Source organism: Rattus norvegicus, chromosome 1 (assembly GCF_021556685.1).
Source record: "Rattus norvegicus strain SHRSP/BbbUtx chromosome 1, alternate assembly SHRSP_T2T, whole genome shotgun sequence".
In the NCBI taxonomy this organism is placed as follows: domain Eukaryota; kingdom Metazoa; phylum Chordata; class Mammalia; order Rodentia; family Muridae; genus Rattus; species Rattus norvegicus.
In genome coordinates, this window is record NC_141534.1 from 268992501 (window position 1) to 269135000 (window position 142500).

The 142500-nt window shown below is 45.2% G+C and overlaps 2 protein-coding genes, 2 long non-coding RNA genes and 2 pseudogenes across 21 annotated transcripts; 2 read left to right on the top strand and 4 right to left on the bottom strand.

The window, feature by feature from the left end:
* Positions 1–8472: 8472 nt before the first annotated feature.
* On the top strand, positions 8473–11396 carry LOC103691381 (uncharacterized). Its single transcript, XR_015653747.1, has 2 exons — positions 8473–9096; positions 11107–11396. It is a non-coding gene; the product is annotated as an uncharacterized LOC103691381 (long non-coding RNA).
* A 6302-nt stretch (positions 11397–17698) lies between these two features.
* LOC148007938 (large ribosomal subunit protein eL19 pseudogene) lies at positions 17699–18265 on the bottom strand (annotated as a pseudogene).
* Positions 18266–20365: 2100 nt separating this feature from the next.
* LOC120100457 (small nucleolar RNA SNORA17) lies at positions 20366–20458 on the bottom strand (annotated as a pseudogene).
* Positions 20459–21331: 873 nt separating this feature from the next.
* On the bottom strand, positions 21332–41150 carry Dclre1a (DNA cross-link repair 1A). Of its 9 annotated transcripts, none has more exons than XR_015682053.1 (10): positions 41096–41150; positions 39548–40622; positions 36990–38606; positions 35513–35646; positions 34624–34742; positions 32834–32943; positions 31009–31154; positions 29844–29998; positions 23356–23497; positions 21335–21822 (listed from the first exon to the last, which is right to left on the bottom strand). XR_015682053.1 is itself a non-coding variant. In XM_087648891.1 (10 exons), the coding sequence occupies exons 2-10, from the start codon at positions 40011–40013 to the stop codon at positions 21662–21664; spliced, it is 3081 nt and encodes a 1026-aa protein (XP_087505017.1). In that variant the 5' UTR covers positions 40014–40622; positions 41096–41150; the 3' UTR covers positions 21335–21661.
* On the bottom strand, positions 24704–28902 carry LOC148007939 (uncharacterized). Its single transcript, XR_015648299.1, has 3 exons — positions 28733–28902; positions 25693–25775; positions 24704–24851 (listed from the first exon to the last, which is right to left on the bottom strand). It is a non-coding gene; the product is annotated as an uncharacterized LOC148007939 (long non-coding RNA).
* A 10-nt stretch (positions 41151–41160) lies between the features above and the next one.
* On the top strand, positions 41161–99120 carry Nhlrc2 (NHL repeat containing 2). 10 transcript variants are annotated; one of them, XR_015621657.1, is made up of 13 exons: positions 41362–41758; positions 45224–45376; positions 60589–61044; positions 64676–64797; positions 68914–69043; positions 83716–83815; positions 88279–88510; positions 88912–89034; positions 89384–89590; positions 90505–90724; positions 92953–94787; positions 94962–95080; positions 98931–99120. XR_015621657.1 is itself a non-coding variant. In NM_001107444.2 (11 exon segments), coding segments are annotated over 11 exon segments (2178 nt in total). In that variant the 5' UTR covers positions 41161–41580; the 3' UTR covers positions 93210–95080.
* The last annotated feature ends 43380 nt before the right edge of the window (positions 99121–142500 follow it).

Genomic DNA, 142500 nt, shown 5'->3' on the forward strand with positions numbered 1-142500 from the left:
AAGAGCTAAGGCTGCCATGGCAGAGGTCCTCAGGGACCTCACAGGGGGTTTGATGAGATATTCTGTGGAGAATGTGACCAGGAAGGGGAAGTGTGGCAATCTGGGGTACTGTTCTGCCTGGGGTACACACTACAGGGATTTCTCGTTTGTCATTCACTGTCACCTCAAGAAATGGAGACTATCAATCCGCTAAGGAACCAAGGCATGAGGAGGCTAAATGCATCACCGCTGAGAGGCAAGCACCCCACAAAGGCTGTTGGAGGCCCAAGGTTCTGACTTGGCTATGCTGATTTTCTTTTGGGTTTCACAATGTTGTGCTGTGGTTTCTCCTGGGGACTCCTTGCAGCTGTTGTAATCAGAGGTCCATCTTGGACTTTTGCCTGGCAGTACCTCCCCTCTTGCATTCTCTTCTCTGGCCCCATCCCTTAGGAGTACAGAAGTCCTGAGGTCATTCTCTGCTTTACTTACAATGCCTCCCAGAAGGAAAGAAGAAGCCACACGCTTGGATAGAGACGGAGAGTAGGAGGTGGCCATTCAAAAACAGCAGAGTTCAAAAGAATGAAATTCAAGAAAAACCTGTTCCTGGGTGTCTTATAAAACCCGAGGTCCTTCGTCCCACCAGGAGCTACACAGACTGAAACCACAGGTGCATCCAGGAACACCGTCTTCAGTGACCCATCTAAATGGACAGGGGAGCAAGGCCACCACCATGTCAGAGGGACAGCTCTGATCGCCTGGAAGTGACACAGCCTGCGAGTTGCATCCCTCAGTGTTAACACTCGAGGCCACCCTCATACTGGATGATCACAGGCTAACCTAATTGGGAAAACTTTGTCCTTTTTATAGGTTCCCAAGTGCAAAACATTCAGCTATTCTAGGAGTTCATTTACTGTTCTTTCCGTCCATTGTCGGCACATTCTTCTCCTTGCTTGGCCCTGTGCTAACATGCAGCAGGCGCTGTCTTACGCGGCCCTCTGCTAGTGCAGCAGGCACTCTTGGCCCTTCCCATCAGCAGCATCTCTAAGCGTCTGTGATGATGGAGTCCTATACAAGAAGCTGCCTACATTTTCAGTTATCCTCAAAGTGTGGTCATTGCTTCAGGTATCTATCTCTCAAAACAATATATCATCTACTCAACTAATGAGCATCCCGAGAGGTCAAATAAAAAATCAAAATAACAGTAAAGTATGGACGGCTGTTTTCTTTCTCTGTCTTCTGAGTGATTTTGCCAGGCGCACACAGTTTGTGTTTGGAATTCTGGGGACCCTTCAGAGGGTATAAAATGCCAGAGCCCTGAGAGAGGGGCAGCTGCTGCCGGTTGCTGCTTGCTGGAGATAACCTGACTGTGAAGATCAAACTCTCCCCAAGAAACTCAACTCCCTTAATCATCAGGAAGTAGTCTAATGAGATCGACACCTCCTTTCCCTCTAACCTTTCTCTCCTACCTGGTGTTGGGGTGTTGGGAAGGTGGAGAAGAGTGGTAGGAAAAGAACCCAGTAAAGTTCTGGCTAGAAGTGTGGTTACAAGGAAGAGTGTCTGGTCAGTACACAAACAGTATGTATCAGAACTTAGGCGTTCAGGGGTTGGGGATTTAGCTCAGTGGTAGAGCGCTTGCCTAGCAAGTGCAAGGCCCTGGGTTCAGTCCCTGGCTCCAAAAAAAAAAAAAAAAAAAAAAAAAAGAACCAAAAAAAAAACAAAACAAAAAAAAAAAAAACTTAGGCGTTCGTAAATGGGAAACTCCCTAATTTATCAACATAAACTTTACTAAGAACAGAGTTTGTTTTTAATAGTTTATTTCCATTAAATACTCAAGATGTGTTGCTGACCACTTAGAATTTTTCACTCTGGATATGAAGTAAGCCGTCATCCATTGTTGCACAGACGTGGTGTGCCAGCGACTAGCTGGACTCTAGGGCTGGAAGGCTTCATAGATTATGGAAGCATTAAAAGTCCGTTTTGCTTTATGGCGTTTGCACTGAAGGTCCTGAGCTGTGTGGCCTTAAGCAGGACAAGAAATGTGCTTTTGAGTGCGGACAGACGTTCACTGGGCTGCAGAGTCCTGGGACACCCTGACCATCGCTTCACCGCCTTAATCGTGGGTGTGTCATTTGTTCGTAAACTTTCCAGAGTCCTTACTGGGTGCAAGCCCCTGGGGACTGAGAAGCCTACAGTTCAGTGGCTCACCTGCTATGTCCAGGCTGCAGACGCTCCCTTCTGTCTGGGTGTGTGTGCACCCACGGCCTGCGTTTTATTCCAGTTGCTTAGAGCTAGGCAACGCGCCCACATTTCTTTCCTGGTGATTCCAGCACTACAAAATGGCTGCCTTTTACCTTTTTTTTTTTTTCGGAGCTGGGGACCGAACCCAGGGCCTTGTGCTTGCTAGGCAAGCGCTTTACCACTGAGCTAAATCCCCAACCCCCCCTTTTTTTTTCCAGGAGAAAAAGCTGTGAGCTCTGTGGACTGTCTCCCCCGCCCCCCACTAGAATCATCTGTCACCCTTCCATTTTAAAAACAAAAAGAAAAATGCCAGAAGACTGCAAATTGCAAATTTCTTTCTCGGCAAACACTGACTTGTTTGCTGCCTTCTACCTCCTCTGCTCTCCCCCTCCCCCTCCCCCTCCCCCTCCCCCTCCCCCTCCCCCTCCCCCTCCCCCTCCCCCTCCCCCTCCTCCTCCTCCCTCCCCCTCCTCCTCCTCTCCTCCTCCTCCTCCTCCCTCCTCCTCCTCCCTCCTCCTCCTGCTCCTCCCTCCTCTTCCTGCTCCTCCTCTCTTTTTCCTTTCCCCTCTTTAGATGAGGTTACCCTGGTAACCCTGAGATGGATTCTGAAAGGGGTTCGGGATGTCCTCTGGTACCTTAGGACTAGAGAAAGGCAACGCTTTAAGGCTTTACTTCGTCACGTGACGTGACGTGACGTGACTGCCCTTGCTCTCTTCCCTGCCTCTTCCTGTCTTTCCTCTTCTTTCTCTTCTCTCTAGTTCCTCCTTCCTTCCCCTCCTCTCTTTTCTCCTCTCACTTTGGTTCATTCATGTGTGTTTTCTCTTTCCCTGTCACGCCACCCAACTCTTTTTCAGGGGTTGTTGCGCAATCCCTCAGGGGCTATTTTTAAGATGAAGCAGCCACGTAGCGAATGCTGGCAGAATTTCAGAAAAGCCAATGGACCACCGTCTTCAGCCGCAGCACAGTTTGGGAATACATTATCCTTCTTATTTTTAAAGATGAGTGTGGTATGCATGATGTAAAACAGTGGAAAAATTCAATACCACACCACAGCTCAGATCTTGGCAAGGAAGTGCTCGCCCCAACCCACTCCACCCCCGTGGCAGGAAGAGGCATGCGGACTGCAGGCTACATTCCTCCCAGCTTCAAAGTCCCCAGCACAAGGAGAAAGCTGCCACAAGATTGAGGGAGCCAGAACGGAAAGCTCCAGAAATTGATTACCAATATCAGTAACTCAGCAAGCGGGATAACTCACAGCCTAGGAAGGAAACCAGGCCTTTGAAGCCATGTTTGGGGAATGCCAGGGCAGGACGACTATTTTGGATTTGTGAACACAGCTAAACTATTTACAAGCAAAGTCTTTCATTCTTTCATCAGGGACGCAAACCAGCTGCCCTATTAGTCTTGACACTGGGATCTGATGTGTGGTGGCAATGGGTTAGCAACAGCCCCCCTCCCCCATCCTTCCCTTTCCCCCTCCCCCTCCCCCTCCCCCTTCCAAGATATGATGAAGTCTCCAGGGACCCTTTTAGAAACAAACAGAAGAAAACGCCTACTGTCCTTAGGCATTGGGATGGAAAAAGTGGAGTGGGCCAGCCAAGGTAGAGTTTGAACTGTGGCAGTGTGTGTCGCACGTCCTTGGCTGTGGACAGTGCGATCCCAACAGAATCCTGGGGGAGAAGATGAACTTTAAAAAAACTGCTCATGCCAAGCAGTGGTGGCAACGGCCTCTAATTCCTGCACTTGGGAGGCAGAGGCAGGCAGGTCGCTGTGAGTACAAGACCATCCTGGGATGCAGGGTAAGTTCCAGTATAGCCAAGGCTACACAGAGAAACTCTATCTTGAAACCCCCTCCCCCAAAAAATCTAACCAACCAACCATCTAACAAACAACAACAACAACAACAAAAACCTACTTTTATCCGGAAGAACAGGCGGCTCTGGGTGTTGGACCTGCATACTGCCTGCTAAGGAGGGGGCTCTCCATTGCTAAGGAGGGGGCTCTCCATTGCTAAAGAGGGGGCTCTCCGTTACTAAGGAGCGGGGCTCTCTGTTGTCATCTGGAAAAGCAGCTGTCTTAGGACTGAGAGTCATCGCACATGGAGAGAAAGGTACATAAGAGGTGTCTCCTATGACTAGGAAGGAGGAGTTCTTACTTAGAGTAACACAACATCTACAACTTTTAACTATCACCCCCGCCCCCCAGACCTTTAAATAACCACTTGAAGCTTGGTTGCTGATTTAGTGCCTTTTCAGGAAGGGACAGACGCTTCAGAAACCACCAACCAGTTTGGTAGATCTGTCAAAGTCAGTTCATGGAGAGCACTACCAAACTGGAATTCTGAACCATAAGCTAGTGTTTGGCTACTGATGCGATATATAGGGTTTACCATTTATTTGTGTCATTGAATTGATTATGAAACATGAATAATCTCTCTGAATGCATTTTTTTTTTTCTGAGACGGTCCCAACATGTCCCCCTGACTCACCCTTAACATATGGAAATCTTCCTGCCTCTGTCTCCCGAGTGCTGGGATCAAAGGAGCGCACAATATTGCCTGGTTTGCATATATGGGTTTGTCCTGCTCTTGTGTGCCCATGGTATGGTGGAAATGCTGAAGAACTCTGGCTCGGTCTTTTATCCATTTTCCCAAGGGTGCTCCATCGCAGACAACTCTGCGTCCTGCTGTGTCTGGTATGACCAAAGTGAAATTAACTCCACTGTGAGTGAGAAGAGTCCTCGGTCACTTCTCCTAGACCTTGAACCTAAGTAGGAGAAAGTTCTACTCTTCATCGTACAAGGACAAGAAGGCTTGTTGCTCTTCTAAACCATCCAAGTTTGTTACCAGAGACCGTATCAGACAACTCACAACTGCCTGTAACTTCAGCTCCAGAGGAACCTGGATTTAAATCCCAGCGCCCCTGAAAAAGCCAGGCACAGGTGCGTGTCTGTCAGCCCAGCACTGGGGACAGGGACAGAGAGGTGCTGGTGTTCACTGGACAGCCGGACTAGTTGAGTGCTGCGCTCCAAGTTCAGTTAGAGACTCTGTCTCGGGGAAAAAAAAATAAGAGAGAAAGTGATAAAGAAAGGCTGGGGATTTAGCTCAGTGGTAGAGTGCTTACCTAGGAAGCGCAAGGCCCTGGGTTTGGTCCCCAGCTCCGAAAAAAAGAACCAAAAAAAAAAAAAAAAAAAAAAAGGCAACTGACATTACTCCACACGTGAACATGCACATACATGCTCACACATGCACATACATGTTCACACATACAGGACACATCCTTATACACACACACACATACACACACAAAGTGATTTTAAAATATAATGAATTAAAAGAAGAAAGAGAACACACACAAAAAAAATCTGTTCCCAGGAAATAACTCTGTGCTGAGAATATCCTTGGCAAGGAAAATTTGGAAAAATCCGTGATCAATGACTAGTGAAGAGCGTGATGAGACATACTCTTCAATTTCGGTGTTATGAAACCTCTTACCCTTTCCTAAACTGAGAAAAAAAAAATGTGTGTGTTTATCCCGGGCAAACAAAACTGAACACACAGGACCTGGGGCGTGACCTGAAGGCGGGAAAGCCAAGCCTGTGGTGGCCTGGCTTCACGGTGGCAGTACAAAGAGTCTCTGTCAGCTGACAGTGACCAAGCGGAAAAACCTCCCCACTGCCAAAATAGCCACTGAACGTTTGATAAGAAGGCGACGATTTAGTGGTGGGTACAAGTCAGAGACCTGTCGAAGTAAGAAGGGATTTAAAAAAGAAAACCAAAACTTAAAGAAAATGTAGTATATAGCCAAAACAAACAAGAAACCAGTCTCCAGTGTCCCTGTGTATCTAGCCCTGGCCCATCAACAACAGCTACTTCTAAATTCATGGTAGTTTCGGAACTAATCCTCCAGCTGTCCTGACACTATTCCTTACTGTCCTCTTTGCTTCTGTGACATCGACCACCCCTACCTCCCCATCGACGGCTTGGGAGGTGTCTGTGCTGTCTTCTTCCTCATCTTTCCAGTACAGTGCTGTTCACCGACTAAGGACCTTTTGTGTGTCTATGGTCCACGCATCTGTCTGTAACCAGAATCTTCACTTTGGAACAGCACCGGCATCATAACCGGTCACATCCGGACCAAGCTTGATGGCCCCCTCCACCTTAGCCCTCCCGTTGCACAGAGAAGACCCACAGAGTTTGCACAGGCAAATTAGCTGGCCTTGAAAGCGTCAGCCTTCATTCATTTCCTCTTTTGGGAATCAAACAGTTACTGAATGTCGATCGGCTGTGCCAGGTAGACCGTGGGACGAAACAGGAAACAGGGTCAAACTGTCCTTGCCCACTAGTAGCTGGGGTCCTGGACACCGACTGACTCTGGCCAATCCTGCAAAGTCTTTGAGTTGTGTTTTGGGCCAGCCTCCTTCTTACCAACTCTACTGTTGCTTTCTACTGCAGACTTCCGTGGTCTGGTGCCTTGTTACCTCAACAGCGTCTGCATCAACTTGTTCACAAGTCTGCTTGAAATTTTATCACACCCTCACTGCTTAACATACTCCAGTAGCTCCTCACTTCCTCATTAAATGGCTCGAAGGAAGGGCTGGCCCAAGGCCTATTGAAAACCTGGGGAGACAGGCTGGGGAGATGGGCTGGGGAGATGGGCTGGAGAGATGGCTCAGTGGTTAAGAGCACGGACTGCTCTTCCAGAGGTCCTGAGTTCAAATCCCAACAACCACATGGTGGCTCACAATCATCTGTGATGGGATTTGATGCCCTTTTCTGGTGTGTCTGACATGTCTGACAACAGCTACAGTGTATACATAAAGTAAAAAATAGATCTTAAAAAAGAAAGAAAGAAAGAGAGAAAGAAAGAAACCAACCCTGGGGAGGAAGCTGCTAACATGGTCTTCAAATATCCATTCATCATAATGAATCAATGAACATTCATTCTGCTTTCAAGACTGGAATATTTATTTAGATCACACACGTGAAAACATCCTGTGTATTTTATACATTTTTTTAAAAAAAAAGTTTTATACATTTTAAAAAGATTTATTTTATTCATATGAGGACACTGTAGCTGTCTTCAGACACACCAGAAGAGGGTATCAAGATCTCGTTACAGATGGTTGTGAGCCACTGTGTGGTTGCTGAGATTTGAACTCAGGACCTCTGGACGAGCAGTCAGTGCTCTAACCACTGAGCAATCTCTCCAGCCCCATGTGTCTTTTTATACACAGAGTCCACACTTCCTGAAATGATATTTTTGCTCTGCCTAACAACATGTCACGTAGCCTCTTGATTTTCATACTGAGGATATGCTTTCTGTCTCATTAAGTAATCTAACACATTTGAATGACACCATATTTACCTTGAAGCACGATATTTTTCAAAGTCACATGTACACAGGCTAAAAATCAAATATTATCAAGGGGCCATATGATAAAAACCAGTATGATCCTGCCTATCCCCACTCCATACCCTGCTCCCAGAAGTAGCTGTTTAAGAACCGTCTCTTCTACTTATCTCTGTGTTCCCAGACGGCACGTGCATGCTCGTTCTTAAGACTAATTTATACTCTGTCTGTTAACTTCACAGTATGATACACTTAATCATTCAACAAATAAACACTGCTCCCCCGCCATGTGCCAGACGCTGTTCCGGGAATTACAAATCTAGCAGTGAACAAGACAGGCAAGGTCATTCGGCTCGGGAAACTTGAACTCCGGAAGACAAGCAATTGGAAAGTAAACCCCTGAATAATATGGGGCGGGGGGGGGGGGGAGACAGTGATTAAAAAACAAACCAACTGACTTTCAACAGAGTAGCAATGAAATGTTCTTCTGAGGATCTGGGGTGACATGAGCTGAGCCCCACGTGCTGACAAGGGTCTGCACTCCCTTGGGTGGAAGGGCGCGCTGTGCACTGGGGTTAGGTCTGGATCTGGGTAACAAAGACCTTACAAGACCGGATTAGCAAATGAACTTTGGGCTTTGCTTCTTACAGTAGCCTTGGGACAACCCATCCAACCCCAAGCTCCTACCTTGTTACACCTAAGCCACAGGTCTGGAATTGCCCAGGGAAGCTTAGCATGGAGTTCCAAACCGTAAGGAGAATGGCAGGGGGGCAGGACACACTTTTTCTGTATGGACGCCAACTCAGAAATGTCTCAACTGTTCTGCTCGTGTCTTTTTGGCCAGACCTTAGTCACACTGACGCACTAAGCTGTAAGAGAAAATTGAAATGCAGTTTCTATTCTGGGCACTGAGCTAAAACGCATGTGAAGAGAGGATAGATGTCAGGGGCCAACTCTTTTTCTATTGAAATAACATTTAAGTAGAAGAAAGAGTAGCGATAAAGTCCTCGATGAAGTTTTAGACAAAACCATTTAAATGAGGGAAATCATTTGGGCTTACTGGTAGTTGCAGCACTTGGGGGAGACTGGAACGCAAGGTCAACGTCAACAAGTGAGCTCAAGGTCAGCCTGGGTTCCTTGAGGCCTTACACACACAGGGGTGCCGGAGAGATGGGAGCAGGCGCAAGGCTCTCACCAAAGGGAAGGTCAAGGAGGCCGCAGGGATATGAGCAGGACATATTTTTATTTGTGTTTGTGCCCACGTTCCTGTACCTGTGCAGAGGCACACTGGTGCCACAGAACGCATGAAGGGATCGGAAGGAAGTCTCATGTGTCCGTTCCCTCCTTCCATTTTTAGACAGGCCGGGTCTCCTCCCCAATGTAGACATCAAGCTAGCTGGCCCCTGAACTTGTGGGGATTCTCCTGCCTTCATCGCCCAATAGGAGTGCTGGGATTGCAGATGTGTGTTATAGCTTCCGGGTTCACGTGAGCTCCACAGAACTGAACTCCGGTCCTCACATTTACGTGGTAAGTGCTCTACCCACTAAGCCATCTCCCCAGCGCAGGGGGCCTTACGTTTATTTCAGTTGCGACTGGAAGCCATGAAAGAACTTTCAACAGGAAACTAATGGGCCCTCTTTCCTATATCTACCTCGTTCTCTGTTCCTTAGCATTAGTAACCCATTCTTATTTTACATCGTTAAACTCCTCGCTGCTTAAGGCATCTGCGCCCGCAGACATTGTTCCTTACAGGACCAAATGCTGGATGACGATTGCCTCACGGGAGTGTCTGTTGGTTTTCACTTGTGTAATTATACAGACAAACACACAGCTACCGTTCATTCCAGCTTTCCCATCATGCCCTTCCACCAAATCAAACACTCCAACCAGTTTGCTTTTTTTTTTTTTGCCTTTCAAAATTTGGTTGGAGTTCTTCCCCACTGGTTATGACTATCAGCCATCCTTTTGAACCTGTTCATTTCTTTTATAACTTTACTATCGCACTAATGAATAAAGAATCTTAGGACAGAATGGAGAAAGCTTAGCACAATCTCTCCAGCATTGTAGCAAATCCCATTAGCACCTTTGCTGAAGAAATCTTTGAAAGTAACTTTGACCTTTGCAGTATGTATTGAAAATGCACCTCCTGTTTGACATTTTTGAATAAGCAACAGAAACGATGAAAATTACTTTTAATACATCTTTGTCAAGCTTCATTTTCAAAGACCTGTGATTCCCCAGCAGAAGGAGACCAGGAGGTGACTGATTTAATAAGACTCTGCTCTCTCGACCACTCTTAGTTCTGACAGTACATCCCCCTCCCCCCCCAGTAGTCTTCTCTCCTGAGGTGCAGTAGGGTTTCCCCTTACTTCGTTGTTTATCCTACTGGCCCTTTAGAAGCTGCCATATGTCTTCCCGTATCTCATATTGCTTGAGTTACCTTAACGGACATTTAACTATTTCCAGGATATATAGGTACTGACTACCTTTTCCTTGAAGGGATTTATTCAAATCCACCTCTGGTTTTGCTTTTCAGAGATAATTGTCGCTCTTCACTGTCTTCTCTCCTGCGAGTGTCCTAAGGGTACTCACTGTTACAAACCATCTCAAAAGCTGCCTTGTTCCCTAGGCTCTCCCTAAAGAATCTGACTTCTGTCAGCAGTGTCTTTACATAACCAGCACGCAGCAAACGTTTCCTAAATGAACTCAGTGATGATGCCAGTTAACTGCCCTTACTCTAGATATTAAATTTTTTCAACTTCTGCTATTATATACTGAGAGTTGAAAAGGCAGTGAGTGCTGTTCAGGGCGTTCCCAGCCTAGGAGCTTCACTGTAGTTGAGGGTATTTAATGTTGTTTACTGGCCCAGGAAGGACAATGTATCCAAATCCACTTGTTTCCTCCACCGGGGATGGGGGTGGGGATAGGAGTGGGGAGGGTGGGGTGGGGAGGGTGGGGGGGTGTTTCAAACAGTGACTACAGAACTGCATTGAACTGCTGATGACTCCGGCTTTTCTTACCTGCTCTTTGTCAAAAACCTGTCAGAAACTTTAATACGTATGAATAAATTTCACGGTCTGGACTGAGAATAGAGTTCCTATGTAAACAGTTTCAAAGCGGTCTCTTAGAACAATGAGCGGTTTCTTTGCTGATCATTCTCAGGACGGGAGAATCTCTGGGTTGTTTAAAACACTGGGACTTTTATTATCTATGTTTGAAAAATGCGACCTTAGCCAGAGATGATGCTATTTAGGGCTAAAGGGGAACTAAACGTGCCATCTGTTTAATTATAAAACTATTGAATTATATGGCTTCCAGATACTATCTTTTATAGCATGTTGCCGTTTGAAGGGATTAAAAACTGGATATTTACTTTTCGTATGTTTATGTCAATATCATAGGCCTTTTCTTTAAAGTGACTTTTCTCATTCCAGTTTGGTCGGTCTTACTACTGTGAATTTTCAAACCGCATTCCAAGTAGTAACTGCACCTCGATTGCAACCTGAGGCAGCAACCATCTTACCTGTACTTCCTTAGGTCACTTCACACCCCCGGAACACCACTGTGTGTCACACTGTCCTGTCAGGACCCACGAGAAGGCTCAGCGGTTAAGGAAAGTTGCCGCTTCTTCAGAGGACCCAGGTTCCATCCATCCTCAGCACCCACGTGGCAGCTCACAATTGTCCATCACTGGAGTTCCAGAAGTTCTTGTGACCTCTACGGACAGCAAGCTACTACAATATGTACATATATGTACCACGAACACTCATATACACAGAAGCAAAATGTCATTAAAATAAATAAAATGTATCCGTTTATTAATTTAAGTTATTCGCATTGGACCAAAATCGTGGGTTTTTCATTGTAAGACATAATTTTCCTAACAAATCAGGACTAAAGTCTAAAACTAACTACTCTGACCATACACCTCATCCATTTATCTGGGCTTTCAATGTACTGATTTCTTCCAGGACAGAGGTACATAAAAGAACGCTCAATTTTAATCATCAGAGGTCTGCAGACAATAACTGCACTTAGACACTACTTCACGCCCACCGATCACACACAGTGAGTACGGCTGAGATGTGAACAAAATGGGGACCCTCATAAGCTGTTGGAGAAAACGCGAAGTGTTGCTGTGTTTTGGAAAAGCTCTCGGCTGTTTCTCAATGTTTAGACAGAGCTACCATATTCTCTATGGCTATGCGAGCATGTACCCATCCAAGAGAAATGAACACACATGTTCAGGCAAAAACTTACGCACAGACGTTCCTAACACCCGTTTCAGGATAGCGGAGGAACGGAAACCACTCAGGAAAGTTGGGATGAACAGCATGTGCAATTTTCAAATAATGAGATTTGATTTGCTCAAATAAAGAGTGAAATTCAGTATGGTTTTAAAAAATCTTGAAAGTGTTCTGCTAAAGAAAGCAGAAAACAAAAGACAACACGTTAGATGTTTATGATAAATGTTCACGATGGATGCCTCTGGCAAAGGGAGGGCAGGAGAGACAACGGGGGTGGGGGGTGGGGGGGAGGGTCGCTAAATGCCTTCTTTCCCTGAAGAAAACTCATGGTGGTTGGTTGCCAAGTATTAAGCACCACTGATGTGTATACTTCAGATAGGTGACTGGTAAGGTATGTGATATTTCATTTGGATAAAACTGTTGAAACAAAACAGAAATATAGGGCATGCCACTCCTCCCATGGATGAAAGATAACATTTTCATCACCATCATCATCAGTCTGGCTGACCTTGCACCACAGGGACCTTGACCTTTGACCCCCATGCAAACAGACACTGTTGCTTTTAGTTCATTTACACTTGTATCTGCTTGTCCCAGATGACATATAGTCAGAGCTCAAGACCCTCTACAGGAAGTCTGCAGGGCCTCTTTTCTAAGAACTTTGAAACAGTGTTATCTAACGGTGAGTCTGCACCCTGCTTTGATGCCTGTCCGTGACCTTAAGCCTTTGCATTCCGCTTTGAAATCTCAGAAGGGCTTAGACTGACAGAAGCAACTTGACTTTTACTAAAAGTTTTCCTTGAAAAATGTCAATCACATTTGGGACAAGGCACGTAGTGTTCTCAGATGCCTTACATCCTTATGTAAACTACTGTGTGTCTATGAGGACCTAAGCCACAAAACTCATTCCTAAACGTAAGAGCAGTGCTCACATAAAACCAAGTTTGATTTAAGTCAAGCAAGCTGCTTAAAGGCTGGCCTGGTCACCCTCACCCAGGGACTATCTGCATAATATTTCCAAGTTAGTTTGACGCCTATTTTCTTCCACCAACTGCATCATCGTCAGCCTCGGTGACCCGTCTCAGCTCCCTTAAGACAGAAAATTCATGACTTACCATCCCCTCTCTCGTGTACCAACCACTGAGCAGTGAATAGCCTCAAACTTGAGTTTTGGTTTTTGAGACAGACTGAATTTACAATCCCCCTGCCTCTGCCTTGTGAGGAGCTGAGAGTTCAAGTCTATGTACCCAGACTGAGCTGAGGTATCTCCTTTAAAATGTTTGTTTTCTAAATTTTTCTTATGCTGAGTTTGATCTGAAGAACACACACTTGGGTGTGCTGAAACAATTCACTGTATATTTAGTTTCAACGTATTTTTATTTCCAGCGGTTATTCTGGAACAAAGCTATTTTCACAGAAGGGATACACATAAAAAAGAATTTTGAAAATCAGCTCTTAGGATATAGATGGATTTTTTTTTGTCACTGTTTATTCAAGGGCCATTCAAGCATTTAAAATTTATGAGAGCTGTCTCTGGGCCAGGCACCGAAAGGAACTGTATCATAAGATGAATAAAATATAAACCCTGGCTGAAAGGTATTTGCAGTGCAGCGTGGGATGGATCTTAAAGGAGCCTGGGTTTTGGTGCTGCAGGAAAACTTGCTACTAATTAGCAGGAATAACACTCATCATTCTGCAAGTTCTGTAAAATTCTCTCTCTTAACTTCAGACTGCAGCACTGATGTCCTCGTAAATACTAAGAACAGAGCTGTAGGGAAGAGTACCTCACAGATCCATCTTTAGTTCTCAAGAGACAAAGCAGCATAATTAGACGAGGTGGATCAGGAACTGTGCTGAGGCAAGAGGGTCTTCTTAGTGCTCCAAGGGTAGCCATGCTCAGAGGGCAGCCATGCAGTCGGCCTGAAGAATGGGTAGCCTTTGAACCCTGGGCTCAGGTCCCTTCTCTGCTGGACTGGTCCAGCTGTGGAGGTTTAAGAGGAGGAAACAAATCACTGCTCTACCATCCTGGCTTGCTATCCACTATCAACTCCATGACAGATGTTTTGTGAATTATTTTTGGTTCGTAAAAAAATGTAGCTGTGAAACCCTGAGGGGAGCACCTCGCTATACAGAGGGAATGATATGTCCTTTGGGAGGAAAGGGCAGACACTAAAGGAAGTGGGGAGAAGGAGCATGGTTACCACGCCCCAGTGGCTGCCAGGTAGATGTGTTCAATTATTCAGACTGGAATTTACTTTCAGCACAAAACCTTAACTGGTGCTTTTGCTGCCATCCAAACCATTTTTATTAGCATCTTTCTAAAATGATTGTCCAATGAACTAGATGGCCAGGAGTACACCCAATAAATAAGCTGCCATTGCAACTCAATTCTTGTATGACAAATCATTTGGGGGATCAGTACTCAGAGCGATCCTCTCCTTATGGTTTATTTTTAGTTTTTGTTTTTGTTTCTGTTTTTTTTGTTTATTTGTTTGTTTTTTTTTTGTTTTTTTTTTTTTGTGAGCTATTGATTTGCACTCGGTCAGGGCGAGGTATGGAAGGTCAGGGTATACTTGGTCCACAGGGATATAGCTCAAAAACAAAAGTGAGTCCAATTTAGATCAGATGTGTTAAAGGGCCATTTCCTACCTAGGCATACAACTGAGTGGAGAGAGTAAGGGTAACTTAGATTACAAATGCACCCAAGGAAGAGAGGGTCTATATTATATCTAAGTCTTCAGAGCTAGAAATCACCCTTTCAGGGATCATGGGATGTCCAAGGCCAGCAAACACTGAAGGAGATGTCAGAGGATTCCCGAGCACGTACGAAGCAGAGCACTTCCCTCCAGGTCCGCTTCAACCTGCCTCTCCTCAGTTCTTCTGAGTGGCGCTAGATTTCTACAGGTCACATTACCAAACTTTTGGAGACCAGCTAAGACCCTGAGAGTCACATACGGTGGCTCACGCTGCAACCCCATTAGCGGGGGCGGGAAGGAGGTGCAGGCTTAAGGCCTGGACTGTATAGTGAATTCAAGGTCAGTCCAGGCAGCGCACAGCATCCTTTCTCAGAAAGGGTTATGACTGCTGCTGCATAGCAGATCACTTGTCTAGCATACTCCAAGCCTTAAGGTTGAATCCACAGTGCCACAGAGCAAAGCAAACCCACCAACAGTCAGAACTCCTGAGTTTATATTTTGTAACAATTGCAGCAAACAAACCATGACGAGCTGCCACAAAGTAGCATCTGCCGAGGTTCGCAGAATGGGACTGCTCATAAAATGGTATGACTGATTTTATAAGTAAAATATTCAAAATAATGAAAAATACTGTTAAAAATGAAAGGCCCTGTGTTAAATCTGTAGCTCTGAAAACAAACAAACAGTCACAAAACAAACAAAAACAGTCACATAACAAACCAGTGGGAGGAAGAGGAGAGACAACTCTTTTTTTTTTTTTTTTGGTTCTTTTTTTCGGAGCTGGGGAGAGAGACAACTCTTAACCTCATCCTGATGTTAAGAATCTCATAGACGTGAAGTTTTTCTAATTATAATCCTTAATAACTTCAAGAAGTTTAAAACTTCAAAACAATTAAGACAAAAAATTAAAACAAACAATTAAATAAAACAATTATTTTAAACTCAGAGCCAACTGAGAATTAAATCATCCCGTTGCAAACTGTTTCCACCCTACCCGGCCTGGAGTTTTTACCTCCACAACAAAGTACAGTCCAAGCTTAGACAAATGAGGTTCATGACAAGTTTCTTTCTCGTGATTAAATCCATTACTGACATTTTTCTGTGTATGTTTTAATGTAAGTATTTATTAAGAAATTCCTCAATCACATTCACTGATAGCGTTCATGCAAGAACCCACACCTGTACATTTATGATAGCGGTGGGAAAGTGTAAGGCTTCCTGTAGATTTCAGGAGGAAGACGAGGATGTCTTTACTTCTTTACTTCCTATTTTGTTTCACCAGGTTCTGGGAGCCCAGCTCTCAAAGGAAGTAAAATGCACTCAGACTAGGATGAAGAAGTAAAATTACCTTTGTTCACAGGAGTTACAGTCTATAATGTCCACCATTAGGCTGTGGGGGATGGCTCTTTTACGTAGGGTTATTATTGCTATGATGAAATGTCATAACCAAAAGCAACTTGGGGAGGAAATATTTTATTTGGCTTACTCTCGTGGAAGGAAATCAGGATAGAAACTCAAGCAGGACAGGAACCTGGAGGCAGGGGCTGATGCAGAAGCCATGGAAGGGTGCTGGTCACTGGTTCCATCAGGCTGCTTTCTTAGAGAACCCAGGACCAGCCTAGGGGTGGCACTGCCGACAGTGGGCTGGTTCGCCCACATGAATTGCAAATTAAGGAAATGCCCTACAGGTCTACCCACAGCCAGATCTTATGGAGGCATTTACTCCATGATGCCCTCCTGTTTGATGACCCTAGCTTGTGTCAGATTGACATGAAACTAATCAGCACAATAGACTAACTGGTAAAGTGTTTGCCTGGGAAGCACAAAGACCTGAGGTTAGACCGCTACAATACCATACTCAGGTGTGGTATATCCTGCAATCCCAGAGAAGGCTATAAGGGAGGTGGATCCTGACAGATCTCTGGAAGATTGTGAACCAGCTCTCCTGGGCCATACTGCGAAGTTTCTAGACAATATGACTCTGTCTCAAACAAAAAATGGAAGGTACCTGAGGGAAGGACACTGGAGGTTGACCTCTGACCTCCACATGTGCACATCAGCATCTGTATACACACACACACACACACACACACACACACACACACACACACACACACACATAAAGAACTCCATTGCTCTTTTACATACCAGGAGCGAATAAGGGATTGAAACTTAAAACACAGAGCCTTACCTTGGCATAAATCTAATAAAATCTATACAAGTTTTATATGAACACAATCACAGAACCCCAATGTATATATAGACACTCTGTTCAGAGGCAGGGAGGTCCTGACCCAAACCCTAACAAGTGATTTTGAGGACACCGATGAAGTGACTGTAAATCTATGAAAAGACACAAGTCTAAGGGACGTGAGCCAGCCCTCAGGAGAACCAGGTTGGAGGACTGACCCTGCCCAGCCTCAAGACTGATTATGAAGTTATTGTCATCAAGACACTAAATTGAAGGAAAAAAAGACAAATCAACGTGACAGAATAGAAAGCCCAGAAATGATCTTTAACTGTGGAGCAAAACCAAGAGGGCGGAGAGACTAGCTTTCAAAAATCCATGTTAAAAAAAAATCAATTTAGACGCAGGTCTTATAGATACCAACTCCAAATGGATCACAGATGTAATATGAAATGCAAAATTATAGAACTCCTGGAAAATATGGCCTTGGGCACAGGGATGAGCTTTTAAGTGTGACAGCAAAAGCATGGTCCATGAAAGGAATGATGACAAGCTGTCCTTCCATTAAAATGGCGTGAGACACAAATGACGCTTGTGAAACATAACTTTATCCAAACACACAACATATACAAATCAACACTGAAGCGATGAGTGACCTAATTTAAAAATCAAGCCAAAGACCTAACGATACCCCAACAAGGAATTTGGGCAGCAAGCAAGAGAATGAAAACCTGTTCCCCACTGCACGTCCTTGCGGAAAAATGCAAGCCATGAGTTAGCACTACTCCATACCCATTAGAACCACCTAAATCCAGAACACCACATCAGTGTGGGCACCACAGGAACTCTTACTGACACTGGCATGGAAGATGTTGGGGGACAGTTTGGCCATTTCTTTGTCTTTAATTTTTTTAAAAAACTTTTGTTTAAGGCTTGTTTTATTTTGATGACCATGTGAGGCCACAGCCAGGCCACTATGTACAGACAGGAGGGAAGCTTTATGTCTTGGTCTCTTCCTCCTTGGATAGTCTTGATGATTTCTTCCTTCTTGGCCTGGAGGCGCTCCTCCCGGTGCTTTCGTGCTTCCTTGGTCTGAGACCTGCGAGCCTCAGCCTGGTCAGCCTGGAGCTCCTTGTGGGCCTTGTCTGCCTTCAGTTTGTGGATCTGCTCTGTGAGAATCCGCTTGTTTTTGAATACATTCCCTTTGACCTTCAGGTACAGGCTGTGATACAATCTTCTTAGATTCCCGGAATCTCCTGAGAAGCCAGCTCAGGATCCTCATCCTTCTCATCCAGGTCAACTTCTCGGGCATCCGAGCGTTGGCAATACCCTTCCTCTTCCCTATGCCCATGTGCCTGCCCTTCTATCGGGCCAAGGTGTTTTTCCGGCAGCAGGCCCAGGAATGGACAGTCACAGGCTTCTGGATGATCAGTCCTTCTTTGGTCAGCTGACGGGAGTTGGCATTGTCGATTTTGTTGGTCTCATTGGGGTCTAACCAGACCTTCTTTTTTACCACAGTGGAGGACACTAGAGGCAAGCCTCTTCTGCAGCCTGAGCATGCTCATGGCTGCAGACACAGCAGCAACAGGGAAGAGCTATTTTAAAAACTTTTTATCAGTTCTTTGTGTGTAGAAGAATTTTAATCCAGCAATATGGCTGCTCTGGCAAGGGATCCCATCCAAAGATATGATCCAACTGGAATGCAGACGCCTCCTGGATTACAGTACGATCTGGCTAGAACACACATAGGCACTCCCTTAGTGCACACCTTTAATCCTTAACGATGAAGGTATGGTTAGTTTGTAGAAGGAGGCAATCATGTTGAAATTTACATCTAATTGAGGGGCAGACAAAGTCACAAATCAGAGAACACTGGGGTTCAGATCCTGAGTTTTGGTGTCTATAGAACTGGTGTCTTCATGCACTCCAGCAGTTCATCAATGGAGTAGATGTTGGGATGGACCAATTCAAAGCCCTGGCCGTGAGCCTGAGAGATTCCTGAACTGGTTAGCCCTCTGGCTCTCCAGTTCCCCTTACCTCAGGGCCAGCTCCAACAAGTCCCCATCATAAGGGCCAGCTCTACTGTGCTGCCCAGGTGAGGAGAAGGGACAGCTTCCTGCTCTCTTAACCTTGCTGGGGACAACTCTCCAGACCCCTGCTGGCGGTGAAGGCAAAAGAGGGGAGGTGATTTCTTTCTCATACAGCCATGACATAGCAGACAAGAGGCAGGGCCAGCTCTCCCACATTCACACCCTCAGGGCAGCTCATTTGGAACCCCCTATATCCAAGGTCAACTCTACTGTGCTGCCCAGGGGAGGGGCAGGGTCTGCTCTCATGCTCTCGTGACCCCAATCTCCTGCCTGTAAGGATCTCCCTTAATCACACTACAGCACAGGAGGAGATTGGTAGAGGAGTCATATTCTCAGGGCAGGCTCACCAGCAACTCCCACAGAGCACTGCAACTGACTAGGGGTGGAGTTAGGTTTCTTTTTGTTCTTTTGTCTTTTTTTTTTTTTTTTCCAGAGCTGAGGACTGAACCCAGGGCCTTGTTCTGGCCTTGCTCTGGCCTTGCTCTCTACCACTGAGCTAAATCCCCAACCCCGGGGTTAGGTTTCTTGCTATCATGATGAGATGCCAAATCTTTTAAGTTCAGACTTCATTTTAGAGAACCTGACCTAGGTTTGAACTCAGGGAAATGAAGAGGCTGGTACTTAGCATTAGTTTCCAAGTTGTCCCCTCTCCCCTCAACAAAACCCAAGCCTAGCTCCAGTCTCTAGGCTAATCCCCAACAAGACCAGTGTCTCCAGGTTATTCCTCCAACAAACCTGTACCCCCAGGTTACAAGCCCACCCCGTGCCTAATGCCCACCAATGCAGAGAGGAGCAGAAATCGAGTTTATGATGTGACTCCCAAGACCTTGCTGTGAGATGCATCAGGTTGGTTTCTGTCTGTTTTCTTGGGGATCACTAACATTTCCCTGTACAACAATACCCCTAGGGCCAGCTCTCCCACGATGCCCAGGTGAGGGCTGAGGCTAATTCGCACAGTCCTCAGACATCAACATTCGGGCCCCAGACTGCAGGTCAGACCACTGCAAGGCCACAGACCCAGACGTCCCCCTCCACCTCCCCGGTAGCAGCCCAGACCAGGAGCCCACCATGGTCCCAGTGGTATCACTGGCTACTCATAAACAGACTGTTCCTCACTCCCTTCGAGTTCTGCCTCTCTTCGTTGTACCTGCATCCTTCTGTTTCTCTTTCTCTTCCATTTCTCCACCATTTACTTGCTCCTTATGGCGCCAAGGCTCTAGTGGTCTCCGAGTGTCTGAGATCATCTCAGGAGTGCTATGCCTCTCTCAGGCATTATGGTGCTGGGTGGGGGTTATCTCAGGCACGGTCTGTCCCTCCAGGCCTGCACTGCTCCAGGCCAGAGGTCAGCTCGGGCTAGCTTCCTGTCTGAGCTCCCACGGCTCAGGTCTGGTGGTCATCTTGGCCTCACTTCTCTCCCAGCCACCTAAGTGACCCCAAGGGAGGGTCGACTGTTTCGAACTCACTCCCAGGAGGAATTCTTCTAGTCTCTGTCTTGTTCCCTACCCTGGAACCTGTCTCCATGGCACTGGACCAGTGGTCATCTCTGGCTTGATATTTTTCAGGGAACATTAGGTTATTAGTCATTCGGATGTTCATAGGTTGACTCTCTGTCACCTACCAATGCACATGTGACACAGCAGCCACGCCTGCAGTGCCTCTAGGGACAGGATGTCTTTCATTCTTAATTAGCATACAAAGAAGTTTCATCTTGGCCATTTTCAATAGTTTGGGAGTTTCTTATAAAATTAAACACACTAGGAAAGAAGGGCTGTGAATGCCTTTCTTCCCAGCACTTGGAGGCAGATGCCGGCAGATCCCTGTGAGTTCCAGGCCAGTCAGGGATACATAGTCAGACCTTACCTTAAAGAAAATAAAATACAATTTGAAAATTTAACTCTTTACTACACAACCCAACAATTTTAACCTTTGATGTTTACCCAAAGGAGCTTAGAGCATTTTCATCTAGAAGCCTACATTGAATGCTTACAATAGCTTTACAATGTTCATTTCAGACACAACGGTGACCATTTCGTTGCTACTGGGATGTTGTTCAGCATGTGAGTGGAGAGAATGCTATGTCCCAACACTGGAGCAGAATTTAGGAGTTCACAGAATGAACTATCAAGCCACCCAGGAAAGGCCAATACCAAGAGCAGGGACTGCCAGGTGCCAGAAGTCATTCATGGGGAGAAAGGCATGAACTTGGGGCACATAAAGGATATTTAGGGGAGTGAAACTTTTGTGCGGCCCCTGATGATTGATGTGTTATATATGTGTCAAAGCCAATAGAATACACAACACCACCGAAACCTAGTGCAAACTATAGACTATGGCTTTTCAGAGTCGGCATACACTCAGTGATGTTAATGCGTGTACCGTTCTGGTAGAGGATGCTATAGTGGGAGCAGGCTTTAATCAGTATGGGCTTGAGGCATATGGAACTCTACTTTTTTATTCAGTTTTGCGGTGAAAATAAAGCTGCTCTAAAAAAGTTTACTAAAAAGAAAATAAGCCAACAACGAAACCCATCCAGAGATGCTATGGTAAGTTCTATATTAAATTTTATTTAGGAATACATATTATATAAAAGTTTTATTTCACAATTACATAGATAATGCTCTGTGTCTGGTGTCCATGTTTGCTGCAGATGACTGTTGCTTCTATGGGGGAAGAGATTAAGAATGAAAGGGACTGGGACTAGCTACTCCCAGCTGTCCCTGGGGGCTCTGAGAGGTGCCCAGCACCTCGGGTACGTCACTGTTCAAAGCAAATGAGGAACTTGACCCTGCGACTGTTCTCAGGGACCGTGCTGCACATGGATTTCATTATTGATGCCTGCTGTATGGAGCCCAGCTGACGTCTGTGACGGCATCAGTATCCGGCTTCCAATCTCCACTCCTTAAAATATTTCTCCATCGTGTTCCTGGACTGAAAGGTGCCGACGTTTACGGTGGGTATGATTTTCTGTGGCTTCAGCCACTGGACAAAACGCTTCATTTCTAAGTAGCTGCTGTGCTCACTATAGGGGATTCCTGTAACATCAGAGGGAAGAGATTATTTTCTAAAAACCAAACTAATAAAAAAATATATATGAATATATATATTATATGAAAAAGCAATCTAGAATATTATTCTAAAAAAAAAACCCCCTCTGGTATTTTAGTTATGATAAAAGTAACTTGATGCTATGCTGTGTGGTGGTGACACACTTCCTTAACAACGCACTTGGAAGGCAGAGGCAGGCAGATTCTGAGTTTGAGGCTAGCCTGGTCTACAGAGCAAGTTTCAGGATAGCCAGGGCTACACAAACAGTCTTGAAGAAAAAAGAAATAACACCCCTGCACACACATAAAACCTTTATTAGTCTTTATGACTAAGAATGATGAAAATATTAACTTATCATAAAACTCAGGGCACACAGAAAACAAAACCACTATGTTATAATGCATATACCTAGACACATGCATTTTTGGAGAACTACATTCATTTGGGATTTTCTTCTTCCTCTAAACCAGTGGTCTCGACCCCTTTGGGAGTCAAATAAGTCAGAGGGTGGCTTAGACCACTGATAACCACAGACATTAACATTATGGTTCCTAACAGTAACAGCATCACAGTCCTGAAGGAGCTGTGAAGATAACTTAGGCTGGGGTCAGCACGGTGTGAACATTAAAGGTCGCGGCATTGGGAAGCTTGAGAACCACTGCACTACACTCTCCCCTCAGCCGTGAGCTTCAGGAAATCTGGAGGAAATCGGAAAATGGGAAGAAAGACACACAAGGGCCTCTGGTTCCTAGAGTAAGCAATCCTCAATACAGCTTTACATACAGAAAAAGCAAGACGCGAAACAAGGGCTCCTAAAGCCCCTTTATTGTCTTTTCTTAAAGAGCAATGGAGGGCTCTGAGAGTGAACCGGTCCGTTAGTGGTGACACGCAGCTCATCCCTACCCGACATTCTGAGGGCGAGGGTAAACCTCCCAAAGGGAGCCTGCACCAGCTGCCACCCTGCCGTCACCACATCTAACTCACCTCTTCCTGCCACAACCTTGCTGCTTCCTGACAGCGCGGTATAAAACCACAGCATTGCCTGTTTCAAGTAACTATCGTTTCCTCTAAAATCACCGACTGTCACATGCAGTGGCCTGCGCTGGGCGGCACTGGACACTCACCAGCTCCGCTCCCTCATGCTGGCTTACAGTGCACTGGGCAGGAGCTCAGAGTTAGAGGGACCTGAAACTCTTGGGTTGCTAAATTCTCTGCTACCCGTTTCTCTTGGTTGTTAATTTTACAGTGCTTTAAGCATTAATTAAGTTAAGACAGGCATTCCAAGTGCATCTCAAGGGAGAAGCTCTGGACCAGAGAGGTGGTTCAGTGGTCAGGATACTTGCTACCACACCTGATAACCAAGTGTCACCCCTGGGACCCAAACAGCAGGAGGAGAGGACTGACTCCAGCACGTCCGTCGTCCTCTCATCTCCACATCCACACCTGGTATACACGCACAAATGAAGAGATGTCATAAAAAGGAGAAATGTCTGGAAAACGGGAAGCTTGAATGACTTTACCATATATTGCTATGTTTCCTTTTGTCTGGGGAGTAATATCTGCTATGCTCGTTATGTTGTTAGAGTGTGTCCATCCTGTAGGTCGGAAAGCCAAAATCTGATCAAATTTCCCACCACACTTCTTCAAGTGGTTCTGCAAACCCTGTTAAATGAAAACAGTGCATTGACCGTTGGTCAGCGTCAACAGAGATGGAGTCTGTGGAATCAAACGGCGAGATCAGAGGCCTGGCACAGGCAGTCACAGATAGCTTCTGTTGCAAGACTGCCGTGCAATGAGCCAGTGCCATGCTTCGAAAGAGACAGTCATGGGAGACACATACAAGCTCCTCTTTCCTTCTTTCTGGAACTGGCCAAGGCAGCATCTGGAAAGAAGCCCTACAGGTCATTTGGGACCTAAGTAGCTGAGTGAAGTGAAATCTGATCTGAGTTAGCTCCAAAGCCACACAGAGACATTAATACGATAACAATAGACAGAAATGCAACACAAGTCTGTGAGCAAAGCGACACAGAGACACTAATACAATAACAATAGACAGAAATGCAACACAAGTCTGTGAGCAAAGCTGAGGGGAGCTGAGGAAGGGCACAGCAATCCGCTGAGGTGGTACTGTACTGTACCCAGATTTTAAAGATGTCCTGTGGCATTCTTCCTGGGCACTTGCTGTTTACCTCAAACATAAACTGGACTCATCTTGGTCTTCAGGGCGCTGTAATCAGAGGTGATGTGCTGTCTTACTCATTGCTTTTTCTGTTTTGTTTTTGTTTGGTCTTTAGTTTTTGGAGGCAGGGTTCTTTGTGTAGCCCTGAGCATCCTTCCTGGAGCTCACTCTGTAGACCAGGCTGGCCCCAAGCTCCCACCTGCCTCTGCCTCCCAAGTGTGGGATTAAAGGCGTGTGCTACCTCTGGGCTCAGTCCCTGTTCTATTGCTCTGCAGAGATGCCATGACCAAGGCAACTCTTATAAAGGAAAGTATTTAATTGGGGGCTAAAAAGAGGGGGGGGGCGGGGAGACAGAGAGACAGAGAGACAGAGACAGACAGAGAGACAGGGCCTATCACAGGTTTTTGAAATCTCAAAGCCCACCCCTAGTGGTGCTTCCTCTCACAAAGCCATACAAACTCCAACAGAACCACCTTCTAATCCTTTCAAACAGTGCCACTTCCAAGTGACTAAGCACTCAAACATTTGCTTAAGTGGGGCATTCTTATTTAGATCACCACATTCCACTCCGCTACCCCCATAGGTTTGTAGTCATATCATACTGCAAATGTATTTAGTCTGACTTCAGAAGTCCCCAGTCTCCCACAGACTCAACGTTATCTACAATTCCACAGTCTGTTGAGACTCACCTGTTAAACACAGCAGGTCAAACCTCAACTTCTACAACTCCACCCCTGACGTCAGAGCGCTCTCCAGATCTGCAGCTCCTTTTGGCGTTGTGGACTGCGACACATTTCACTTACTTGGACTGGTTCCACATCTGGTCTGCTGCCCTTCCTGAAAGGTATCCCTAACATCTTGGGGTTTCTAAGGCAATCCAGACTTCACCTTCATAGCTTCACACAAAGGCCTCTCTGGACCTGCATGCAGGGATATCCCTCACACCCTCCTGGGCTCAGTGACTTTCCTTAGCCATGGAGGGAGACATCCCAATTCCTTTCTTGTATTCTTGACTCTAAACCCAGAACCGGGAGGCTGAAGCTGACAAGTTTTGCTGCTTGCTGGGGCTGGAACAGGACCCTGTGTTCACCTATGTCTGCATCAGCTTTCTGGCTCTGTGGCTGGTGGTCTCCCTCACAGCTTAAGCTTTTCCTCAACTCCTTCTCACAGGTTGGAAGCTTAGCTGGGTGGGGTCTTCCCCTGAGGCTACTGCTCCATTATTTCTTTTAGCATCTGGCTTTTCTTTAAACACTGTATCTCCTTGAGCACAGTTCTCAGCTCCACCAGACTTCCTGGTGCTCCCTTTCCCCTCACTGTACACTGTGTACTTCTCTTTGTCCAGCGTGCTCCTTTTCACTATAGATCAGCATAAGAGTGATTACCAATAATCGTATGACACAGTCAATACTAGACTATCTTAAAACTTTCTCAGTCAACACCATTTGTCCAAAACTCTTTAGCCTAGGCAGATTTTTAGGATAAGGACAAACCCACCCATGTTCTTTGACAAAATACCAAACAAAAGGTAATATTCTCACCCTCTGACACTTCTCAGGCGGGGCCCTCACAATTCACATCGCCATCAGCACTGTCTCCCAGGCTCCCCTACTAGGGTGGCCCATCAAGCCCGACTTAAAGTGTCCAACTACTTTCCTAGTTCAAACGTCCCGTCCCATACCTCCATCAAACAGCATGGCGGGAACTGTCACAGCGATACCCAAGTGCCTGGTACCAACTTCTGCCTTAGTCACTGTTTTATTGCTGTGAAGAGACATCACAACTAAGGTGACTCTTATAAAGAAAACGTCTAGTTAGGGGCTGGCTTACAGGTTCAGAGGTTTAATCCATTATCAGCGAGGCAGGGGGCATGGCAGGCACAGTGCTGGAACAGAAGGTGAGCCACAGAGACAGAGACACTGGGGCTGTGGTGGGCTTATGAAACCTCAAAGTCCACCCCCAGCAAGACACTTCCACAACTTCTAGTCTTTCTCAAAGAAAGTGCCACTTCCTGATGACTATGCATCCAAACACGTAAGTCTACAGGGGCTACTCTTACTCAAACCGCCACACCTGCTCCTCTTGTAAGTGTTGAATAAATTAAAGGGTCTCAGCTAAAGTCATAACGGGCTACATTTCAAAAACCTCCTTTTGAAAGACTAGAGACACTCAGCTGACCGCAACAGTGGCATGAGAACGGGGTAACGCTGACATAAGGGAGCTATTTTTAGGTCAACACTTTAGAGTTTAAGGTTGAAATCTAGGATTTCAAAAGTGTAGAATGAATTAGAATGCGCTTTGTTGATGAAGTAATTGTGTGTGTGTGCACGAGTGTGTGCACAAGCACATGTGTATATGTGTATAGAGGACATGGGGTATGGGATATCCTGCTCTATCATGCTCTGCCTATCCTTTGAGTTGGGGTCAGTCACTAACCTGGAATACGCTGATGGCCAGCACGAGCCACCTTCTTGTCTCTGCACCCCCAGTACTGGGGCTGCAAGCACTTGCACCTACTCCTGGCCTTTATTGGGTGCTGGAGATGTGAGTCCCGAATGTGCCTGCACAGCATGTGTTCATCTGCTGAGCTATCCTCCCAGCCCCGCTGGACTTCCGTTTGTACCAACCAAAGCTTTTATTAATTTGAGGAAAATATAAAGATATCTATCATGAAAGGACCATGTTTCTAGTCAGCTCCTAACTTAGATATTAAGAGCTGGAGTTGCAGACACTGATGTTATAGTAAACATCTCTAGCATTGTACGTTTCCCAGTTCTTGTTTTAGTTGTTTGCTTAAGTACTATTTTCCACCACCTCGCCCTCAGCCGGGTGACAGTAAACAGAGACCGCAGATGGTAATGATGATAATACGTGTAATTGTACCCATTGTCCCATCAACTGGAGTCTAGTTGGCAGCATCCATTACCAGCACAGGGTGCGCGCGCGCACACACACACACACACACGCACACACACGCGCACACACACACACACACACACACACACACACACACACACACACACACAAAACGCCCATGTGTCCGAACTACCTGAAAGAATTAAATGAGAACCAATTTTTGGTTCCTATGAGACAAATCAGTTATTCTAAATATAACATGTGATATAAGCCAGTGCTACAAATAGAAACTTGTGGTTGCTCGAGCCAAATCTACAGAGAAGGCTGCCAGCAACCCCTCACTGAGCATCAGCTACAATTGTAGGTCTGTTCTCCTGAGGAGAGTTATTATAAACAATTGAGTCAACACAAAACCCCTGATTTATGACTGCCTCCCCATGTTTATTGGTAACCAGTGTGTGAGGAAAACGCCTTGGCAATGTTGCCAAGGTTTAGTTCGGGTCACCAGCAACCCCCACAGCATCTCTGTATTGTGTTTTACCACATTTGGTCAATAAGGGTTAAGTCAGAGGTGGTGGTCAACCGTGAGACACCTGTGAGACCTTGGGACGAGCGGTGAGCAAGAACTAAGCATCATTTGCAGCGTCTCAGCCTTTATCTTTAGATATGTGAGTGCATGTGGTTGGGTGTGCTGTGTGTGCTCAGGTCCAGGTACACAATGGGCTTGTGGTGGCCAGAGGGCTATCTGTGTGTCGTTCCCTGGGACCCATCTACTGTTTAGCCAGGTTCTCTCAGTACCTGAAGCTTGCCAAGTGTTCTAAGCTACTGGTCAGGGTGCCCTAGACATCCAGCTGTCTCTGCTTCCTGGTGCTGGGTCTACAAAGCACATATTATACCCGGTTAGTGTTTGTTTCTTTGTTTTTAGCATGGGTCTGGGATAGAACTCAAGTCCTTGTACAGTGAGCATGTTACTGACCCCACACTCTAAAACCCTTTAAAGATTCCCTGAATACCTGGGAAACTCCTGGGTTTGTCTTTTAACAAGAAAGCCATTATGTCTGATGCAGTACAGATATTTGGTAAACTTGGTTATAATCATTAAGATATGATATTACGGGGCTGGGGATTTAGCTCAGTGGTAGAGCGCTTACCTAGGAAGCGCAAGGCCCTGGGTTCGGTCCCCAGCTCCGAAAAAAAGAACCAAAAAAAAAAAAAAAAAAAGATATGATATTACAATAATCATTGGATTCCACTCCTCTGTGCCTGATAGAGTAGGACTATTCAAATCTCCCCACTATCTGCTCACTCCCAGGGAGGATGGGAGAGTCCTGAGGCGGGAAAGAGATGCTGCTCTAAGCCCACACCCACAGCGGGCACTGGAGGTTAAGAAGGTGTGGCTCACCCCTGGAGCTTCCCAGCCCCACCCTTCAGATGTGCCTGGAGGGACTCCACCCACCCGCCCTTATCTTCTTAGACATTCATCTGAGACCCCTAAAACACAGACTTTTCATACAGGATGAATTTTTAGTATAAACTCCCAGAAGTGGTAAAAGAAGCTGAGAGAGTAGTAATCCTTTAGACAATAGCACGGGTAACTCCCTTCTCAAGAAGGCCAGCCTGAATCAGCTCTGCAGAAAGCCTTCCAGTCTGCCCTGAAAGCCGTCTGAGTTCCCGCATAGAAACTGTGCTTGAGGTTGCAGTTGCCTCAAGATTTATTTCTGTTTAGCCCTGGAACGATAAAAATACAGTCTAAAAGCAGCTCCCGAGGACCAGAACACTGTAAAGCTACTGGCTGTCAGGAGCCATCGAGTCCTTTTTCTGAGCAAGGCTGCTGAGAAGCCTCGCTTCGCCAATTACTGCCTTACCTCCGTGTCCCCATCGGGGTCACCTCAGTGTCCCCTCCAGGGTCACCCGTTTCTCACTAGTCCCACCACAGCAAAGCCACTGAGTTCTCTGAGGAAGCCACGCTGCGTGCCCAGCCCCTGGAGTACTCTGGCCGCACAGCAGCCGGCTCTGCTTCTGGTCTCTGTTTACCTCTCCTTTGCTTATTCACTGTGTTTTTTCTCTTGGTGTCTAGGCAGCAACTGCCAGTGTTAAAATCCCACAGTTGAGCAATTTTCAGTCTACTTACAAAATCAAAGTTGGGCAACACTGCCATTACCAAATTCTACAACGGCCACACCATCCAGAAAAGAAGCCCTTTATCCCCGGCAGCTCATGCCATAGCGTGTATTACTACTCCATCATTTTCGTGGTTGAAGAACGCCCTGCTTCCTGGATACATCACATTGTATTTGTTCATTCACTATTTGATGGTTGTCTCTGCTATTGGGCTGCTGTGAATCCTGCTACTGTGAGTTCTTCCACAGTTTCAGGCACGGTTATTAATAAGCATGATTTAGAACACAATGCAAAAAATGTGGTCTTGCTTTTGCCATATTCATGCTTATACACAACATTACTGTTTCCATTGGCAGGTGTCAAAATGTTACAATATGCAAAGAAAAAAATCCTAGAACTTAAATCTGAGAGATAGGCCCCCAAACCACAGGGACGTATCAGACCTTCCATATCACTGTTTGAGCTTATACCTGGGGATTCACACTAGAGCTTCCTGTCAGAATACACCAGCAGTTCATGCCAGTATTAATAGGGGCCAAAGTCAGAACCAAACAGAACAGGCCTGAGGGAAAAAACTTACAACTGTCTAACCCCTCCCTCACCCCAAGATGACTAGGAAAATGGTCCTGAAACAGAGCCTGGATGACCATCTAGGACATGCTTTTCTATCTGTGTTTCTTCCTTTGGGCTAACTGTCTATGTCTGAAGTCCTGGTGGCATGGGAATTACCCAACAGAGGTGTATACACAGAAAAGCTAAAACATCAAATGTTTTTGTCGGGGGAGGAGGGTATTTTCAGAATTCTGACAGAATTTCTTAGAGTTCTATTAGGATAAATACCTTTCCAGTGCTTACCTTAAAATTGATTTGCATCATGGGGAGGAGGTGAACCAGAGAGTTGCACATGTCTGTGGTAATGAGGGAGCTGACTTCGGGTATATTGAGGCACTGCAGAGTTTTATATTTTTCCTGGGACATGCCCACCTTTGAACCTAAAACATCGGCAATGGCTGTAGACAATGCAAAAGAAAAGAAACGATGAAACCACAGCTTGTTAAACAGAGTCACAACTTACTCACATTTTAAAGTACAAAATTACCAAATAAAAAAGCTAATTCACAAAACGAACATTCTCATTTTAACCACAAATCACCAAATGATTTGCTCATTGGCTACGTGTAATTAACAACGAGAGGGCCAAAGAATTTACTTTAAAGAGCTGATTACTTATCAATGAAAAGCTACAAAACAAGCATAGAAAGCAGATGTTGAAATGGCTCAGTAGCTGAGAGCACATTCTGCCCTTGCAGCTTGGTTCCAGCATCCTACTTGGGCCGGCAGCTCAAAACCTGGAATTCCAGCTCCAAGGTAACTGATGGGATCCTCTGGCCTCTGTGGGCACCTGCACTACCATGCACAGATGCAGATACACACACACACACACACACACACACACACACACACCTGACTGAAAGTGCAATTGATCTTAAAAGAAAGCAAAGAAAGCAGCATAGACAGTCAGATGGGAAGGAAGAACACTGGCACGTGTGAGAGCCCTGGCCTTATTACTTCATCTCTTGGAGGTTGGCATGGTGTTATCACACTTAAGAATCAGGGACCACTCTGCAGGAACTAAATGACACATCTATCACCTAGACAAACTACAGGAAGACAGAAACAATCACCCAGGAGCAAAAGTTAGATTGTTCTCTGCTGGCTCGCTGGTAGGTACAGCAAAGAATGATGCGGTATGGCTATGCAGTGAGCGCCTTAAAGGCTGAGACCACGGTGACGCACGGACTACCTATAGACATTAAGTGTCAAGATGTTCAAACTTGTCAAACGTTCCCGCAAAGTTTAGCCTCCCGGTTTAGTGTCGAGCACTATCCATTTTTCCTCTTCAAAGGTAATACTGGATCATTTCAGAAAGTATCAAATGCGGGAGCAGGGCTGAAAGGGCCCATGCAAGAGTCTGATCTTTATAATATATTAATGTGAATTAGATACCACTGCCACCCACCTAGGAAGACTTTCTCCTTTCCGATACAGTACGTGCCACAGACAATAAGGGCACGTGGGTTTAGAGTTACAGCCTCAAAGGCAGTGTTGATGGCAAACTGGATAGCCTCCTGCTGAGACGGGAAGGTATATTCTGGGCTGCAGTATCTGTGACAAGGAAATGGTTCTTACTGACGGAGGAAGAGCTGCAGCTCTGCTCGGATGCTTACAAGACAACAAACAAACCAAGTTCATACTCCAAGAACACAACTACTAAAACCACCCAGTCCCGCACTGCCCACAATGGAAATACGTGCAACTGCCAATTTATGCACAATAGTGATTTTCACCATACATTTTTTAATTATGTTTTTATCATCCTCAAAGAAGTTCCGTGTTTGAATATTCTTCTTCTCAATAAGAATATATTTTCTCAGTTGACCACTTTACTTATGAATGACAGAACTCAGTATCTATTTTAAAACCCAAGTCACTGTCAAAGAAAATACAACTGATATTTATAGACAAGAGTTCTGACTTAATAAATAAGAAACTAAATATAAATTTAATCTAATATCTCAAATTAAAGGTGGTATACACATGGTTATTTCCTTTCATAAACCCATAAATGCATGCATCACAAGAATACAGCACACACAGGGGCTGCAGAGATGGCTCATGGGTTAGGAGTGCAGATCCTAACCTGGCCTGTAGCTCCAGGGACTCTAACAGCTTACCTTCCCACTGGCACCTGCTCCCAGGAGCACAAACTCCGACACAGAGTTAGAGATAATAAAACAAATCTTTTAAAAAACACACAACAGATCCAGCTGGACTGTGTGCTCAAAAACACCCAGTGAAAGGCTGGCTCCCAGCTACTAATTATCTGTATATATTTTGAGATGAAGAGGGCGGTTTTTTCCAAAGTATAATATACTATAAGCACTGAACAAATGATTTTTTCATGATTGTCAGAACTGTTTTTGGTACTCAGTCATCAAAAAGGGGAACGAATCTCAGTCCTTCCTTCTAACACAAAGAAATCCAGAAACCCGTGAAGAATAAAACTACACGTCTTAAAAATGTTACTTTAATTTATCTACCATTTAAAGAACATAACATGTCACTGAGAACGAACACCCACGGAAAGACTTGTTTTTGGTGTTTCTGCATTTTTTGGAAAGATAATCTTTTACTGAAATATCTTATCCAAAGAATCCTTGAAATGTTTATACACTTGAATCCCAACAAATCAGTGTTATTTTAATACATGGAATTACATTGTATAGTACAAATATTTAATACACGGAATTACATCGTATAGTACAAATACATATAATTTCTGTCACTTCTATCTTAGTAAGGCTAAGATCACATAATCTAAACATGAACATTTAGTTGGCTGTATTTGTATCACTGAAGGATTCAAAGGTATCACTTATAGATTACCTTTTTAAGAAAAGAATAAAAGTAATTCCAATACTCATAAGCAAAACCCCACTGTGGCCTCTGTTTCCTCTTTATAACTATACCCAATAACTATATGGACACTTCAGAAAAAACAATAATTTAAAAGGTGTTTTCCTAAAGTCTGTCCCCCAATTTTCTTTTTAGTAACAGGACTGCCTATAACTATTTTCAAAATTAAAATAACAAAAAATTATGACCTATAATTCTAAATTTGCCTTTTAGCAGGTTTTTTAATGGCATTTCCTTTTGATAAACACTCTTAAAACAAAGTTGCCTGTAGACCACCATTTAAATGATCTAAGCAGATGCTTAAATTACCCACACAACTCAGGGCAGAGCTATGGGTGGGACAAGGGGGAACACATAAGGTTTCTCACGTGGTGTCTAGGAACAGTGTGTGGACTTTGCGGCTGGCAAGGAGAGAGCGTTCCATGCTGGGGTCTGCTCGGAAGTCTCCAGTGTGCAGTGTGACGGCACCGTTAGGAAGCTGGAAAAGGATCATGGTAGCACCTGGACAGCTGGGTACAAACATTTTAGAGGCACATGCAGGGAACAGACAAAGCACATCTCTCATCATCAACAGGAGAATGGCCTCCAACGGCGGCCCCGTGTGCAGGGAAGGTAGCTCACATCTACAGGGTGCACATTTACAAGACGGTACCGTCTTCAGGATAGGCTGGCCTGGCTTCTAAGCCCTTAGGACAACTTCTGTCTGATCAGAGTTGGCTGAGACCCTAGCTTGATCGAATAGTTTATGTGAACTGTGTGATCTGTGGTAAACATTGCAGTAAGGACAACTCTAAAAAACATCAGAACTCAAACTGGCGATCAAAAAAAAAAAAAAAAAAAAAGAAGTATCAGCAAGGCTGGAAGACATTTTTTTTTCTTTTTAAAGACTCTTTTTTTTTTTTTTCTTTTTTTCGGAGCTGGGGACCGAACCCAGGGCCTTGCGCTTGCTAGGCAAGCGCTCTACCACTGAGCTAAATCCCCAACCCCCTTTTAAAAGACTCTTAACATGAGAATATTGGCCTGGACTTCAGCAAATCTAGATTTTGCCTTAGTTCTTTTCCAAGATGTTTATGGTCTCTATAGAACAGGCTCACATCCCAGAAAGAAGCCTAGTGGGTTGCTGTGTTTGGGCAACATGAATCTTGATAGCTCCATACAGTGCGGGGTAGAGATGCAGATGGGAAAGGGATGGAGAGGGAGAGGGAAGAAGAAGAAAACGAAGGAGGTGGGTAGAGAAGGGGGCAAGAAAGACAGAGACAGAGAGACAGAGAGAATGACAGAGAGACAGAGAGAACGACAGAAGGACAGACACAAAAAGACACAGAGAGAGACAGATAGACAGAGCGAGGAAGACAGAGAGACAAATAAAGACAGAGAGATAGAGATAAAGACAGAGAGAGACAGAGATAGAGACAGAGAGACACACATACATATATACATACATACATACATACAGAGAGAGAGAGAGAGAGAGAGAGAGAGAGAGAGAGAATGCTATCCATACCAATGGAAAAAGAAATCTTCCAAATCTTTAGAGTCTAAAATTAAATGATTTATTTTTTTTTAAGTTTAAAAGTAGGGTGGGAGCAGCAGGCCAATCCTCTGGTATCCAAATAGAATATAAGATTTTACTTTACCTAAGTTAAGGAAAATGGAAAACTTCATCTTTGAAGACCAGTAACAAAGTGTTCTTTTTTTAAAATATAAAGTGTTGCCAGTCAACTGTACAAAATATAACAAGACAACGGATTTACTCTACATTGTATCTGATAGTGAAATTGTATTTTCAAAAATAGAAATAGGGAGCTGGAGAGATGGCTCAGTGGTTAAGAGCACTGACTGCTCTTCCAGAGGTCCTGAGTTCAATTCCCAGCAACCACATGGTGGCTCACAACCATCTGTAATGGGATCCAATGCCTCTTCTGGTGTGTCTGAAGTCAGCTAGTGTACTCATATACATAAAATAAATAATTCTTTAAAAAAATATGAATAGTATTTACTCTGGTTTAAGAATCCAGATTGTCAGCTCTAGGCTCTCGGACAAGCATGCCAAGAAAGCCATTTTCTTTTTCCATGCTGTTTAAGGCAGGCACCTCTTATGGCACTTGTGTGTTGCCTACAGTGGTAAGTGGGTCACTGAGGAGACCTTCATACTTACTGATTGGCATCCAGCAAAACAACCTTCACACCGTCCACTATACATTCGGTGTCCATCGGCAACTGATGTATGTATTGTTCCTGCACACGAAGCTTCTTCTTCAACAGACTGCCAGTGATCTGCAAGGCAGGGTGTGTAAGAAGCTGGTACTGTATCATGTTCAGTGGGGGCCACGGTGTGTCAGTGCTCTCTGGTTTCCTGCTGTTATGCATGTGAACCCTCCACAGCAGGCACGGGTCTGTGAAATTCCCATGTCACTCTGCTGCTTGTTCATCGGAGAAAGGCCCGCCGTCCCTGCAGGACACACGAAGCACGTCCTGACCTGGCCCTTGCCCTCCACTGTTGGTTTATCTCCTCTGTTTCTTTGTGGTGTGTTCTGGATATTAACTTTCCGGAAGCTCAAAGTACGGATTTCTGAGGTGCCTGGGCCTCTCCACAGACTGCCTGATTCATTCTTTCACTGAGTAAAGAGGACACTTCCAGAGCCCTGTGAGGATTCCTTCGCATTCTAGCTGAAGCCCCGGGGAACTGTTAAATGTTCACGATCTAACAACCTGTTCAAGGTATTTTGCACCATGAAACGTCTTCTAAACTCCAGCTGGGGACAGAGTCTGAGGCACCACTGCTGTGGTAATAACCCTGCTCTCCTTTACCGGAAGGTACAAACTCCCGACATTAAGTATTGTGTCTCTGTATCTACCTAGGCACTCAGGTGCATGCTTCTCAGTGAGACTTGGCTTAGTGACTATACATACCCACTTGACTTTCAAACCTGAATGGCCAATCTGCTTAGCCGTCTTCTCCAGCACAATGCTGGCTCTTCTAGTTTTCAATAGCAACGTTTCTCAAGGTCACAACATTCCATAGAGTTTAGAGGACTGAAACTTACCTCGCTACAATAGATCGGCCGTGTGAAGTCCTTCGACAACCCAGCATAATGATCAGAGTGGAAATGTGTAAGGAAGTAGGCAGTGCAGCCTTCGATCTCGCCATACTGAAAAGCATCCACGGTGAAGCCAGTCCCTGCAAGGAGACGCCCCGCAGTGGGGTGAGCAGGAGCCAGGGGCTCACACACCTGGGTCCCCGCTAACTGCCGGGCCTCTCCACTCTGCTCCTCTCACTTATGCTTCAAATTCACTATGAGTTTCTTAAAAACATCCATTTATCAACAGGGAGGAATAATTCCTGTGTCTGCTAAATATTCCAGTGTAGAGTCTTGGGAATAATCTCCCCCCAAAAATAATAATAATAATTAAAAAATACTAAGTTACAAACCAATCATTTCATTTCCCTGACTAATGCTTTTGCAGTACTGATACTTAGGGGTAGGTAGGTGACATCTCTAATTTCTACCAAGCATGGAGAAGAGAATCAGTTAGAACTTCAAAGCCATGAATTCCAAAGAGGGGGTGAGGTTGATAGGCTTCTCAGGGATCAAAAACCATACCAAAGTTTGCAATCCTCCAAAGAGCCAAAGTAAAAGAAAAGACAGGTAATATTATCTGTAGTCCTTGGACTTCCTTTTGGGTTAGCGGAGGAGGAAGGAAACGAGAAGGGGTTGCCTCGAAAGTCTTCCCGGAGGAAAAATGACAAACGTGAACTTGAGAAACACTGTTCTAAAATGTGCTTATGGACGAAACAGTCAAGTGTGCTGACCGCTGATAAGCAGGCAAACTGACTCAGCCTCACCACACTTTCGAGGCGGCCAATATGTACACGTGCGTACGTAGCATGTGTAAAGTATAAAAAATGAAGTGTGATGATCACTGAAAACAGAAGCAGCCTTGGTCCCACATCAGTGAGGTATTTCTGGGCAGTATCAGAAGCTGAGTGAATTCCTGCTGTTCCCTAATAGAAGAGTTAGTTCCTGTTAGCAATAGAATTCAATTTTCCTATGAACTTATTTATCTGTGAAGGCATGGGCAGGTACCCAATTGGAACATAAAAAAGCAGAAAACCCTAGGTTCTCGCACTGCTTTAAAATCGGCCTTTGTGGTAGGTAGAGCCTGTTCCACTCCCCCTTTTAAGCCACTAGGCCTGTTTATCCTCAGCTTTTGTTATCTTTACACCGACATCTTACGTCTTTAAGGTTACGTGGAATCTTCACTGTTCACATGCCTTTCTATAATGGGTACCTAATCACTATAGTATCCTATAGAAAATGGTTAATAAAAATTTGCTGATAATGGAGAAAAAAAATTAAAAAAAAAAAACCTGAACGCTAATTCTGTTAAAAGATTCCCAAAGTATCATAAAAAGCAAATATATATTGTATATACTCTACACAAATTATTTCAACGACAGAAATGTGACGTTAAACATTGCTGTGTCTTCCCTGAGGAGCTGAAGCTGGTATTTCAACTTACCGGGGATTCTCTTATAGAATGGACATGTTCTCCTCGATTCCCCTCCACCAGAGGACTCGGAAATGTTCACGGACCCTCTCTGCGTCCTGCTGGGAGTCCGTCTTGCAAAGGCTTTGCTTCTCCTCAAGCTGACTGCCCCCAACTCTGGATTGTTAGTGAGGTGACCTGACCTTCCCTGGTATGTTCCTTCCTGTGGTGAATTGGACTTTTTATGTCTCTTTCTTCGATGTTGGGCCCTCTCTCCAGACAGTTCCATAGAGTGCTGGCTCTCATTTAAATTCTTTGCATCAAATTCTAAGTCACTTAGGGAGCTCTGCGCTTTCCTCTTGCACAACCGGGGCCTCTTTTCACTGGGACTCACAACTGGACTGGCCTTTGGCCCTTCTGACGCTCTTTCCCTTGGTGATGTGTCTTGTGTTTTGGGTGGCAGTCCAAAAAACACACCTATGTCCATTTGCTTCATTACTTTCTTAGAAGGTTGGCTTGCACTGCCCTTGGGGCTGGAAGGCGCTGTGCTCAATGACTTGTTAAGGGGCGCGCTAGAGGGCCTCTGTGTGTTCGAGCAGGCACAGTTAGCGCCTGGAGCACCCGAGCCCTTACTCCATAATCCTCTCCTCTGACTTTGGGTTGGATGCAAAGGCAGACGCTCGCCTCCCTCCTTTTCAAGTGGCTTTGACATGGCACTTAGAAGTAGTGGCAGCGAGGTATGACTGCCGGCGGCCGACGTTTCAGTTTTCTGTTGCTGATGACGTGATGCAAGTGAGTGGAATTTTTCTGGCTTTGCCTTGGTGGTCTGGCAATTAGGAGTAGCGCCTCCCACTGCCGACGGCGCAGGTGAAAGCAAGAGGAAGGCGGCATCTGTATCTGATGGGTCCTCTCCGGAAAGCCGACCCGAGGTGCGGGAGATGAGCTGGAAAGAGTCATTTCCTGTACTGCCTCTACTCAGCGCACTACACCCAGCCTGAGCGGCCAGGGTCTTCGCTGTGGGCTGGATCCCCTCTGCTTCCTCTGGGAAGGGACCATGAAGGTTTTCGAACGTGGCAGAGACATCTTCTAGGCTGCTGTCTTTAGAGCTTTGGGTGAAAAACAGCTCCTGCTGTGAGTCGTCCAGCTCTTGGTCGCAGTTGTAAGTCTCCTCGTCACTGTGCAGCGGAGAGTAAGAGATCTCGAAGTCGCCGCAGCCATTTTCTGGCAATGGCAAACCAGTACTCCCTGACTCGCTTTGGCAGTTGAAGGCAACCTCAGCAAGGGGAGATCCGCCTCCCACCAGCTGGTCTCTCTTAACAAACTCTGCACGCTGTGGAACCAGTGACTTTTGGGAACGTGGAGAAGAGGCACTCTTCCTGTTGGTTTCAGCTGGAGGCTGGGATGTTTTTAGACACTGTATCATCAACAAAGAATCTTCTAACACTTTTCTTGAGTCCTCAGTTTTCAGAAGCACAGACCGCCTTTCCTCAAGGTTACAAGAATCTGGCTGTGCTGCAGCGAAGCGCCCAGCCAACGCCTGCGAGGGGCTGAGGGGCTCCTTGCTATCTCGACTTTGAGCAAGCAGGACGTGAGTGTATTTCTTATAGTGGGAAGGAATTGTGGAGCTACACAGCACGCCGTCAGGGCACTCTGGAAATAGTTAAAAAAGAAAGAAGATCATTTTATACACTAAACCTTGACCGCACTAACACCATAAAGTAACTACTAGGCACAAAACCACGGTTCACCATTTGGTTTTGTTTTTTTGAGACAGGGTCTCTCTACAGAGCCCTGGCTATCCCAAACTCTATGTAAACCAGGCTGTCCTTGAACTGACAGGTATCTGCCCACCTCCCAAGCGCTGGTATGAAAGGTGTGGGCCACCATGCCTAGCCCTCCATGGGTCCCGTCTAAGAACTATGGCAACATCTATGGCTAACTGCCAAAATCAACATTAAAACACCAAAAATTAATCCAATATATTTTTACAAGGTTAAGCCAAGTACTTTTATATTGCTTTTCGGATCCTCTTTCCACAAGGAAATTTGAGGTAACTTAGAAACAAATAGTCAAAACTCATTCTCCATATAGTCCAAGGAGAACTGTCTGTGTGTTAAACATGACATTTATCTTAAAATATCATAAAAACATGGCACCACTCCTGTTACTGACACATTTCTGTGAGACTGAATCATCTAAAACTACCTTCTAGTTCCTCTTCCGGTATTCTAACACGCATGATGAATACAACACGTCCCTATTTAGAAACCAAATGTATTTATAGTTTTCTATCTGATTCAAAAGTAGGAGAACAAATTGAGACCGTAGGAATGCTCATCTTTAAAATGTTAATACTATCCAACTTATTCGGTCCTTATAGGAGTTATGTAGGAGCAAGTAGAATGTTCAGTGACATTTATGGCAACTGAGGAGTTGAGACGCCAGCTCAGTCAATGAAGTACCTGCTGTGTACACGAGGACCTGGGTTCCGATTACCAATGTGTACATAAGCAAGTCAGGCATGGTTACAAGTGCCTATAATCCCAGCACTGAGGGGACACTGACAGGAGCCTCGCTAGGCCTTTTCTTACCTGTGTCCGAGATGGGTGGAGAATCCAAACACTCAAAAACATGCCACCGGGGTGTCTGACCTAGTAATGAGGAGAAGGGCATCTGGCAGCTAGGGCAGTGTCCATCATAAAGCGGGCGCACCTTTGGGGTCGCCTGCTTGCCTCTGTTTGTTCTACATTGCTTTTTTGGTGTTGTCTCTTTGCTCTGAGACTGCTGAATGTCGTCTCTACAGCTTGAATTCTGGCTGGATCCTGCAGAAATCTGACTGTTTGTTTCTGCAAGGCACACTGGATGGTCCTTTGTCTCGCCAGGATTTTCTGAAGTTCTCTTTTTGTTTCCTTTTCCTTTGGACTGGTATTTTCCATCTGTTGCTTTTTCAACAGATTCTGAAATATTTTCAGAACAACTATTTGGATGTACTGGTTTGGGTTTTCTTTTAGATTTATATTCCCAGATGTCTTCTTCCCAAAACGCGTCTTCTAACATGGCAAAAATGATTTTTTACGAGCGTGGCACTAGTCTTTGGTGAATTCAGAGTGCATTTCTTATAATGAAATTTTAATAGGAAAAAAAAAGTAACCAAAAGTCAACTAATTTGGTTGGAACTGAAGAAAGCTTTAGTGGTACTGGCCCACAGCCCACTTAGTACCTGTGAACAACTGCTGTTCCATTTATACCACAATAAAAATTAAGAGAATCCACCACAGGGTAACATCTGTACGGTTTTCTTTACACCATGACACACTATTTCATTCAGGTTTTTTTTTTTAACTTTCCAGAGCTTGATTTATGAAAATAAGAATCAAGAATGCCTCAAATGTTAAGCACTGATGGAGAAGTACCTGGCTCGATGACTTTAATTGAAAACAGGGTCTATATAATGGTTAGGAAGCTATTGTGGCTCTCATTCATGTGGACAAGTGTCCATTCACAAGTCCAGTCACAATCCCTAGTCTACTGAGTGCAAAACTAGTCACGCCATAATCAAAGAGGTGTTGGTTACAACCCACAGCTACCCTTATACGTCCCTCATGAATCCAACCAGCTTCAGTTTCCTGGGTCAGTCCATGTCTTCCTCCATCATAGGATCAAACCCTGCACAGTGAACAAAGTTCAAACAGGTGAGACTGTACTCCACACCCCTGGGGCTGTCTGCCCCGAAAGCCATCAGCCACCTCTGTAGACCTCCAGAGAGGTCAGATACCAGAAAATTCCTACAAGCTCCCTCTCTTTGCCTTTGGATCTGGGGTCGGGGAAGGTCAATGAAAGGGTCCTAGGTTATTCTGAGGTTAAGCAATGCTAGCTCTCAAAGGGCCCTTCTGCGGCTCGCCCCCTCCCCTCCAGCAGTCCCTCGCGGGCACACCTGGCCAGGCAGCATGGGGACCAGCTGCAGCTGCTTCCTCTCGGCGCCGCCTCCGCTCGCGGGACATTCCATTCGCGCCCGCACTTTCAGCACACCCAGAGTCACAGCACACTTTATTTTTGGTTGTTGTTAACAACACAAAACCACTGGCCTCACTGCCTACATAACAAAGCTTCTCCTCTGAGTATTGCTTTACCCTATTTACCTTTCGGGTCTTTCTTGGCGGGAACGCAGTCCCGCTGTCACTGCCGTGCCGAATCAGCTGATGTCAGTTTAAGAGTGGGACAACTGGGGAGGCTTTTCTTAAGTCGGCTCTTTTTTAACTTTGCACATAGTTATTTGAATTTTATTTGTCTTGGAAACCTTGTCGGGCTCCAAAGGCAATGGGTTCCCAGTTCCTCTAGAGCGGGATCCCACAGCCTTTCCCGTGTCGAATCAGGCGCTCTGAACGTCCAGGCTCCACGGCCGCCCGGAACCTGGGAGGGGCGGGGGGTGGGCAGCTCTGGAGTTTAATTACGCGCCGGGGAAGCACGGCCCTTTGGACTTTGGCGTCTGAAGGAAAGCTTAGAGTAGGCGGAAGCGTGTGTGGCGCAAGTCCGGGCTGGTCGGGTCCCTTTCTGAGACAAGAGGGCGGCGCACGCTGGTCCGACCCGCGCCTTCGGACCCGGAGCCCTTGGGAGCTCGCGCAACATGGCGGTCCCCGGAGCGCGCGGCGCGAGTCTCTCGGGTCTTCTGCCCGCGCAGACCTCTCTAGAGTACGCCCTGCTGGACGCCGTCACCCAGCAGGAGAAGGATGACCTGGTCTATCAGTATCTGCAGAAGGTGGACGGCTGGGAGCAGGACCTAGCGGTGCCTGAGTTTCCGGAAGGTGAGGGGCTGGCGTCGGGGTGGGGGCCGCTCCCGGGTCCTCCCCTTCCTCAGAATGGCTCCCTCCCGCCAGCAGTCTGGAGATCTGGTGCCCTGTGGTCCGCCCACAGCCCCGAGGCAGAGGAGCAACCCTCGGAGGGGTTTCTGCTGGGCGGGGACCAGTGTTTTGCATCTCTGTCTCGAACCCTGCGTGGCCTGACGTCAGTGACCACAAGACTCCGTGGAAGTGTATCGATCAGTTAGTTTCTACGTGCCACAGACTGTTTTAAGCACTTAAGGGAGATCTTAGTACAACCCACCGGGACCCTCTTACTAGTCTTGTTTTACAGTTAAGGAAACCGAGGCACAGGCACGGCCAGGGAACCTGCCTGTCTAATAACCCCTAAAGTTGAACTGCAGACTACAGACCTTACATCTGATGCTTCTCTAGGCCTACCGCGTTCCCGCGTTCAAAGTGGTGAACCTGTTGAGCTTTAAAATTTGGAGTCAATTTTAGCTTAGTACTCATGTTTGAATCCTAGCTGTGGGAACTGTTGGAACATGGGAAATAGTTACTCCCAGTAGTGCAGTTTAAACAAAACGCTCCTTTACCATTTTTGGTTGGGAGTGTCATTGTTTAGCCTACTCGTGTTGGCACGTGTCCTGGCATGACACTGAAACCACATGCATAGTTAATTTGTTACCTGTGTCAGGGCTCAGATATCTCCCGGAAGGATAGATCAGTTCCTCCTTCATTCCACAACAGTCTTGGATATCTTTCCTACCCTTTTGCACTCACCTTGAGAGGGGCTTGCCCTCTCCCTCGTTATTACTATACCGGATTTGAAATACCGTGGAATTGCAAAAGAATTGGCTGCGTGGCGGTTGATCTCCTCGGAGAAACTTCAAAATGACGAACACATGTATGCGGTGTACAGATATCTTCTGAAACCTTTGTAATAAAGCACATAGTAATACACCATTGTAAACCAGCAGGCCATCAGCTAGAATTTTGAGAAATGTTGCAGTTTCCTAGTTTTGTTTGTCTTTCTAGTAAGTTTACTATATTACTATGATATTTGATCACTGTGACTGACATCATACAAGTAAGAAATTAATCAGGCTTTGTTTTTGACATAGCCTCATGTTCTATGGCACCCAGTTGTTAACAGAATGTTAAAAACAAACAGCAGTTTTTGAGGTAAAGTTATGCTTGGTCTTGATTGTAGTTTACAGATCTGCTTAGAAAACACTCATTCTTCAGAAGGTACCACCTGCAGTTTAACAGGTAATCCAGGACGACCTGAAACTGAATCCCCGCACTTCTTTCGTTAGCTTTTTGATTTTGAGCACATTACTTGATTTCTCCAGGCCTTGATTTTTTTTTTCACTCGTGAAGAAAGTGGAACTGGTATTTACTTTTTCTGGTATTTAAGTGGAGGTGAATCAGGCAAATTCTTAGAAAACAAGAAGACTCATTAAGTGTTGGCCATTTATTGTATTCATTATAATTATTGCTGCTTAAAATACATTATTATCATTAAATCTGGTAAATACCCAGCACAATAACCTAAATTACTTAACACAAAAAACTTAAATAACTGCTTCTATGCCCTCAATAAGGCACTCTTTTTTTTTTTTTGGTTCTTTTTTTCGGAGCTGGGGACCGAACCCAGGGCCTTGCGCTTCCGATAAGGCACTCTTAACAAGTGCCTATTTATAGAGTCCTAAATATCTTACAAGTGGGATGTGAAATACACATCAACTAGTAGGTTAATTAGTTGTTCTGTGTCATCAATTAAATATGTAGCTAATACTTATCAAGAGGAATGATTAAGTGTTCACTGAGCCCTAAAACCTTTTGCATATTTGGTGGAAATACTAATTTGTTAGGGATCATCTTTTCTAGAATGTTGTTAAAATTGAATAACTACAGTTTCTGTTGTTGATAATCCTTGCTACATTGGTCCTCCTATCGGGTTCCAGGGACCGATAGTTAATCACCTCAAAATATTCAATGGAAGTTTCCAGAAATAAACTGTTGATATGTGTTAAATCGTACGTTGTTCTAGTGGCATGATGCACTTGTGTGCCTTCCTCCTGTGTCCTCTCCAAGATGTTAATCATCCTGTTGTTCATGATACCCGTCAGCCCTTGTCTACATCTCAGTGTTGTGTGTGCTGCCCACTGCTAGTCAGCTCGTCGTCATCAGAACCACAACGCTTAAGTCCCCTATCTCAGTAATCATGGCTCCCAATCTCAAGAGTGATGATGTCATTTATTGGATATGCCACGGAGAAAGTCTAAAGTTTCTCCCTTAAGTGGAAAGGCGACATTTCTGACTGTATGAAGAACAACCGTGTGCTGTGGTCCTAAGGTCTCCAGTAAGAGTTAATTTTAACCCTTCAAATTGTAAACAAGGAACGGGTAACTGCACAGTTTTGCCCCTGCACCTCAAACTGCAAGTGGCTTAAGGAGGGCAGTATGTAAAAAAGCAGACATCTAAACCTGGTGTCTACACCTGACACCTGCGGCTGACAGGGTTCAGGTAGCCACTCAAGGGATCTGAGGTGGACCTGTCTATGTCTTCTGTCAACTTCAGCTTTCAGTTTCTTTAAACTATTTCTGTGTACTTCAAGGTACAGTGAATAATAACTGTGTTTATTTACTGATAAGCGATAAATGTTGTTTTCTTATATAGGAATGCTGTACTTTTTAATTTAGCAAAGTCATTGTATAGAATAAAAAGTTTGAAATGTTGCCAACTAATTGTAAATTCTATATTAAAACTAAATTTAAGTTCCTACTTTTCTTTGAAGGGAAGAGAACATGATCTTCATCAACGCTAGTAAGGGTTCTTCTAACTCTGCCTTTAATGTATTTTGTTTTATATTTAGTTTCGTGCAGCCCTAGAACATGGTAACGTCTCTTCTGTAAGAGTAACTGGGGCATGTTATGTTTGTCCTTCACGCATCCTGGTCCTCTTGGTTCCTTGCTGCTCATGACCTTGGCCTTTGTGTCCGTGTCCCTGCTACACTTGATTATGGGTGCAGTTAGATTTTTTAAAATAATTCTTATTTCCTCTTGCTTTTGTTTGAATGTGTTGATTTTATTCACTCCCCAAGGCTGCTCCACTATTTCTGAAAGGATTTAGTATCGCGTGTAGTGGTTTTGGGTGGGTACATTCACAGGTCGCCTCACAGAGCAGATGCCCTTTCTCCGTGCTCCCACCCTCTTCCTGTTCGTCCCTCTCCAGGTTTAGTCTCCACATGGTTGTCTCATTGATCTTTCTCATGAAATCAAACATGCCGACGTTGTTAGAATCATGAAGTTGTTCTCTTATTTATTAATAGAAAGGAGACTCTTAAAGTGTTTGGCTATTTATACTGGTCTTTGAACAGAGATTCACATTTTAATGGACAGTTTAAATTACCCTTTTTCTTTTTGTTTCCTTTCATTGGTGTAATTTGTTTTGTATAAATTCCAGGACTAGAATGGCTGAATACAGAAGAGCCTTTGTCGATTTACAGAGACCTGTGTGGGAAAGTGGTCATCCTCGACTTCTTCACTTACTGCTGCATCAACTGCATCCATGTGCTGCCCGATCTCCACGCCCTGGAGCGCACGTTCTCTGACACAGGTACCTGCTCTTTGATTGGTGTCTCACACACTGAGCACATAAGCACTGGAAGAGCATCTGGCTCTTTTACTCAAAGAGGACTGACCATTTGGCAAGACTGTGTGGTACTTCTAAGTGCGATCTGAATCTATGAATCACTGACTCCTGTCCCCTACCAGGTAGTCAGGTTGATCTGAGTCTGTGAGTGAACAGTGACCGCCTTCCTCCTGTGAGTCAGGTTGGCCTTCAAGATCTAGACTTCCTGACTTGCCTACCATATTCCACTAACCTGCCACGCTCGGTTTCCATGCGCTTTTTCATGAGGGGTTAAATTTAGTGATAATGGTTTGCCTGAGAACCAGAATTTAGGATTCAGGTTTTGTCTGTGGGTAAGAGCCTAATTTACTTTTGTCATGATGAGATACTTAGAAAAGTCTTTTTCTATCCCAGGCTTAACTAAATTTGTTCTATGAAAAAGTGAAACATCTGGCCACAATTTTATGCTCTTCTCAGTGTGGTAATACAAAGGTTTAAATTCTTAGCAGGAAATGTTGTTAGGCTCATTCCACAGTGGAATGCAGAATACAGCAGGTACTTTTCCCTGACCTTGTATCATTATGAGGTGATTCATTATAGTTAATGTTTTCTAAAGCCCACAGGAAATCCTCTTCCAGCATTAGGGCCTCTGGGTATGGGGAGATTATCCTAGTGTTTGCTGTCCAGGTAGGAAAGTAATCAGGTTTTTATTTTTTGTTGACTTCTTTCTAAAAATAACAAGAGAGTAAACAAATTGATAAAATGCTTTCATTTAAGTGTGAACTAGTCAGTACTCCTGGCGTCTATATGAAAGCAATATGGTTACTAATTTTGTGACCTGACGCTGGGTAGACCATGAGTACATGGAGGATCCCTAGGGACATACTTGAACGAGTCTGCTGGTGAAATCCAAACACACAATAGAGTCACAAGCTTTTTAGCTGTAATATATTCTATTTTAACAATATTAGCGAAGAGATTTATAAGAGACTAGGTGATCAGAATTGACGTGTACACATTTAAGGACTGTGTTTTATTTATTATGCCCTAATAGTATGTGCCTCTGTGTCTTACTCCAGCCAGCACATCTTTTAAGCATGCATTATGAATATGCTTTTAGGAAATATGCAACAAGTCTGAGTAAGATGCATTAAGGTGGAAAAATCCATTATTTTGTAAAATTAATGTATGTAAAAATTTAAAAGTCTTATAGAACCCTCTCCCCCAAAGAGTAGTAACTCACTTTGCCTGTGACACTTTATAAAGATTTTCCAGTGAAACAGAACCATCTAAACCCAGAACTAAGGAATAGTGCATGCGACATTAAAAATGGGCAGCAGGACATGCTCACCTTGCATGTGTCAGGTAAGCAGCAAAGATGCCAGAAGAAGTCGCATTCTTCCCCCACAGATAGGTTTATTGGACAGGACCTTTGATAAATATGAAAAGAGACAAAACGGAGAGATGGCTCAGCGGTTAGAGCACTGACAGGTCTTCCAGAGGTCCTGAGTTCAATTCCCAGCAACCACATGGTGGCTTGCAACCCTCTGTAATGGTTCCTCATGCTGTCTTCTGGACTGCCAGTGTATGTGCAGACAGAGGGCTCACATACATAAAATATATAAATAATCTTTAAACACATAAAAATGAATAAATAAAATGAGACAAAGATTGGTATGTTAACTCATGTTGTGAGACAAAGGTTGATATGTTAACTCATGTTGTGAGACAAAGGTTGATATGTTAACTCATGTTGTGAGACAAAGGTTGATATGTTAACTCATGTTGTGAAGTGTTCTTTAGGGCATTCCTAAGAATTCAGACTCTCTTCTTCCATTGAGGATGTGACAAAGTTGAAGACAGTTTTTTATTTTGTTTTGCTTGAGTTTTTGATAGACATAATAAAATTTTATTTCTGAGCATACTGTGTTAACAATCCTCATGTTGACCCCTAAGTGACTGTGTAGTTAGCTTAGTTGGTTGACACCACACTGGGAGAAAGCCAGTGCCCTCCTCCCAAGGCTCTGTGCCTTCTGCCAGTTGACATGGATTTTTTATTTTATTTTATTTTTTTACTGTCTCCGAAAAGCATAACACTTTGTAAGTAGAAAGGGTCCAGGAAGGTGGAGGAGTAGGAAGCGCAGAAATATCCTTCAGAGATAGTTCTGTAGGCAGACTCTGTCAGGGTGGAACTCTCATTCTTTTGAAGGCAAAGTTGCTGAATATTTTTAGCAAAGTCACAAGATAATTTAAAACTAAACCAAAAAGGCAAGGAAGAATAGCCAATTCTAAGAAAACATAAACCACGGAAACTATCTCTTTAAAAGATCAAATGATAGGTGTATGAGACTCTCTTAAAACAAATTAAAGGTGCTTATAGAACAAGAGGAAGGTGTAGAAAAGATGAAACAGTGCACAAGCAAAAGGAAAGAGCAGTAAAGAGGTAGGAGGACCTTTGACAACACAAAGCCAGCGCTGGGACTGAAGACTGTACCATCTGGAGTGGGCGATGGAGGCAGACTGAAGCAGCCAAAGACAAGACTCTGAGCTCAGAGCTAAGGCAGCAGAAACATGGAATACCATCACCTAGATCAGGTGCTTTGTAGCAGGGACTTTTAGAGAAGGAATGGCCAAAACCTGTCCCAGTTTAATGAAAGACATGATTACAAGTATCCAGCATGTTCACTGAACTCATAAGTGCAGTGGACTCAAAGAGAACCACACCAAGACTAGAATCAGTGCTGAGAGACAAGGACAGAGAACTCAGCAATAGGAGAGAAGGGGCTCATTGTGTTCAGAGAGCGTGAGGAGTTGGCAGTTCCCTCAGATGGTTGGGTGTGATGAGGCCAGACGCTGAAGGCAGTGGGCCAGTGTATTCTGATTTCTAAAGGAAGACTTTGTGCAAAATTTTGCAATTGCAAGTTATGCTTCACAAGTGAGAGAGAAAGGAAACGTAAAAGCTGGAAGCTTGTTAAGAGTTCTGCAGGTGGACAGGAACACATGCCATATGCTGGGAAGAAACGGGTAAGTAAACACACAGTAGTTAGAAAAACTACATTATCATAGCAGTGATGTTGTAGCTTGATGTCTGCAAGAATTAGTAGACAAATGTATAATAAAAGTTAGTCTAAAAGGTATCAACAGATTTGAGGGAAGAAATCGACAGTTCTGTGATAGTAGTTGAAGAATTCAATACCCATTCTCCATAATGAATGCAATATCCTGACAGAAGATAAGTAAGGAAATAAAGGAATTGAAAATACACAATAACGCAGCTAGATCTCCAACCTACATAGAACACCTCAGCATTGTCAGGACACACATTTCTTCCTTTCTTCCTTTTTCTTTTTTTAAAGTCTATAAAGGCAGGTTTATTGGGAAGCTGCTTTCAGGTGGGTTCACTGGTCCCAAAGGAGGGAGGCAGAGGGAAGGGGGAAGAGGAAGAGAAAACATGTACATGGAGCAAAGAAGTGCAGAGAGGGAGAAAGGTCACACATTCTAACCCAGCTAGATCTGCAGCTTACACAAAACCTCAACGCTGTAGGACACACATTTTGTTCAAGTGCACATGGATCATTTTCTAGGACAGAACATATATCAGGTCAGAGTGTTTTCAGTAGGTTTTAAAAGAATATTCCAAGTATCTTCTCTGTTATCAATTAAAGTTAGAAATCGATGGAAAGAAAGCTGGAGTGATAAATGGTTTGTAGAAATTAAACACATCTTTAAATACCCAATAGACCAAAATAGAGATTATATGACAATTAGAAAGTACTTAGAAACAAATATTTATGGCATAAGAAAGAAAGCTTATAAATACATTTAAAAAATATATCAAACTTACAGCATAAAGAACTAGAAAAAGAACTAACTTCTGTGAAATTAGCAGAAGGCACCAAACAGTGAAGGTTTGAGTAGAGAAAAACAGAATAGACAAAAGAAAAATCATAGAAGCTAAAAACGGATTTCTTGGTAATATCAATATAATTGACAACCTTAGCTAGATTACTAAAATCAGAAGTACAGGTGAAGCTATTACTACTCGTTCTGTTGGAATAAGGATTAGAAGAGCACATAGAATGGTGTGTTACTGATGAAACAGAAGTGTCTGAAAGCTCAAAGTCTACCAGGAGTAAGCCGTGAAGAGAGAGAAACCCCAACAGACCTTTATCTACTGCTGTTAGTCACTGTAGCCAAGTCACAGTAACAACCAGACTCTTACTGCAGGCTGAATGGAAAGGGGAAATAGACACACCCACTGGGGCTAGTACTCACCCCCAGGAAGGAAGGGAATGTTGACAGCTTTGAGGAGCCCTGAAAATACGATATTATACTAAGTAAGATAATCAGCCCCCCCCCTTACACACACACACACACACACACACACATAGAGAGAGAGAGAGAGAGAGAGAGAGAGAGAGAGAGAGAGATTGAGATTCCACTGAAGTGAATTATCTAGAATAGTCAAACATAGAGATAGGAAGTAAAATGGTGTGGAAAGACTAATAAGGACTTACTGTGCAACGATTAAGTTTCAGGGAATTCTATTTGTAGGATCTCATTCTTAGCCCAGGCTGGTCTAGAGCTTACTGTTAGCCCAGGATGGCCTTGACTTTGTGTCTGGGATTTTCAGTTTTGCAAGATGAGGAGGTCAGAGATGGCTGGTGGTTAGAGATAGTTGTCTAACAGTATGATTGTACTTAGTTCTCTACTACAGTAAAGGATTGTTAAGGCAGTAAAATTTGTAGAAAATAGCATTTCTGAACACAAAACAGGCTGTGTGTGATGGTGTGTGCTGTAATGCCAGCACTTGGGGAGCTGAGATAGGAGTGTGACAAGTTGGAGGCCTTCTTCAACCATGGGGGGTGGGGAGGTGGGGAGAAGGGTTGCTTTAATCCTGTTTTTACATTTAAAATTAACATTATAAAGACAAATCTGTGCACTTTGGGGAAAATTCTGTTTGTTCCTTAGCATGGAATCCTACTGACCAGTGGGATCCATTTGTTTGGAATATAGACATTTTTATGAACCAACTGTAAACTTGAAATTGGCCATAGGGAATGTATTTATACACGAAAGTCAACAAATGCTACAAATCAGGAAATTTAAAAAATTTGATTTTGAACAGGTCCATCAAATTGAATCACTAGTTTGCTAGCATACTGTCATGGTTTGAATATGCTTGGCCCAGGGAGTGGCACTATTTGGAGTGTGGCCTTGTTGGAGTAGGTGTGCCACTGCAGGCTTGGGCTTTAAGACTCTCATCCTAGCTGCCTGGAAGTCAGTCTTCCACTAGCAGCCTTCAGATGAAGATGTAGAACTCTGAGCTCCCCCTGCACCAAGCCTGCCTGGATGCTTTCACGTTTCTCCTGCCTTAATGATACTGGACTGAACCTCTGAACCTGTAAGCCAGCCCCAATTAAAAGTTGTCCTTGTAAGACTTGCCTTGGCCATGGTGTCCGTTCACAGCAGTAAGCCCTGACTGAGACACACACACACCATGGGGTATCTTATTCTGAAACTGGTAGACTGTAGAGAAGCCGTTCTTAACTGCCGGGTCGAGACCCCTTTGGGGTCGCATATCAGATATCCTTCATATCAGTTTATATTACAGTTCATGACAGTAACAAAATTAGCAATGAAATGACTTTATGGTTTGGGGGTCAGCACAGCATGAGGAACGACATTAAAGAGTCACAGTGTTGGAAGGTTGAAAACCACTGCTGTAGACTAATTTGTGTTTCTGCATTTGTCTGTTTTGAATTCCGTTTGTAGAATAAATTTTTAAGTCTTGGAATATACTTGGGAAGTGGTCTCAGACTTTTAATTTCAAAGAAACATTGCTGAAATAATATGCTACTATATGAAAATCTCGGTAACTCAAAAGTTTGTGTATTGTCAGAAGATAATTCAATTCATGTTGAAAAGACATATCTAGAAATCTTCAAATGGTTCAAAAGTTCAGTAGATTGTCACCAGATTAAACTTGCTTTCTTATATTTTTGGTTGTGAGCCTATCCTTTAATGGCTGAGCCTTCTCTCCAGCCCTAAACTTGCTTTCTTACAGCTGGATGTCTTCCGCTGTCTGGGACATTTGTGAGCATAGTGCAGCAGTGTTGTTCCTGTCCTAATGGCTGCAGCATATTCTAAATCCCAGTTCACAAGACATGCTCAGCAGAATGAAGGATTTCTCATTAATTCAAACACCTTGACAGAGACTCTGTTTCAAACCCACTCTTGCCTGGCTTAGTGGTTCAACCTCTAATTCCATCACTCAGTAAGCAGGGGCTGGAAGATTATGAATTCTAAGCCAGCCTGGACTCCATAGCAAAACCCAGAGTAAATAAATAAATAAATCAGTAAGTAAATAACAGCTTTTAAGCTCCAGTCTGCAATAGTGACCAATATCATTTTTATAATAGCATATGAAAAACTATTTTAAGCAAAAGTAAATAATGCTCAATTGTAATGAGTCACTGATGCTTACATGTTTTAAAAGAAATAACTGTGCCCTGAGGTCATTAGTTCATAGGAATTCAACACAAGTTTGTATTAAATTGGTAACAGTCCCAGTGATGTCTGCTTGTTGCGTGAGCGTTCCTAAGATTTTAACTCCTTATGCTATTACCTCAGAAGTTATTGTTACAGTACTTATTTAGGACAATGGCTGGTATCACAGGGAAAATATTCTTAATTTATACAAAGCATTTTCTTAGGAAAGCTTCGCATATGTTAGTGTGATTTCTAGTTATATTTAATGCATAACTGCATCAGAGTTCTAGTTTGTTTTTTGTTTTTTCAAGGCAGTGTTTCTCTGTGTAACAGCCCTTGGCTGTCTTAGGACTTGCTTTGTAACCAGGCTGGCCTTGAACTTAGAGAGATTCACGTCCATCTGCCTCTAAAGTGTTGTGATTATAGGCATGCACCACCACTGCCTGGCTTGCATCAGATTTCTGTTTTAAAGCCTGAATATTTTGTTATTGCTGGGTGAGCACTAGTACACGTCATGCAGTAGGTGAGGCCTTCTCTGTTTCACACTTCACTCGCATTGAGGACTACACCTGAACTTTACAGTGAGAGTAAACCTTGAAGGGAAGTGAGTTTAGTTCACTTTGAGTAGTTTCCAAACCACCCTCAATGACAATGTAGAGAACCAGCCAGGTGAAGACTCAGCCTCAGATTCAGAGGAGCGTTGCCTTTGAGGCTCTAAGTGATTACAGCAAGGACACAAGCAGCATCGAGGAGAAGCTGTGCAGGAGCAGATGCGGGGAGACCAGATGCAGGGTGCCCGTCCTTTCTTGGTGGAGACACATGGCACACCTCCTCCAGCATGGGCAGAGACACATTTGGCACACTGCCACCCAGGGAGCTTCCCACCACTCGTTTGGTTCATTTCCCACGTTTTTAGTGGAGGTGCCCACAGGGGCAGCTGATTTTCTGTGGCATATTCTAGAACATCAGAGAATGTTTGTTCAGTGTAAATCACATGGTTTATACACAGTGCAGCCATGGTGAGCCACCGCATCTGTGCCGTCTGGAGTGGTGAGCCCTTCTTACACATAGGCCTCAGACAGACAGGTCTGCTGTGCTAACTCTTACCTGTATATGTGCTACATTCTCTTTTCTTTTCCCACAACCTATTTAGTTATCGGTCTGTGGTGTCCTTAAGTAGTTGAGCTCCTGTGAAAATATTGCTCATTTTATGGCATATTTTCTGGGGTTTAGTCTGACTTTTTTTTTCTTTCTGTCCCTGCTTCAACTTAATCTTTAGTGGTTTTGATTTCACCAATTGTCCAGTGTCTTCTGCCTATGGGACCCTTTCTCCCTTTGTTTCAGCCTACCTAGCTTTGCCCCAGGTCATCTATGATATTGTTGCATGGTGCTGGTGGTGCTGGTGCTGGTGGTGCTGGTGCTGGTGCTGCTGGTGCTGCTGGTGCTGGTGCTGCTGGTGCTGCTGGTGCTGCTGGTGCTGGTGCTGCTGGTGCTGGTGCTGGTGCTGGTGCTGGTAGTACTGGTGCTGCTGGTGCTGGTGGTGCTGGTGGTTCTGGTGCTAGTGCTGGTGGTGGCAGGGTATGTCTGGGTGAATGTGTATGGTGGCCAGAGGCTGCCTCCTCAGACTCCTCCTTAGTTTTTGGAGGCAGAGTTGTTTGTTGTGGTGAAGCTGGAGCTCACAGATTGGCTGGACTGGCTGGCCAGAGTCCCTGGGGTCAGCCTGCCTTCATCTCCCCTCTGCTATGATTGGGGAGCTTTTGTGCTCTCCTTTTACACGGGTGCTGGCTCTGAATTCACATCTTCTGCTTGAACAGCAGCAACACTTTGAGCCTTTTCTCAGCCCTCTTGCTTTTTTTTTTTCAGCTGGGGACTGAACCCAGGGCCTTGCGCTTGCTAGGCAAGCGCTCTACCACTGAGCTAAATCCCCAGCCCCTCCCTCTTGCTTTTTAATACTGTTATCTATAAGGTTCCTGTGCCTGAGATGATTTTTCTCTCCTCTTTTATTTTATAAAGTTATGCTTACCATTTAGGGTGCAGGTTTTACTTTTTTAAATGTATTCAAGAAGGCCTCAAATATTTTGTCCTTCTGTTTGACTAGATTATCATGTAGACTGTTGCTGAACACTTTCTGTTCCAGTGTATTCAATTGAATCTTAGTTACTGTTCCGTTGCTGTGAAGAGACCATGACCAAAGTAACTCTTATACTTAAAAGTTACTTAATGGGGGTCTCCTTACAGTTTTAGAGTCTTTACATGGTCCTCATGGCAGTAAGCAGACAGGTGTGGTGCCAGAGCAGTAGCCGAGAGATCTACACCCTGATCCATATACAACGGGCAGAAGCAGAGACATTGAGGCTGGTGTGACACACTGGCTCCAACAAGGCTCCGCCTCCTACTCCTCCTAATCCTTCCCATGCAGTTCCACCCTCTGCTGGCTGAGCATCCAAATATTTGAGCCTGTTGGGTCCATGTTCATTCAAACCAGCATGTTTCTTTGCAGGCTTTTGGAATGATTTGTTAGAAGTTATTTTGTTGCTGATGCTTTTGAAGTTGTCCTCCTTTCCTCCTTCCCTTTCTGCCTTCTCATTCCTCTTTGCTTTCCTCTCTTGTTCCTTTCATGCTTTTCATGTGTTGATCCTTATGTTGGAGTCGCAGAGGGAAGAAGCTTCTCATCCTAATTGTTAGGACCTAGGTAATGGCAAACTAGTTTAAGAAAAGTATTTGAATATTTTAAGACTTAATGCTAAAAAGTGAGAAAAATATTTGACAGTTGTCTATATATGAATCAATATTTGGACTGTGATATGAGATATACATACATACATACATACATACATACATACATACATACATACGGAGAGAGAGAGAGAGAGAGAGAGAGAGAGAGAGAGAGAGAGAGAGAGAGAGTGTGTGTGTGTGTCATCTTCCTTCTACTTACATACCAGTGCCCTTGACCTGTAAGGCGTTTAACCAAAGCCTTGTGGATACTGCTCACTATCTGTAATTACTGTAAGGCCCCTTTTTTCATTAGTAAGTGCTATCACTTACTAATTGTGGCCTTAAGCCACAATTCACTTGAGCCACTTTCAATTTGAGATATAATAGTAAGACTCTAGCACAGGTTTCTTTTTCTGTCTTAATGGATGATGAATAAATACGCATTCTTACCATAGATTTTATTTTCATTCCTTAAGTCAAAATCTCTCACCTTTTCACTGAAAAATATGTATGCCTTCTTCATTGACAAACATGAATTGCTAGCACTACTGTTCCTGAGCTTTAGGGCCATAATTAACTACAGTGTTGGTTACTTGAATACAGAACTAGTACAGCAACTGAGTGGCTAATGTGGGTAGTGGATTCAACATAGATCCCTTGAAAGGGGGATGTTAGATTTTAGATGGGCTGAGTGAGTCTGAGATTCCACTGCACTGCTTAGGAGGGTGTGTAGTCTAAAAACACGAATAACTGATTTCTGTGATTTCCTACTCCATAACTTTAGACTACAGTTGATTTTAGAACCAGAGAAAGATGGGGAAAGAGGGATTGTAATGAGTGATAGCCTAAGGAACCAAAGGACACTCAGATTGCTGCAGCACCTTGGGAGAGGGAAGAGAGGTGGAAGATCGGGAGATGCTTCTGCAATGACACTTGATCTTCTTACTAAGAAGAGAGGGATTTTTTGCAAGATGGTGATATAGTCATGTTTCTGTGTTTTTAAGAGATCAGTCTGACTTAGGGAGGTAACTCATTATGGATAAGACAGGTATCGAAATCTGCAAATGCCAGGGTCAACAGAGTAATGATCTGCATGTGGCAAGATGGCAGTCAGTTCAGCATGACTTTGCTAGTGTTGGTTCAGACTCTAGAGTCTTGACACCGGACAGTTTATTTAGACATATTTAAGTAAAGAATGGTTTTAGAAAAATGCTTCCTGGTAACAACTGACTCAATTCCATGTGCACAGTAAAGCATCAAAACTGTTTTGTACTGTATGTGTGACCTCTTTTATGAGATGGGAGAACCTGGTGTGTCCTGGTCATACAGATAGCAGGAATCAAGTGGGTTCTGTTGACTGAGGAAAGTGTTCAAGGTAAAGGTACAGGGGGAGGAGTCTGGGCAGGGGCGGGGCTTCAGATGTGGCCTGGTCCTACAGGTAGCACAGATAGATCACCAGGCTATCTAACTGATCTACTCCCAGCCTTCTGTGTGGAAAACAGGTAGAATTTCCCCTTGAGACAGTCCTGCATGTCTAACATTCCTGATTTCCGTGGTGCTTATCTGTGAGTACAAGGCTCTCATGCTTGCTATAGGTAGGTATAGCAGGTCTGTAGAGAGACTTCTGCTCTGAGACGGGGTACAGGCTGAACAAGTAGGGGTAAGAGGAATGAAATGAAGGCACCCCATGGGTTATTACAGAGACACTCTAGCAATCTAATGTAGTTGGATGTACAATAATGCAGTTCTATAACTAAACACCAAAGAGTGCAGATTGGGAGGGACTCTCATGAGGGCAGTTTGAAGTATTGAAGGATCTTCAGTACTTGCTTTTCACTTCCCTTGTAACTTCAGTTGCACGTAGAACAGAGGTCTAAATGCTGACCTTGACTTTGAAGGCCACTTCCGGGTGTTTGTTCTCGCTTCTCAAACTTCCATCTTCTTTGCATGTGCTGTTTCCTCCCCCTGAATCTCCTTCACCACTCTCTTTGCCTCATTTCAACTTCTCATCCTTGCGGTGTCACCCCATTCATCATTTCTTGGGGAAAATATTGGGGGAAAGTATGTAGGAAATACCACCGTATATTTTGATTTAGATTATTATAGCTATATAATATACATAAATAAACGGGCTTAACTTATAAGCTCTTACTTGAATTTGGCGACTTTTGAATTATTACTGTTATTTATTTCAGTGTTTGCATTGTCCCAGATCTAACCAGTGTCTTGCCCACCAGCTGCCTCCTGTGCTCACGCCATTTTTGGAGTACTTCCTTCTCACAGCAGAGTATTTCTAGTTCCTCCCGCACTTTCACAGCCCATCCCGAAAGTTACCATTTCTCCAAGGAGCTCATGGCTCCTAAGCTGTCTTTGTTTTTTGTTTAGTCTTAACAGTTATCGAGGCTGTCTTTCCAACTGCCTCCACCAGAAGTTACAGTGTTCATTTGAAGGACAGGGGATTCATGTGCTGCTCCTTGTATTTCATTTTAACACCCTTGGCATCTTTGTAGCCTTGGGGTGTGTGTGTGTGTGTGTGTGTCTGTCTGTCTGTCTGTCTGTCTGTCTGTGTCTCTGTGTGTGTGTGTCTGTCTGTCTGTGTCTGCGCCCGGGTGTGTTGGGGGTGGGTATAACAACATGGTTTTCATGGATAGGTTTGTCATTCATGCACCTGTTTCTTTAGCTGCTCTGCCTTGTACTTTATTTCATTTCTTACTACTTTTTCTCTTAAATAGAATTTTTAAAGAAAAAATAAAATGCAATAGTTTTGAAAGAAAAGTAGTATAATTCTGAAGACTTAGAACAGAAACAGAATGACCCTTTGGTCCTAGTAAGAAATACCCAATACAAAATGTTTGACAGAGATTTGGATGTCCTAGTTATACTTACCTTAAATGTTCAGGGAGGAGAAGGATGGAGAAGTGTTGCTTTGGGACAAGCATCAAATACGCAAGCAGGGTGTGGTTTCCCTCAGATGGATCCCCAAAGCGAAAGAAGGAAGTAAATGGGACAGTTTAGGATCCAGTATGAAGGATGGAGAGTTACAGCCAGCACTTCCTCCACACGTGGTGTCCATAAATGAAACGATACAAAAAACAGCTGTCAGAAGAGGGAGCTCTCAGGTTAGGAACCTGGCTTCCAAGATGATAATAAGGTGGGCACATCCATAAAAAACTGCAGGAAAGAGAATGTCACTAACAGTCAGACTTGACAACTTCCTTACTGAAGTAATGTCTTCAAACAGCATTTAAGACTAATGAAAACCAACTTGGGTCAGAAATATTAAAATTAAAAAGAAAAAGAAGAAATGGGTATTGATTGAATTTGAGAAACAAAAAATTCAAGATATTAGAAATGAAATTAAATTACAAGATGTCCAAGGGAGGATAAATTCATGTAATAATGGAGTGGGGAGAGTGCAGTGAAGCAGAGGGGAGCTTTCATCCGATCTGGGTGAGTAGGGAAGCTGCCATGGATGGATGGAGATGCCATACGTGTAGATGCAGAGCAGAGATCAAAACAGCACTGTCAGTAGAGGTGCATGTGATGGTCAGGCTTTGTTCTGCAGAAACAGAACTGATCAGGTAACAAAGGCTGAGGATTTCCTGTAGGAGCTGACCTACCTATTGAATCGGGAGCTGGCTGACCAGTCTACATGGTTTAGTACCTGTTGCTTCCGTTTAGTATCTCAGTGGCAGATGGAGCCTCGGATATAGAAAGGGAAAGGGAAGAAGGACAAACTAGAGCCCCTGTCAGCTCTGTCTTATTTAAGGAGTGGCTAGCAAGTGCCCTTTATTGTGGAGCTAACATTCCTGGACCACGGAAGGGGGTGGGGGGGAGAGGTGGGATGCAGGTGTAGTCTGGTTCCCTGGTGTTCCTCCCAGCCTGCTGAGGCTTTGCCTGCCCTTTGTGGTTAGCCTGGCTCACTCCTTTCACCTGTCTCGTGGATATGCTCCAGTCTCCTTTAGCTAGATGACCCCATTTGTATCTGCATATTTATTCAGGCGAGCAATGTGCTATATCATGTATACTAGGTTACATCCTCATATTTCCCAGCGTGACGTAGTTGTGAAGTTTAATGCTGCTAATTTCTTTTGGAATTTAGAGGGGTTTTTTTGTTTTTTTGTTTTTTTTAATTTGAAAGATCGTGGTTAAGTTAGGTGAGATTTCACTGTGTACTAAGTACTAGGCTAAGTATGTACACAAATCATTCCTTCATGCACTTAACCTTGGGAGTCATTCAAGATTGCTTCCCCATTTCACACGTGAGAAGACTGATAAAAAGTGAGTAATTTGGCCAAAGTCTCAAATCCTCCCACTTCTGCCCACTCCCACTCTTCCACTTTGCAGGTATTTGCTCCTCGTGATTTTCCTGGGTATCCATGGCTGTTTAACTGTGCATCTCAGCAGTTTGGTTAGGAGCTGGTAAGACACACTTTCCTCTATTAGGTCTGATGCTGTGCTGGCCTGGAGTTACGTACACTTCTACTGTAGCCACAATTAGAAGATTAGGCATTATTCAAGTGCTTGCTTTGCCCTGATTTCTTCTCTTTTCCTTTTGGATTCTTGTAACTCCTTAGATGTTCTAAGCTATTAAGATGTTGTTCTGAGACGTTGCCTGAAGAAGTGTCTATTTTCCCTCAGTCCCCCTGAGTGTATCCTTTCTCTGACCTGATCTCTGGGCTCCCGCCTTTTTCTTTGCCACCTGTTTGCCAGTGAATTCATTCAGTGTCTTTGTTTCAAGTAGGTGTTTTCAGCGCTGACATCTTTATTTAGTTTTTCTTTTACAGTCTTATCTCTTTGCTTGTTTCCTGTCTTTTCATTCATTTCATTTGTATTTTTCTTTTACTTCATAGAATACAATTTTATAGCTGCTGTAAGTCTCTGCTGATTAAAATTATTTTGGCATCTAGCTCTTGTTTATTTTTTATTTCCTTTGATAATAAATCAGACACCCTTGTTTATGGTGTTTGTTTGAGGCAGGTTCTTACTGTGGCTCTGAGTGACTGAGGACTGGTTTACTATTCTTTGTGAAACAGTAGTTTGTGACTATCTACAAGACATTGGATATGTGATGTGTGGAACTTGGGTTCTGTTGAAGTCCTGATAGATAAATTTAGCTTTGTTTTAGTAGACATTCAGCACAGTTACTTCTGATTATAAATTCCCATCTTTTAAAAAATTATTTTTGGGGTTGGGAATTTAGCTCAGTGGTAGAGCGCTTGCCTAGGAAGCACAAGGCCCTGGGTTCGGTCCCCACCTCTGAAAAAAAGAACCAAAAAAAAAATTATTTTTAACGTATGCATGTGTGTTTTGCCTGTGTGTGTATGTGTGTGTGCCCCACATGGATACAGTGCTTCCAAGACCAGAAGAGAGCACTGAATACTCTGAACCCAGAGTTGCAGACCAGGGACCCAACCTGTATCCTCTGTGAACGGAGCAAGCTCCTAACCACTGCACCACCCCTCCAGCCCCCTCCTCATCTCCTCTTCTCAGTAATTCAGTTCTCAGTGCTCAGCATTTGCTATACTTTGCTGGTCCTGCTGCTGGTCCTGCTTTCTGTGTGTGTAGTTTAGAGAAATGCAAGTTGATGCATGAGTATTTTCACTTTTCCCCCTACTCTCCAGCTTCCCTGGCTCTCTGACCAGAATGCAATGGGGTTTCAGCTGACAGAAGAGCTTCTCCTTGGTAGCACTGGCCCTACCTTTCTGTGATATACCTTCCCATGGTTGAAATCTTCCACTTTCTTTAAAAGCTTTACCCAAAAACATAGAGTTCTAATCCTGCACATGAATTTGATCCTGTGTGTTTAAATGTTAAAATTATCTGAGATTTAGATTTATCAGTTTTGTACATACATGTTTAAATACAATTAAATACATGAGCGCAGTTGTTTTTTAATCTATAGATTTTTATATTAATGAGCAAATGCTAATGTATGTATTATTTTCAAGTTTTCATAATGTTTAACATACACTTTTCTTTTTCAGATGGCCTTCTGATTGTCGGTGTTCACTCAGCTAAGTTTCCAAATGAAAAGGTCCTGGACAACATCAAGAGTGCTGTCCTTCGGTACAACATCACCCACCCTGTGGTTAACGACACAGATGCTAGCCTTTGGCAGGAGCTTGAAGTTTCCTGCTGGCCAACACTGGTCATACTGGGACCCCGTGGAAACCTGCTGTTTTCTTTGATTGGAGAGGGTCACAAAGATAAACTGTTTTCATATACATCTATTGCTTTAAAGTATTACAAAGACAGAGGACAGATCAGAGATGGAAAAATTGGGATAAAACTCTTTAAAGAGTCTTTGCCGCCTTCACCATTGCTGTTCCCTGGCAAAGTAGCCGCAGACCCTACTACTGGTCGGCTGGTGGTAGCAGACACCGGGCACCACAGGATCTTGGTTCTTCAGAAGAACGGGCAGATTCAGTACAGTATTGGAGGTAAGGTTTGCTTCTAATCATGCTGCTTATTGATCAGTATGTAGTATATTTTTCAGTTTAAAAACAGCTCAATATAGAAAGGCAGCCTGAATTGCCATCTGACTTTATCACCAAGTTATTTTGTTATTTAGTCTGTGTGTCCAAGTTAATCTCCCTCTCCTCTTCAGAACAAACAAAACCCAGAAACTTCATGTCAAAAGGAGGAAATCATTAAGTTATATAATTTCTTAGGTATATTGTGTGTTTTATCTTGTTTTTTAAGAAAAGTGTCACATTTATTTGTTCATATAAATATATACCAAGATTTTAGGTCAGTGACATTTTAAGTGGGAATTTCATGTTTTCTTCTCTAACAAAATATGTCCATATAGTTTTCTAGACATGAACTCAGGACAGTGACCAAGAAACTTGATATTTACCCTATAAAGTAAACAGGCTAGGGTTCATACGTATATTTACTTTTCTCTTGCTTCCCCCTTAAGAACTAACGGATACATCTAGACCCCTCCCCTTTCTTGCAAGCGCAGGCCATCTAGTTTTATAGCTCTCTGCCTTAGATGAGATCATGCCTCTAGCTTCTATCTGCATGAGTAGTAAAATCTCCCAAGTCCATTCAGACTAATCTGCTCATCTGGGCTGAACTGACAAACACAAATTAGTCAGAGGGAAAGCCACCCCTTATAGCCACTCCCACTTGATAGCACAGGACACACTACATAGATTAAACGGGGTCCGGAGCCATTGCTCATTGTGTGTGCTAAGATGTTCTCATCTCATGTGTCATTGTTTATGGTTTTTATTGGAGTATGCGTTGTTGTGTGAAGCTTTCAGTTTTTGGTTTGGGCTACATGGTATTTTCAATTTGAACAGTTATGACAATTGTTACTCAAAAAATGTCTTGGAATTTTGGTTTTGTGGTTTTGGTGTGTGCGGTCTATGCATGCTATGTGAGCCTGTGTGCTAACAAATGCACAGAAGCCAGAGGTTGACACTGTGTGTCTTCCTCCATTGCTTTCCGCCTTATCCTTGGAAACAGGGTCTTCAGTGAACATGAAGCTGACTGGTGTGGCCAGGTTTGCTGCCCACTGAACTCCAGAGATTTGCTTGCTTTGCACCACGTTGTGTTGCTGTCGCTCTTATTAAGATAGCGTAACTGTGAAGTCCTAGGTGGTCTCTGTAGATCAGACTGCCTCAGCTCACATAGACTTGCTTCCCGGGAGTAAGGGCGTGTTTTGCCGTGGTTGGCTTCTTGTGTATGCTGGCAGTCCAAACACAGATCCTTGTGATTGCACGTCATTACCCGAGGAGCCATCTTCCCACCCAGATTTTAATTGCTGTAACATTCAGAGTGATGTAGGTAAGTGCTCTTCTTTTTAACAGGGTCTTATATATACTTCTGGTTGTCCTGTAACACTCTGTGTAGTTCAGGCTGCTCTGGAGCTCAGAGAGATCCACCTGCCTCTGCCTCTGCCTCTTGAGCTGGGATTAAGGGAATGTGTCACCATGCCCAGCCCAACAATATTCTTATGTATATGAGTACACTGTCACTGTCTTCAGACACACCAGAAGAGGGCATCGGATCCCATTACAGATGGTTGTGAGCCACCATGTGGTTGCTGGGAATTGAACTCCGGGCCTTTGAAAGAGCAGTCAGTGCTCTTAACCCCTGAGCCATCTCTCCAGCCCACAATATTCTTTTTAAACAAAAAACAACAGCAAATGGTATTTTCAAGTATGCCTCTAAAAATACTGCTAACTCTTAGTATCTTCTTTAACTTGGTGGTCTTTAGACAGAGCCTCTGTCTCTGTCTCAGGCTGGCCTGGACCTCACTGTATCCCAGACTTACTGAATTCACAGCAATCTTCCTACGTCCAAAGTGTTAAGATTACAAGCATATGCCACCACACCCACCTAATATTATTTGTTACGTTTGTTTGTTTGTTGTGTGTTGGGGAGTAGAAGGGTGCTTGTGTCTTCCTGCATAGAAGTCAGGACAGCTCTTAGGAGTCAGCTCTTTTCCTTCCATCGTTATAGGTTAGAGTCAGACTCTGGTTGTCAGGCTTGGGAGCAAGCTCTTTTACTTGTAGAGCCAACTTGCTAGTCTCCCTAAGTTTTACAATAGAATGTTTTGGTCACATATTTTCAGGAAATACTGATTTCCTAGGACCTATCAGATTTGGTCAGGGGTGGTATAGTATTGTCAGGTTGCTTAGGCGAGTTCCTCTGGCAGTGTCTCGTGGAGAGTCAGATGATGGCTCTGCTCAGCACTTGCAGGTCTCAGCTACCAGTGAGTCTTCCCACCCCTTATTCTTCTCTGCGTCAGTAACAGTGACGGGGCAGACCACATCCCTGGCTTCCTTCTAAGCACACCGCCTGCACTTCTTGTCTTCATCCCTACAGGACTTTAATCAGGGTGTTATTAGGTATTATCAGTTCTACTCTACAGAAGTAAAACTAAGATATAAGCACGTACTCAGATCTCTAACTGGAGAAAGTTAGAGCTGGGAGTTCATGGCACCTGCATGCACTCCCTAGCCCTCTTCCTACTGTGTAAGACAGTGGGTGTTTGCAAAGCAGTTTCTGAGTGCTGCCCAGAGGCCTGAGGAGCAGCAGTTGTACTGACTGTGTTAAGCTGTGGGTTCTTGGAGCTAGGCTGTTCCAAAACTTGAGAGGCCATCCATTAGGCCAGGGTGACTTTACCTGTCTTAGAGTATGCACTGCTTAGTGACTGAGAGAGCCAGTCGGAGGGAGTGTCACCCTGGGCTTCTTGTCTTAAGAAGACAGGATGGCTCTCAAGGTGTGGGACTATTTATAACAGTTCGATTATGAGTATTTTTCTAGGGAAGGAATGTATGTATAATTTCATTTTATAGTCAGATTAGTCTGTTGTCCAAAATTGTTTTTAAAAAAATCATCCCTTTTGGGGCTAGAGAGATGGCCTGGCATTAGGGGCACTTGCTCTTTCAGAGGGCAGTCATTGATTCCAGGAGCTCTGATGCTGGCTTCTGACCTCTGTGGGGATCAGCACCCATGGTGCTTGTCACACATGCATGCAGGCAGCACACGCGTAAAATAAGTCAGGTTTAAAAATTATCTGCTGTATGGTTAAAGTTATTTTTAACTTTCTAGTATAGGTAACAGGTCTTTAAAAAGCTTTCAAAATTATTTTCTGCTGTATACGCTACTGAAGTGCACTAAGAACTATTACAGTATAAGCCCTGTCATTACCCAAAGTAGATAGAAACAGAAAGAGAGAAAAATAGCAAACATTTTCATTTTAAAATTCTTTTAATTATTTAATTTTTTACGTGTATGATGTTTTGCCCGCACTATACTTGTGTAGTGTCCTCGAAGGCCAGAAGAGGGCATCATGTCCTCCAGGACTAGTGTTCCTGAGGTGCCATGAGGGTGAACTCAGTCCTCTAGAGAAGGAGCCAACACTCTAACTGCTGGGCCATCTGTCCAGCCCCACATTTTCATTTTAAAATAGAAATACTGAAATACTATGTTATTTATTTTTAAAAAAATCCCAGCATTAAATGCAAATTTTAAAATCATTTATTTGGAAGATATTATTTTGAGTTTCTTTTTTAATGTGAAAAAAAATCTCATGACTGTCTTGTCTTTTAGGACCTAATCCTGGAAGGAAAGATGGGGTGTTTTCAGAGTCGTCTTTTCATTCTCCACAGGGTGTAGCTATCGCAGATAATGTCATCTATGTGGCCGACACTGAAAACCACCTTATAAGAAAGGTAATCTCCAGTCTAAGTTAAAGTTTTAATAGTTATAGTCAAGATACCCTGATGTTTATCAGGAGTCCAGGGTCATCCTTGGTTACATACAAGTTGGAGGCCAGGCTGGCCTACATGAGACCTGTATTAAGGACAAGAAAGGGTAGGAGGAAGGGAGGAAGGGAAGGAAAAAAGATGCATTAAGGTTTCAGAGAAATTTCCTGTCAATATACTCTTATACAAAGTTGGACTTCAAAGACTATTTCTAGAGAATTTTTTAAACAAATGGAATTTATTAAAAGTCTTTTGTATGCTTAATTTATTCTGTCTTAGTCACAGGAATGATATGACTGTCATATTCCATTATAGATAAACCTAATTCTCTTAAACATTTCCTACCAATACTGATTTTGACTACAGTCTACCGATTGTTAATTATTGTCAACTTGAACAATAACTAACCAAAGTGCATATGATCTCCCTTGTTAGGTAATCACAGTGCGTCCAATACTTCACTTTTATTCAACACTGACATTTGTCTTTACTTGACAGTCATCACACAGTGCACATATAATAGCAAGGATGTATCTAGAATGTGTAATAAAATCTTGGTAAAGGTATTGTATTTTCTTTGCTGCCGAGTAGGATCTGGCCTGTTAAATATCCAATAGATATTTGTTAAGTATATTACAAGTTATATATATTTAATGAAACATTTTTGTGGATTTATTTTTATAAATATATATTGTGACTTAAAGAATTAAAGAAGATGTGGGATTTTTTGTTGTTGTTTGTTTGTCTTGGGAACTTCTAGATACTTAAATATGCTGATATACTGTTGCCAAGATAGGGAGGACACTTATTTGGATACTAAACCTAATTTATGCAGAACTTTGTTAACATTGCCGTGTGTCGGTTATAGAAAAATGGTATGGTTTTAATTACTGGGCTCTTTTTTTTTTGTTTTTTTTTTTTTTTCTTTTTTTCGGAGCTGGGGACTGAACCCAGGGCCTTGCGCTTGCTAGGCAAGCACTCTACCACTGAGCTAAATCCCCAACTCCTGTACTGGGCTCTTAAAAGTTGGTTTTTCTAAATAATTTTTTAAATTTAATTAATTAATTAATTTTTTACTTATTCACTTTACATCCTGCTCACTGCCCCATTCCCAGTCACCCTTTCCATAATCATTCCCCCACCCCTGTTCTCCCTCCCCTTATCCTCTAAGTGGATGGGGATTCCCCCTGGGTATACCCCAACCCTGGCACTTCAAGTCTCTGTGAGGCTAGGCTCTTCCTCTCCCACAGAGGCCAGACAAGACAGCCCAGCTACAAGAACAAATTCCACTTATAAGCAACAGCTTTTGGGATAGCCCCTCCACCCCCTCCAGTTGTTTGGGACCCACATGAAGTCCAAGCTGCATATCTGCTACATATGTATGGGGAGGCCTAGGTCCAGCCCATCTATGTTCTTTGGTTGTTGGTTCAGACTCTGAGAGCCCCAAGGGTCCAGGTTAGTTGACTCAGTTGGTCTTCCTGTGGGGTTCCTATTCCCTTCGGGGCCTGTAATCCTTCCCCCTATTCTTCTATAAGAGTTCCCAAGCTCCATCCATTGTTTGGCTGTGGGTGTCTGTATCTGTTTGAGTCGGCTGCTGGGTGGAGCCCCTCAGAGGACAATGTGTCCCTGTCTGCAAGCGTAATAGAGTGTCATTAATAGTGTTAGGCATTGGTGCTTGCCCACAGGATGGGTTTCAAGTTGGGCTGGTTATTGGTTGGACATTACCTCAGTCTCTGCTCCCCAAGCAAGTAAAAGATCTGTATGACAAGAACTTCAAGTCCCTGAAGAGAGAAATTGAAGATCTCAGAAGACGGAAAGATCCCCCATGCTCATGGATAGGTAGGATTAACATAGTGAAAATGGCCATCTTACCAAAAGCAGTCTACAGATTCAGTGCAATTCCCATCAAAATTGCACCCTAATTTTTTATGGACCTTGACCGAACAATACTCAATTTCATATGGAAAAACAAAAACCCCAGGATAGCCAAAACAATTTTGAGCAATAAAAGAACTTTGGGAGGAATCACCATCCCTGACCTCAAGCTGTGCTATAGAGCAATAGTGATAAAAAAACAAAAACAAAAAACAAACAAACAAAAACCTGCATAGTGTTGGTACAGAAACAGAAACATTGATCAATGGAATCAGATCATAGAACCAGAAACAAACTCACACAGCTATGGACACTTGATTTTTGATAAGGAAGTCAAACAAAGAGTCTTTAACAGATGGTGCTAGTCTAGCTGGATCTCTGCATGTAGAAGAGTGAATTGATTCATGTTACCCTACACAAAACTCAAGTCCACTGGGATCAAGAACTCCAGCATAAAACTGGATACAGTGTAGCTCATAAAAGACAAAGTGGGGAAGAGCCTCGAATGCATTGGTACAGGAGACAACTTCTGAGTGTTCACCAATGGCCCAGGCTCTAAGATCAACAATTGATAAATGTGACTTCATAAAATTGAAAAGCTTCTATAAGGTAAAAGACACTGTCAATAGGACAAAATGGCAACCTACAGATCGGGTAAGGATCTTAACCAACCCTACATCTGACAGAGGGCTAATATTCAAAATTTCCAAAATGTCAAGAAATTAGACATCAACAACCCAAATGGGGTATAGAACAAAGCAGGGAATGCTCAACAGAGGAATGTTGAAGGGCTGAGAATCACCTAAAGAAATGTTCACAGCCCTCAGTCATCAGGGAAATGCAAATCAAAACAGCTCTGAGATTCCACCTCACACCAGTCAGAATGGCTAAGATCAGAAACTCAAGGGGCAGCAGACATTGACGAGGATGTGTAGCAAAGGGAAGACTTCTCCATTGCTGGTGAAAGTACAAACTTATACAACCACTTTGGAAATCAATTTGGTAGTTTCTCAGAAAACTGGGAATAGTTTTACCTCAAACTCAGCTATACCACTCCTAAGCATGTACCCAAAAGATGCTCCAACATCCCACAAAGACATGTGCTCAACTGTGTTCATAGCAGCTTTATTCCTAATAGTCAGAAACTGTGAACCTAGATGTCCCTCAGCTGAAGAATGGATAAAGAGTAGTTTTCTCTGGGAGTTATTTCTGTAATTGTCAGAGTTACAGATGTCTGATGATTCACTGCAGTAGAGAGACCAACCTCAGAAATGCTTGTCCTTCATGACTTGTGCCCTGTTCTCCTGCTTCACAACTTGGAGTTTTCGAGTGTTGGACAAGGTGCTGCATTCATGCCTGTTCATTGAAGTAGTGTAACCACACAAATACTGGGTTTCTACAGTCAGGGTCCATTCTGAGTGACGTGACTTAAGTGTGTTGTTCCTTCCTTTTTCTTCCGCACAAATAGTTACTGTATTTTATCTTGAAGATCGTGTTTGCAGAGGTCTAAGCTCATTACCCTCTTACATTCACACACAAAAACATCATCGCTCCACGTACGCCCTCCCTTTGTCTAGAGTAGTTTTTTTATTAACCTATAGATCTCATGTCTCCTTTTCCTCACTCCACGTGCCATTCATTTCCTCACCTGAGCCAACTGTAGATGACCACTTTAATATGCTATCTGTGTATGACCCTAAGTATCACTGTCCTGTACACATGGTCATCTTAGTGACTTTAACGTGGCACATACTAGGAAGTTCACCCATTGAGTATAGAACTCACTAGTTTCCAATCAGTTTAGCAGGCTTTGCAGTCATAACTTTACAGTGTTTTTAGAATATTTCAGCTCCAAAATAAGAATTGTCACACAAAGATAATTACCTTTCCCATTTTTAGGCAATCAGTTGCCTATTGATAGGCCCTTACTGGGCTTTTTACATGAGTACAGAAGAGTCCTGTAATAGATGATTTCTTCTTCAATCTTGCTTGATATTGTAAGTTCCTCTGTGAGGTAGTATGTGGGTAATTCATTCCTTTTTACTACTAGAATGAGAGGAACAAATTGAATACGGGCATGACAAGTCATCTGTAACTAGCCTTCTAAGACATTGTGTTTCAAACACTCTGTGTGTTCTGTTGAACTGTTCGCATATTGAAAGCAAAAGTAACATGCATTAAATAAACGATGTACTGAATTTTTTGTAGATAGACTTAGAAGCTGAGAAGGTGAGCACTGTAGCTGGCATCGGTGTTCAAGGGACAGATACAGAAGGCGGTGAGGAGGGAGACAAACAGCCCATCAGCTCCCCGTGGGACGTTGCACTTGGGACCTCAGGTATGCAGCTGAACACCAAGTGCCAGCACATGCTGCTCGTAAACATAGGATCTTTAACAAGTTCTTTTTTGTGGGCATTTGTGGCACATGCCTTTAATCCCACTCTGAAGAAAAAGGCAGGCAGATGTCTGGGTTTGAGGTCAGTCTGGTCTACCAAGTGAGTTCCAGGACTGCCAGAGCTACACCGAGAAAGCCTGTTTCAAACCAACCAAACAAAAAGAAACCAAAGCAAAGCAAAAGAAAAGGAAATGAAAAGATAAGAAAAAAAATCAAGAAAATCTCTTTTCCAATTTTTTAATTAAAATATTCTTGAAATGTTAATTATGTATCTTGTTTTATATATTTGTACTTAAGGCTTGGAGAGCAAAGGCAACCATAATATATGCAAATAGAATACATTATCTATAACATTACATTATATTTAAAAAAAAAAAAACGGTAAACACGGCTGGTTAGCTGGCTTGCTCCTGTATTGGTGCTCAGTGTGCACTAAGTTCTAATTTAAACAGTTTCTTATAACTGAATCTTCTAATTGGTGTATTTATCATTATTCTTAAACTGACAGGGTTGTAGTTTCAGAAACCACAAAGATTATTCATGGCTACCTATCATTTAATAACCTTACTCTAAGTGAAAGAGAAACAGATATGAAAGAGAAAACTACCTTATCTTCTTCACTCTTAAAAAATGTCCAAATGTGGAAATAGGATAGCATCTTTTGATTAATTAAAAAATGTTACCCTAAAGAGTCAGGCAGTCGCTGATAACAGATGAGACATGCTGTCTTTGTGTCATGTTGCTGTATGAGCATAGTAAAGAAACACCAGTGTCTCATCATCGGTCCTCAGTGCTGAGGTTTTTGTCTGTATCCAGTATCAGACATAGAAAGAGTAGAGTCCGTGGGAACTGGAATTTGAAACTAAGTGGTCTCTGTGATCTTCTTGGCGTATTCTGAGAATTCTTGCTCTACTATGTCAGTGCCATCTCTGAAGAGAGGGGAAACTATGATTTATATGTAAGGTTAGTGGGGTCAACAGAAACACGAGTCACATAGGCAAAAGTTAAAAGTCAGACGACAGGGATCCATGCTTTACCCACCATGAGTCTGTAGAAAGCGTGATTCTGATAAATATATATAATACTCATTTACATTTAGATGTGCATATTTATTTCATATTACTTATAAAGTGAAAGATAAATACAGAACCAGAAATGTTCAACTTACAGCATTTCTATCAAAATTTGCTTTGCTTAAAATTATGCTTGAAATGACAGTATTTATTGAGTTAGACATACATAATGGCCAAGGAGTATTTAAAGTTTCATCCAGGCTGAAAGCTTCCCAGTTACTCCTCATGGTACTGCTGGTTGTTTATCTCTGTGTTGAGAATACATCCATCTTACTCCTAAGAGATCCTAACTTTATTGATAAGTATTGTTAGGTTCTAAGTTAAATGATCTGCTTTTGAAGAGACACATCTTTATTAACCCTAGTTTTCAAGTCCTGCTTTAACTCAGCTCATGTCTCTCTCTGCATTTAACCAAATTCTGTGAACATCTTGTAGTGGTTTGAATGAGAAAGGCTTCATAAAGTCGCACCTGAATGTTTGGTTCCTTGTGGGTAGAACTGTTTGGGAAGGATTAGGAGGTGTGGTCTTGTTGGAGGAGGTGTCAATGGGGGTAGGGTTTGAGATTTCAAAAGCCCATGTCCTTCCCACTTAGTGCGCTCTCTCTCTCTCTCTCTCTCTCTCTCTCTCTCTCTCTCTCTCTCTCTCTGTCTCTCTCGCTCTCTCTCTATCTCTGTGTATGTCTCTTTCTGTCTGTCTGTCTCTCTCTCTTTCTGCCTCTTGCTTATGGATCAAATGCAAATACCCAGTTACTGATTCAGCACCATGCCTGTCTGCCTCTGCTGTGTACCTGCTATGATGATCATGAACTTTAATCTTCTGAAACTGTAAGCAAGGCCCCCTCCCCTCAATAAATTCCTTCTTTAAGTTACTTTGGTCACAGTGCCTCTTCACAGCAATAGAACAGTAAAAATGGCATATGTCACTCCAGAAAATGGGCAAGAGAAGTAGTCTTGAATGCACTTAAGTGTTGGCTGCCCAGGAAGTGTGGTTCGAATGCTGCCTGAAGGACTTGTTCTCAGTGGTCACACTATTTCTAGAGTTATCTATGAACTAGCTAATCTGGGTATCTATACTAAGTCTTTGGTATGTAGGCTTTATTAAAATTGCTGAGGAGCCCCAGAAATCTTAATTAAAATTTGGGACAATTGTTTGAATTTTTATAAGACTTGCAAAGTGATATGTTACTCAAAACATCTTCATAACTAAAGCTTTGAATTACTTTAGAGTCCTAACCTTTCTTTTGTATTCTTATTGGTCTTTAACTTTCTTATTCTAAGTTTTATGTCATAAGATTGTTTCTTTGTTGCGTTGTAAGCTCCAGGGATCATTTGTGAAACTGAAGAAGATGGAATTTAGTAGACTCTGTCTTTTCAGAGCTGGTTGAGCCTAATTGTCGGTCTGGCCCAGCGGTTCTCAACCTTCCCAACACTGTGGCCCTTTAATATAGCTCCCTAACCATAGAATTATTTTGTTGCTACTGTAATTCTGCTGTTGTTATGAATCTTAGTGAAATATCCAATATGCAGGATATCGGATATGTGACCCCCCCAAAGGGTCTTGACCCACAGGTTGAGAACTGCTAATCTAGATAGTCCAAAAAAAAAAAAATTGATGACTTATAAAATATCTGTATTTTAAGAAACAAAACATACAATTCAAAGTCAGTTTCTTTTTTTGTTGTTGTTGGGTTTTAAGACCCCATTTCACCAAGTACTTACATGTAACCAAGCTACCTTAGCATGGGGTGCTTGTGTTTGTAGCTGTGTACCACCATACCCAGCTAGCCAGTCTCCTTGTGTGAAAATAGGGCTTTTTCTTCAAGCAGTTTCTACTGGCTTTTTTTTTCTCCCACCTCGGATAAATCATTTTTATTTTCTCAAAGCATAGTGAGAGTTTTTGAATACATGTAAAGAAATAAATATGAGGGCTGAAAATAATTACATTTCCACATATTCGGCACTTGACTTAGCTACTTGCCTCTATTGTATCTTCTTTTAAAGTGTTCTTCTGCTCGAAGTATGCACAGTCTTTCCATTCCTATTTCAGAAGTGTGTGTCTATTTCAATTATAAGGTCACGCACGTAACCGCTCAAGCAGATGATGGAGTAAATACTTGGATGCTTCAGTAGCCCAGGAAAGAGCTTCCTAAGCTCTTTTTCTAATGCTTCGGAAATGTTATAAAACTTTGTTAAATTCTATCATAATTCATGAAAGTGAGAAGACAGAATTATCAGTAAGAAAACATGAAAAATGGGTTGCTTTGTAGTATCTTTAAATGGTATGTTCTATCCAGTGTACATCAATGGAACACAGCTACCCAGAACTATATATAGATAAATATCAGGAGTGTGAGAAAGGAACCTCTGTTGAGTTTTGTGTAGAAGTTACATGAAGATACGTGAAGCATCGGGAGATGCACCCACACAGATTTACACTTAAGAGAAATAAATGAAAAAGATAAAATTCTACACTGGCGACTTCTGAAAGGAGAGGGAACTTGTGATCATAGAGGCATGCTTAGAGTCTCCAGATGATGCTGTTCCTCGGGTGTGTACATGCATGTGCAGACAGGATTTACTTAGTTACATTTTCTCTATCACATGTACAGGTAAACAAAAAGAATGGCAAGTAACAGATGATAACTGCTGGATGTGTACTTGACTGAGAATTTCAGCTTAGGGGAAAATAGCCTTAAGGGGCTAGAGAGATAGCTCAGTGGTGAAGAGCACTGACTGCTCTTCCAGAGGTTCTGAGTTCAATTCCCAGCAACCACACGGTGGCTCACAACCCTCTATAAAAGATTTGATACCCTCTTCTGGCATGTAGGTATACATGCAGACAGAGCACATACAGAAAAAGAAAAGAAATAGACTGAAAAATGCTGTTATTCTAAATACATTTGTAATTGTAAACGTGTATTTTAAATGACTATGTGCATTTGACTTAATTGTGCAACTGCTGCAATCAAGTAAACATAATTTTGCAGAAGTAAATTCTACCTTATCCCCTTTAATATGATAACTTCTCTCTGAGATAGTGGTGTCTATGATAGATTCATCTTTTACCAACTTATTTTTAAAAAGGTGTTTCTCTTCTCTCTTGATTCTGCTGGTGCCAGACAATAGCCTATAAAGCACTTTATCAGAGAGGTCAGGCCTGCCAACCTGAGTGCTTCATTTGGTCCCTGTCAGAATCAGTTCTAGAAAGGATTCTGTGCTTAAATCCCATTAACCTTCCTTGACTCCAATCAGCATCTTCCCTTGATACAAACCCCCTTTTCTTACATCTCCTTTAATGGTTGGAATCCAGCATGAATGTGCTCAGCTGAGAGTCTGTAGACAAAATACAGTTTCGCACTTACATGCTTAGATGATCTATCACATGACAGCTCTAAAATACCAGGAAACATTTTTGTTTTAAATGTAATCCACTGATGCAGGCATGTTTAAAGGGATTTATGCATTGTGACCCGTGTACTTTTATTTTGAAAGACAGTTGTACTTTTGAAAATTTGATAGATTCTTTTTATATAATAACTTAATTGAATTTTTTTCATATAATATACTCGGACCATGCTTCCCCCTCTCCCAACTTCTCCTAGGTCCTCCCCAGCTCTCCATTCCCTTTCTTTTTTTACTTTAAAAAACAAGCAGGTCGGGGCTGGGGATTTAGCTCAGTGGTAGAGCGCTTACCTAGGAAGCGCAAGGCCCTGGGTTCGGTCCCCAGCTCCGAAAAAAAGAACCAAAAAAAAAAAACAAGCAGGTCAACAACAACAACAACAACAACAACAACACACACACACACACACACACACACACAATCATATTAATAAACCACAAAATCAGAAATCATGTTATATAAACAAAAGACTAATAAGACGAAAAGAAAAAAAAAAACCCAAACAAAACAAAATGAGACATAAGGCGTCTATAAACCATTGGGATGGTTTGTGTTGGGCATCTGTTGCTGGGCATGGGGCCCACCCTCAAGTGTGGTCTGTATATCTAGTGAGAGTCCATTGGCGAAAACTAACTTTTCCTTAGCAAGTGTCAGTTGCAGATAGCTTCTTAGTTAGGGGTGGGAGCCCCAAGTCTGCTTCCCACTCAGTGCTGGGCCCCATCTGGTTTGAACCTGTACAGTCCTGTTCTGCCACTGTCCCTGTGAGTTCCTATGTCCACAGCCCTGTTGTGTGAGGAGGACAGTGTGCCCTAGAGCCATCCATCTCCCCATCCATCCCCCCATCCTTCCCTCCATTCCTCCCTCCCCTCTCCTCTGCAGGATCTCTGAGGCCTGAAGGGAGGGTCTCAATGAAGAACGTATTCAGGACCAAGAGCTCCTAAGTCTCTTACTCTGCATATCGTTTCAGTGCTCTATGCTAGTTCCCATTAATTGCAGGAGGAAGCTTCTCTGTCAGAATATTTTTACTATCCTGTTTCAAGTTAATGAGGTAAAATGTAGAAATAGCAAATTTTATTCTTGCTCTATAGATGTGTGTTTTTTTAAAAGTGTATACAGACAATCCTGCAACTCTGACCACAGTCAGGGTCACCCCAGAGAGTTTACTCTTTGCTCAGTCTCCCCACGTCACCACACATTCACTAGCCACGGGCAGCAATGGTTTTGTACTTCCTCTCAAGCTCTTTGTGACTGACTTCCACGGGAAGGGTAGTGCTTTCATGACCCTGTGTAGTTGGCTGTTCCTTGCTGAGAGTCGTCTGTTGTGTGGCTCACCTCAGTGTCTCTAGTTGCTAAAAGTTTTAAATAACGTACCACTTCCACTAATGTTTGTGGCTTCTGTTTGTGGTGATCATTCATTTGCTTCTCTTGGGTGAATGCCTAGGAGTGTTGTTGTAAAAATATAAAAAATAAAATAAGTAGGGTTGTCTTTTATCCCCCTAGGTCAGTCTCTCTGAGCCTGGCAGCAGTCTCTCTACCTATCTAGTACCCAAGGCAGGTTTCCATGCCAGAAACACATCCCAACTCCATGGCGGCCCAGACCAGCCATCCCACACTTTCTTACACTTAAATTGGTGCACTTGAAAGACCACACAACTCAATAACCTTAGATCCAATTGATAAGATATAATTGGCCACCTAAACATGCAGAGCCCGCCCAGTACCATCCATCCCTTATGAACATTAATAACAACCTGTAAATACATAGAGCGGAATCTTAATACCACCTGCCATGGCTTCTCGCCCTCTCCCTCCTGTCTCTTCTCCTTCCGTTCCAGTCTCCTCCTCTTCCTTCAAACTTTTCTCCCACCCATCCTTCCTTCTCCTCCAGTGACAGGTCTCCTTCTATCCTGTACCTGCCCCTCTCCCTGTATTTTACAAATTCATTGGGGAGGTTCTGGTGAAGTCACATAATTCCTGTGTACACGACTAGATTGCTGTCCTTGAGGCAGTGGACTTAGCATCAAAATACAGATAACTCCAGGGCAAACCACAACGTAGGAATGAAATTGATTGCCATTTTTCTCCAAGTGGCTGTTTTCTTCAGTCCCAAGCATGGGCTTGAATCATTGTTCCTGCCTGTTTAGTTCAAATTTCTTTTAAACAAGTTGTCTTAGTTTGGGTTTTATTGTTGTGAAGAGACACTATGATCAAAGCATCTCTTATAAGGGACAGTGTTTAACTGGGGCTGACTTGTAGTTTCAGAGGTTGAGTCCATTATCATCACGGTGGGAAGCATGGCAGTGTGCAGGCAGACCTGTGCTGGAGGAGCCAAGAGCCCTACATCTTGATCCGAAGGCAGTCAAAAGGAAACTGGCTTCTCTGTACTGGGCAGAGCTCAAGCATTAGGAGAAGCCCTACACAGTGACACACTTCCCAATAGGACCACTCCCTGGGCCAAGCATATTTAAACCACCACACCAGTTATGCTGACTTCTTGCCCTTTTCTGAGCTGAGAAAATGTTGACCCTTCCTTTCAGAAGATTCTTTGGCTTCATAGGTAACTTACCTTGGGTTGACTTACGTTGGGTTGATACATAGTTTCCCAGCCATCTGCTTTGTATGTAAAGTATGTTTTTCTTTGGTTGCTTCCAAGCCTTTGCTTTTGGTGTCAGCCATTTAGCCGTTGATCCTGAGTTACCCCATCTGGACTGCTGTGGTGTGGTGATGTCTTCCTCCTTCATTGTTTTCAAGGAATCCTCTGGGGTCTCCACACATCCTCACTTTTCGTTCCTGCCTTTCTGAACCTCCAGAGACTGAGCTCACCTTCCTCAGGGTTATGTCCCAGAGCCTTGGCACATTCTCTCCTTCCTTCACTTCCCTTTCCTGCTGCAGTAACTCCTCTTGATCCGCCCCCAGGGAGACTGATCCTTTCCTTGACTGTGTCAGAAGATGGCCCTGCTTTGAAGGGTTCTTCATTTTTAGTATCATGCCTTTAAAGAAAAATGGTGTTTCTGCTTTGCTCTTGGTTTCAGGCTCTGTCTCTACAGAAGTTTCCCTCTTCTTGTCCACAACAGACTAAGTCGGAGTGTCAGCCCAATACTTTCGAATTTTGTGCTTCAAAGATGGATGTTGTGGTCGTCCACATCGCCTCTTTTTCTCTTCTCCTCTGTTTGCTTTCATGTCTGTCTTCTCACTAATTACGTCCTTCATCTTGAATAGAACTAACTGTAAAGGCTGAGATAAGTAATACTGTGTAATGCTGGGGAAGCTGCATGGCTGGGTTTTCTTATTATGAAGATTACTATGTGCTTAGGAGCCTTCCAGGTCTAATAGTTGGGCTGGTTGAATGGCTCCAGGGTGGGCAGTGGGGTGTAGCTAGCTGCCTGGGTCTGTCTTCTTGGTGCCATTCTTTACCCTCAGGGTTCAGTTCTGTCATCCCAGTACACAGAGCCATATCATGGCTGTCTGTATGCTTGCCTCTAGAACAGACCTTTGCTGTTTAGTCCTTTGCACTTGGCCGTCCTTGGCACTCCACAGTATTGAGGAGACCTCGCACCCTGCTCCCCCAGCAGAGTCCTTCACAGCAGCATGGGGCTTCTCCGCTGTGCCCCGTCTAACCCCACAGCTGCAGTCCGTCTTCTCCGGAGTCTGCAGCGACACATCACTGCTTTTCCCTGGAGGCACAGGGCAGCTTTATGAGAGCTTTCAGAATTGTGGAAACCCATGTTTACACTACAGATTTCACAAAGGCCAGCAGAAGGGTGCTCATCAGTTTTTTTCAAAGCTGGAGTGTTTTTCTTATTTATTTTATTGAATTTATTCCTATTTTTAAACTATTTTAGTAATCTTTGTTGATAATTATGTTTTACCTTCTAAAAACCTTTTAGACATTAAAGGGAATAAACCAGTCTCTCGTCTTGGAATAGGAAGCTGAGGCCTCTCAACATGATAATGAACCTGGGTACACTGGCTGGTGCGGCCAGACTGTCTGCCCACCAGCCACCCAAGGAATGACATGACATGGAGACTTTATTAATCATGGAAGCTTTTGGCCTTAGCCGGGTATCTCTCAGCTAGCTTGTATACTTTAGATAACCCGGCCTGCTACCTCTCCTTCAGTCCCAGCACTTATGCTTTTTTCCCTGTCTGCCTGGTGAATTCCCTGCACCTGATTCCTTCCCAGAGTTCCTACCCCTGCCCAGAACTCCCACCTATCTTCTCCTAGCTAGCTATTGGCTGTTCAGCTCTTGATGGAACCAATCAGAAGGTGCTTTAGGTAGGCAAGGAAGGACAGAGACACACCTTCATATAGTCTGCAGAAGTATTATCCCAACAGGCTGAGTACAGGACCAGAGGCAGATGCAGGGAGAAGGGAAAGGCCCAAGCAAAGAAACAGACAGGGCAAGCTCTCTTCCATCGTACTTCCCTGCTTCCCCAGTGCTAAGGAGTTAGAGCAGATGAGCTCAAGTTCCAGGTCTAGCTGTGCAGATTTTAACAAATCCTTAATCTCTCTGATTTTAGTTCTTTTATAAAATGAAGATGATGGTAATAGGACCACCCATGCTCAACAGTCAATAGCATGTGCTCTGGTGATGTTTTTGCTGTCCCTCACTGCTAGTTGGTTCTTAGAAGCTCCAAAGACCAAACCCTAAATTGATGTTGTCCTTACCTCACTGCTGTAAAGGAGGTCAGTGTACAGGAGCCAAGAACAGCCCAGTCCCTGAACTTTGTGACAGCATACTTTTATCCTGCATGTGCAGGAGACTGCCTGACCTATATATACTGACCTTCTTAGAGAACCAGAGAGACGTGCACCAAGCTCTCCTTTGCAAGAACAGGCTCTAAAACCTCCCAAGGTGAAAGTAAATTCACCTGACTCACCTGTCCTAACAGCTCACCTCTCCTGGGTCACGTGTCTGCTTTTGTTGGAGTCAGGGTCTTGCTTATGTAGCACACACTGGCCTGAAACTGACTGTGTGGCCCAAACTCTGTGATTTTCCTGCCTCTGCCTCCTGAGTGTGGGGAACACAAGCATGAGCCCATATCCAGCAAAAGCAGCAATGTAGCATCAGTTAAGATGGAATTCTTCAGTCACTCCGATGGTGCCTGAGATCAAGGTCAAAATGGTTCAGACTCTTCATTCTGATCAAATTCTTCATTCATTTTAAATGAAGAGCCAACAGAATTTGCTCGTGAATTGTATATGGCCCATGAGAGAGTCAGTCAGGGTGACAGCATGATTTCTAGCCCAAGAAACAAAATGGGGAGGCCGCCGTTCAGTGCTCCATAGAGTGACTGGTGAAGAGGACGTGCATCTCGGTAGGCGTGCGCCTACTCGACAGTGTATCCAGCACCATTGCAGACAAGCCCCATCGCTGGTGAGTTATTCTTACTGAGAGCACCCAAACCTGGCTGAACTTACTTAAGAACACGGCTCATTCTGCGATGTCTTACATGCAATCATGTCACGGCTAATACGTGCAGTTTTGCTTAATATTTTTTTTTTTTTTTGCTTTTGTTCCCCAAGCTACCTAGTGGTAATGGTAGGTCTTTATCTCATTTCTGTTGATAGGAGCATGTTTATACTGTCTCATCATTAAATATGACCGTCACTATCAGTTATCTTGAAAGCGTTCACTATCAAATTAAATAGGTTTTCTGTGGGTCTTAGCTTGCTTAGTTTTTATGACTAGAAACATTAAGAGGCCCTGAATGGCTGCATTTTCATATGTAACTTGAGAATTCTTAGTCCTGTTAGACCCCAACCCCATTGTAAATTATCTGAAAAATCAAAGTAAAATTCACAGACGCATAATCCAATTACACTTAGATGTCTTTAAAATATGAAAAAGAAATAGAAGTAATTAATAATAAAATAGGGATTCATTCTGGCATGACCTTGGTACCATCTCATGTGCAAAACTGGTTTGGGGTGAGGCTCACTCCTTCGCTGTGGTGATTTGGGGTGAGGCTCACTCACTCCTTCGGAGTGGTGATTTGGGAGGACAATACCACAGACTTGCCATGCTGGGTAAGGAATCAAGAAGTCTGAGCAGAGCCCCATGCTAGGGGCTGAGGATGAATCCTAGGAGAGGGAGGAGGGAGCATACCTTGTGCAGGAGCTGAAAGCCTGCAGGTGCTGTCTAGGACCCAGCACACGCCAGTACTGTGTGGTCCTTAGCTCCCAGAGCCTGGACTCATCCCTTGGTCATCTTTAACCATGGACAGTCACAGCCTCACTGGGCAGAAATTGCAGCCAGGATTCAAGCCCTTAACTCTTTGATTCTCGGTCACGGAAAGGATGCTTCGAGTTCTCTTATCTCAAAGGCCATCACCACCCCAGGTGCTCAGTTTAATTCCTTTGAGGGAGAATTAGGAAAGCTTAGTAGTGGGCTTCAAACTGCAATTGTCTGCAGTTCTCTGTGTGTCAGTCTAAACTCGTTACGATAAATACAAGCTTTGGATAATTGTAAGTGGGAAACATTCCAGACATTGTAAAAGTAAGGGCCACCCCCTCGCGCCTTTGTTTACTTTACTTACTGAAGCTTTTCTGTTACCCTGTTGTTCATTTCCTTAGTTAATAATGCCATCATCTAGTCAGAAACTTGAACTCATTCTCAGGGTTTGATATGATCGTTGTGGGTTGTTTCTGTTGTACTGGTGGGTCCTGGGTCCTAGACAGTGCCATTATAATCCTAGATGTGTGATGGCTTTCACACAAGACAGCAGTTGTAAACTGAGTGCATCATGGATATCACGTGTGGTAGTGCAGTAGTAGTCAGTGCTTAGTATCGAATTAACAAGTGTGTGTGGGAGACATTGTGTCCTACTCTTTACCCTTAGTGCCATCTGCTCGGAGCTGTTGAGCTTGTAGATCTATTTATGCTTGCCTAATGCAACAAGCTATAAAGGTAAGATCCAGATTCATGAAATAATGATCATGGCTGACATTTGAGTGCTGCTGCCTGTAAGCAGTGTTCATCTGAATGTCACTGTATCTGAAATAATGGAATATTTTATTAGCTTAGATGACATAGTCATTTTAGCAGTCCCAGAGAGTTGCTCCAGAATAACTGATGAAGCAATGTGTGTTAAAAATTAATTGTGCAGGTCTTTTGATCTCCCTTGAAAGTGATGAAGCGGAGACTCAGTCCCCAGAACGTGGACAGCAGAGTCCCCTTCCGTACCGTTACATCTGCAGGCACGGCTGTGCGAAGGAGGCACACTGAGACACTTTGCATGCATAGCACTCGAGACAGAGAGCGTCAGCGCATCATGACTGAGGCATTGTTTGTCTCTTGGTCTGGCTTGGGCCCAGAGTTCAGTTCCTTCCTTTGCTAGCTAGTAACCTGGCGTGCTGACTTCCCTGGGCTTGGTGACTCATCTGGAATTGGACTTGCTCACAGTACCTAGTCATGGGCCTTTCCCAAAGCTGGAATGGGTTTTGGAAAGTGCTTGGAATTATAGCTCCTTGATAACTTGAGAGCCATCATCATTGTAGGTTTCTGTTGTTACTAAGTTAAAAGACATTTAAAACGTATTACTAATTAGGGAAGAATACCCTTCTCATCACAAAATACTTGAAGTTAAAGAAATTACAAATAACTCTATAAGATAATGTCTCACCAGACTACTTTAGTTAAAATGTCTCAGTTATTTCAAAGTACTTCCTAATTAAATTAAATATGTTAACAAAATTAATCTGAGAAATAGAGCTTTCCCCTCTTATAATAAGTGTAGTATCATTAAGTGTCTAAAAATAGAATGGTAAAATTAATGGTGATAAGCAGCATATTATAATACACTGTACTCTTGGTCTGCTAAACTCCTTGGAGGCTTTTAAAACCAGGCCTGAAGTGGCTCATTTGCTAAAGGGCTTGCCATGCAGCATGAGGATCTGACCTCAGTCTTGAGCACCCAGTAAAAAGCCCAGCCTCGGAGGCTGTATCTGTCTCTATAGCCCAGCCTCAGAGGCTGTACCTGTCTCTATATCCCAGCCTCGGAGGCTATACCTGTCTCTATAGCCCAGCCTCGGAGGCTGTACCTCTCTCTGTAGCCCAGCCTCGGAGGCTGTACCTCTCTCTGTAGCCCAGCCTCAGAGGCTGTACCTGTCTCTATATCCCAGCCTCGGAGGCTGTACCTGTCTCTATATCCCAGCCTCGGAGGCTGTATCTGTCTCTTATAGCCCAGCCTCAGAGGCTGTACCTGTCTCTATAGCCCAGCCTCAGAGGCTGTACCTGTCTCTATATCCCAGCCTCGGAGGCTGTACCTGTCTCTATATCCCAGCCTCGGAGGCTGTATCTGTCTCTTATAGCCCAGCCTCAGAGGCTGTACCTGTCTCTATAGCCCAGCCTCAGAGGCTGTACCTGTCTCTATATCCCAGCCTCGGAGGCTGTACCTGTCTCTATAGCCCAGCCTCAGAGGCTATACCTGTCTCTATATCCCAGCCTCGGAGGCTGTACCTGTCTCTATATCCCAGCCTCGGAGGCTGTACCTGTCTCTATATCCCAGCCTCGGAGGCTGTACCTGTCTCTACAGCCCAGCCTCGGAGGCTGTACCTGTCTCTATATCCCAGCCTCGGAGGCTGTACCTGTCTCTATATCCCAGCCTCGGAGGCTGTACCTGTCTCTGTATCCCAGCCTCGGAGGCTGTACCTGTCTCTGTATCCCAGCCTCGGAGGCTGTACCTGTCTCTATATCCCAGCCTCGGAGGCTGTACCTGTCTCTATATCCCAGCCTCGGAGGCTGTACCTGTCTCTATATCCCAGCCTCGGAGGCTGTACCTCTCTCTGTAGCCCAGCCTCGGAGGCTGTACCTGTCTCTGTATCCCAGCCTCGGAGGCTGTACCTGTCTCTATAGCCCAGCCTCGGAGGCTGTACCTGTCTCTATAGCCCAGCCTCGGAGGCTGTACCTGTCTCTATATCCCAGCCTCGGAGGCTGTACCTCTCTCTATAGCCCAGCCTCAGAGGCTGTACCTGTTTCTATAGCCCAGCCTCGAAGGCTGTACCTCTCTCTATAGCCCAGCCTCAGAGGCTGTACCTGTCTCTATAGCCCAGCCTCGGAGGCTGTACCTGTCTCTATAGCCCAGCCTCGGAGGCTGTACCTGTCTCTATATCCCAGCCTCGGAGGTTGTACCTGTCTCTGTAGCCCAGCCTCGGAGGTTGTACCTGTCTCTGTAGCCCAGCCTCGGAGGCTGTACCTGTCTCTGTAGCCCAGCCTCAGAGGCTAAGACAGAGGGCCCTTGGGACTTTCTAGTAGCTAGCCAGTCTAGCCAAATCAGTGAGCTCCAGGTGCACTGAGACCCTGTCTGTTAAGCACACAGAACAGAGCATGATTGAAGAAGGCATGCAATGTTGACCTCTAGCCTACACACATGTGCACACTGCTATAGACACGATTCCGTAAGTAGTATAAGCTACTAGACAAATATATTTTAAATGGCTGTTCTTCTTCATTTCTGAATGTCAAATCCCATGCCTTTGGTAATAAAAAGACGCATTCCTTAAGCTTCTTTTTATTGTTATTTTGTTTTAACACTGGTTCTCTGTAACTTACGCTGGCCTGGAACTTTATAGTCTCACAGGTTCCCAACTTGGGCATTTCCTGCCACTGCTTCTGGGAGTGCAGGCATGGCCCACCATACTCCTCTGAAATCTGCCTCTCAGCCTCTGGGACTCCAGGAGAGTGCTACTACGCTGCTCTTAAAAGCATCGTTCTTTCATGGAAATTGCCAGAGTTTTCTTAAAGAATGTCAGCCCATTTTTTGTGTCACATAAAAGAATTTTTAAGCAGTGTTTAAAAACATTATTCCAGAGATGCAGATTGACATACTGCTATTAAGAATGTGTGGATTTGGTTTAAGGAAATGGAAATGCTAATTGATTTAATTTTGTCATTACACATTGTAAACATGTATTGAATTATCACCCTTTACTGCATTTAATTAAAAAAAAATGACAACTTTGGGTTGTCATAAAATTGTTGCAGGTGAGGTGGTAAGTCTCTAGTGACAAGCTCTCCCTGAGGAATCGTTTTCTAAAACAGCTGACTCATAAAAATTAATATCCTCCATGGATTTCAATTCCTGAAAAAGTATCATATTAACCAGATATGTACATAATACATGCTACTTATTTTCATAAAGGTTCAAAGGTCCAAAGAAATGACATCCTGTGGATAGCCATGGCAGGGACTCATCAGATATGGGCCTTCCTCCTGGACTCTGGCACACTGCCAAAGAAAAGGTAAGTGGCTATGTCCTGGGCAACCATCCTCCTGGGAGCCCCCAGCTTCCCTGCCCAGGTCACCACGCTCACAGCACGTGCTGTGCCTGTCAGGGTGCACTCAGCCACATGGCACAACAGAAGTGTGGAGCAGGCTTCTTGCTCTCTCAAGTGGATTCACTGGGGAGCACTGGTCTGCTCCCCAGGCTAAGGAAGCAGCTGCTGTCAGGAGCTCTGCCAGCTCTTCTGGCAGAGATAGAGAGGAGGAGGTGGTGAGTCACTAACTGGCGCTCAAAGCTGCTGCTCAGAAATGATATACGTCACTTGGACTTGTATTTCATCAGCCTCGGTTAAGCCTGTGGCTGCGTCTAATTTCTAAGAGCCTGGGAGGAGCCATTCTTCTGAGTGCCTAGAGAGAGAACCAGAAGTGCTAGGTGGGGCCTTAATCCTTCACAACATAAACCCAGCACATGTGTCTGCAGTCACTCCTTCAGGTGGTTGAGTGCTGCATGGCAGAGTGGCTGCTCTTCCCAGCTCTCCTGACTGTGGACGCACAGGAGAGTGAGTGAGTGAGCCCCCTTACCTCTGCCATTCCATCATTGTATGTGTTTGTGTCACCTCAGGATTGCTGTGTGAGGGAGGATTTGGATAGCATTGGCACATGGGTCCATGCACTGTCGGGCGTGTGAGGATGGGAGCAGCACTTCTCCACACAGTGTCTCCTGACTGCTCCTCCTCCCTTGGCCTCAGGCAGGGCTGGCTGCACTCTCTCTGTTCCTCTCCTCTGTCTCTTGGTGCGTGCCTGATTCTAACTGTTTCTTCCTCTGAGACTACTTAAAGAAAGGAGCCTGGTTCCGTTTTCTTCTGTGCACTCTGCCTGGTGCTGTGTCTGTAGATAACAGTGCAGTTAATAAGCAAATGGCGGAAAGTCTGTCCTGTGCCTGCAGAAGGCACTGAGCGAGGCCACTGGTGCTGCTCACAGGCTTCTCCATTTGCTTTCTTACACACCCAGGACCACTTGTCCAGGTTGGTACTGCCCACAGAGGGCTGGGCCCTTTCATGTCAGTCATCAGTCAAGAAAGTGACCACAAGTTTGTCCACAGGTCAGTCGGATGGAGGTGTTTTCTCTATTGAAGCTTCCACTTCTCAGATGACTCCAGTTTGTGTCAAGTTGACAAAAACCTGACCAGGACACAATCACAGGCCATAAAATTGTTATGTAATCGTAGAAAGTAGGTACAAGCTATCATGACACTTCCCTTTTGTTTGTTTGTTTTTAGTTTTTTATGTAGTTTCTCTGTGTAGCCCTGGCTATCCTAGGACTCACTCTGTACTCTAGGCTAGCCTCTTACTCAGATCTACCTGCCTCTACCTCCTGAGTGCTGGGATTCAAGGTGTGCACCGCCACTGCCCGGCTCCTTCTGCTTGTCTTTGTAGAAAGGGACAGCAGCCTAGCAAGTCCAAGACCTCAGGTGTGCAGGCTGTGGAACACAGTTGTGTAGTGGGCTATGGCAGTCGTGCGTCTGAACAGTGGTTACAGAGGTTCTCATCTGTGGGTTGTGATCCCTTTGAGACTGAATGCCCTTTTCACAGGGGTCACCTAAGACTATCAGAAAACAGATATTTACATCATGATTTACCTCAGTAATACAGTTATAAAATAACAACAAAAGTAAATTATGGTTGGGAGTCACCACAGCAGAAAGGTGTTATTAAAAGTATATTAAAGGGTCACAGCATTAGGGAGCTTGAGAACCATGATCCACACTCCTTCATGCGGAGCTCTTTAGCCAAGGCTTTTGAAGCGTCATGGAGGACTTCTGTAGCAGAGGTCTTCCAAGTGGAGCTGATACCAGTGATGTCGGTAACATCAGGTCTTGCCTCATCTGAGTCCTTGTAGGAGATTTGGACATTCCAAATGCTGTTTAGAAAGGTTTTTTTTTTTTTTAATTTGAATTTTTTTATTTTATTTTTTTTTATTAACTTGAGTATTTCTTATATACATTTCAAGTGTTATTCCCTTTCCCGGTTTCCGGACAAACATCACCCTCCCCCCTCCCCTTCCTTGTGGGTGTTCCCCTCCCAAACCTCCCCCCATTGCCACCCTCCCCGCATAGTCTAGTTCACTGGGGGTTCAGTCTTAGCAGGACCCAGGGCTTCCCCTTCCACTGCTCTTACTAGGATATTCATTGCTACCTATGGGGACAGAGTCCAGAGTCAGTCCATGTATAGTCTTTAGGTAGTGGCTTAGTCCCTGGAAGCTCTGGTTGCTTGACATTGTTGTACTTTTGGGGTCTCGAGCACCTTCAAGCTCTTCCAGTTCTTTCTCTGATTCCTTCAACGGGGGACCTATTCTCAGTTCAGTGGTTTGCTGCTGGCATTCGCCTCTGTATTTGCTGTATTCTGGCTGTGTCTCTCAGGAGCGATCTACATCCGGCTCCTGTCGGTCTGCACTTCTTTGCTTCATCCATCTTGTCTAATTGGGTGGCTGTATATGTATGGGCCAGCTGTGGGGCAGGCTCTGAATGGGTGTTCCTTCAGTCTCTGTTTTAATCTTTGCCTCTCCCTTCCCTGCCAAGGGTATTCTTTTTCCTCATTTAAAGAAGGAGTGAAGCATTCACATTTTGATCATCCGTCTTGAGTTTCCTTTGTTCTAGGGATCTAGGGTAATTCAAGCATTTGGGCTAATAGCCACTTATCAATGAGTGCATACCATGTATGTCTTTCTGTGAGTGGGTTAGCTCACTCAGGATGATATTTTCCAGTTCCAACCATTTGCCTACGAATTTCATAAACTCGTTGTTTTTGATAGCTGAGTAATATTCCATTGTGTAGATGTACCACATTTTCTGTATCCATTCCTCTGTTGAAGGGCATCTGGGTTCTTTCCAGTTTCTGGCTATTATAAATAAGGCTGCGATGAACATAGTGGAGCACGTGTCTCTTTTATATGTTGAGGCATCTTTTGGGTATATGCCCAAGAGAGGTATGGCTGGATCCTCAGGCAGATCAATGTCCAATTTTCTGAGGAACCTCCAGACTGATTTCCAGAATGGTTTTACCAGTCTGCAATCCCACCAACAATGGAGGAGTGTTCCTCTTTCTCCACATCCTCGCCAGCATCTGCTGTCACCTGAGTTTTTGATCTTAGCCATTCTCACTGGTGTGAGGTGAAATCTCAGGGTTGTTTTGATTTGCATTTCCCTTATGACTAAAGATGTTGAACATTTCTTTAGGTGTTTCTCAGCCATTCGGCATTCCTCAGCTGTGAATTCTTTGTTTAGCTTGTTTAGAAAGGTTTAATATGGGAGTGAGCTGATTCAATTCAGGAGGCTATAGCCGTCATCCAGGCACGAGGCACTAGTGACAGTAGTGCCAGGATTTCTGTGAAGTGTGGTTACAGCAGCTAGGGTGTGCTGTCAGGGCCGCCTGTGTCTCCTGGTCAGAAGGGTGTCGCTACTTATAATAGGAAAATGGTTGCTCATGTTATATCGATCTGCATCTTAATTCTGTGGGTGTGTTGCTACAAAGATAGTATCTAATGGAGATTTGCAGGCAGTGCTGGCCCCTAATGTTCACCACCTCTTTATCACGGGCCGCTTCTCTAACGTGTTTAGACCTCTTCTGTGCAGTGTATGTGCTGCACGTTCCTCTCTGGCCGGGAAATGGTCGCACTCATCCCATGTCCTTCCTTTACCCTGCTTTGTGCCACTCTAGTGTAGGGAAGGTACAGTCCCGAGTGCTGGTCTCATTGGACCTCCATGTGCTGTGCCATTGGGAGATGGTGTCCACACAGCCTCTCACTCCCTTTCTTACCGTGCCTTGTCTTCCTTATGATAGTTTTGACATAAACTTAGACATCAAGGTGTCACTTTCTCTGTGTTAGAGGAATTAGCAGGGGTTCTTCTCAGCATTTTGCGCAGATCTCTGCAGCGCAGCTGCCCTGAGTTTGTTACCGTCGTGTACCACCATGCCCTGTGCTGCTGCACCTCAGGCAGACATATCCGAGTGCGTGTAAAAAATGGGGTTTGTACAGTCGAATGCAGTCATTATGTCATTTTCTTAAAATGTTCATGCTGAGAGACCTGGCTTCCTTCAGTCAGCTCTCTGTTTTATAGAAGACACAGACATTTCAAACAACCAAAACTAGATAATCGTTTAATCTTCTAGAGCCTGATATTGTATGAAACTAAAGTTAAAATGAGAATAAATCATCTCATTATTATCTCATAATCTGATCATTACTGTTGCAGCGTCAAGGATTTCTTACCTGGTATTAGAAAGTGATGTCAGTAGTTAAGTATTATACTAAAGAGGGGAGAGGCCGCCCTGCGCCTCACCCTGGAGGGTACGCCTGGATAACCACAGCAGTGGACGGGCCATCCGCTATGGGCCCTGTGAGTCTGTCTAACTGCTGTCACTGTCAGCTGGTTATTTATGCTCCGTTAGGAACTTGTGACCCCACCTATGAACGTGTCTTTCAGTGACCTAAAGAAAGGAACCTGCCTCCGTTTTGCTGGAAGTGGAAATGAAGAGAACCGAAACAACGCATATCCTCACAAGGCGGGCTTCGCCCAGCCATCAGGCCTCGCTCTCGCTCCAGAAGAGCCCTGGAGCTGCCTCTTTGTGGCTGACAGCGAGAGCAGCACTGTGAGGACTGTCTCGCTGAGAGACGGAGCCGTGAAACACCTCGTTGGCGGAGAGCGAGACCCCATGGTAAAGAAGCTGCTGTGTGCTGTGCACACACCCCTGAGTGAGCCCCTGTGGAGTTTAGGGGTTCATGCCTGGCCTGTGATAATACGCAGTCGGAACAGAGAGCGTGGTTATAGAAAGGCACCCACCTGACTACACCGGGGACCGTCTGGGGAGGGAGGAAGAGCCGTTGCGCTTGGCTTGTGGCAGTGGAGTAGGAGGTGCACTGCACCAGCGGATGTGAGCTGCTGTGAGCGAGCCAAACAGTATGGCAGCAAGCGTAGAGTCAGACTGCCACTGTGCTCTCCTGCCATCACATGCCAGCCCAGCCATGGAAAGTCAGAGCTTCCCTAGCCTTAGAAACACCAGGATCTTAGTTTTCATGTTAATAACTGCTGTTTCTTTCTCTCTAAAAAAAATAAAAGAATTTATTTGCTTTTGGTGATGTTGATGGAGCAGGCATCAGTGCGAAGCTTCAGCACCCACTTGGGGTTGCATGGGATGAGAAGAGGCATCTGCTCTATGTGGCCGACTCCTACAATCACAAGGTGAGTCTGGGCTGGAGATGCACCGCCCTGCTTCTGGGTGGGAGATGCACGTGCCTCCCACCAGGGCCACTCTAAACACGGAAAGCAGCGCCAGCCTCAGTGCTGCGGCCCTCGGAGGGTTTACAACAAAACACAGTGTAACTGTTATCTTATAATGTGAATGAAATGTCTGATAAATTCTCTCTCCTTCAATGATGTAAATGATTCAATACTGGGATTTTCTGGAACTAGCTCCTGCTTTGAGACTTGTTTTTTGAGAATACTAATGGCAGTTGGGAGCCCTGGTTTCCCTGGCACTGCTGTAAACAGGAATGACTGCAGGGGAAATGTTTGTTCTTTTTTTCCTTAGATTAAAGTTGTGGATCCAAACACAAAAGTCTGTACAACGTTAGCAGGCACTGGAGATGCGAATGACGCCAGTTCCAGTTTTGCGGAGTCGGCCTTTAATGAGCCGGGAGGCTTGTGTATCGGTGAGCGTGGTCGGCTGCTCTATGTAGCAGACACTAATAATCACCAGATTAAAGTGATGGATTTAGAAGCAAGAACAGTTTCTGTGGTAAGTTTCCTTAAAGCATAGCTTAAAGGCTGCAGGTTTAAGAGCCTTGATGCAGTTTTGTCTATCTGTCTGTCTGTCTCTGGTATGTGTGTTAGGCACATGGAAAAAGGGAGTCGGAAGTGGGCACCCTGTTGTGTTCTGGGATAACTAGGCCAGAAGGCTTACTCTGAGGATCTCCTGTTAGTCTTAAAATATAAGTTCCATCTGTTGTAGGCATTTGAGGAAAATGCTGGAATTTGGAGAGAATTGGATGAATCTTTAATAAAAACAGAAACCTTGGGTCTGTTTTGAAATGGATAGAAGTCATGATACACACTATGTGTGTGCCATAGAGACTGGTTGTTTTATTCAGTGGCCTTAGAGTATTACCTCCTGTCTTGTTTCCTGTGGTGAATCCAGTACCAAATTGTCCTCAGAAGTCCCAGCTCTCCAAACTCTGAAAATGAGATGGACTGGCGAAAATTTGGCCAAGTTCAAAACAGTTTTCAAAGAGAAAGTCTGTTCCCACTGCCTTTGACTATCCACCTGGTAGTGTGTGTGGGAGGAGAGGCTGACTTTTTTTTTTCTAAGCAGTGTTTGCAAGGTAATTATTTTAAATTAAATCCTCAGAATAGCATTATGACCCTGTATCCTAACCACTGTCCTTAAATTCATAGAGTTGCTTTAATTTCCTGCCGTTTGCAAACCATGGGACAGGTAGTTTTACACCGCGCCCTCGGGTGTCTGACCGCTGAGTCAGGCTGCTACTGCTGAGTCAGGCTGCTTGTCTGTGCTTGGGGAAAGTCTTTAGACTAAAAGGTGGCTGATCTCACTGATAGGGAACTTCATTTTTCTGTCCAGATCTAAGGCTAAGCTCCCTCACTTTTGATCCTAAAAGAGCTTCTGCTTTAGTAATGTGTCCTCTGGCCTTCTAGCTCCCTGTCTTCAAGTCTGACAGTGCTGTGGTAGACGGCTCCTTCCCTAGAGAGAAACAGAAGACAGTGCCCAAAGTGCCGAAGTCCGCCCCAAATATCAGCCTCCCCCCTGTGACAGTGCATCCGGGCCAGGCTCTGCAGCTCGGGCTCCGGCTAGAGCTTCCGCCAGGAGCAAAGCTGACAGAAGGTGCCCCCAGTGGCTGGTTCCTGAAAGCTGAAGGTATGCGTGCCCACAGCGCTACAGACAGTCGTGAATTGCCTAGGCTCCTTCTGTCTGATGGTTTCTGGTCACTGTGTATTTTCTGTATGTTTGGGCCACATTTGAGAGAAGTGGTGTGAAAACACAGCACGTGAGTCTGCCTCTACTCCACCTTGATTTGTTTACTGTTCCCTCCCTCCCACTCCGACGGGCAGCTCTGAGCAGTGCGGTCGGTCGCTGGGAATGAGGCTTCCTGCATACACGAGGCCTCTTTCCATCCTCTTCACTCCATCTCCAATCCCAGTGTGATCCCAGCACTCAGGTGACTGAGCTAGGAGGACCACAAGTTTGAGGCTAGCCTGAGCTACATAGTGATTTCCAGGCCATGTGAGATACAGAGTGAAAGCCTGTCTAAAACACAAAAATTAAACAAATAAAATATTACAGGTCTGATGAGGAGAAATAGTGGAGCTTCCTTATGTGACGTCCTTCTGTAGCTCTTCCTTCTGGGCCTGTCCCTCGCTGTGGACAGGAAGGTCAGTGTTCTGCCTGCTGCTCTGAGACCTGGGAGCTGCTGTGCCGCAGTGGGAAGGGAGGAAGAGGCAAGTCCAAAGTGAAGCCGGGGTCCAGAACTCTCAAAGCAGGACTTGGTGTCTCAGAAGAGCTTCCTCTGTCCTCGTCTCCCACGCTCTTTCACACGCTGTCACCCAATCTTCCATTTCCTCAGCTCCTTCTCTCCCACACCCTCTCACACACTTCTTTTTTTTTTTTTTTTTGAACATTACCCCAATTCTGGCCTCAGGCCTCCTTACCTTCATACATTCTCAGGCCAGAAGCTGCAGGTCTCCACCGGTCAGGGTGCTGTCCAGATCAAGGGGACCCTGCAGGTCGACTGCTAGTTACAGTTTGAACTGATTCCGAAGACACTCCCTGAGTCAGTGCGAACCTGGGTACCCCGAAACCCCTTTCTGGGCTCTGAGGTCCTAGAAAGAGCTCAGCTCTTTTGCGTGTGTCTATACATATGAAAGCAGCTCCCTAGTTGAAGACCACATACTTAATCTCTCTTTAATTACAGAACAATATCATGTGTTTTAAATAAGATATTGAGAACCTTTCTAACACTGCATTCTTAAAGTCCAGAGTGCGTGCTGAGTCATTGCCCTGAAAGTGAGGAGGAGTTAAGGTGAAGGGTCAGAAACTTCGACGTCCACTCTCTGTCCAAAATATTGGCTCTGTTTTAACTCTACAGAGCAAATAAGCTCTGAGGCAAGACTCGTAGTAATTCAAAGATTCCAAAGCATTATAGAGCCCACGCCTATACTTAGGGATAGAAGACCTCTCTTTGGGGGCGACTGTTTTAAAGAACACTTCACAAGTCATACATGGTATGCGTACGTAGCAAACATAGAGAAGCGGCTGGTGAGTAGCAGTTTGTTGTCTCACCCGGACTGAATCACTGCAGAGGTGTGCAGAGGTGTGCAGAGGTGTGCACACATTGGGTTCTCTGCAGCTCATGCCCTAGTCTTAGACCGTATCCCTGACGATCAGTTTCCCTTTGGCCCACCGTCTCCCAGGTCCTGTGTTTGTTTATTTATTCAGCATCAGGCCTTCCTTTGGGCTGAAGAGCCACTGTTGTGTGCTCAGCTCCATTTCAGTAGATGTCACAGGGCGGGAACTACACTAGTAAAATGCAGTTGGGACGGGATGTCCTTCTCTCACCGGTCACCGTGTCAGAGCGAGGCTTGCACCAAACGCTTGCTGATGCAGAGGCTCTTTCCCTAGAATTTTCTAGTGTCCTACTTGTATTCTTTTTCAAATTTCTGTATGTATATTATGCATGTGAGCATGTTCACATGTGTGATTGCACATGTATGTATATGTGTTCATGTGAGCATGTTCACATGTGTGAGTGCACATGTATGTATACAACATGTACATGCAAATATTTGAGCATGCATGAGGTTAATGCCATGTTTCTTCTTTGATCTCTCTCCACCTAAAATATGGAGAGATGATGTCTTACTAACTCTGAGCCCACTGCTTCAAATACTTGGACACTTGTGGGGATGCCCTGTCCCAACTCCTGAGCTCTGGGATTACAGATGGGGCCACATGCACCCAGCATTTATGTGAGTTCTAGGGATCTGGATTCTGTCTCTCACACTTGCGTGGCAAGCATTTGCCCATCGCCATGCCCCAGACTCTGGTATTTTTTTAATAGTCTTAATAATATTCTCTCCTGTTTCTAGGCAATGAATGGCTTCTTCAGGAACAGATCCCATCTGGAGACATAGAGAATATTTCCAATCAGCCGGCAATCTCCCTGCAGATCCCTACTGAGTGCTTGTCCCTGGAGGCCGTGGTGTCTGTCACCGTGTTTCTTTATTACTGCAGTGCTGACAGCAGTGCATGTATGATGAAGGGAGTTGTGTTCAGGCAGCCTTTGCAGATAAACAGTGCCCAGCCAGCGTGTGCAGCTCCTGTGGAGCTCACGTACGCATTCTAGAGCGCTGGCCAGCAGCCAGCAGCACAGGCCTGTCATCCTGCCACCTATCATTTACGGAAGAAGCGTTATAGAAACCCATTGCTCAGTTGTAACAACTGACACCACAATAAAGCTGTCCTCCTTATTAGTATTTTAATTGCAAACCAATTCCTTCATTTGAGCAGTGTGCTGTCCAAGTCATTGACCATCGTTTAAGCACGGCACTCTAAACTCTGCAGTTATCTGACCCGAGGTGACACTCCATGCTGTATCAGAGGACATTATATTTGTAGTCAAAACTAATCATGCCCGATATGTTAGATAGCCTCTATGCCTTTATCAGAGAAAAAGCCATTTCACGGATAACTTTCCAGTGACTTGGGATGGGCCTGAGCTCTGCACCTTGGTGTCAGGACACCTGCTTAGCCGGCACCAAGAGCGCACATGCGGTAGAAGCTTCTCTCCTGTGACTTTTCTCACCTGAGATTTTTTAAAAGAGAGTTTTAATCTATTTTTATTATAAATTATTTGTTTTCACATTCCATTATTAATGCCTTATAACTTTATATAAAAAAAGAAAAATATATAGGATTTCTAAGGGCATGCCGACCACCCCTTGACTATGTAATGAGCATATTCCTAGCAGGCAAAGCCTAGATCCCCGTGCTGACTTAGGGGTGTCGGAGACTGCTGTGCTGCTGTGTGTGATGGTTTATTGTAATGGTTGAGCGTGAGGTAAATGAGTATTGTGTTATTTTGGAAATTTACATTTCAGTTTTAAGAGTTAAGTAGCAGAATTGTTGGGTTTAAGACTTTTGTTATTGTTTTGGTTTCCGTATTTAGAATTTAAATTATGATCATTCTGATATTTTTGAAAAATCACATATAAACCTTCAATTTGCTATTGTCAATGTAAATATTTTAATTTAATTGATGGGTGTAGTTTTACTAATATACCTCCATCTAAAATATTAGGGCTGAAACAGTGATTTACTGATACTGTTTTGATATTTGTTTTCTTTAACCCCATAAGAAACAGCACTGGGAGGGATATTGGAGAGGTTTGGTTTTCATTTACTGTAATTATCAGAGATTATTGTAACCATTTAAAAGCCTTGTTTTTATAAAACTGAGTTGACATAGTTTTTACTAAGATTACAGGATTTCAGAAACATTTGAGCCTTGCCTATAAATCAGTAAGTGTCTGTACACACTGCCTCCTGCCTTCCATGGACGTTCTAGATCGGGAGTATAGTCATTTAAGTACAGTCTACCTATTTATTGATTGTTTTTTGAAGTAGTTTTTCATAGGCAACATTTGCTTGTTTTATTATTCAGTTAGCTAAAGAAAAATCTGAAGTAAAAGCTTCATGACTTTAATTAGTAACATGCAAACTCTTTTCCAGGAGCAGGGCGGTTGTAAAGTGGAAGTGACCGCGTTGAGAGTCACACACGGTCACGTCAGAAACCTTTGTTTCTAGAACCAACCAGAGCAGAGGATGTGCAGCTGTAGTGTACTGTGCTGGCCCGTGGTGGGGGAGGTGCCGTGGAGTATGTCAGCCGTGTTTGGTTTGTAGTCCTCATTTCCAGTTGGACAGGGTGAGAGGATGAGAATATTTTGGCTCAGTCATTTCCTGTTTGAGGACATGAACAGTTTCACTCTCTGAAACAGGGTGTATACAGTTTCACTCATGTGGAGATTATTTTCCACTCTGAGAACACAAGCGTGTGTTCTATAGTGAGAATCCCTTCCTTTTCCTTCTGCCTGGGTAGGACCCTGCTTGAGTCTTCAGTGACCGAGAGTACCTTGAGGATGCACAATGGCGCACCCCACACACCCGTGCCTCCACACTGCTGGCTACATAGAAGGTGTTGGACCTAGAAAATCCATGGTGAGCCGAGTACATGGTTTCCTAGAATCAGGAGCGACACAAATGTCTGACAAAAAGAAACCCTGCAGTGTTTAGTTGTAACGCTTCTGGAGCTGCAGCCACCTTCTGCTTTCTCTGAGAGCCTTTAGTTCTGTGACCTGTCTGCTTGGGACTCATACCACTAAGAGAAGTTACTTGGGCCTGTTTCTGCAGTGTAGGAAATCTGGGGGACATAGTGAAAATGTATACCTATAGCCTTTCCACATATACAGAATTGACTTTTTATCTATTGGAAAGTCTGCAGCTTAGCTGTTGCCTTTGCCATGGTGATGTTTAAGACCAGTCACCAAAGACTTGAGTTGTTAACTCATTTGGAAGATGTTTTCTTTGGCATGTGCAGGGGCCCTGGGTTCAGTCCTCCGGGGGAACAATTAAGTCATGAAAAGCTAAGTTTTGTAGTGAGCAGTGTTGTAAAGCCACGTGCAGGGACCGTGTCACTGAAGCTCTAAATGAGGAAGCTCGTGCTGTCTCCTGAGCTCTGCCTCTGTGTTCTCAGTGCTCAGACTTTAGAGAGCAGTCTAAGCTTCTCAAACACAGTGAGATGATCTGAGTTGTAAGCACTAACTCAGAGCTTTTCTAGCACCACTTCTGTTATCAAAGATGGGGTCTGCTCTAGAGTCAGTGCTTCTGTTAACCAGCTTCCTTTACAGTTGGAGTTGGTGAGGACAGGGTAGTCACGGTGCTTCATTGTGTAGCACGGTGTAGCGGCAGGAGTGTGGACTCTAGCTGGGTTCCACCCTGTAGAGCAGGGCTGCTGTCCCAAACCTGGGCTTGCTGCCAAGCTGCGGTGAAATGCCCACACGGCATTTAGCACAGAGTAATTTATGAACTGCAACTTATCAGTTTAGTTACTAATAATGACAGTAATTTATGGCCACAGACATGGACTTGACTTTTTTTTTTACAACTCCAATTTCTAAAGCAAAATATTTCTCTACCATTTGACATGTTAGTAGTCCCCGTAGTAGCTCAAGAAGAAAAAGAACACTTTATGGTAGAATGTGTTAACCATTTCATAAACAGTATTGTTTATAAAGAGGTACCTCTCTACTGTGTTGAAGTATTTAAAAAGACCTTCTGGAACTTCAGTGAATAAGCTTTTTCATAGAGGATCCAGACAGCTGTGACACACCACACTCTTAACAACTGATACAAGAATCTTCAAATTACAACCTGTGTATCCGGGATGGTTCCCCTACCCTGGGGCGGTGCTCTCTGCAGTCTTCAAAGTACTTGAGAAAAGTATTACAGACTAGGTAGGAGTGTATGTTCCAGAAGAAGAAGCTGCTTTGGCATGTTGGTAGCCTGTCTGGAGGTCAGGAAGCCCTGGGATAGTGTCCAGTACCTAGAACAGGACCTGGTACGCAGGGTTGCTGGTTGTCCTCGCTGACTAAAGTGCGACTAGTGAGCCACAGAGCTTGACCGAGGCTCTCCTACAAAAAAGTGGGAACCTACCCCAGGGCTTCAAGACAAGAGCAGGATACTTACATTTATCGAGTCACCTGCCGGTGCTTTCCCAAGTACTTTGTGTGCTGACCACATGCAGTCCTCACAGCAGCCTTAGGATGGGGGATGGTCCTTCTCCTGGAAGCCAGGCTTGAGCAGTTACCTCAGCAATCAAAAGCGTGCCCTGAGGAGGTGACAGAGCCTAGACAGCCCAGGCAGTGCCCCACTGCCTGCTCTGTTGTCTCTCAGACATTCTAGCTCACATAGTTCAGACGTTTATGCAGTGACTTATCAGTCCAGAGGATTCCAGGAACCCTGAGAATGATTGTGAAATTCATCTCAACTCATTACAGCCATTTGACTTACATGACTTCTCCTAGATGCTTATCATCTGGGCCTCGGAATGGCATATATAATCATTGGTTCCCAGAGGATTGTCTGTGCCCTTAATTTCAGGGACTGTCCAGTTTTTTCTTGGCAGGAATATGTGTAAACACCCCAGTCAGCTCAACGGGACTGTCCTGAAGAACATGTTATAAAGAGCACGGCTGGTGCAGGCCCCGAGGAGGCTGCCCATACCTGACACAGTGCTTCGTGAGCCAGTGCCGAGTGGCAGAGCACAGTCTTCTGCCTTCCTTCGTCCCCAGTGGCTGTGTGCAGGCATCCTAGTGACTCAGGAGTTGTTCCTGAAGTCAGTGTGGCAGTGTGAGACAAAATGCTGTACCTAGGCCGTGGTGGTTTTTAGAAGCATCCCAGTGCAGTGTCCATCTGTTGTGAAGGAGTGTGGTCGTGAAGCAGCACTGCGGTCCACTGAGGAGCACAAAAGCCTGGGTCAGAAATGCCATCTGAACCTGACAGCATGACAGCATCACATACTTAATGTGGACCTCAGTGCTAATCACCAAGATTGCTTTTCCACCTGTGAAGAATTAGCACTCACCCGAGTCACTCTTCCACCCTGGCTTAATTCAGTTTGCTTTTCTCCAGTTTGTTTGCAATAGGGTAACAGACAGAGTGATCGTAAACGTTAGAGGCTTGGTAATCAAGCCATGTGGCATTCTGTGGCTAATCAACCTTGTCACCTGCTTGTGCTGACTTGTGTAGACTGGTGCCTCAGGTCTCGGGTGGCTACTGTGAGCACACAGGCTGGGCCGAGTAGGACACAGCCCTGCCTGCCAGCTCTCCTAGGTTAGCTTTTGCCATAGTGAGGGGCTTGGTTTAATCATTGTCAGGGTTAGAGTTGAAAAGCTAAAACCCTGGTTGCTTGTGGAATGTGCGGCCGGGTGTAGTTACTCATTGTCTGCTGTGTCCTTTCCTCCCCTTGTGTGTCACTCCTGTGTGTGTGGACACAGCTTTCCGCAGCCTCCTGACCCACAGGAGAGTACTTTCCAATACACTCCTCCCTGTGCCCATCTCAGCCTGGGGTTAGAAATGAACACTGAACCAACAGACTACACTCCTGTGTCTGGCCTGGCTCAGAAGTGGGTGTGACCAAAACGGCTGTTAAGTATGGTGCTCACAGGTGGCTTCGTCTCAGCTTTCCTCACGAGATAACAACAGGGATGTGAAGATCCACCCTGAGATATGGACATTCTAAGGAGAGGTTTACCTCTCGGTACCTAGTTTCATGAGAGAATATGTTGAGATAAGTAAGATATAACAATCAATACATCACACCAATGGGGGTGAAAATGCGTAAGTTCCTAACGTAGCCATTCAGGTATCTTCTATTTTAAAGACTGCTTGTCTCTATTTTTACTTCCACTAGAAACATAAGGTAGTCTTGTTTGCGCAGAGTTGGAATTTACTGTTGGCGCCTGCCTGTGATGTCATCATTGAAAGCTACCTGCAGACATGAGCCAGAGCCCCGCCCCACTCAGCACCATGGCAGAAACAGCTGCAGCTCCTGCAGAGCCCTGGCTGAGGAGCTGGGGTCCTCGGGAACTACAGATGGGGAGCTCGCTGCAGTGGTTGTTTTTCTAAAATCCCTAGTAATCTCTCAGTTTTCTATAGCAAGGAACAGGACCTGTGTGAAGTAAGGCTTCCTCGTTGTATGCAGGCTGATAGAGCTCTAGGTCCTCTGTAGGAGACACGGTTACTGTCATTACTCGTGTCCGTCTGTCTGTCACTCCTTCAGGGTGTGCCCTATAAAATCATGTTAGGGACTCTTCCCATCTTGTGTGGTAAATCATGTAATTTAATCTGTGAGTCTAAGGTGATCCGCCATGACGACTTTGTGCCTGAACAGTGCCGTGAAAATCCAGTATAAGAGTTAGTCCTGAAAGGACTTACTAGCGATGCATTCTAGAGTGTTTGTAGATGGAGTAATATATTTTTATGCAGTGTATTTTACACTTATTTCCAGACCAAACTCTGGAGTGGCTTCTTTTTCAAGTGCATGACCGGGGGATAAGACCTGTGGGCTTCGCATCTCAGGAGGAGTGTGGAGCGGAGGGTCTGGGAAACGCGAGTGTCCACTGTACTTGCAAATCTAAAGCTCTCCCAAGGCTTTGTACACTCTTTTTCATGAAATAGATTAAATATTTTTCTCCAAAGCTGTGTTTCTGTCCTGAATATGCTCTGTGTCTCACGTATGTCATTAATTTCACTACTTGGAAACCTGTAAGCTGGGGCTGGAGAAGCAACTTAGTGGATAAAGCTTGGGGCTTGGGTCTCTGCCTCACATGACAGCTGAGCCTGTGTGGATGACAGACAGGAAGTTAGGGTCCTCTCTTGGAGTTCTGAGTCTCCTTAATCCGGGAACTTAAGAATGGATTCAAACGGAAGCATAAGGACAATTTCACTAGAGTCTAAAGAGAAACCTCAGGGCGGGCTGTGAACCTCAGCAGCTGCCTGGGGAATGAAGAGGAAGGACAGACAGAAGGAAAAAGCCACTGACCACTGACGTGCGCATGGAAGGCAGACACAAATGGAGGGGAGGGCGGCTTTAGAGAAAGCAAGGAAGCGTGAGATGTTGGGGAAAGTGTAAGGAAAGCATCCCTAGAAGGAAGGAGGAGAAGAACAGTTAACCTTTCCTGGGAAATTCAAAACAGCACACAGATGCAGATGTTTTAGCTTTGCATGGCTGTGGCTCAGAAGCTGCTGCAGTAAGGAAGAAAAGGGAGTAGCATCTCATTAAAGACCTGATGATTCCATCCATCTCTTTAGCATGGCTTAAGGTAAGCCGCCTACCTGGAATTTAGGTCTCTATTTAAGAGTCCATTCTCTTAAGTAGAAAAGAATTTTTAAAGATTATTTATTTATTTATTTATTTATTTATTTATTGTGTATGAGTTCACTTCATCTGTCTTCAGACACACCAGAAGAGGGCATCAGATCCCATTACAGATGGTTGTGAATCACCATGTGGTTGCTGGGATTCAAACTCAGGACCTCTGGAAGAGCAATCAGTGCTCTTAACCACTGAGCCATCTCTCCAGCCCCAGGAATGTTTTTCTACTCTTAATATGGTGAGCTGCCTTAATCCCTGAGGAGATAGGGGATCCACTGGGCAAGCAGCTAGCTAGAAGAGCTGAGAGGGGTGCTCTAGGTTCAGGGAGAGACCCTGCCTCGGTAAGTAAGGTGAAGAGCAGTTAAGGAAGACACCAGATAATCTTCGTGTTCTATTGCCGTCAAGAGACACCATGACCATAGCAACTCTTGAGAACATTTAACTGGGGCTGGCTTACAGTTTCAGAGGTTTAGTCCATTATCATCATGGCAGGGAACATGGCAGCCTCCGACTTGGTGCTGGAGAAAGCTGAGAGTTCTACATCCAAATTTACAGGCAGCAGGAAGAGAGACTGAGCCTGGCTTGGATATTTGAAACCTCAAATCCCACCCCCAGCGACACACTTTGTTCAACAAGTCTGTACCTCCTAATCCTTCTCAAGTAGTGCCACTTCCTGATGACTGAGGATCAGATGAGCCTATGGGGGCCACTGTTACTTAACCACCACATCTGATAGCCATCTCTGCCTTCCACCCACAGGCACAGATGTATGTCCCTACACAGACGTATGCAGAAAGGAGAAAACCTCAAGATGAGAATTATTTGAACCTTGGAGAGTATGGGGAAAAGAATACTAAATTAAAAAAAAGAACTAAGACTTTGAAGATATCTTTGTTCTTATTTTATGTGCCTACATAAGCATGGATATTATGTATCCAGTGCCTACAAAAGGCCTGGAGAAGGTTCTGATCCCCTGGAACAGTCCAAGGCAGTTGTGTGTTGACATGTAGTTGCTAAGAACCAAACCCCTGTCCTGTGGAAGAACACGTGCTCTTAGCCACCGGGCCACCTCTCCAGCCACTGTAAGTAAATAGTTAACAATCAAGTCATTCAGTTTTAATTGGAGGCTTTTATATACACTGAGGTGGGAAAGAGCAATGTAGTCACAAAATGATACTGGGAAACTAGGTGTGCAGTGGAGCTCTACCCAAACAGTGTATAAGAATTTGGAAGGAGCTAATGATTTAAAGAAACTCCCAAAAGGGCAGAAGATGAAGAATAAGTGTTAGGATGGAGAATGGCATTCCTGAAAATTACCTAGACCCAAAGCAATAATTGGGAAGCTTGATGTGTATAACCATCTACAACCTGCAAAGAGCTGTATAACAGAACAAACATGGAGGGAAAAGCCAAGTACTAGCCACTTTCTGCTGCGTTGGTAAAACATCTTGACCAAGGCAGCTAGCAGAAGGAAGAGTCTATTTGGATTATGGTTCCAAGGGAATAAGAGTCCATCAAGACTAGGAGGCATGCATGCATGCATGGGAGGCTAGGAGGCATGCATGCATGCATGGGAGGCTAGGAGGCATGCATGCATGCATGGGAGGCTAGGAGGCATGCATGCATGCATGGGAGGCTAGGAGGCATGCATGCATGGGAGGCTAGGAGGCGTGCATGCATGGATCCAAGCTGAGAACTCACACTCACTTGCAAACCCAAGGCAGAAAAGCAGACGCAAGTAAGGTAAGACTATCAGCACTCTAAGCAGAGACAGACTTCCTCCAGCAAACTTCCACCAGCCAAAAGTTGTGCAACCTGTTCAAACGGCACCAGCAAGCAGCTGGAGACCAAGTGTTCAGTATCGGAGCCTATGGGGAACATTCTCGTTCCAACCACCACATCAAAGAAATGAAAACTCAAAACACCAGAGAGAGATCAAATTAATATCATATAAAATGTGGAACTTATAAATAAAAATATACTAGTTGAAAAGTTATGGGGGGGGGATACCAGCATGCAACAGCTAGGGATTTACAGAAATGAAATGATGCTCCCTCTGGATCAAAATGTGCACATTCAGTCGGCTGCTTAGCAACCTATTTATAACAAAAAGGCTCATTACTTCAGCCAGGTACACTGGGCTACCCAGGCACAGCAGCTGCATTTAAACACTGTTCATCTCCACACAAATCTGAGGGAAGTGCCAAGGCCATGCATCCAGAGGTCTGATCAGTTACAGCAGTTACTAGGCAAGTGCATGAGAACCAATAGTTCCCACTGGTTCTCCGACCCTATCCTCTCAACATTGAAGTCTTGACCTGAAATCATAGAATGTCATCTCTTTGTAATGCAGATCCCGGACAAAACTGGGTTCTTTTTGAGACAGGTCTCTAAGTCTGACCAAGAGCTCAATGGTCCTTCCGTCTCAGCCAGAATGATACGGTAGTTCACTTGTAGAATGTTTATGTACATACACAAAAACATGTCAGCACATAAAAAACAAAGCCGAATAATAACAAATATTAACGGCCTAAATATTCATCAGTAGTGAAATACTAAGAAAGCAGCAGCCCCTCCATTCAGAAGACTAAGACAGTCATGGTTAATACAGTAACTATGGGTGTGTGCCTGTACTTACACTGTTCACACAACATGTTCACGCATGCAGACACATACATGCATTCCTAAGCAGACTTTGCTTTCAGGTTATGCAAGACTATAAAATTGCGCAAGCCAGAAGTCAATAGCGGGCTGGAGAGATGGCTCAGCGGTTAAGAGCACCCGACTGCTCTTCCAGAGGTCATGAGTTCAATTCCCAGCAACCACATGGTGGCTCACAACCATCTGTAAAGAGATCTGATGCCCTCTTCTGGTGTATCTGAAGACAGCTACAGTGTACTTATATATAATAAATAAATAAATCTTTAAAAAAAAAAAACAAAAAACAGAAGTCAATAGCTGGGGAGAAGAGACATAGGTGGGGTTTAGGTTTCCTGGGCACGAGGAAGAGAGAGAGGGAGAGCAGCCATGGGGTTGAGAAGCTAGAAGAGGCAGAGTCGCCAAGGCCTCTGGGCCAAGAGAACATGGCCTAGAGGATAACCTGGTTGGAGCTGAGAGCAGCCCAGACGAAGCATGAAGTAGTAACTTGGGTTATCAATGGGAAAGTGGATCCTAACAGCATGGAGAGTAGGCAGTTGTCCTGCTATTGAGCTGCTTAAGGCATATTTAAAAATATAAGGCACTGTGTGTGTGTGTGTGTGTATCTGTGTTTCACCTGAGAACATAAATGGTCTAAGGCAGAAGGCACCCTGCAGTGGGATTTTATTATTATTATTATTATTATTATTATTATTATTATTATTATTATATAGTATTCTGCTTATATGTAGGCCTAAAGGCCAGAAGAGGGCGCCACACTCCATTACAGAGGGTTGTGAGTCACCATGTGGTTGCTGGGAATTGAACTCAGGACCTCTGGAAGAGCAGTCAGTTCTCTTAACCTCTTAGCCAACTCTCCAGCCTGGAATATTTTTTTAAAAAAATATTTTTTAGTACAAGTGAAACCCCGCTTAAATAGTATACAAATATCCAGGTAATCTGGACTACAAAGAACTTCCATAATCGACGTGGACTCGGATTGTTCTGTGACCTTGAATTACCAGAGCATTTCTCTGCAGGGTGTCTAAGGTGAGCACCTCTCTCTTCAGACTCAACATTTTGTTAGCTTTGTGGGACACTGTCACTAGAAAGCAAGTGACACAGCTACACTCCACTGTCTAGGAGCAAAATGAGTCAAAGGTGGCAAACAAAATGGCATCTCTAGTGTCTGAGCATGGGGCACGTTACAGAGTGACTGAACATTCTTAGAGACAGCTGTCATTTGTACCACAGATGCTGAAATCATGCGCATCAGAACTGTCCAAAGCAAGGAAAACCAGAAAGATATTAGGGCACAGCAAAGTACTGAGTGTGTGCAGAAGAACTGGTCTTCAAGCCTGAGTGTTTGTGTGGCTTTCAGCACAGAGTGAATTAAGTGGGAGGTGCTGTTTCCCATGGTCCACCTGTGCTCCTATGATGTTTCCCACGGTCACATGGTCCACCTGGCTCCTACAAAAGATCCAGAAACAACGGAGGAACGGTGTGAGAAACAAGTGCTTGTTGCAGGGAGAAACAGCCTGGTAATGGACGCATATGGAAAACCTGAAGTGAGACTTAACCTCCCTACGAAAATGCCACAGCCTGGTCACAAAACGATGGCCCTGAGCTGGTCTCTGTCTGTCACCAGCAACCAGCTTCCTGTCTGAACAGCTGGGCCTATTATGGGTCAGTGCTGCCCAGAATTCCCTTACGATCAGACAAGAGAAGCGCTTAAGAACCGAGAAAACTCAAAACCCTGAGTTTTCTGACAGGAAATGGTATAGTTTGTCCAAGGATTTACCGCATTAGGAGGGAAGCGGAACCAGCCAATCTCGTGGTGTGAACCATTAGCGCAGAATGCTTCGGAACGAGTAAGGACAAGAGTGCTCAGTTTAATCCATTTATGCCTGAAGACTTAGTCTTTATTATATTTGTGTATGCGTGGTGTGCACATGGGAGTGCATGCGTTCTTGAATGTGTGTAGTATAGATGTGTAGGTGCATGTCCTCATGGTGTGGGGGTTCATGTGTACACATGACTGGGCCCCCGTACACGTGTGGGAGTGTATGTGTGTAGGACAGGTTGATGTAGGGTATCTTCCTTCATATTCCACCTTATAAGCAGAGTCTCATCGGTAGCATTGTCTAGTCTGGCTAAGCAGCTTGCTCTGGGTAAGACTTCTCTGTCTCCCAGGTGCTGGGATTGCAGAGGGGGCCACGACACCCACTTGACATTTGTGTGAGTGCTAGGATCTGAACTCCAGACTTCAGCTTGCTATTAAGTGCTTTACCCACTGAACTATTCCCCAAGCCAAGGCAGCCTCTTAGAACTTTAATAGGACTCAGAATTACTTTTAGTACATTTTGTTAACAAACAGAAGTCTTGTTAATAGAGGTAATTTTGTGCAATCCCAACCTCTGGGTAATTCAATTGATATCATATATAATATACACGAATATATACTACTCAATAAAAAAACTTCAGCCAGAAAGACCTTAAGAAGTGAGGTTCTCAGGGCTGGAAAGATGGCTTAGTGGTTAGGAGCACTGACTGCTGTTCCAGAGGTCCTGAGTTCAAATCCCAGCAACCACATGGTGGCTCACAATCATCTGTAATGGGATCTGATGCCCTCTTCTGGTGTGTGTGTAAAGACAGCTACAGTGTACTTATGTATAATAAATAAATAAATCTTAAAAAAAAAAGAAGTGAGGTTCTCTTCTGCCTTTTTTATGTATAATAAATCTTTAAACAAAAGAAGTGAGGTTCTCTTCTGCCTTTATTTTGTTTATGAATAATCCGTAAAATATTTGAAATATCTTTATGTACTGAAAACTTTAGCTAGGGAAGTTTAAAGTTTTGCTGCAATGAAAAAAAATTTTTTTAAGTATGTGATTTCTGGGGTTGGGGATTTAGGTCAGTGGTAGAGCACTTGCCTAGCAAGCGCAAGGCCCTGGGTTCGATCCTCAGCTCTGGAAAAAAAAAAAAGTATGTGATTTCCAAAATTTACTGATGTTATCCGACCTCAATCTTAACAATTTCCAAAGAACACATAGCTCTTTATTCTGTCTGTCTGTCTGTCTGTCTGTCTGTCTGTCTGTCTGTTTGTTTGTTTTTACCAAGGCATAGGGAACATCTGGTTCTCCATCATATTGCACACCAGTTGCTTGCGTGCTCGGTGGTTAAGGGGAAGAGTTAGTCCGACTCACAGAGTCACAGGCAACCAACTGTATTTCCAGGCTCCTCTGAAGTCTACCCTCCCTGTGTGAAACGGCAGCGGGCCAGCCACATGCCGAGGACAGCTAATACTTTTCAAGAGAGGAGATGCCTCTTAGAACAAACAAAGGTCAGAACCAGCCCACGTGTCCGTTTTCCAATCAGGTCTGAAAAACTAAAATGAGAGAAAAGTCGAACCAGGGAGCGTCACTTCACTGTTCATCAAAGCACTTTAAGGGCGTTAGTGGGGGCTTGGCGGTGATGTGTGTGCAGGCCCTAGGTTCAATCCCAGAAATGAAGCAAGGAGCTATCAGAGTCTACTTTTGTTCCTATGAAGTTTAGGTCTTTATTTTGAAGGCATCTCCATAACTCTTAAAGCATTCTTCTATCTCTGTGGTGATGAACACACAAATTGCATGCGTGCGTGGTATGAGATTACCTTTACATGTGTGTAATTGTTATGGATGTAGGTATGGATAATTTGCATATACCTGTAGGTATGTATGTATTTGAGCATTTGCAGTTTCTAGTTTCCTGTTTGTGCTTCCGTTCAGAATCAGTCAGTCCAAGGGAGTCGGAAGTAGCCTACATCTAACCAAACGGCAAAAATCAGATTTTTAAAAGGATCGTGAGTTCTTTTAACTTCAGTCTTAAGAGAAGCAAGCAGATGGCATTGCTGTACGGTGTGTGTGTGTGTGTGTGTGTGTGTGTGTGTGTGTGTGTGTGTGTGTGTGTGGTTACTCCCCTTAGAGAAGAATCTCCTGCACTGTCAAAGCAGAGGCTCCCTGAGGAAGGAAGGCTGAGCTCTGTAACCCTACCAGCACGTGAGAAGCACCCATTTCCCTCATGTTTACGATCTGAATGGAAAAGAATCATCCCTTGCATAATTTCCCTCTGTGTAAATTGAAATTGTTCTATATTTAACATTTCATCTGAAATGTCTCAAGCAAATCCCTTATTAGAATACACAAGATAAGAAGAATAAATATTTAGAGTGTAGTTTATCTCCCCATCCTGGAAATGGAAACACAATGGCTTAGTCATGTTCAGGAAGCTGACAGGACCTCGGAATCCCAAGGATTGCTAGAGGGCTGGCTGCCGCGTCCTCCTGTCTTTAAGTGACATGCCCACATCAGCGCTGCGGAAATTCAAAGGGAAGAAGCAGTTGTGTCTCTCTAACCCCGAGGAAGAGCTGAGTGATAGCCTCATGGCCAAGAGCCTTCTTCGGTTTCTTGCATTTCGGTGTCACCAGCTTTCAGACACTCTGAAGCTTTTGCTGTAGGCTAGGGTTGGACGTGGACACGCGTTTTTCAAGTTATGGAAGGAAATTAGCAAATGTCTCTGTCGACTTCTACTCCAGTGAGTGTGAATAGAGGAACTGAGATTCTGCTACTGTGAGGTTTGCCCTAGAAAGATAAGGGTCTACCCTGCTTTTAACAGGCTATTCTAGAAACTTCTGGGAAGTACAACCAACTATTTAACAACCCCACCAGGAGAGTGTTTCTTGGCTCTAACCCACGTGCTTACCCTGTATCAGAAGCATCCCGTCAGTTTATTGTTCAATGAACGCCCATGCTAGATCGTTAGGACCTTAGTTAGCCATGTGTTTAAAGCTTGATTGTTTTGGCACCTCTGATAGGAATTCCCCATGTGCATGCCCACTGAGCAGTCTTTCCAGCCCTTCCCTATCGGTTCACAGCTGCCTGAAGTTGTGAAGCCAAGATTTAAGCACAACCTTCGGTAGAGAGGGCCGGTGAAATTGGAAGTAAAGTAGATACCCCTGCGCCACACTTGGTCACCCTTCCATCCCCGCTAATCCCTGTGGCTGACCACATTCTTTACACTGCGTCCAGGTTTTTGTTTGTTTGCTTGTTTCGCCTTTTCCAGAATGCTAAACGGAATTACACAGACTCCTTTGAATCGGCTTCCTGAACATGGTAGCATTTATTCAAACTCCCTCCAGGTTTTCTCGTGGCTTTGTCTCATCCCACTTCCCAGTTCTCCCATTGCCTGGATGTGCCACAGTTCAGTCACTCTTTCCCCTCTCCTGGCTTGAAACTGTTCCCCTGAGACTGGACCCCATTTTCCAAGTGTGCTCTTTCTGAAGTAGACCTCCATTTCACCACTGAGGGCTGGACAGAGGAGAGTGCCCACCCCTTGACCTCACCTGCCAATGAGCTAGCCCTCACAACAGATAGCTGACTGAGGACCAGACGAGAAACAGCAGCTTTCCTTCCATGGAGAGTCTGCTTCCATAAGCAGCCAGCTAGGGTGGAGTTGGCCCCACTGGACTGTGGGATGAAGGACAGAGAAGACTACATTTTTAGCTGAACCTTTAAGAATTTTTAAAATATATTTGCTATGAAGGAGGTGGATCTCTGAGTTCAAGGCCAGCCTGGTCTTCCTTGTAAATTCCTGGCTGGCCAGGGTTGCAGAGGAAGACTTCATCTCAAAGGGGGAAAACAAAACAAAACAAAACAAAACTGTTGTGGTTTGAAATGTTTCCCCAAAGTCTAAAGCAATCCCTAGTGCTGGGCGTGGTATTGCTCTGCCTGAAGCAAAAAGATTTCCGTAAGTTCAAGGCCAGTCTGCACTACTTAGAGTGTGTTAGTCCAGCCTGAGGTATATAAGAAAACCCCATCTCAAAAAACCAAGCAACACCCCAATGTTTTTGAGGTGTCTCAGTACCAACACGGTTGCTACTTTAACTCAGTTGTGAGTATTCATCCCCTGTGCTAGGTCCTTGCGACTTTTGTGTAAGATCTGACTTCTGTTTCCAGCCCAGAGAGGGCATGGAGCCTTATTAAGCATGACGAATCCACAATTAATTCTAGCATCATTGGTGTTTTGTCTCGGTGTTTTCTGCCATCTGCACAGACGTGTTTACTTCTCTCCAATTTGGACGGTTTTCATTTCTTTTTCGTGCCTACTTCCTCAGGCTGGGATTCTCCATGCTGTGCCAAATGGAGTTGCTTTCAGAGAAGGAAAGTGTCTTTCGTTGTCGGACCTAATGCTTGTGTAAATATCACACAAGTCATTGATCATATTGGGATGCACTCCTCCTATACCAAGCGTGTTGAGCGTCCTTATCTTGAAAAGATGTCGGGATTTTTTTTTTAATATGACCTAAGGCTCCGTTGGCAAATACATGCACTTAAAATGGGATGTGTTCGTACGAGGAAGTGGCATTTGACTTTCAAAAGGAAGGAAATGCTGGCGACGTGAAACATGCCAGATGCAGGAAAACAAAGGCTGTGTGGTCGTGTTTATGTGGTAGCTAAAATAGCCAGGCAAGCTTGCCTCGCATGCAAAACCCTGGATCTGTTTGGTCCCAGGAAGGGGAGGAGTCATTGTCAACACTGTGAGCAGAATGGTAGGTACCAAGTTCTACAGGGAGAGGAGGTGATGAGAGTTGCCCAGGGCTGCAGAATCCCTACTAACGCTAGTGAGTTGGTTCTGGGAACCCAGCGACTGATGTATTACTACACTATCCACTCGAAATTTGCAAGAAAATAGATTCTAAGTGTTCTCACCACCAAGATAAAAAAAAATAGTGATCATGTTAATTAGCTTGGCTGTGGAGTGATTTCTTCACAGTGTCTGTGTGTATCAAATCGATTTTAATGCTGTGGATGGTGAACTGTCAAGTTGGCACAGGATAGAATTACCCAGGGTGGGGAAAAGTCTCCTCCCCGAGGGATAGTCTAGATCATGTCAGCTTGTGGGGATAACTGTATGGTTTATTATGTTAACTGAGGTGGGAAGTCAGAGGATACCACTGTGGGAGGTACCATTCCCTAGCCAGGGGCTCCTGAACTGTGTGAGTGGGGACAGCTAGCTGAGCACCAGCAGCATGCGTTAACTTGTGTGTCACTGATGCTTGATTCTGGATGTGGTGTGACAAGTTGTGTCAAGCTTCTTCTACCTCTGTGAGTTCCCAAAACAGTGGGCCAGTGTCCTGTGATGCTGAATTAGTATAAACACTTTCTTCCCTATGTTGCTTTGGTTAGGGTATTTTATCATAGCAATGGGAAAAGAAACTAAGTCGTAGGCCTTAAAAATACAAAATAATGACATTCAAGCTCAATGTAATGTAACAAAAACCGAAGAAGAAGAAGAAGAAGAAGAAGAAGGAGGAGGAGGAGGAGGAGGAGGAGGAGGAGGAGGAGGAGGAGGAGGAGGAGGAGGAGGAGGAGGAGGGAGAGGAGGAAGAGGAGGAGGAGGAGGAAGAAGAGGAGGAGGAGGAGGAGAAGGAGAAGGAGAAGGAGAAGAAGAAAAAGAAGAAGAAGAAGAAGAAGAAGAAGAAGAAGAAGAAGAAGAAGAAGAAGAAGAAGAAATGTTTTTCAGATGCTTATATACCTAACAAATTTATTTATTTTTCCTTATTTTCTGGCCAAGCCTGTCCAGCAAATAAGGTTAATTTATTAATCCCCTAGGATTGAAAATTAAAACAACCAGACTAAGGATTAAAACAAGAGACCTGCAGGCATGATAGGAGAATGAGGAAGAAGGCAGGAGGTGACATGAAGGCTTGAATTCAATCCAAATGCATTTATGAAACTCTCCTAAAGTTAATAATTGTCTAAAGGTTGCAACAATGACATCAAATTGCACTCTGTCATACTGTAACTTTCTCTTCCTCACCCTTGGGAAGAAAAAATACCTTCTCTTATACCTAATTCATTTGCTGAGAGTTTTCATTTTGAAAGCATGTTGGATTTTCTTAAATAGCCTAAAGGCCCATGGGCAAGCACATGCATTAACAGTGCACTGTGTTTGTGTATGGGGACACGAAGCAGAGAAAGGTCTAGCAAGAACGCTCAACCCGCTCCTTCCCACACCTGTCTGCCTTTTAAGATTCTCAGCCAGCCATGGGCCCTCAAAGACAAATATTTCCCTTAGTGCAGTTTATTGTCCTGAAGGTTGGGGACATCTTTACGGCTCTTGTTTTGATGGCCTCAGCTGCCATTTGTTTTACGAAAGGAAACCCATCAATGGTGTCCGCTTCGGGAAATTCCTGATTTTATTTACCGTGGAGCAGGGAGGGGACACAGACAGTGGGGCCTGAGTACACTCTGCTGCCCGGGACACATTCAGTTTGCTTGTGTTTAAAAGCACTCTTGGCGTTTCTCTATCTCCCTGGTAGCACCAGCCACTTCCTCAAAGGCTCAAATGCTCAACTGAACCACGAGGAGCAGAGGCCGACGGCAACATGGGACTTTTGGAATCAGGGTTTGTATCTATTTACACACCCCCTGCACTGTGACGCAGCTCATGCTTTGATAAGACTTCACAATGAACTACAGGCTTTCAAGAAAGACGTGAAAAGGATGGTCTTGCTCCAAGTTCTGATGATGTTCTGGACCCCCACCGCCCCGGTTCATTCAGTTACCCCCTGACTAGTTATTGCCCTCTTCCTGCCCCATCTGGTGCTCAGGGAGCTGAATTCTGTGGGAAGCAGAACAATGACCTTTCAAGGTTGTCCTTGGCCTGATGTCCTGGGACCTGCTAATACATTATCATTCATAATGACAGTGTTTGGCAGGCATGGTTAAATACCTTGAGGTGTGTTGCGGTAAATATTAAAAATATCCACAATCCCTCACTAGCCGGCATCGTCGAGCCATATGGCATTAGCAGGGTATTTTCATCTCAGAAGTGGCCGGTTCTAGGGCACTACGCCATGCTACCTCTAGCTATTCTCTGGTCTCAGTGACAGCCACCCTCCAGGCTCTCTGCCACTGAATTCCTAATTTCTATCCCACAGTGCTGCAGGCTACTACTGTCTGAACCCAGCAGCAATCTCTCCACCCATCTAGTTCCCAAGTCGGGTCGCTGCCACACCAGTTTCATACTGAGATGGCCATCTCGCAGCTCTCTTACTGCAGACTCTGCTCACATTCCCAGCATTCGCCCCCTGCGGTTATAGTCACAACTCCCAGTTACCTGTCAAAATCAAAACTCAGTAAGTTTGTAATTTAGCAATCAGATTTATGTCTTAAATTCTCAATTCATAAAATGCCCACACAATAAACTCACAAACAATTGATAATGATATAAACCACCCACCTAGATAAGACAAATTGTCCTGTAATAATCCATCCCTTAACTACCTGTTCATAACTACCTGTGGCCATTTAAGGCCACACATATCTGGGTTGTCCTGTCTGCCTCTGTCTTGGTTCTCCTTTCTTTCTCCTCTCTCCAACCTCACCAAAACTCTGTCCTCGCCTACTTTTTCACTGCCCAATCACAGGCCTTATTTTGTGCCTGCCCTCCTTTAATTTCAACCACAGAGTTTGGAGAATGATCCTAGATATCACAGTTCCTTGAAAGAACTGTAGCCACAGAAGCCGAGTTTGGTAGGGAGCTGATGCTGGAAGGGGCCTCAAGCCATGGGATGGGAAGCTGGGAAAGACCAGGAAGCCTGTGGCAGGCTCGTGACTGCGGACATCTCAATGTGGGTTCCCTCAGGACCATTTGGACTCACGTGCCCCATAACTAAGAATAAATATGTGTTGTTCTGAGTCACTATTTCATGACCACTTGTCATAGCGGTATGAAAAACTATTATAAATGGGATGTTCTGGCTTGTGAAATGTTCTGGGTGTGCCATGCCTGTGATCTGTCTCAGCTCTAGGGAGGTTGAGGCAGGAGGATCACAGGTTTGATGAGTACCTGAACTACATAGTGAGACTGTTAGAAGCAACTTGCTCCAGAGAGAGCAAGAGAGAGAGAGAGAGAGAGAGAGAGAGAGAGAGAGAGAGAGACAGAGACAGAGACAGAGACAGAGACAGAGACAGACAGAGACAGACAAAGACAGACAGAGTCAGAGAGAGAGAGAGAGAGAGAGAGAGAGAGAGAAATTGAGATCTTGTGAAAGAAGCCAGTTTGAAGAAAGACTTCCTTCACCCTCCACCAAAGCAACATGTGAGAGACAGACTATGTGTAGACAAAACTCTCCCCTCAATGCGAAAGCAATATACAGATCCTGGAAAGGGTAGGTGGGCGCCATCTAAACGATCCGTGAGGATCCTGACTGATCCAGAGGATCAAGCTTCTCTCTGGCCCATGACCGCCCTCGGAAGTCCTTAATCCACTGCCTCTGTTGCTATACTGTCCACATGTCCCTGCATTCTTTTTGTACTATGACTCAAGAACCTGGAAATCCGAGGTGCCCTTCAGATGGATCCATACCAATAACAGAGGGAGGGAAAGAGAGGCAGGCCTCAGAGCCCTACTCTCCTCAGTCAGCTAAGATGTGCGGTGTCTCACAGCACCAAACTATTATAATAAGGAGGAGGCTCTCCTGGAGGAGGCTGCCAGTGTGGTGTAAGAGCCAGGCAGGTGCTCAGTGGGCCAGCGCTGGGCCTGGGCTGAGCTGGTCCTTGAGTCACTGAAGTCTAAACTCTGTTTTTTCTATACCAACATGTCCATTCACCCTTCACCAGAATAGTAGGATGCCACTGTTAACTGTCAACTTGGTGTTAGCTTGAAAGAAATGATAGGCAAGCAAAGCCTCCTTTATTTAAACTCCTCCCGTTGTGCAGAGATAAGCCTAAGAAAGATTCAAAGAAGATTGCCATTTTGCAGGAAGCAAGGTCATCACTGCAAAAAACTTGGAGTCCTCGTGCAGAAACCGCAAGCACTGGTGAGAAGATAGGAGGAAGACAGCTTCGAGGAGGGAACTGTGGGGCAACTGCATTCTCTGTGTTGATTCTCCTGGTTTGTTACCACGCTCCTATTCTATATATACTTGAAAATATTATCTGTACCTTAACAAGTAAGCAATTAGGCCAGACTCACTGCTCAATGGCTGACCCATCTTTTATCTGAAACAGGGCAGTGTCAGCATCTAACAACGAACAGAGAGCAGTGCTCAGTTCTAAAGCTCTTCTTTCTGGAGCAGAGTGGACATAGCATTCGGGTAGAGCAAATGCATGCTCTGGTATAGGAGAAACTCAGATCACAGAGTCCCGGTTGCATGTGCTGCCTCTGAGTGGCAGCTGGCCCTGCTTGCAACATGGATGCAAGCAAAGGTCTGCTGTTTGGAGCTAAATATGGACAGAACGCCTCTTAAAAGATGGTCTGTTATTCCAGTTAACACTAACTTTTGTTAGCCACTAGGGAATTGTGAGAAGTTTCAGAAAGGGTTGTTACTTCATCAAGTGTGCCCCTCCCCAACCCTGATTAACCTCAGCACCCATCAACTTGATGGGGCAGACCCAATGAATGGCACATACCAAAGATGTACAAGCTGGTGGCTGGCCTGCTATGTCACTCCAGAGGTCAAGCGAGAGGCCTTTCCCATGGATGTAAATACGTAAGAGGAAATCCTAGCTTGCCTTGAGACTCTGCAAGATAGGTGCTCCTGGATTGGTCCCACGCTACCATCTGAAGTTTTTATTAACTCCAAAGTAGGAAACTACAGCCCTGAAGGCTGCTGGCCAGTGGCACCAAGAACTCAAGAAGTCATGGTGTTCAAATTAGAAACATCACACCTTAGAGCAAAAGATGCCCACAAGCCATAGAGAGTTTATGGTCTGAATAAATGACCTATTTTTTGTCATTGTTGCTGCTGTTGTTGTTACTGTTACTGTTGTTGCTGTTGCTGTTGCTACTGCTGCTGCTACTGTTGCTCTGGCTGTTGTTGCTGCTGCTGTTGCTACTGATGCTGTTGTTGCTGTTGCTGCTGTTGTTGATGCTACAGTTGCTGCTGCTGCTGTTGTTGTTGCTGTTGCTGCTGTTGATGATGCTGTTGTTATTGTTGTTGTTGTTGCTGTTGCTATTGCTGCTGCTTCTGTTGTTGCTGCTGCTGCTGTTGTTGTTGCTACAGCTGCTGCTGCTGCTGTTGTTGTTGCTGTTGCTACTGTTGATGATGCTGTTGTTGTTATTGTTGTTGTTGTTGTTGCTGCTGCTGCTACTGTTGTTGCTATTGTTGTTGTTGCTGCTGCTGCTACTGTTGCTGTTGCTGTTATTGTTGTTGCTACAGTTGATGCTGCTGTTGTTGTTATTGTTGCTGCTGTTGTTGTTGTTGTTGTTATTGCTGCTGTTGCTGTTGCTGTTGTTGTTGAGGCACTAGTAGACCAGACTAGCCTTAAACCTTAAACTGGGTCAGTAGGTACAGGTTGAGCCACCTGGTTTAACATTCACAGGTTAAGTCCTTAGTGCAGTTGTATTAAGAGTTGGAGGCTTTGGGAAGAGATTCTTGAGGATTTCATCTTCACAAATGGAATTAGGGCTTGTGCAAAGAGGTTTAGGAAGTCTCCTCTCCCTTCTGTCATGCCAGGCACCTCACAAACCATCTTGGAGTATTTAGAATTATGAGCAATGTATTTCTTCATTCCTAAGTAACTGGGTCTGGGGTGTTTTGCTACACCACCATGAACAGTCAAAGGCTTGGTAGAATTGGGATAGAACCCAGGCATCTGGAAAGCCCTGGGCTCTTCCCTGGTACCATCAGCAGCCAGGCTTATCCACTTCTCCTAAGGTATCCGAAAGGCTGTTCAGAAACTTCAGGGCAATTTTTTCACCCTGCACAGCTCAAGAACTGCGGGGAATGGTGTGCGTTCGTCTGCTGTTTACAGTCTTAAGACTGATAAAATGTGCTTGTACCCATAACAAAATGCCCTTGCCTCCCATGAGAATAAGCCTGGTATTTGCTTATGGCTTAAAGCTGGCACAGCAGGAGGCATCCTGTCACCTGGTTTTCTCCTAGGAAAATTGGTGGAGAGCACAGAGACCTTTTCAGATTCTCACACTGGCCCTGATGAGTCAGTCCTTGCCCTTTCTCAGAAATCCCCGGGTAGCAGCTCTTGTTCTTCCTCTCCAGCCCTGCCCTATTGTAAGGGGCACCATGAGTTAGACTGTCTCTGCAGCATCCCCTGGAAGCAAAAGCTGTCATCGTTTCTGACTACCAAGGAGGAACGAACCCAAGAGGGGGGCAAGGGCGTGCCCAGAGTCACCCTGTTGCCAGTCCTTTGGTGGCTACTGCTTCATCATGGATGACCAAACCCTTTTAGTGAAGCATTATCAATACAGAGTCTGCCTTTTTAAAGATAGAAATAGACTATAAAAAGACCATAAGAGACAGCGTCAAAATTACATAAGAGGCTAACTCGAAACACTTCAGTCCATAAAAGGACAAATGACACATTAATTACAAATGTTATTTTTCCATGTAAGCAAGCTCCAGATCGCTCCCTTTCCTTAACAACTCTTTATTGATTGCTAGAGGCTGAGAGCAATGAAAACGTGTTTCTTCAAAGCATCTCTAAAAGGAGATTTTTGGTGTCCTCCTCCTCCCCGGCTCCTATTGGCTTTCTGCCTCCTCTTCGGCGGGGTTCCCTGAGCCCTGAGGGGAGGACTTCGCTGGAGACATCCTATTTAGGTCTGAGTGTCCCAAGGTCTCTCTCTGCATAATTTCCGAGAGTCTCTGTATATGTCGCCATCTGCTGCAGAAGGAAGCGTCTCGGATGATGGCAGGCCACTGGTCTGTGAGAACAGCAGGCTGATGACTCAGCTCTTACAAGCACTTGCTCCTGCAGACAACCCCACGCTGACTCTCCGCGTTCGGTGGGGTGGTTTATAACTACCTGTTACCTCCAGCTCCAGGGACCCAGCGCCCTATTTGGCCTCTTCAGGCAACATACCCACACGCAGGCACATATGCACACTTAAAAATAAAACAATATTCGTTTTAAAACAGGCCTTCAGAAGTAGATTCCCAACAGAGTTAGAAGCCATATCCAGCTCTTAAAGTCACCAACTGTCCTCACCTAAGAAACAAACATCAGACTGGCAAACAAGCCAGCTGTCTCCAACTTCTGCAGCCAGCACTTATTTCTGTTTGCCATCTAAATGGATGCCCTCTTTGATGTCCCTTTCTTTCACATGTGCACGTACAACATAACTTAATTTGAGGCCCCATCGGCCTGGTTTTTAAACCTAACCCCCAACATCACCTCAGTCTACATTAGGATCAGGCAATTGAAAGGTGCTCACGCTGTGTGTTGTGGATTTGGCAACATTGTGACTGAAAACTGGCATCTGCCACCGTCTTGTTACAATTGTCTTGTTACAATTACCGGGGTTGAAAGGGCAGGGCTGCTTTCTCCTTCCGAGGAGGCAGGCTGGTTTTCCTGAGGCCTTTGCCAGGCGGAGCTCTCATTTAGCCTGGCTGTGAGAAGGAAAAGGAGTTGGTGAGAACCACAGGAAGCAAATGTATCATTTGGGCAGCTCCTGTTCATTCGGCAAATTTGCCTGCCACAGACTTTTCATCTATGGCTTAGAGGTGGGAGAAATGGGCGTGAGGAAGAGGGAGGCACAGCTTAAGCCAGGAAGAGCTTGAAACCTTATTTACTCAAGGAGGTGGCGTTTCTGGGAGAACTGAGAAAGAAGCAAGGCTTAGATGTTCTAGGGGTTCTGAGACCTAAGGCCCAGGACTCCAGGCCTGTCATACCGCCCAAGGGAAGCCTACCTTGAAATGCTGGGCATTGCAGAGCTGTGGCATATACCCAGGAAGCAGCTGAAGAAAGGCTCAGGACAGAGAGGGAAGCACCTAGAGTTCAGAGGGCAGAGTTCATGGCCAGGGAACAGTGAAGAGACCCCAGCCCCCTCCAGGGATCCCATCTATAGACCCCAGAGGATTTCCTCCTCTTTTTATATTGAGGTATAAATCCAAATGACTTCAGAGAGCAGTGTGTGTGTGTGTGTGTGTGTGTGTGTGTGTGTGTGTGTGTGTGTTGTGTGTGTGCATGTGTGCTCCATTTGTGTGTTGGCCAGGGATCTGTCTCGGGCAATGCTCCTGAGAAGCAGTCCACCTTGCTTATTTGAGACAGAGCACCTCATGAGCTTGAAACATAAAACAAAACAAAACCGGGTTGGTTGGCCAAGGAACCCCAGAGTGCTGTCTGTCTGTGCTGTCTCAGCCCTCAGAGTGCAAGTTCACACCCCCACCCCACCCTGCCACTGCACTTAGCTCTTTATGTGGGATTGGAGGTTGAACTCGGTCCTGGAACATACAGACACACAGCAAGCACTTTATGCACTAGGTTTTCTTCCCAGCCTACAGAATTTTTGTTTTTTATGCCCAAGAATCCATACAGCCTCTGAAGTCATGGTAGAATCACTACAGGTTACCATCAGGGAAACTTACATATTCATGGAGCAGCGGCTTTCTACATCCCAAGGTCAGAACAATGTCCTCATTGGAATGATGAGGAATGAGGCTCTCACCTTCCTCACTGCCTTGGTGAGAGGAAGAGAACTGAAGCCTCCTGGAGAGGCAGGCACCATCCAGACCATTCACCGTACACAGAGCTCACAGTTTCTTTCTTTTTTCTTTTCTTTTGTTTTTTTTTTCTTTCTCTTTTCCTGGAATCCTCTCCAGTATCACTCGCCAAGAGAAGGTTTGCTGAGTGGGAGCGATATGAAAGTCACAAAATCACTTGCTTCTTGATTTTCTCTCTTTGTTCCTTTCAGTTAAGTCAATTTCCCACTTAAGGAAAACTTTGACAACCCCTCATAAGCACACACATTCTGTGACAGGTCTATGATTACAGTTAAGCAGTCTTGTCAAGAGACACACACTCCTGCCTTTTGCTTTGCCTTGATTCTGGAGAGGGTCACAGATTCCCGGATACTCTAATAAGCACTTTCTACACCTCAAGAAGGGGGAAAGGAATGGCTGGTACCTGTAAAGGAGCTGGGGGGGGGGTGAGATTGCAGGGAAGAAAATGAAAAATAAAATGCACACATGCACACACCAAGCTACACCACACAAATTTAATTTCCCAGAGAAACTGAAGCAGAGAGAGCCTCTGGTCCCGTCTGTCGGGTGAAGAGATGACATAGAGTAGAGGTGGAGGTTTAGCGGGCCACAGGGACCTAAAATACAGACTTTGTTATGGGACCTCTGGAGCATAGGGTCTATGCACGCAATGGGGAAGTGACTTCCTCTGCTTATAAAGAAGACCCTGACAGGAGTCAGCCATTTCCGTGAGTGGCAGGACATCAAGCCAATCACGTATAAACTTTTCTGGAAGTGGGCGGGCCCAGGTCTCATCATCACTTAGCTCCAAGAGCATAGAAAGTGCTTCTCCATCGATCTGGTGCTTTGACACTCTATGAGAGATCCAGTGGTGTCCAACTTGCAGACTTGGTTCTCATGCTTCATAGGCCAACAACCCACTGAGGGCCTCCGCTCCTTCACAGGGAAAACAAGCGCCTTGTCACAGAGCAGGTTGCTTCCCGCCTCTCTCAGATGGAAATGGTACCATTACTCCCTGGCACACTCCTGACGCAGACTGGGGAATACAGTCCACAGGACGATGAAGGCACCCGCTGGGCCAATGGCTTTCAGACAACTACGGAACTTTGTTTTACATAATACCCATCAAGATGCGTGTTCGGACCAATGCCTTGGGGTTTCCTATGGGGACATCTAGAGGCGCTTGCTTTGTCTATTGATGATTGGATTTGTAGAATACAGTTCAGGTCCAGGAGACTTGACCAGTAGGGAGGAGCACATTCGTGTCCTTGTTCCCAGAAAAGACTTCTTCATTGCCTTGTTCCGAGGACTCCGGGTCTTTCGGTTCTATACATGTTTGGTACACTGTTGATACTCAGCACGTGTTTGTTTGGGCAACATGGTTCTCTTGAAGGAAAATGTCTGTTCATAAAAGATCTAGTCCAAACTTTCCTATTATACCTGGAGTATTCACATGGCATACTTTTAAAATGACTTTGACAATTCTAAGGAACACCCCAGAAAGGCAAAGTCTTTGAAGAGCATCTGTGACAGAAATAAGGATACCATGGAGCCACACAGGCAAGATGGAGGAGCAGAGTAGCTTCAGATCATCCCTGGCAAGCTCCCCAACTCTGCTTAAGTTTGTTCATGATTGCATGGGGCTGTTGTCTCCAGACACAGGGGCGAAAAAGAAAGAGGTGTTTTCACTAAAGAAAAGTGTTCTATTTTTCTTTCCAAACAGCTGGGGAAAGAAAACAGGGGCTTCCTTTATCAATAAAACAGAACTGCAGTGACCTTAAACTCTGGTCTGTGAGCTTTAAGTTTCTCAGGCCCTAGCCTTTGAGCCCTAGGCTAGCAGAGTACCTTCCAGGTCAAGAAATAGTGAAGAGGAAAGAGCGCGCTGACTCCCCCGTCTCCATGAAATCTTGTCCTGCCCTCCCTCCAGTACTCACCTGAGACCCCGGCGGGAAGGCTCGTGAGCATTTTTAGTGCCATCCCACAGCATTCACGGTCTCCCACTTAGCTCAGAGTGCAGCGCTCCTCCCCCACAAGGCTCCAACCATATTCAGCACCCATGGAAATCTGCGCTTCAAGCGACTGATAAAGATATAGCCACCATATGGCTATACTGTACTGAATGGATACACTGGAACGGGAGACCCAATCTGTCAGAGGTATTGAATAAAGCCCTGGATAAAGTCTAAATTCAAAAGCCCTGCCCATGTGCGGCCCATCACCCAGTTCTCCCCGAGGAACATCCAGGACACATGAACTAAAAAGAGAATAGAATATTTTTAAGTTAAGAGTTATTTCAAGATGTCCAGTTGCTGAATATATAGTTCGCCATCTTTTCAAATTATATAGGTCAGTAGATAGCCCATGCTTACAGAACTACCTATGTCCTCCCTCTGCCAGCAATGGTTTTTCTAGTTCTTCAATGGGGACAAACTCCGTAGTTTGGCTCAATGGGAAGCTACTGCTTTGAAGGGGGTGCGTTTGGGACTATTGATTTGCATGCACACTTTCCTCTCTGGCTACACTATCATTTCATTGGTAGCTAGGATCTTGCCGTAATCATTTCTGCATCCTGTAGAAATAGCATCACACATAGTGGTCTACAGCTGTTTGCTCGATGAGTATGGGTTGGATGGGTGGATGGGTGGATGGGTAGTACCCTGCTTTCCTTTCTTTTGCTGCGATAAAACTTTATGACTAAAAGCAATTTATTCGCCTTACAGTTGCAGCTAACAGTCCGCCCTTATGGAGGAGTCAAGGCAAGAGCTTGAAGCAGCTGGTCACATCCACAGTAAAGAGCAGAGAGAACAAATGCATAGATGTCTACTTATGCTCAGTCCCAACTCAACACAGTCCAGGATCTCTGCCTAAGGAATGGTGCCACCTACAGTGGGCTAGGTCTTCTCATTTCAATGAATATAATCAAGAGAATTCCCCAGAGATAACGCCCACAGACCAACCTAATCTCGACAACCCCCTCACTGGACTCTCTTCCCAAGTGGTTTTACATTGTATCGAAGTGACAATTAAAACTAACCATCACAGATGTGCAAGTGGGTAGATGGGTAGGGTGGATGGAAGGAAGGGTGGCTAGTTGAATAGTTACACTCTACTGGAACCCATAACTTAAAGTACAGGTAACGTATGGTCAAGACGTGTAAGATAAACGTAAGCCTACGGAGAAGGCAGCAGAGATGGAAGTCAGAAGAAACAGGGCGGAGCCCTTTGCACATTTGTTTGGTGTGGGGCAGTAGGGCAGGGAAGGGACTGGGGAGAATCTTTGTGCTTAGGTTTCTCAATCTGCCGACGGTTTGTATTGGGAGTATCTCTCATGTCCCTCCCATCTGACAACACACTGGATCAAACTCATAAATTCTCTGTGTTGGGCTCTGGTGAATGTACCCTCCCACAGGAGGAAACTCTTGCTCTGCAAATGTGAGCACGCGTCCTTTGCCACAGCACTGAATCTGAAGAGCGTCCGCTTAGCCTCTTCTTTGCACAGCATTGTTGACTCCTCTGTGTGAAGCTGCCAACTTGGATGCACAGTACAGCATGTCCCACAGAAGTCCCACCACACCCACGCCCCTGTCCGACTGAACCTTGGCCTCAGCGTCTTATTATAGGCTAGCAATTATGGGCAGAAGGAACTACTGAAAACTACCTGCTCCTGGACACACACAGAGTCGCGGTGAACAAACTGGTGGAGTGCATTCAAGTTCAGGAACGTGAGTGGGAGAAGGGCAGAGAGATGTTAATCTCTGGCCTGTTACATGGAAGGAGATAGAACATCTCACGTACCCAAGCCTGTGTCCTGTAACATTTATCATCTGGGGTTATGGCCAGTGACTCCACTGTGTCCCTTCTCTTACCCCAACCTGGCTTTGGCTTCAGAATTAAAGAGAGGGTATGTGCTGGTCAGGGATGTGGAGCCGCTGGGGGAACTGGGAGTAGAGGCCTAACCTTGGACAGGATGGGTAGCCAGAGCATCTTGGCCCACTATTGGAGGCTCTCTCAGCCTGCTGACTTACAGCACCCAGGACCACCAGCCCAGAGGCGGCACCACCCATGGTAAGCTGGGCCCTCCCCCATCAATCGTCAATCAAGAAAATACATCACAGTTCAATCTTCTGGGAGCATCTTCCCAGTGGAGGCTTCCTTTTCCAAGACTTGTGTTAATTTGACATAAAACTAGCCAGCACCCTGTGCAAGCCTGCTCACCTGTGTCCCTCCCTGAGAACTCACTGTACTCCCCTCAGCCAAAAGGAGAGCCCAGCATAATAGCACGCAGTCATCGTCCTTCTGCTGGGTAGGTGGTTCCCTGAAGCTTGTTGGTATGGAAGCCCGGCCTACTCAGTGAGCCAGACAGAAGCGTCAAGGTAAACGGCTCCCTAGAAACAACACCCAAGGTTGGTCTCTGCTGTCCACACATAGGTGCACACACTGTGCACCCACACAAACACACACACACACACACACACACACACACACACACATACACACACGCCCCACAAACTGAAAGCCATGCAGCCTTACTCTGCAGTGTGAAATCAGTGTGAGCACGACCACACCCTGTCAGAAGGAGCAAAGAAAGACTTTGCTGTGACTCTCACTAGTCTCTGCTGGGGAGAAGAGACTAGTATCCCAGCATCCCCGCCCCCTTGTACTTCTGTTGGCTTTAACTCTCCATAATGCCTGGCTGACAAAGGACATTAGTTCTCAGATTTGGGCCCAGCTTAATGTAGTGTGTCTGTCCTCAGCATTAGGTAACTCGTAACATTTTCAAGAGCTCAAGTTCCAAATAGTCTTTTATTTTGAGTGGGGTCTCTCTCTCTCTCTCTCTCTCTCTCTCTCTCTCTCTCTCTCTCTCTCTGTGTGTGTGTGTGTGTGTGTGTGTGTGTGTGTGTGTGTGTGTTGCTATGCAACCCAGTTCAGCATAGCAGAAGGCCAACTCCATATGCAAGAAATCTAAAGGTATGGGTTCAAGGCCTTAGCTCTTACCTAACTAGCAATGTGGAGTGAGATGCATGTCAACTGGACAGGTTAATGCCTCAGTTTGCCCAGCAATGAAATGGGAATGATTTAGATCATGATGACAACAACTCCATTCTGAGAGTTTGCGTGGAGAAGGCTGAAAGTCATGTCATGTCTTAAACAGACACAGACACACAGTTGGGCCACAGCAGCCTGTGTCTGGGAAGAGGGACACGGGGAACTGCTACTGGGAGGCCGGGGATTCTGATCACGGTGCACATGCTCTTACTGGAGCTGTGGGAGTAAATGTGTTTGTTTATTTGTAAGAGTGAGCATACACTTATTAAGGAAAAACGAGAAAGAACCCCAGAGAATAGGAGGGGTTTCAAGAGGGAAATATCCCAGGGCACACTTAAAAAATAGCTTTGAAAGTCTATTCTTTGAAAGCATTGTGCATTTGTTTTGAATGTATCTGTCTGTCCACCACTACCTCCCCACTGCCCCACCATCTCCTTCCTCACCTCATGCCCTCTTTTTCTTAATAATAATAATGATAATAATAGTAATAATAATAATAATAATAATAAAATGCTGTTGATAGCTCTTGAGTCTCATTAGCTCTTCCCACATGTGTACGGGGAAACGGGATCGCCCACTGGAAAACAGGCAACCTACCAGCAGCCAGAACCCCAGAAGACAGCGACTCTCCCTGCTTCGGCAGTCAATTGATCCTTCAGGATGGGTGGGTCTCAGGGGTCCCGTCCCACATCCATCCTGGGATTTTGACCGGCTTGATCTTATGCAGGTCTTGTTAGCACGACTTCTTGAAGAGGGGCGAATGGGTTCATCTTTGCATTCTAAGACCGTGTTGTTCCAGAATGTGATTCTAGATACAATGTGAGACAATAATCTCCATGACGGATCTAAATTGATCACGGACAGTCTGTGCTCTGGGGACATCTGACCTCTACCTCAGCATCGCTAGAGATAAGTAGGAGGTCCAATTAATGTGGTGTCCCATGAGGCTTCTTGTAGATGGGGACATTCTGTGCACTGTATGATCCCCCTTTTTTTAACAGTCCTAAAAGTCTTCTCCCATGTCACAACTGTGTACGCGAATGGTGGCCACAGGAAAGGGATGTCTCCTACAGGGATTGCTGGAGAGAGCTAGTTCCTCAGAGCATTACCCACGCATGGCTAACTTCCGTGGTGACCTAGCCATTCTGTGCACCACAAATCCAGCCCACTGTTCCATGGACCACACCGACAGCTTTCTCTCTTTCTAGGAACACACACACACACACACACACACACACACACACACACACACACACACAAATAAACTTAAGAATGCTTCAGAGATTAAAATATCCCCTCTGTAATCCCAAAATGCGCCTGGTCGGTCTGGAGCTGAGCATTAGGAAGGTTGACCGTTGTCATGGCTGATTTACATCCCTATGCACAAGAAACTGCCTCCCTTTGCATTTTGTCCCTCACACATAGAGGGAGAGCCACAGGTGCTTAAGAGAGGGCCAGACCCTGTGGTCAGCCAGACTTCCTGTGAGGGTTCATGGTTTCGAAGCCGCCAGTGTTTGTAACTTGAGACTTATCTGTTTGCAGGGAGTTGACCCGTGCTAGTGGGATTTGGGGCTCAGAGCATTCCTTAATATGGCTTTGATGATCTTGAGAGATTGTAATTAAAATTCTAGTCCTTTCCCCTGGGGCTTTCAGCCCTATTTGAACTGAGCCTATCCGGCTAGAAATGGAGGCACAAAAATCTTAATACGCTTTTACTGTAGGCTCCAGCCAGAGGTGAACCAAACTTTGTCAACGGTACCAAAGTCCATACCATCTGCCCAGCCTGGAGACTCTGAGTAGCTATCAGAGACCACCAGCCTTCTCTTGGCTTAGGACTTGGAAGAGACCAATTTGGATTTTGCACGTGTGTTTCAGGCCACCCCGAGCCTGAAAACATTTATCAGAATGGGTTTGAAGTCCAAATTAGCATCAGATGACTTTAGCAATGCCATACTCTCACTTTATGTCATAAGATCACTTGTTTGTAGATCTGGAAAAGACCTAGTCCTTCTACAAATGTGGAAACCGGGCGGGCCATGAGTCCGTGAGGGTCATGGAAGGACATACTGCTGGTTGGTAACAGACACGGGTCCAGAACTCAGTCCCATTCTTTCCTCTACAGCCTGTCAGAATTTCCAGAGCTCTCAAACATTGACAGACCGTGCTGGCAGGCCACCAGCTTCAATCAATACTCACTATCACAAAATTCCAGCAAAACCTAGAGACCATGGAATCTGTGTTTATGTGATTTCGCCTGTTTGATTGGAAAAAGATGAATTTCTCTACACGATCGAGGCTGTCTGTTGACTTAGGCCAGCCACGTGGAAGCGTGTTTTGTACTTTCCTAGAGTTCTACTGCATAAACATCCTTCCCGTTCCTTCCATTTCGTCACCCCAAGACACGTGACAAATAATGCTGGTTCCCTGCAGCACGCTGACTTGGGGTAGCAGAGAGTAGAGGCTCTCTGCCATTTAGTCCTGGGGGCTTCAGTTAAGTCAACCGTTGAACCCAGAACTAGGGAAGCCAAGTTTAAGGTTTGATCTGGTGGGCACCTCTCTACCTCTCGAGAGAGGTTCACTCCTGTCATGGCCTGCAGAGGCCAGGAGGGAATTAAGGGGCTCCTTGACTGGGTTCCCACTGTAAGGTATGGACCACTCATTTTCCCATCTGTTTTCTGTGATTTGTCCTGTTCTGAGGGGTAGCCGCCATGGCTGGAGACTGTCCTGGGTTCTGCCTCCTACACTCACACACCTCTTCCCCAACGTTGTCTAGAACAGACTTCCTGATGCTCCAGCCCGTCCTGTCTCTCCTTTTAGGACCTATGAGTCTTTGGTTAGGTGCCCGCATACCCCAGTACCAGCATGGGCCAGAGTGAAGGGACCCATGGTTCTAACTCTGGATGGCTGTGTGCATGCAGATCCCCAAGCTAATAATGTCCCATGGGGACAGGGGACACCAGACAGAACAGTTCCGTCTGTGGCTCCCCTCCCAATCTCAGCTGGGCCTCCTGCCCTCCCCAACTTCTCCTTCAGCCTGGCTCTGAAACAAGGCTACCCTGTCTTGCCTAAATATGGGGACCTAGCTAGACTTATGCCTTGTAGCTGCTACACGGTCACCAACACAGCAACACAGGAAGGGTTGTCCATGTTGATAGGAGAGACACGTGGGACAAGTAACGAACTTCTTCCTTAGGAAAAAGAGGCTTCTGGGACTCAAACATCAATGTGATTATCTACTTATACCTTTAAAGCAACTTTGAGTGGGAACTGAATGAAATGCAGCCACTCAACCCAGAAAGATACAATTTTGAAAATCTTTACACACCAATGGATCATCCTGACACCACTTACGGCGCCACCAAAATTCGGAGGCTCATTGGCTAGAGCAAGACTGACTTCTGAGGACCTATTTTTTCCTTGAAGCACGAGTGTGTTTGTTGTTAAAAGCTCTAAATCTGGGAGCATAATGAAGAGCCTCCGTTTCTATTTAAGTTTTGTTGATCAAAAACTACGGGTTCATGATTTGTCCCCTTGACAATTTCCAAGAGCACGTGCCTTTGTTACTCAGTGCTCTGCTGAGCCTCACCCGGCCCTCATCCCGTGCCTGGAACTCAGGCTCTCTCCTGGAGCCCTGAGAAAGGTCACCCAGAGAGTGCAGTGGGAATAAAGAGGCGAACCCTGGGTGGACAGGGCAGACTGAGCAGGACCAGAATGCTCAGGCCCCCAGAGGCCCTGCAAGATGAAAGCTCGCTCTCTCTCTCTCTCCTCTCTCTCTCTCTCTCTGTGCTGACTTTGTAGTAGGATTCATGGACAGAGTTGGGGTGTGGCTGGTTTCACATGCAATGTCACATAGCGTGACTATCCCCACAAGGAACTGGTGGAGAAGCAGGGCAGCAGGAGAGACAGGTGGGAAGGAACAGGTAGAGGTGTGACCCTGGAACACAGTTACACTTTATGGTGTTTCAATGACCCGGTCTCAAGGAATCTCACATGAGGAACAGGTAGAGGTCCTGTCAATTGTAATGCTTCTGGGAAACAGACTTGAGAATAGGCTGTTAGTGTTTCGTTTTGCTTTGCCGTGTGTGTGTGTGTGTGTTTGTGTGTGTGTGTGTGTGTGTGTGTGTGTGTGTGTGTTTATGTGCTTGCACATACAAATGCATATATGTATGCACACGCTTTGGTGGTTGGAGGACAGCCTTGGTTGTGACCCCTACCGCATTGTTCATCCACCTTAGGCTAGGTTGCTACTGAGCCCCATAGACCTGCCTGTCACCACCCCCACTGCTGTGCCTGCTTCTTTAACATGGCTTCTGGAAATCAAACTCAGGTCCTTGGGCTCCCACAGCAAGTGCTTCATGGACTGAGCCATCTCCCCAGCCCACGGTTGCTTTTGATCAACACATTTCTCATGTGCCTCACACTGCACTCGACCAGTCCTCAAATGATGCATTCCTATCCTCCTATGCATGGTTCCCTACTCCCTTCCAGGGAACTCCCTGTGAGCAGAGAGCATCCCTCCTCCAGCCTCGGGGCAGGTCTTAGCTGGTGCCTCCCTCACGAAGGCCTTCTGACCTTCTTAGAAAGTGTCTATGCAGCCAAGTAGGTCATATCTCAACCTGGCTACATTTTTTTCAGGTGTCTCTTTTGCAAAGACCTAATGTTTAGGACTGGATTCATATACGATGCCACTTTCAGTATATCTCCCATCATGCTTGGCGTGACAGAACTCAACATTTCTGGTCTTCAAGACCTGGGCATGATGGCACTAGAGTGACAGGGGCAGAAGGATGACCAGTTTGGAACCAGTGTGAAATATATAGTGAGACTGCCTTAGGGTTTGCATTACTGCTGTGAAACACCACAGACAAAATCAAATTAGGAAGGAAGGGGTTCATTTGGCTTCCATTTCCACACTGTAGTCTGTCACTGAAGGAAGTTAGGTCAGGAGCTCACACAGGCCAGGAACCTGGAGGCAGCAGCTGAAGCAGAGGCAGTGAAAGGGTGCAGTTAACTGGCCTGTTCCTCCTGGCTTGTTAATTTAAAAAATGCCTTCAAGCTGGATCTTATGGAGGCATTTTCTTAACTGAGGTTCCCTCCTCTCAGATGGCTTTAGCTTGTGTCAAGTTGATGGAAAACCAAACAAGGGCAGGGATCCTGTCTGAACGAATGAATGAATGAATGAATGAATGAATGAATGAATGAATGAATGAAATGGTCGTCATGCAATGTCGAAGGACGAAAAATGGAAGTACAAAGATTCTGTGTAGGCAGAAACGCTCAGTTGGGCAAGTCTTAATAGATGTTCAAATGGGGAATTTCCGGTCTGAACCAGACGCCCTGTACTCACGTCTATCCACCCCATATTCGGCAGTGACAGGGGCAGGCTTTGGAGTGAGGCATTGCCGTGTGACCCTGGGGTGTACAGCACTCTTCCTTGCCTGGGCTTTCTACTCTCTCAAATAGGGAGGTGTCATCTGAGTCACGTGGTGTCTGAGTCATGGCGCTTGGGGAGCAAGGCGGCTTTACGGCATAAAGACCTGAGGGTTACACGGGGCCATGCTAAGTCAACTCGCCTATTACTGATGCCTGGGGCTGTTTCCCAAGAAGCAGAGGCTTAGGGATTTTGCTTCCACAGTCTACATCTAGAAGGTTGTGGGTAAACGCCATTTGTCAGCGAGGTCTCCCATGGCCACCCTACGTTAAATAACTGTGCTCCTTCCCTGCTGCCACCTTCTAACTTTCCATGTACCTCTGTCCGTCTGCCTTCCTCCAGTAGGGTAGGGGACAGGGACAGGAATCAGCTCGGCCCATCAACTCCCCTTGTGCCCGGCACACATTAGGGACACAGGAGAGATCCCTCAAGTGAGGAAGAGACAACCTGCAACCAGGGTCTCTTCAGTGGCCTTGGGGACGATCCCAATGCACTGTTCTCTCTCTCTCTCTCTCTCTCTCTCTCTCTCTCTCCTCCACTTGCAACAGCCACCAACGTACAGCAACATCTCCACAGCAAAGCACTCAGGCCAGATGCAGGTTCTGAGCCCTGGAGGCCAGCCGCCAGGCAGAGACACAGTCAGCTCCCAGCTTGTCTTTTAATCTAGCTGTGCAGCTCGGGGCATGACTCCCTGTCTTTTGCATCTTCCTCTGACAGCTCTGGGCACGACTCTCTACCTTTTGCATCTTCCTCTTGGACAGGGAGGGCACTAGGCCTCTTCCAGTTTCCTTGGTCCTTCCAGGCCTCTACCCTAGAAAACCCAAGAAGGACCGAGTGTCTGCATTCCTGGGCTTCTTGACCTAAACACAGCCCTGGCCACCAGAGGAAACCAGGAGCAGACCTCTGCAAGAAAAGGCCAGCAAGCTCCCTTGGACTGGAACTGACCCTGAGCGTGAGGAACTCTTGACGAACCCTTTGAAGCTGGGGCAGTCCTTCGGGTGGGGCAGGAGTCTGGCTGGGAAGGATTTTTCTTATTGGCAAGCATTTCCTTTCCCCTGGCATCCCTTTTCCCCAGGAATTCCCTTCAGCTAAAAGAGAAAGCAAACAAAAGCCACCCTCTCCACATACAGGAGCCTTTTCTCTGACTGCGAGGCCCTGATAAGAGAACCCGCCTGCCAGTGGCTGCTTCCTGTTCCAGAACCCTGGAGCTCCTCTGCCAGGAGAAGCCTTTTGGCCCGGGATTAGTGGGCAGCTGCGGGGTGGGGTGCCGTGTGCTGGATGGCCTTCAGGTAGCGGCTACAAGGTCAATGGTGGGTGAAGTTCTGGAATGGGACGAGAATTCAAACTGCCAGCCGAGCGTGTAAAGTTGCCCACGCTGTGAGTAATTTATGTCTCAGTCCAGTACTCCCCCTCCCCCTTTTAGGCCTACCTCCCCCTCCCCCTTTTTGACCTACCCCCATCACTACACCCCCTGGTTAAGCAGCAAAATTGTAACAACTTCCAGACATGGCCAACCTATGGGACCGACCAAGTCCAAGTCACCCTCTCCATTCTAAGGGACTCCTGCTTTGGTGGAGATCTAGCTGCGATGTAGCGAATTCTCCCATGCCACACAGAGGCCGCTTGCCACACGTGGCTAGTGTGCACCTGAAATGTGGTCAACCCAAACAAAGGTGGCAAAATGCGCCCTGGATCTTAGCGACTGAATGGGACCCTCCTCCCCAGCAGGTAATAGAACCTAGTAGTCATCTTTACATTGGTATGGAAATATTAAAATGTTGAAACGTGGTGGCATCCCCCTTACAAACGCCGGCTCGGAGAGTTAGCGACACACAGTGCCTGGGACGCGTTGATCGGCAGCTGGATGGAGGACAGCCCTGGGGGGAGCGTCTAGGGACAGAATATCATAACCCCATGATGCCATAGCTTGACACTCTAGAGAGATTTCTCAGAGTAGAGCTGGGGAGACTTGGACACCAGCATCCACCTTCAGTAGTAACTGCAGGGCTTTGAGAAATTCACTTCCCTGGTTGGAGGTTTGGGGCTCAGAGTCCTGCCATCTTTGGTAGTGAGCTTAGTTCCCACGTTCTACATTACCTCTTCATTAAGGCAAGCTTCCTGGTTTGTTAACATAACTAAGAAAAAAAAAAACATCAGTAGGGCTGGGAGGATGGCTCAGCGGGTAAAGGTACTTGCTGTTGGGCCTGACATGTTGGAAGGAGAGAACCACCTTTTGCCGGCCTCCACCTGCACACCATGGCACACAAATGCATAAATACAGGCAGATAAAACAAAAAGAATAAAAAAAAAATGAGGGTTTTGTAATTAACTGTCCAATACTGTTAGGATGGTTTGTATGTGTTTGGCCCAGGAAGTGGCACTGTTGGGAGGTGTGGCCTTGTTGGAGTAGGTGTGTCACTGTGGGTGTGGGCTTTAAGACCCTCCTCCTAGCTGCCTGGAAGCCAGTGTTCTGCTAGCAGCCTTCAGATGAAGATGTAGAACTCTCAGCTCCTCCTGCACCAAGCCTTCCTGGATGCTGCCATGTTCCCGCCTTGATGATAATGGACTGAAACTGTAAGCCAGCTCCAATTAAATGTTGTCCTTACCAGAGTTGCCTTGGTCATGGTGTCTGTTCACAGCTGTAAAACGTTAACTAAGACAACTGTAAAGTTTTCTGGTTGACAAACCCTTTTCTTCTTTTAATCATGAGATCTAAGGAGCAAAGATCCCTCAGGTATACTGAATTATCTTATAGTGAAAGTCACATCTGGTCCATGCAATCACTCTAGCACAGTTACTTGACAGTGTCTCTCAGGAACTGAAAAGGTGCTGGGTGCGGTGGCCTATGCTCTTAGTTCCAGCACGCAGGAGGCAGAGGCAGGTGGCGCTGAGGGCACACATGTCCTTACAGTCTAGGGGCCTAAAGTCCAAAGCGTGTGCAGGCGTGAACAATCAGGTGTGGTTCCTCCTACTTGCATTCCCGTTTGCTCAGAGTCCCTCTTGTTTCTGTGTTCTCTTTGTATTTTTGTCTGTGTTTGGATTTGTTTCTTCCTTTTTAATGATTTTTCCACATGTATGTGATATATTGCGATCATGTATTCACAACCACCCCCACTCACTCTCCTCTCACTTCCATTCCTGCTAGGCCCCTCCTTTTTCTAAACTAGTCCTCTGTCTATTTTTATTTTATTGCATGGTACTGTGTGATATTGTATAGTGTGTGCACATGTGTGCATGTATGTGTGCATGTGTGTACATGCATGACTACATGTGTGGGCACACGTGTGTGAGCTGGTCTTGTGCAGGTAGCAAAAACTGCTGCATATTCATGATAACAACCCTCCCCGGGCTCGAGGTCACTGCTTCACCTTCTCCCCCTCTAGCTTTACCGGCTTTCGCCCCCTCTTCTGCAATGTTCCCTGAGCCACGGAGGGAAGTTACTGATGCCCTGCTTAGGGCTTAGCACCAGATATATTTCTTCTTCTGAGGACATCTGTAGGTGACATTAGAACCACCCTGGAGATCCTCACCTTAATTCAGGCGCCTCTTTAAAAGTTCTTTCTCAAATGCAGCCACATGCTGGTCCACCAGGAGTTAAGGCATCCATATGGGAGCCTGGGGAGGAGTAATGCAGCCCATAATTCCTCCTAGCCTAAGTGGTCCCTCATCTGAGAGACAGAGGAGTCATGCAGGAGGGTAGTCAGCCATGGCGAACGGCTGCATACAGCAGGGTTGGGGGCAGTGATTCTCTGCTGCTTCCCGATAGCACTTGGGAGATGGCAGATGTGGGCACTTAGACCTGAGGTGCTTACTGTAAGTTCCTGGAATTAGGGGTGTAGCTCAGTTGCTAAAGTGCTTGTCTAGCAGACAGGAAGCCTTGTGTTTGATTCTCAGCACTAATTAAACCAGTGGTGCATACCTGACGCTTGGGACGTGCATTTTCCAAGTTCGAGGTCATCCATGGCTCCGTTAAAGTTCTAGACAGCCCTGGGATACAGAAGTGCTGTTTCCAAGTGTTTTTTAAAGAGAAAAAGGAGGAGGGGAGGGGCTCTGGAAGGACCTTTGGAAGGAAGACGGACATGTCAAGCTAGAGGAGTCACTGGAGTCCTTTGTCTTGCTGAGCACCTTGAACTTGACCCTGTTGATTTGTGGCTATCTCGGAAACTCTCATTACTGTGTCCTTGCGACTTCCCTTCCTTGCCTTTCTGGGTTTTGTTGTTCTGTTCTGTTCTTGGTAAAATGACTCCCGTGCCTGAGATGAGGGAGGTGTCGCTTGTTAACACAGAGAGTTTAAATAAAGATAATCTTGGCAAACAAGTCTTGGAGTTGAGAGAGAGGATAGTCTTTGTTCTCCAAATAAGAATAACCAGGACGGAAGAAACACACATAGCTTCACTGTGCTTGTGGGGCCAGAGTGGAGTGGGCTCCCCTGTGCACAAAGTTCTGCTTTGCCTTAGAGCCATGGTGGGGCAGGGTGCCTGCCCTGTCCTGTTCCCTTCCAGAAAACCATCAAGTCCAGAGCCATTTAAATGCAGAAGATGAAATAAACGGGTCGTGCAGGATCTTCTCTTCTGAAATATGCGGTTCCCATTCTGAGCAGGCCGCCCTGGTCTTCTCTGACCTCTGACCTCCACTCACACACCCACGGCTTGCTAAGTGCCCTAGAAAAAGATCCAAAGAGGAAGGCGGGTCCACGGAGGCTGTGACAGCCCCATTTTCTTATTGAAATGGAGATTTTTGGGTCACAGAGCCAGAAAGAAAGAAAAAACTCCACAGAGTCAGAGAGAGACTCAACTCATCGAAATGCAGGCCCCTGAATGGAGCGGGACACTATTTAACTCTTAATTCAGAAGGGAGATGGGACAGCAGGCCATGGGCCTCCCAGAAAACATGGCACCATTCCCTACCACACTGAATAGAGTGAATTTACCTTCTATTTTTAGACTTGGTCCATATTTTGTCCCTTCGTCTTGTTTTCCTGTTTCTTCGTCTCCCTGCTCATGCTAATGCTTAGCACAGCGAGGCACCTTGAATCCCTTTTGGAACGGGACTCACGAACCCCAAGGAACACTGCTCCCAGCCTCTCCTTGGCTGCACTACAGCCGACAGAGTCTTTCTTCTTTCTCTGACTTTGTCCCCAGAAGACTGGACTGTGGGAACAGGGACAGCCCAGTCTTACCTAACCACTTATAGGTTAGCTGGCTGTCAGTGAAGGGGAAGCATCCTGCAGAGGACCCATTACCTGCCCCCTGGATGGTAGTCATGGGCTACATGGCTGGGGATTTGAATTCATACGCTGTCCCCAGCAGGGTCCACCAGGGGCCTGTGAGAAGAGACAGCATTTAGCTTTAGATAATGACAGTCCAGCACTTGGAATAGGATTGGTGTCCTCAGGGGACAAAGAAGAGAAACCAGCGTGTGTCTTTTGCCACAGGAAGACAGTAGGAATATGGCAATATACAAGTAAGGAAGAGGGTCGGAAACACATATAGGACCTGCCTGCACCTTGACCTCAGATGACACACTCGGACTGTGAAAGATGGCTGCCATCGGACTGTGAAAGATGGCTGCCATCGGACTGTGAAAGATGGCTGCCATGTAGCCCAACTGATGAACCCAATGACTGTGCTGGTCCCAAAGTCAGCAGCCATACCAACTCAGCTTTCCTTTAGGGCTCCCAGCAGCTTCCTGCTGGGAGCTGAGGCTGGTCCACTGAGCCTTTCCTTTCCCCTCTCCCTTAAAAAGACCAAATCCCCTGCAGGACAGCTATGGACAGGCCCCCAAACCCCCACTATTTCCTCCTGCATCAGTGGAGTTCCATGGACAGTCCATTTTCCTCCTGTGTGGTCTTTGGGGAGCTGGCCTTTTCTCTGCCGGCTAATGTTGCACATTCTGCCTGCATCCACAGCATGTCAGCTCTCTAAACTTACGGTTAGCCCACCCCTCCCCTGTTCTATCTATGGCTGGACAGAGACTCCAAGTTGACTACAGCATGTTAATTGTGGCACCAAGTCTTGTTCCTCTCGACGAAGATGGGTAAGGCCTACCTGCCTGAACTGGGAAGGCGCAGGAGTTTGGAAGGGTGACTCTAAAGCTCTTGCCCCTGCCCAGATCTTTGCTGCCCACTTAGCAAGCACATCACATCTCCCCAAAACACTTTACACAGTGCCGTGAAGTTAGGATAATTGCTCTGAAATTAATCCTGTTTGGAAACCTGTGTAAACTGGCATGGCATATAGATTATGACAAAAACACCGCCTTACCCCAGCCTCTCTCGGTGTTGTTGTGTTTTTTACGGGGCGCAGGGAGGATTTACACACCGCTGGCTCGCTGAGCCTTTCACCATCCCATAGACCTTCAAAGGCGCAAACACAGCTTTGAAGGGATGTGCTCCGTTTCGCTGGTATGTGCAGGACCACATAGTGACACGGAGAACCCTGAGCAGGGTGGACAATGCTCCCCTAGCTACACCCCTGACCATTTCACTTTTTGTTTTGGGATAAGGGCTCACTACGTTCCTCTAGCTGGACTTGAACTACTTTTGTAGCACAAGCAGGCTTTGAACCAGAAATTCTGCTGCCTTGGTTTCCCTAAAAGCTGGGGTTGCAGGTCTTAGCTGGTGAAGTGATTTTTGAGTGGGAAGTGCAGTGGTTCTGACTGGTCTCTACTCCTCCATCACCTGTCAGTCACAGGGGTGAAGAGAGTTAAGAGGAAAGAGAGGCAGAGGCAGCAAACAGCCTGTTCAATCAAGGTCTGCACTAACCTGTTTGCAGGACCCTTTCATCCCCAGGGTTCACACTACTGAGGTTCCCTAATCCCAAGGACATCCTTTTCATCCTGGGGCATCCTTAAGTTACACTGTGTTGGCCGTAATTGTGCTGGCACAAGCTAAGGTCATCTGAGAGGAGGGAAACTTAACTGAGAACATCCCTTCCTAAGACCCAACTATAGGTCATTTTCTTAGTTAGTGATTGATGGAAGAGGTCTCAGTCTACTGTGGGTGGTGCTATCCCTGGGCTTCTGGTCCTGGGTTCTATAAGAAAGCAGGCTAAGCAAGCCATGAGGAACAAGCCAGTAAGCAGCATGCCACCAGTTCCTGTCCCCAGGTCCCTGACCTGCTTGGGTTCCTGCCCTGACTTCCCACTGAGATAAACAGTGATGTGGAAGCGGAATAAACTCTTTCCTTCCCAACTTTCTTTTGGTCATGAAGTTTTACCACAGCGATAGGAATCCTGACTAAGACAACCTCCCAGCTCCCTCTGCTACAGTCTTCCCTCAGGGCATCCTTTGGGTTAGATCTAGGACGGCTCCAGCCCTGGTCTGTTCCTGGTAGTCTCTGCTCCCATGGTGGTAGAGTTACCAAGCCTTCCAGAAGGGAGGACAGCAGAGCCCTAGCATGTAGCAAAGGACAGAGGGGCCAAAAGAGCCTTGAAGCCAGCCTGCCCTTTTATAAGACACTGGTCGATCTCTTCCATGAAGGCAGAGTTCTTTATGTGCACTGTTTCTTCCTACAGTTGTTGGGGGTCTTGAGTTCCAACATGACTTTGGAAGAATTCTTGAACTCTCAACAGCTGTAGGAGCCCCCAATCCAGCATCTACCTGGATCCTCTAAAACAGCCCTGCCTAGCCTCAGATTTCCCTGAGGCATTTAGACCAGTCCATGGAGCCAGAGGTAGCCCCTGGGGCTCCCAACAGTTTTAATGCTTAGCCAAAGCTCTACAGGCTCTAAGGAAACCTGGCTGGGTCAGACTGCAGTGAAGGCGGACAGAACTCCCAATACATTATCCTGTGTCCCCTCAAGTATCCGTTCTGAGCTCTTCCTCAGCTCTAGGCTCGAAGGGTCATGGGGGCAGTACCCAGAGTCTTGGTAAGGGACAACTGGAAGGGAACTGAACATCCTCTGCGGCCTGATGGCTCCTGGTCAGGTGACTGAAAGTGTGTGGGGACTCATGGAAGATCACTGGGAAGTGTCGTGGAAAGTGGGGACAACCCCATACTGAGGAACTGTCCTGTGTCCATTAGCAATTAGAAGATCTCCCCTTTCACCCCTTACATATGTAGAAGCACAGAACATCGAACCTAGGAAAAAGATTTCCACTCTTACAAACTAACTTCATCCGGAGACTCCCCTGCATCCTTCCTGGGATCTCTAAGGCAGAAAGAACAGGCTGTGCTTGACCTGGGAAAATGCCTCCACTTCTTGGTTCCTTTCCCCAGACCATAAGCACAAGAGGGCAGATGCCATTTCTAGCACTTGAATGGCATCTTGTACACAGTGGGATTTAATAAGGTCTATTGAATTGTATTTGCAACACTTCCTGAAGGGGGGTGGGGTGGTGGTGGCTGAAAAGAACACAGGTCCAAATGAGTGATATCTGAGAAATAAAGGCTTGCCCCCTGGGCTTTTGTGATTGAATCCTAGTCGCCAGTTGGCAGAACTGTTTGGGAAGGATTAGGAGGCGTGGCCTCCTTGGAGGAGGTGTGTCACTGGAGGCAGGCTTTGAGGTTTCGAAGGGCTCAAGCCATTCCCAGTGTGCTCCGTGCCTCCTGCTTGTAGCCTGGGGTGTGAGCTGTGCTCCTATTGCTAGGCTTTCCTCTGTAACTGTGTAACAATTAAGCGCTTTCTTTTATAAATTGCTATGGTTATGGTGTTTCATCAGAGCAGCAGGAACTTAACCAAGACAAGAATGAAAGGGTCGGGGGCTGCAGGGATGGCTCAGTCTGTAAAACACCTGCTACACAAGCATGAGGACCTGAGTTCGGAATCCAGGGTCCCTGTAAAAGCCCGGCCATGATGGCACACTCCTCTAGTCCCAGTACTGTGAAGCCGAGATTGGGAGTATGGAGCCAATCTAGCCAAATCAATGATCTCCAAGTTCAGAGAGACTCTGTCTCAAAAACTGCAGTGGAGAACATGGAGGAAGATGAGTTCTACCTCGGTCCTCACTTATGCATGTCTATCCTAGTGTGCGCTCACAAACACATACACACACTTGTATGCACACATGTGAGCCACACAGAGTCACACACATAAACACACACACAGTCACTTATACACGCTTCCATGTGCACACATGCACACACATGTGCACACACACAGTCACACACACAGTTACATACACATGCTTCCATGCACACACATACAGAGTCACACACACATACACACACACACATCACACACACAGAGTCACACAGTCGCACAGATAATCACACACACACACACACATACAACACACAGCAACACACGGTCACACACAGTCACAGTCACACTCACACAGGTACACTGATTTAAAAGAGGGGAAACGCTGCATAGGAACGGGGTTTGCCACCCCTTACCATACCATTCACTCCCCCGTAGGCTCCTACTTCTATCCCATTCTGTCTCCTAACTTGACTAAGATGAAGTCAGTCAAAATCAGTCTTGAGCCTTCTTCTGCTCCAGTAGTGAGAGTCAAGAACACCGCAGTGAGCTCCCTGAAGCACAGGCAGTGCAAAGGGATGAGCTTGGGATAGGTAAGCACATTGTACTGTCAACTCGACACAACTAGATTCACCTGAGAAGAGCGAACCTCAGTGGAGGGATTGCCCCATCAGACGGGCTTGTGGGCATGTCTGTGAGAGACTGTCTGGATTGATGACTGATGTAAGAGGGTCCAGCCCACTGTGCGTGGAGCCTTCTCTAGACAAATAGGCGTGGGCTCTACAAGAAAGCTGGCTGAACATGAGACAGTGAACACCCAGTAAGCAGCATTCTCCACGGTTCCCACCTCCAGGCTTCTGCTTCAGATCTTGCCCCAGCTTCCTTCACTGAAGGGCAGTAAGCTGAAACAAACCCTTTCCTTTCCCCCACATTGCATCTTATCACAGCAACAGAGAACTAGAAGAATTTCCTAGAAGGTCAAAGTGAAACTCAGAAAGGAGGGGTTGGAAGAGGGAGAGTAGAACAGGCAGTGAGGTCAGGGTGGAGCTAGGAACAACTCCATACTGGAAACATTCTCAATATTTGAAATTTTGGAATGTGGGTGAATTTGAAAATGGGTAGGCATTTGTTTTAATTGTTTTAAACTCTCCTCTTAGGTGGGGGATTCCCAAGGGAGTCAACAGCTCACGTAAGGCAAGCAAACAGCTCCCATGGGAGTATTCAACAAGAAGTTGGAACTTCCTTTGAAGAACACACACTTAAAATTGTAACAAAATATATACAATGTAATGTTTGCCACCAACAGTGTTTCAACATTCACTTTCATCTTATTACGCTTTCCAACCCTCAGGCAACAGACGCAGAGCTTGTTCACAGCTATCTCCTTCCTCCGTCCCTTGGAGACTACTGTTCAATTTTGTTTCCCGTGAAGTCATCCATCCTAGGTACTTGCACTCAGTTGAACCATAAGATATGTGTCTTTGTGTTGAAAACGAACATGTTTAATTAATTCCTGTCACGTGTCCATCCCTGAATCATTCTGACCCAGGAAAGCAGGGAAGTACCATGGAGTACTTGGCACTGTGACTCTCATCCTGCCTCTTCCCACTGTTACAAAACATCTGACAGAAGCTACTTTAGGGAGAAGGGGTTCAGGGGATACAGCCCATCATGGCGGAGGAAAGCATGGAAACTGGAATGTGTCACACAGTTTGTTCACATCATTGGATCAGAAAACAAAGGTCAAGCCAGAAGCCAGGCAGGCCAACCACCTTCATGTCCCTCCCCTCAGTGCAGCACTGCCTCCAAGTGGGTCCCATCTCCTCCCAAAGGTTCCACAACCTCAGGCCAGAGAGGTGGCTCAGCCTATAGACGTACTTGTAGCACGTCTGACCACTTTAGTTTGACTCCTGGAACGCAGAGCAGAAGGACAGGCTTCAGAATGCTGTCTGCTGACATCTGCATGCACGTCATGGTGGCTTGCTTGCACTTCACCCCAACATCACCTGACACAGTAACAGCAGCAGCAGCAGCAGCAGCAGCAGCAGCAGCAGCAGCAGCGGCAGCAGCAGCAGCTTAAATAAAAGATTCTACAACCTCCTAAAACCACACCATCAACTGGGAACAAAACATTTAAGTACACAAGCCTGTGGGAGACATTTTGCATCCATCTGTAAGAACCCCATCCCTGGGAGATGGGCAATCTGAGAGAAGCCAGACCTTGGCTATGGCTCCCTGCATCACCCTGGCCAATGGCACAGCTGCCTGCTCCCACATTTCTATTCTGGTCTTAACTTCCCTCCCTATCCCTATCCAGTGCTTCAGGGACTAATTGCCACATCGGGATCTGGAACAAAAAAAATCCCCAATGAAAGTGCTAACAGCTGACAGCATAATAAAGGACACTGTGTTTCAACTTCATACTTCTGTCCACTGAATCTCTAAGGGTGCGTTTCAGATGATGGTCATGCTCTGAAGGGACAGCCCATTTGCATAGCCTTTATATGTCTGCCCTGCCTTGAGCTACAGCCTTAAGTCTGCCTCTAGCCTCTCAGTGATGGAGGCTGTTATGAGTTGGATGTGAAATCTGTGGATCTGAAGTTTATTCCCAGTTAGTGATACTGTTTGAGATATTGTGGAGTATTTTCTTTATTTGGTTTTTAAAAATTTGTTATGCTGGTGGTGGTGGTGGTGGTGGTGGTTGTGGTGGTGGTGTGTGTGTGTGTGTGTGTGTGTGTGTGTGTGTGTGGGCACAAGCACAGGCATGTCATGGTGTGAATGTGTAAGTCATTAGGGAGTCAGTTTTCTCCTTCAGTTGTAGGTTCCAGGGATCAAAATGAGTCATCAAGCAAGGGATTACAACCTAGGGAGAATCCATTCACTGAAGTCAAGGCACATGTACTAAAAAGGACCTTCTGTCTTCCTGCTGGGTTACTGAGTGGAGACACTATGACCTGCTTCTACCAGCCAAGGTAATCAAGGAATGAAGAAAAGGGACTACCATAGGGCATCTGTGGACCAACTATGGAGCAGTAAAAGTACTTCAGACTGGAGGATTTCAGGGACCACTTAAACTTGGATTCATGTACTGTTTTATAAAAGTATCTTTTACTCCTCTGATGTAATTGTCATCTCAGAGGCTCACTGATGAATAACCTCACCTTCTCTAGCTCTTTCTGAACTCTGACTGGCTGTTTCAACTCAGCTCCTCTGGCTTGAACTCCTCTCCAGGTTGACTGATTCATTCTGGCTTCTCTCAGCTTCTCACTGAATTGCTCTGCTTGGCCTCAAAGTAACCCTGGCAATCTGTTCTAATCTTCTGGCTCCTTCTTATCCTCTGGCTTCACCTGGCTCTGCTGACCTGCGCTGACCTGCATGAACTCACAAACTCAACTCCATTGCACTGCGCTCACTGCACTGACTCCCAACTGACTGACTGACTCTCTCCCTGCGCTGCTCCTAAATAGCTTCTGCTTCCTTTGCTGCTCTTGTGAGGGTTGGGCATATCTTATCTCTGACTCATTCTGTCAAATCTTTCTCTGATTGGTCACTTTGTCTGGCCTTCAACCAGACGTCCCTTTCAAACATGGCTGCCTTCTTCTACAAATTAATTTTATCTTGATTGTGTGCACTAGGGCCATGTCTGCATTGCATCGAGAGGGATTAAAGGGGTGCGGTGTGTTTACATTCCAGCTAGATGACAAAGATCTAGGTGTTTGGATGTGATCCCTTGCCAGAGCAGCCATGTTGCTGGAATAAAATTCTTCTGTATCGTTTTAAGTCCAGGGCCAGAGCAAAACCTGAGACAGGGTTCTCAGACATGTGAGTTGTGAGGGAGACAGCCTTTCAGGGCGGTGAGGGAAGGAGGAGCTAAGGCAGTTTTCTCAGATAAAGCTGAGCTTCAACCTGAGGCCACTGGAGCAGTCTCAAGTGGTTGCCATGACATCATTTGGGGTAAGAGAGGCTACTCATCACCCAGCTGTCTTCGAGGGGCTGACCTCTCACATCCCACCATCTTGAGAGGGAAGGCCCTGCCTGGTGAGAGCATCTGGCTATCGTCCGCAGGAGTGCAACATGTATGCAAACCACCCACAGGCTCTGCGATCTGGAGCGGCTGCTGCTAGAGACAGAAATAAACCACAGTTCGATGAGGAAGAGGTTTCCTGGCTTCGAGAGACGGTCCCAGCCAAGAACGTTCCAGTGTGAAGAGGGAGCCTGAGATTTAAGGTAAACCATGATTTTTACCAAAAGGCAACTTGATGGTTAGACATGAAAACACACACATTTCGCTTCTTCAAAAAAAATCGGAGAAAAGTAACTGCATGTGTGAGCTGGCTGCCTGTAAAACCCCACGCCACGGCACTCCCTCCGGTAAGAAGCGGCACCAGGCAGACAGTTAAACATTGAGCAGCTTCTTGGATGTGTCACAGCTCTGCCGTGTGCAGCTGTTTTTGCTTCACCATCTGTTGGAAAAGGATAAAGCTTTTTTCTTTTTGTTTTTGTTTTTGTTTTTGTTTGTTTTTTTGGTAATTTTTGTTTTGATTTGACAGATTTATCTACCTGATTTTCAAGCCTGTGGTCATTTGGTAGGTGGTGGGGGTGGCTTGGTGGTGAACACCTTCACCCAAGCCCTACCCTGGGAGTTCATCCCAGAGGTAGGAACTCCTCCTCTGCCCTGTAGCTCCTACAGCAAGGAGAACGGCTCGACGAGAACTCCACTGATGACTGTCCAGGTTTTGTTGCTGGTGTTGTCATTGTTGTTTGCTTGATTGACAGTCCTCATGAGCTACGCAGTGGCAGGCCTGCTGTGACATTAGAAATAGCTCAGGAGTTTAGGGATGACTTATGCTTGAAGATCTGGCAGACGGTAGCTCTTTGTTGACAAGGTAGGTGGTATGTTAGGAAAGGACAAGGCCATCTGAGAAGCAGTACCATACAGCATGAAGCCAGAAAGAAGGTAGGCGTTGCCACTGCCATACTGAAGAACTTGACCATGGTGTCTGGGTTTCCCTTTGCTCTTTCAGGACCCGCCAGTGGCAGAGCAACACAGACTCCTGCTGTATAAACTTCTCTTCATCTTCATTACTGAATACCAGGCCTGCCACAGTTTGGCCAGTCCACGGTGACTGGAGTTTCTCAATCTCCAGGAGTCAGCATCTAAAGGTACAATATCTGTGCTAGGGGC

Coding starts and splice junctions, on each gene's coding strand:
- Dclre1a (XM_087648891.1), bottom strand. CDS start 40,013: ATGTTAGAAGACGCGTTTTGGGAAGAAGACATCTGGGAATATAAATCT. Junction 38,607..39,547: donor TCCACCCATCTCGGACACAG/GTAAGAAAAGGC, acceptor AACTATTTCCAG/AGTGCCCTGACGGCGTGCTG. Junction 35,647..36,989: donor ATTCTATAAGAGAATCCCCG/GTAAGTTGAAAT, acceptor GTCTCCTTGCAG/GGACTGGCTTCACCGTGGAT.
- Nhlrc2 (XM_087551962.1), top strand. CDS start 83,754: ATGGCAGGGACTCATCAGATATGGGCCTTCCTCCTGGACTCTGGCACA. Junction 88,511..88,911: donor GCGGAGAGCGAGACCCCATG/GTAAAGAAGCTG, acceptor AAAAAATAAAAG/AATTTATTTGCTTTTGGTGA. Junction 90,725..92,952: donor CTGGTTCCTGAAAGCTGAAG/GTATGCGTGCCC, acceptor TCCTGTTTCTAG/GCAATGAATGGCTTCTTCAG.